Consider the following 132926-nt stretch of genomic DNA (forward strand, 5'->3'; position numbering starts at 1 on the left):
TTTTATACCATAAAAGGACAAATTCATTAAATTACATTGTTTTAATTAACACAACAACAAAAAGTAAAAACTAGAATACATTAATTGTCAATGTCAATATTAATCCAGTGTCTTAAATCCCAAATTACCTCTAAAATATATACTACAATTGTCCAAACATTTCCACCGATGAGTCAAGCCATGTGGTAATTGCCGCTGCTGCCACATTTCATCTTTTAATTCTGCTGCTTACCGGCTGCCTCTCCGGTTATCTTTTGCCAACGTCTCCAGCTGCACAGGACTGCAAGTTTCAATAGCCAAACCAGGGTGCCATCTTCCTTTCATGCGTTTATAGCTCTGGGTTGCTTATGGGTTGATTGGCCAATCTCCTCCAGCTGTGCATCGTTTCCATAGTGCTTGCATGCTGTTGATTTTCCAGTTCACGCCCTGGTTGTCTGCTCAATGCTTTTTTGTTGATGTTTGTTAGGGTTTGACTTTACAATGGTTGAAAAATAATTGTCCATGTTGCTCTTCAATATGAAGAAGTAAGAGTTTGTAAAAAAAAAAAAAAAAAATGAAGCAAAAAAAGCACCTGTCTAATTTACTCCAAATGTAAACATTGGTCACATGTGTGATGTGGGGACAAATTTTGTCGCAGCCAGTGACGGGTTCCACAGTAATTCACCGCCATACCACTAGATTGGAGTGGCTTTGTCTTTGTATGGTTTTGGGGGACTCTTGTTGAATTCCTTTAATTTTCCACTGGTCATTGACAGCAATGGCAATGGAGATGGAACGTGTGCATTTGCAGCTGCAGCTAATTAATATTAAACAACAAATGTTGTCAATATAAATGTTGAAGCGTAGGCGACACAGAAGTCGTTTGCGAATGTTTGAAAATGGTGTTGTTGTTGTGCTGAACCGGAAACAATGTTCTGAGCGGACCAAACACAGTCCTTCGACGTTCACGTCCCGCGCGTTGATGTGATTTGTAGTCAGGACTTTTTAGAGGTGCACATCAGGCTATGGCGTAGGGTCGTAATCGGGTCTGCGTTAATGGCGTAGGTCTGCCGTCACCGCTACGCAGAAGCATAAATCAGCCTTCAGGGTGGTGGAATGCTACAATTTTTGGAGAAGGGCCAGTTTAGATCAGAGTGGGGATACAACAAGAAACATAACATATGAGTAGAATAGAATGGAGGCGACGTCAAATAATATAATAATATAGCGTATAGGCCACCCAAACATCCAGTCTGGTGTTTGCGTCGATGTGATTGTGCTGTAGTCTGAGGCTCAACACCCATACATCATCCGGTACAGCTAACGCTAATGCATTTAGCTAACATTTGCAACATCAACATTTAAAACTACTAACAATCAAAACATAAACATAATAACTGTATTAAATAAATATAAATATAAATAGAGAAATAACTGAAATAAATGTTATCATATTGTAACTCCACTGTTGGATACAAATGAGAGACTTTTATTTATTTCCCCCAAAAAATTCTCTCAGCTGCATCTTTTGCAAAACAATAGAAAACTGCCCTCTACTGGCACTCCAGAGGAATTAACATCAATATTATATATCGCTATCCAGCATCCTCAGAACTTTAGTTTAATATAAAACATCTTAGGTAATATAAGTAAGACTTAATTAACTTACCGTTTATAAATTGGTACAAATAAATCCCAATATAAGTTGAACAACAAGCAATGAGAGCAGCAAATGTTATCTAAAGTCATCCTCTGAAGAGTCTCCAACATCCAAATTATGGGTAATTAGGTCCTCCAGGATTTGATGGCAAATTATTTGTGGTGTCTAGTTATTTTTTAATTTAAATTGGCAAAAAAACATAGTCTATATTGCCACAATGCTCCAAATTTCCAGTCAAAACTCAGTTTCCCAAAAAATACGGTAGTGTCATGTAATTGAAACATTAACATACCGTTTACAGCATTTGTTTTGTTGCTTTAATGTTGGTAACCCACAATGCATTGCTAACTACAGTAATAAACTGTTTAACATGAAAACGGTATTTTAGTGTTCAAAACTGGCCGTAAATTTACAGCAATTTTTTACAGTGTACCTGCACAAGGCTGGGATGGGCTACAGGAAAATAAGCAAGCAGCTTGGTGAGAAGGTAACAACTGTTGGAGCGATTATTAGAAAATGGAAGAAGTTCAAGTTGACGGTCAATCTGCCTCGTTCTGGGGCTCCATGCAAGATCTCACCTCGTGGGGCATCACTGATCATGAAGAAGGTAAGGGATCAGCCCAGAACTACACGGCAGGACCTGGTCAATGACCTGAGGAGAGCTGGAACCACAGTCTCGAAGAAAACCATCGGAAACACATTACGCTGTCATGGATTAAAGTCCTACAGCGCACGCAAGGTCCGGCTGCTGAAGCCAGTGCATGTCCAGACACGTCTGAAGTTTGCCACTGAACATCTGGATGATCCAGAGGAGCAATGGGAGAAGGTCATGTGGTCGGATGAGACCAAAATGGAACTTTTTGGTCTAAACTCAGCTCGTCGTGTTTGGAGGAAAAAGAAGGATGAGTACAACCCCAAGAACACCATCCCAACCGTGAAACATGGAGGAGGAAACATCATTTTTTGGGGCTGCTTCTCTGCCAAGGTTACAGGACGACTGCACCGTATTGAGGGGAGGATGGATGGGGCTATGTATTGCCAGATCTTGGCTGACAACCTCCTTCCTTCAGTGAGAGCCTTGAAGATGGGTCGTGGCTGGGTCTTCCAGCATGACAACGACCCAAAGCACACAGCCAAGGCAACTAAAGAGTGGCTCCGTAAGAAACATCTTAAGGTCCTGGAGTGGCCTAGCCAGTGACCAGATCTGAACCCGGTAGAAAATCTATGGAGGGAGCTGAAAGTCCGTGTTGCCCGGCAGCAGCCCCGAAACCTGAAGGCTCGGGAGAAGATCTGCATGAAGGAGTGGGCCAAACTCCCTGCTGCAGTGTGTGCAAACCTTGTCAAGGACTACAGGAAACATTTGGTATCTGTAATACCAAACAAAGGTTTCTGTACGAAATATTAAGTTTGATTTTTGTAGGTGTATCAAATACTTATTTCATGCAATTAAATGCAAATTTATTATTTAAAAATCATACAACTTGATTTTCTGTTTTTTTGTATTAGATTCCGTCCCTCACAGTTGAAGAGAACCTATGATACAAATTACAGACCTCTACATGCTTTGCAAGTGGGAAAACCAGCAAAATCGGCAGTGTATCAAATACTTGTTCTCCCTACTGTATGTGTTGAAAAACTTACTTTGCAATTGGTTTAGAATGGTGGATAAACTTGATCCAGAGCAATTGCGTAGGTTTGGTCTCAACATTGGTAGGGACGCTATAACAGCATAACCGGCCTTTACACTTTTTGCTGGGGACAGGAAATTGAATAGGCCAAACAAATTAGGTGAACGGGGGCCAGGGCTACATTTCCCACGAAAATGCTGTGTTTCCTACTTATAAAAAAAAAAAAAAGTCAAAATTTTGTATGTAATGGTAGAAAGTCATTTTTCAAAATAGGGGAACTCCCCCTTGCTTCATATAAAGGTCATTTACAGTGGCACAAGAGTAATACATTGCTTCAATTGGTTGTCTCTTCTTTTCCTGTATTTTCATCTCTAAAGTGCATCAGTGGGTTCTGCAAATAAAAATATTTTAAAATAAATAATGTAGTTATAGAATGTAGGAAATAAATGAATACATTTTAAATAATTAATGAATGCACTAATAGTTATTTGGTTTTAAAAGTGTAAAGTCACAACATGCTCTAGCCTTCTTTCCTTCTAAACCAGGCCGTTTACAAGAAGAAAAGAAGCAGCATGTGGTTTTTTTTTTGTTTTTTTGACTGTCAACACTTTCGTGTGAAACACAGACTGTCCTGGGACCTCTGTCACTAAGCAGCTTCTTGCTCACGTTTTGCTGGTTCTATAGTTTCCAGCAGAGTTCACTACATTTCTCACAGTTGAATTAAAAATAACAGTAGAAAACACTGCAACTTTATAGTTAGACCATAAATAAGTCTGTCAATCTTGCTTTCAGCTAGCTATTTTTCTTATTTCAAGAAATCTGAGTAAAATTTACTTGAAGCACTGGCAAATAATTTTACTTATTTCTTGTTGATTTACACTCAAAACAAGGGATTTTAACTTGTTTTAAGGAGGTTATTTTTGCAGAGTACTCGAGTTTTGCAGGTTAACAAGTCCACACAGTTTAATGCTATGCTAACTCTGATTCAAGTCGGACTGTCAGTAGCCAAATTAGTGGCGTGTTCACCACTGTCCACAACATTGACTTTTTACTTTACTTTTACTTACTTTTTACCACAACTGATCTTTTTACATTACTTACAGTGGCTGCTGCTGGTGGTGGCCGAGAAGCACTTCTAATGTCCCTCCTCTTTGAAGTGGGCGGAGTAGGCGGCATATTTTTTCTGTTGAGGTTGTGTTTGTGCGTTTGTGTTGGGAGGGGGAGTAATTGGGGGGGGGGGGGGGTCTATTCATTAGCCAATCAAACGAGCGTTTGATGGGGGAAAATGGACCGGCATATTCATCAGGAAAACGGGGTAAATGTAAGTCTGAACATAATGAGAATAATTCACTTAATAATGGTAGGGTCAATTCTATCCATACAACATATGGAAAGACAATCTAAATGACCGATATAACAAATCCTTATATAACGCAAATAAGATTGCTCAAAAGTTGGTGGGGACAATTTGAGCAACCTGAGAAATTGGCAGTGTTTTGTCCCTATCGTCCCTAATCTGAACAATATTTTCAGATTATGATGGCAGGGTGGTCTCAACGGATCTAGGGTAGCTCATTTCCTGCCATTGGTAACAAATTACATCTAATTAAACTGGGATGACTTCTTTAGAATGCGCATCTTTCAATGAAAGATCAAAAAGGAGCAGACATAAATTTGCTCGAGCCATTCATTTGGAAAACTGATGATGTTGACTGTCGAGCCAGGCGTAGCATGAGATTCACTGCTTTCTATAGTCAACCACCAATTGTGCAAGTTCTCCTACTTGAAAAGATTAGAGAGGCCTGTAATTGTCAACATGGGTGAACCTCAACCGTGAGAGACAGAATGTGGGGAAAAAAACCAGAAAATCACATTGTTTGAATTTTAAAGAATTTATTTCCAAATTAGAGTGGAAAATAAGTATTTGGTCACCTACAAACAAGCAAGATTTCTGGCTGTCAAAGAGGTCTAACTTCTAATGAGGTCTAACAAGGTCTGACGAGGCTCCTCTCGTTACCTGTATTAATGGCACCTGTTTTAACTCACTATCGGTATAAAAGACACCTGTCCACAATCTCAGTCAGTCACACTCCAAACTCCACTATGGCCAAGACCAAAGAGCTATCGAAGGACACCAGAGACAAAATTGTAGGCCTGCACCAGGCTGGGAAGACTGAATCTGCAATAGGTAAAACGCTTGGTGTAAAGAAATCAACTGTGGGAGCAATTATTAGAAAATGAAAGACATACAAGACCACTGATAATCTCCCTCGATCTGGGGCTCCATGCAAGATCTCACCGTGGCGTCAAAATGATAGCAAGAACGGTGAGCAAAAACCCCAGAACCACACGGGGGGACCTAGTGAATGACCTACAGAGAGCTGGGACCACAGTAACAAAGGCCACTATCAGTAACACAATGCGCCGCCAGGGACTCAAATCCTGCACTGCCAGACGTGTCCCCCTGCTGAAGCCAGTACACGTCCAGGCCCGTCTGCGGTTCGCTAGAGAGCATTTGGATGATCCAGAAGAGGGCTGGGAGAATGTGTTATGGTCAGATGAAAATAAAATAGAACTTTTTGATAGAAACAAAGGTTCTCGGGTTTGGAGGAGAAAGAATATTGAATTGCATTGGAAGAACACCATACACACTGTGAAGCATGGGGGTGCATGCTTTGGGGCTGTTTTTCTGCAAAGGGACCAGGACGACTGATCAGTGTAATGGAAAGAATGAATGGGACCATGTATCGAGAGATTTTGAGTGAAAATCTCCTTCCATCAGCAAGGGCATTGAAGATGAGACATGGCTGGGTCTTTCAGCATGACAATGATCCCAAACACACAGCCAGGGCAACAAAGGAGTGGCTTCGTAAGAAGCATTTCAAGGTCCTGGAGTGGACTAGCCAGTCTCCAGATCTCAACCCCATAGAAAATCTGTGGAGGGAGTTGAAAGTCCGTGTTGCCAAACGACAGCCCCAAAACATCACTGCTCTAGAGGAGATCTGCATGGAGGAATGGGCCAAAATACCAGCAACAGTGTGTGAAAAGCTTGTGAAGAGTTACAGAAAACGTTTGGCCTCCGTTATTGCCAACAAAGGGTACATAACAAAGTATTGAGATGAACTTTTGTTAATGACCAAATACTTATTTTCCACCATGATTTCCAAATAAATTCTTTAAAAATCAAACAATGTGATTTACTGTTTTTTTTTCACATTGTCTCTCATGGTTGAGGTTCACCAATGTTGATCATTACAGGCCTCTCTAATGTTGTGTAAGTGGGAGAACTTGCACAATTAGTGGTTGACTAAATACTTATTTGCCCCACTGTAAGTTCCACTATGTAAGTTCCACTATTGTATTTGAAATCTTAAATTTATTAAATGTTCCCACAGTTACAAATGAGCAGTGAAACACATTACCCCAACATTCAATCTCTTCATTAGTAGGAGTGTGACAAAAGAACAATGGCTTTTTGGGGAGTACTTCAGACCTATTGTGTCTCTAGAAAAGTAAATTTACTCAGAAATGGCGTGTTTTAATATTTTTCACTTGGATTGAAAAAAAATAACAATTATGCGAAGGTTGGGACATAAAATGTCCTCCATTCTCGAACAGCCTATTCTGAAAGAAACTTTTCCATTGCAGCGACTGAATCTATTGGCTGCAGTGAAGTTATCTTATGAGTGGCTACAGTAAAAGGACAAAAGTATAAATGATGCAAGTGTTTGATTAAGACTTCAAGATCTCATGTGTTGGCTCTGTCCAAAGTTCCTTTTAACACCGGTGCCCTAAAATCAGTCATTGATCTGTCCCGATAACAAATATATGAATAAATAAAACTGGTTAAGATGACATTTGCCTTTTATTTGGATGCAAGACTTTCAGACACAATATATTTTAAAGACAATATATTTTACATTGGGTAGGGTGAAGGATAGACTTGATCCAGAGAAGTGCACATAACATTTAGGTACATTGACCCAAAAAGCATATGATTAAAATGTAAATTGCTTTTACATTTGTGATAGTGAAATAAATTGACTTTTTTTCCACAAAAATATTCAAGATTATTTGGGGGATAACTTGGAAGGGTGATTTCAAGGAAACCAATCTCCATCTCAAGGCTTCATCAATCCAGTTGGCTACTATACTGATCTCCCTCTCAATTGTATGGCTACATTGAAAAGGATGAAAATGAAACTGGAAGTGCGTAATTATTAATGTTAAAAGATGTTTGGACATAAGGAAGTTTACAACACATAGCATAACATGAATTGTAAGTTACAGTAGATGTATTTACAATGAGTGTTTTAGCATGTCTGTTATTGTACCACCCCTCTGCTGTGGACTTTGATCAAAGTGCCTTGATACCAGAATGATGAAGTCTTGTGAGCATAACGCACAAATTTGTTAATCATAAATTCACATTCCATTACTTCCTTTCACTCAGGTGTAAGAGTTTAGTGTTACAAACGTATACTATATATAGGAGTCATCTTGTGGCCATACAAAACAATACAACATGGATGTGCTGTCTTAGTGTGACAAGGTAACAAGGTACATAATAAGAATATCCATCCATTTTCAACGCCACTTATCCTTGTCAGGATCGTGGGGTGCTGGAGCATATCTAATGAGATTATCCATCTATATTCTCATTTTCTGTACTTCCATCTAGCATGGTCGCCAGTAATTTACATGAAAATAAGATCATTCAAACCCAAATCTGTGTTGTTACACCTTTTATATTGATCATTCCCACCTACTTTACAACCCCCTGCCCATACTAGTTCTGGAGGATTGTCCAGAACATTCAGTCCCTCTCTGTCCAAATTCTTGATGTTCTGTAGTCTGCACTGAGGGTTGAGATGGTGGGGAAGGTGGAGGATAGGAAGGAGGGGGGATAGTAAGATGAGGGAGGGATGGCAGAGCAGGCCTAGGAGAAGTTGGAAGAGGTGGTGGGGTGGCCAAGGTTTCAGAAGAGCAGTGATGGGAGGTGCGTGCCCGGGAGGTTGCAGGTGAGGCGTGTGCGCTCCTAATACGTAGTGGTTCAGATGGGCAGTCACTGATTTGCTCCAGCAATGATGGCATGTCTCCCTCAATCTTCTCCAGTACTGCCACCATTTGCTTTTCAATCTGCTCAATCACACTGTCCATTTGCCAGTCGCTTGTCGTTCTGCTTCCCACTCCCTGATGCAACCCAGTCCCATACATCCCAACACTTCTTCCACTTCCATACAAGGTGGAATATGGACTCCCATAGACTCCTGTCATTCCCATGCCTATGGTCCCAATGTCTCTATTGTACGGTGTGGCGTGCCGGCCCAGACTAGCAGAGCTCCCAATTGCATAGCATCCCTGACCTGCTGTAGGACCTTCTTTGGCAATATTAAATTCTGCACTGTAACGGTCAGTTTTCTTGGCGTCCCTGTCCCTCCTCAACACGGGACTGGTTTCACCCCTTAACCTAACACCTAGACTTACATCAGCCCCAACAGTGGGTGCAATTGCCTGAGTGACCGATGCTCCTACTGAACTCTCTGCCACCGCCTCAGGCAGTTGTGTCTGACACCAGCTTCCATCATTTTTATCCTTCGGTGTGGCATTTGCAGTGGCTGCGGGTGGAGGGCTGTGAAGTGTTGCAGTCATCTTGTGCTTGTTGCTGGCATCTGGGGAGGTGCATGTCTGTTTTTTGTCAGGATGGGAACCTGAAACGCTGTGTGTTAGCTTTGTGCATTCAGTGGTCTTAGTAGGTTTTATTTTGGATTCTTTGCTTTCATTCAAATTGGGAACTGTTATGTTGGTTTGACCATCTGTCACTTTCTTTGTACCAGGCTTATCAGGGGGTGTGGATGCGCCAACTTTAATATTCACCTCTACAGCCTGCTGGTTTTCAATCTCCCGGTCAACGTTCGCTGGCCTATTTTCAACCATGACCTCTAATGGCACACCTCCGGTAATAACCCCGCCTTCTATAACCCTGGGGACCTCCTCATTACTTGTCACTTCAGACATTTTTCCTTTAACATCCCCTTCTTCACCACTCAGTACCTCAGTTGAACTGTCCATAACTGACTCAGAGTTCTTCAGACGTTGCATGAAGGTGGTGACACGGATTGCTTTCTGCAAGACAGGGAATGTAATAAGTATAGAATGATAACAGAAAATTATTTATTTATTACATAATAGCTCATCATTACTTGTGTCCCAACAAAACTTTAAAACTTTGTTATGATATTGTTATTAAACTACAAAAAGACATAAGTATTGTGCATCTGACATCTGAGTTTATCAAGGCACAATCATACTAAGCGCTTGGATGATTCCTGTGAAGTGAATTGTGCACATATTTACTTCCAGTTGGATTTAATACAATGTACACTGGTGTGAATCAATCTTTAGACTCAATCTCCCTATATTCCTCACTGCTTACTTGATAATTCCCTTGACTATAAACAATGAAGGAATATGGAAAAATACATGATCTTAAAGATGTTTCTACACCAGGGGAGTGATTATCTGGAAGTCAAAGCTACTCTAACACAGATATGATGTTCATATGAAAGCAGCTTTCAGTTTATTAGCGCAAATGAACATTGAGGTGCAGTGTGGATTTTGATAGAGGGAAAGACAGGGGGCCTTGAACATTAAATTATTACACTTGAATGGTCCACAGTGGTTTGTAGCCACTACATCCTTTCCATTTTATTCTCCTTATCAACACTAACTTTAAAATTACTTAAACATCCTAAATCCCTGTTCTTTATCATTTTATTCTTTAGAACAAATTCATTTCATGGGCTAGTGCAAATGAGGAGTAGGAAAGGAGCAGAGAAAGCCACGTTGAACTTTTGACTGTGAAAAGGAAAAGTGGGACAGGTGATCTCCTCTGGGACAGGCAGAGTGAAAGTGCATGGACAGAGCTCATGAGGAGACCGTCACCAGTCAAGATATGATCAACACATCTCGCGGCTGACTGCCTTTTTCCCCTTGTATAAACATACCCATAAAATAGTCAATTCAAATGCATGTTCAGCCACAGAGAGATGCTTTTTCACTGAATCATGCCAGACTGAATGTGCAGTTCCACCCACGCTCTGTCCTTCAATTCTCTATCATAATAATCTACAATACCTTCAACTCCTGGGAATTGTACAGAGAAAAAGAGAAGAAGTTTATAACTGTTACTTGTGCTTTTATGTGAGCAATATTACCTTTTTATGTTTCCTTTGCGTTCTCCTTTACGTTATTATTGTCACATTAGGATACAGTATATTAGTTTTGCTCTACTATTTTCAAGGGATGGACCAATATGACCCTGTACATCTGTGTTTATACTTGGACTTAATAATAAATTGCTTCAATTTACCGGCCTGATATACCAGTGTCTACAAGTCCTTTTGTATCTTGCAAATGTAAGTACTACTAGCCCCCCCCCCTCATTAGTGCATCAAACATTATTACTAAGAAATAACTTCCAGTACGCTACTTATGGTCTTTAAACCACCAATCTTTTATTTTCTTTTTCTTTGAAACTAAGCTATGTCTATTATCTTACTATGTAAGCTATGACTATTATCTCACTGTATCATGATATTTTGTAATATGATTGAGAATGAATAAGAATCTTGACAGCCTACCCGCCATTTGGCCTTTGCAAAGTTCTTCTCAAACTGGGCACAGACACCATCCTTTAGGTTTTTCTCTGATGCGCCATTCCCTGCGATCCTGACAGAAGAGCACTCAGAACATGAGACCAAGCCCGAGACTGCGTCCAAATACATTTGCACTTATGAGACAATGTGACGATGTAAACATCAATACCATTCATGCCAAAGTGCTTCTTGTGCTGTGATTCTCAGCATCTGGTCCACCTCCATGAGTCGACAGACAAGCTCTTTCGCTGTAAGTGTCAATGCAACAAAAGTCAATTTTTTGATGAAGGGATGAAATTATTTAGTTTATAACCGTGATAGAATTTCCAAGTTACATTTATTGTAGTTACATTACTCTCACAAAAATGTAGTAACCGTGCTGCTTTTCTTTTTAATGTAAATTATGGTCTTACACGTTTTCCTGCCCCCACCCCCATTATTTGATACGTGTCTTTTAATGCCCCCACCCCACCCCCATTCATCTTTTGGGATATCACTCATTTTGTATTTTGTACCCTGTCCAACCAAGGAAGATTTTAGCCACACATACTTTTACTTTTCTTTTTTTTGTTTTTTTAATATAATCATAATATTTCAATCAATATTTTCGCCTCTATAGGTTCCTCAGCATTTCCTAGTAAGTTTGAGTATGTTGATATCCCAGTCGGTCCATTTTGTTGATACATTGGCCATATTTCATATTTTAGAAGCACTTTAGTTTAATTACTTCCTCTTTTATATTGCTTGTACAACACTGCCACCTCTCAGATTCAATGTAAGAGAAGAGATTAATATGTTTGTACCCCAACTTTAAAAAAAAAAAAAAAAAAAAAAAAAAATTAAGCAATGTTCCATTTTCGTGGTAATCACGGTGACGGAAACTATGATAATATAATATGCCTATACGTTTAAATCTATAGAACAGTATTTGTTGCCATCTTGTGGTAAAATTGTATACCTGCAGGGGAGATGTCGTCCCAGTATGGGGAATCAAACTCAAAGTCCCCAGCAACAATACGACAGAAAATTATGCGATTATGTAGATCCGTGTTCTCCTCTTCCGTCTCATCATAAAAAGGAGGGTTACCCGATAAACTGCAAGACAACAAAACAAAAATTGCGACAATCTAATTATTACTAGTAAATTTAATAGGCTTACCAGGAGAACCGATTTTCTTTTCATAAAGTATACAACTGCTCTTAAATTTGGAATTCTGTGTTGCATAAAAAAGTTCCATATTACCTCAGAGACAAGATGCAAAACAATCAAAACAAAACAACGACAACCAGATCCAAAATGATTCATCACCTGACATAAAAAGCTATGATGTAAGATATTTATTAGAACATAAAATGAAGACTTACAGTATGAACATAATGACACCCACGGCCCAGCAATCCACAGGTCGACCATATCGATGCCGAGCCACTACTTCAGGTGCTGAGGGATAGTGCAGAAAAAGTTTGATTGGAATTGCTATGGTGTTCATCCCATCATGCTCATAATTCTATTCATCCCATCGTTTATCTGTTCGTGTTTTACTTTTTTAATTTTGCCAAGTACAGTACAGTACAGTAAATGTGCAGGCAGGATTGCTTTTTGCTCAGCTCATCCTGAAATTGGGGAAAATATGACAATTACAAAGTTTTCATGTGGTGTGACAACGTTTGAGCACCCCTGAAAATTTTCTAGATTGTCTTATAAAAATCGTCAGTTGTATGGATAAGCATTCATTCATCTTCCAAGCCGCTTGTCCTCACAAGGGCCTCGGGGGTGCTGGAGCCTATCCCAGCTAACTATGGGGGGTAGGCAGGGTACACCCTGAATTAGTTGCCAGCTAATTGCAGGGCACAAGGAGATGAACAACTATTCGCACACCACTCACACCTACACTCAAAAAATTTATTTTTTTATTATTATTTATTTAATATTTTAATTGTTAATTAGGTGTTTTTCATTGTATATACACATTAGTTTTGTGTTTTTACTCATTACTGAATCCATTGTTGTATTCATCATGTAAGAGCGTCAATTAAAAATACTTATGAATAAGCATTGCTTAATATATACGTAACGTGATTATAACTTTTAAATACGTGTTTTTCACTGTATATACACATTAGCTTTGTGTTTTTACACATTACTGAATCAATTGCTGTATTAATTATGTAAGAGAGTCCATTAAAACACTTATGAATAGGCATTGTTTAATATATGTAACGTGATTAAATTAGATAAAATTAAATTTTAAATAGGTGTTTTTCTTTGTATCTAAATCTTAGCTATGTGTTTTTACAAATTACTGAACCCATTGTTGTATTTATCATGTAAGAGAGTCAATTAAAACAATTATGAAAAAGCATTGCTTAATATATACGTAACGTGATTGCAAGAATGATATGGCTTTTGTCCCTCTGAGTTGGCCGTACACAGTAAAATCTGTGGAGTTGATTTTTTGGTATAAATTATTTTTGAATTGGTTAGTGTTGATTTAGGTGTTGTTTTAACACTAGCAGTGTTAAGATCGCTCTTGGCACGATTTCAATTAAGTGAGTATAACACAGACACCCCTGGCATAGTTAAATGTACTAGCAGAGTTAATCAGCCACACCCAGTTTAAGTGCATGTGTCAGAAAACAAAGCAGGTGCAAAGACTTGTGGGTGAAGTGACACCACCACTGTAAGTAGTGTTGTCTATAAATTGCTTGTTCGGTTGATGAAACATGAAAGTGAGTGTGTCTTCTATGCTTACTTAAGGGATGCATGGTCCCTCTGTCACCTCCTACAAGTGTAACAGTAGCCCACTTTCTGTACTAGGGTCCACCTCACATCCAGAATAGTAACAACATCACAATGAATATTTAAAATCGTCACGTCCATTTTAGGAAAACAAAAGGTGGTTATACATTTTGCATGTAAAAGGTTTGAATAGAAATTGCTTAACTTGTTCAAGTAGTTTATTAAGTATTACTTAAATAATTTAGGCATTTTCCATTTTACTACATAACTTAATAGTTACTTAAAACAGTTGAATGAAACCACTTGAAATAAGGTTCTTGCATAGATACCATGTTTCATTTTTTTTAGTGTAGAGTCAATATGGAGTGTTCAATGACCCTATGATGCATGTTTAGGGGATGGAAATTGGAGTAACCATGCAGGGAGGGGGAGAACATATGAACTCCACATAGGAAGCCAGGAGCCCGGGATTAAATCCTTAATCTCAAAACTGTGAGACTCTTCTACTGTGCTGCCAATGGATAGCAATTTCAGTTAAGTGTATAGCAGACAAACACAGTAACATTTGAGGAGTGAAAAAAGTATGTAGGATTGTGCCTTAATTTATGCACCTTGCTTTTTTAAACTTATTGTACTTTCCTTAACTCCTACAAACTTTTTTCATGTCTCAAATAATACTGTGTTTGTCTGTTGTATGATATTTTTAACTGAAATTGCTGATCGGTACAACCAATTATTTGTAATGGAACACCTTGAAAATTATCAGGTGTGCCCAAACCTTTTCATACCATTGTACGTACGTTCCAATTTTATTATTATTCATCCTAGTTAGTGATCAAATCTTACCCAGGTATTCTGGTGTTCCACAAGGCTCAGTGATTGGCCCATTCTCAAATCTAGAAAGGTAGAAATCTCGCAGAACTACTTTGTTGTGGTTGTTCTCAGTGTAGTACATTAGGTTTTCCAGCTAACCAAAGGGAAAGGACGAAAAGAATGTCACATATTTATGTCAAATTATAAAACAACCTGTAAAGAGAACATTACAACAAGAAAACAGAACATACAGCACAATCTGAATGTGGAAATGAAGACAGAGATTGGCTAATTCCCTCTCTACTTAAATATCAAATGATATCTTTTTAAAGGTCCTTGTCATCTTGTCACATTGTGGAGATTTGTATAGTTTAGCAAAGATGCAAAAAGGAAATGCCTTGGCCTTCTGAGCACTCAAAATGCCAATTGTTAAGGAAATATGCCTGCACTAAAAATTACGTAAATACAGTAGATACAACTAACTGAGAATGATGGTGAAAGGGGCATATTAAGCGAATAGACCCCATTAAAATCCTGAATGCAATAGCATGGTTATACTTTCAAACCTAGATTATTTATTTTCATTATCTATATGGTGAGCAATGATCTTACTACATACCAAGCAATTTCTGAAAGAACCAAATAATAAATGAATACAAATATGTTACAAAATTATAAGTACTATATAATTGCGCAATATGGAGCGATGCAACGTAACCTGGAATGTTGATGATGTACTAAATTTAATTGATTAATAATGAGATTTCTGATCAATCTTTCTGTGTAACATCCTTTTACATAAATATGCCATATTAAGACAGGAACACCATCTTCGAATCGGGTGCATTTTATTTGTGTATATTTTCTTAATTTTATTGGATTTGGATGGGGCTCATGGTCCGATGCACTCTAACGTGTGGAATTTTGATAATCTAACTTTTAACTACTGTAAGTAAACACACTAAATTCAACATAATCTATTTGAAACCCAAAGGAAAAGTCCATCTTTAACCACAAGAAGACATGGGTGGCCAGAAGTACACTAGACCACTTGATCATGAAGGCAAAAGAGCTGAAAGAGTGAGAAATGGCAGAATATAAGTGTACCTTCAGATTCCGGTGGACTATGTTGAGGGAGTGCAAATATGCCACAGCCTCCAGGACCTGTCTGATGACATTGGAGGCATCTCTTTCTGTGTAGTTGCCTTGATCCTGAATCCAGTCGAAGACATCCCCCCCTGTGGCTCTGTTGCAAACACATGCACAAGTGAGGAAAGCATTCTATTGGTGGGTCAAGATGTGGGTTGGGGTTTGGAACCGGCACCCCCATGCACAATGACTGCTTACCTTGAGTTATGCAGTAGCCAATGAAAATGCTTTTTATCTATATACCATTTTTTATGGGATGTTGTCAATTAATTTCCATTGCTTTTTGTTGCCTTTAAAAATGGGGATATGTGATGCATTGAATATGTTTAGTTTAAGTTAATTTACAGTCTCTTCCCAGGGTTTGAAATGCAAAGAAAGAATACTGAATAAATTTTTTTTAAAAATACAACAAATAACTATTATCTCTGTTAGCCTCGTGAGGATAAACAGTACATATAATGATGGATGGCTAGACATTATGAATAAATAAATACAAGGGAAGCAACTTAGTCAACAGGGTTGTTTGTGTTTAAACTGCCCGACTGACAGAAGCCAAGACCAAAGCCACCTGGGTAAAATAGGTCCTGAACTGCCACCGGAGGAGAGGAGAAACTTGTTTTGAGCCACATGTTGCAATGCGATAAATTGATTTTAGCATAGTAGAAAATCCTGCATTTGCTTCTTTTTATGTCTTATAGAAAGACAATCTGCCTCTACGAGCCCCAAGGTAGCACTGGGAACAATTAAAAAAAGCTGGGAGTTTTGGTCATTACGTATCTTTGGAAATAATATAAATGATAGTTAAGGCAGTTGTGCCTCATGCAAAGCACTAGCTGGCTGCAAAGCGTGCTAAAAACGACTGCAATAAGCCAGTCGGTCCATCTGCATTCACCCAGTTCAAACAAAATGCCTTTCCCACACATCTGCAGTTATTGCATGACAAGAAATTGCTAACATACCTTTTGGTGACTGCACTAAGCTTATCGATCCTCTAAAGGTAAAGCATAGCTTCAGGGGCAATGAGTAATGTACAGTGTTAGAGGGGGCAAATATCTAATCAAATCTCACACATCTCTCTTGTTGAGGTGCTACACCAGAGAACATAGTATTAACAGCATACATTCTGTTCAACCGCTTGAGGTAATGGAGTTCTATGTCTGTTACATGAATGTTCTGGTCTCATTTAATTAAGACATAGTACATAGTATACTACCTAGCTACAGTGCCGAAGAGAATATTTTGTCAGAAAGCATTAATGCCATTTTTAAATGAATGGGGATTCTATTTATTAATGAGGGAAAAAACACTATCGTGTTATAAAATAAATTGCATCCCCGACTTACAGTATGTTCATCATTACCTGGAAAATATGCTGTGATTGACGGAACCATGAATTCTGTTCTTTGCCAGAAAACTCTATAGGCGAACGTTCAACCATCAGTTCACCTTAAGCCAATGCGCACACGCATTCTGCGTCAGGACAACGAAGTACTTTGCATGCATACACATTCAAAAAAGGGCAACAATGGAGTAACTCACAGTTCCTGGATGATGTAGTATTCTTTCCGGGTCTCAAATGTATCTATAAGCTGAAGGATGTTTGGATGATTGACCCTAAAAAAATAATAAAATGAGTCAGACTAGTTTGAAGTATGTGAACCCAGATTTCCTAACCATACTGTATCAGTGTAGGGAGAAATTATTTCACATTGTCAAGACGCAGTGTTTCCCCAACCTAAATTGAGTAAAGGAACATAGAGTATTTGATTTGCTTGACCTACACGAAACATGCAGACCCCCTAGGTCATCTGGAACTAGTTTGTTTTGTGCTCCAAGAACAAGAACAAAGCAGCGTGAGGTGGTATTTAGTTAACATGCTCCTCTCTGCTAAAACAAATTACCTCAAGATCTGAGGTGTTTTTAAATGGTTAGTTAATGGTTAAGTCAGGGCTAAAAACATTATTTTTAACTGCTGGATGTTCACATTCACAATTACCCCTACTGTTTAAATACCCAATCGTATGCTTTTTGCTTTTTATCCATTTATTTAACAGTGATTTTGTCACATTCGAATACTGGTCATTGTTCTCATTACAGAGTGTGGGCGGTGTTCCCTGGACGCAGGTGCATCCAATTCTCGTCAGTGGCGTATTTAAACGTAGGCAACCCAAGAAAGGGTTGCCGTGATATTGCCTTGCTGGTCGCCATCGTATGTTTTTGTACTCTCGAGCTTGTTATTCGCATTTAGCTAGTTTCGCCTCTGCCTTGGTTTGTTTGTCTGCCGCCCTCATTTAGAATCAATCCTCTACCTTGTGCAGGTATTTGAGTGTATTTGTAACTTTTGCCACTTGGTTTACCCTTGGGCATAGACTTCATAATGATATTGACGGGTCACCTTCGTCATACACTGCGCCACGCCTTCATTTAGGGGGCCTGCCCACATCAAGAAGAGTTATTCTCAAACACACGCACACAGCGATCTAACGCCGGATTTAGGTTGAAAAAGTACAAAAGCTGTACCGCATGCAAACAGGAAGGATTGTCTCAGGAGTGATTTGTTCGAGGATACCAGGTAATTATTATATTTTTTGTACCATGCATGCATTTTGAAACCTGAAAAAAAAAGAATAAAGAATTCAGGAATTTAAGCATTTATTCACAAGAATTTTCAACGGAAAAAGCTTTTTGTGGTGATAAGGCAGCGCTATGGTGGCTTAAAGATTAGCAGCACATTCGACATATTTACGTAAAATAAATGTTAACTGCCCGGTTCTTTGCTCTTTTAACAAAGAATCGAGACTGTTTTATGTCCATATACAGTATATCTATAAAGAATATGGGATTTAAGCATTTATTCACAGGAATTTTCAACGGAAAAAGCTCTCTGTGGTTATAAGGCGGCGCTATAGTGGCTTAAAGACTAGCAGCACATTCGACATATTTATGTAAAATTAACGCTAACTGCCCAGTTTTTTGTTGTTGTTGCTTTTAACCAAGAATTGAGACTGTTTTATGTCCAGATCTATAACGAATTCAGGGATTTAAGCATTTACTCACAAGAATTTTCAACCAAACAGCTCTTTGTCTGTGTTTTCACTCGGTCAGCTTTGACGGAGATAAGCCCCCTAGTCATCGGCCCTGCGCCCCATGAATATCAATATGAAGTTCAGGCCGTGGGTTAGTTGTAGTGATCTCTTTTGACCTGTTGTCACAGACCCTTTTTGTTATCTCTTTTTTGCGATAGCGTGTTTTTTTTGTATTCAATGAACCTTTTTAAGGCCTCTTTTGTTGCCTGTTTTGAGGTCCAACCTTAGCAACAGGTTTTTTTGTTTGTTTTGTTTTTGTAATGGATCATCATTTGCGGGCCCAATGATTCTGTTGTATCGATGGCAGGGTAATTGGATTGTCTGCAATATAAAAGGAGAGCATCTAATTACTTTATTGTTATAGGTCCTATTTTTGTAGCTGCTGCTGCTATGTGCCATAATTTCAATAAATAAATGCATTTTAATTTTTGCACCACTGCAGACCTCCCTGCACCTTTTGGGGGAATTTGGCAGTTCAAATCGGGGTTCGAGTTTGTCAATTATGTGACAGAAAGGTTTACACTGTACCTCATGGATAGAAAATTATGTAATAGAAGGGTTTACAATGTAAACAAATCAGAAAATTTGTCACGTAGATGGTCCACCATTTGGTGAATCTGGTTGAGTTCTGGTTGAATGGATGTCAGATACATTTCTGTCAGGCCGAGATGACGAGGCCGACTCAGCTGTGGAGTTCAGGCAAAAAAACTATTTACAAAAAACAAAGGTTCTTCCGCTTGCATGCACGACTGAAAAAAAAATCAAATGCAAAGCGCTCCAAGAGGAGGAAAAAAAACAAACCAAAGAAAGAAGATATGCATTACATGGGTTGGAAAACACTTTGGCACACGACAATAAAAAAAGGAACTGACACGACACACCCCACCATGAAGTGACAATTTCATCCATTACCGAGTACAGTAGCACAAATTGCTCTTTCAAATTCACCTTTCTGTGTGTTTCTAGCAATTTACCAATGCTGGTGTCCTGGCATTGCATAAAAATACTTCAGTAAGACGATTTGCACTGGGCACAAAAATAGAGCCGTGTATGTCTCTGGCATAAATAGATAGTAAATCATTTTTAGAGCAAGTGAAATTTGATCATTTATTGAATGCACACTACTGTGCCATAGCACAGTGGTTGAGGAAACACTGCTGTACAGGACAATTTAGTGCTGATTATTAAAAAAATAAAGGTGTATTCTATGAAAAATGTTGCAATCTCTCTTTCTGCTTTCCTAATCCTCAATCATACTTCCTTCTGTCCAAAGACTGCGTACAATTTCAGGATCATGATCTCGTTCTTGGCAGCCTTGCGGACTTTCCTGCCATCTTTTTTGAGAAATTTCTTGCAGACAAACACTTTGTTTGTTTGTCTGTCCTTTGCCAGGCACAGCTCACAGAACTCCTTCCTATTCCACAAAAACGAGACAGGACGAACAGTATTGCATCAACGGCATTATTACAAGTAACATTTTGAATCCTATTAAATCTTTATTCATATACCATAGATTTGAGGTCTGAAATACATTGAGAAGCTGCTAAATGAAAAGAAAATGGGACGCAGGACATCTGGTAGCAGTGTTCGTCTAATTATTTTTTTTTCTAAATCTCTCTCCTGACACATTCATTAAATACTTCTTTAAAAAAAGACCACAAATATTGTCCTCATCATGTGATGAAGTGCACTTAAAATTGGGCTTCTATGTGTTATATAAAAGATCCGCACAAATCTCTGAGGCCAGATGCCGATGTTGCCATATGGCCTATGTGTGTGTATGTGAGAGCGTGTATGAGACCGCAATGTGTCAAGAAAAGGTTTGCAGAAGGGGGAAAAACAGCAGTGATTTTCACGCCACATATGTGAGCAAAAATATTCAATTGTTTAGCTAACTTTCAAAAATTACTCTTAAATTGGCTACTTGCAGGCATCACACTACCAGCTTCAATCCTTCTGAATAAATGATTTGATTCTCAAGCCAAAAAATTGGAGTGCTTGACATAATTCCTTTTTATGCATAGTGTCTATATGCCTGAGAATGTCAATGAATTATACATTGCAGAAGAGGTCAGACACAAAATGCAATTTATGGTACTTACGCTCGGAGAACCTGACCAATCTCATATTTGTCTGTCACATCAGATATACTGTCATAAGTCTGCCCATCTCGCAAAGCAAGGCACCCAAATGGCATGACGGCATTCACCTAACAAATGCAGAAAGCAAACATAAATATGGGAAACATAAATAATTTGTCCAATAATTTCAGTAAAAATAATTAAGGACATTTCAGAAATACATATTAAATGAAAAGGGGCAGAACTAATTAAGTGAAGGTCAACCTCTAAACAAAATGGCATACATAAGCTTCTGGTTGCATGCCAGCTTGTCAACAGACACGCAGCGACCCACCAAACGTTTCCTCACGCTGCTGAATCTGTTGGTTATTTGCAACATCTATCAAGTTTAAATGAATCTTTATTCATAAAGGTCAACGTCCCTCTGTGCCTAGAGCGACTGTGGAAATGAGCAACATTGACTGCAGTTGAAAGAATGTCTTAATTCATCTATAAAGTTGTGTTAGAAGGTAATTTCATTTTAGGACCATTGGGTTGGATGAATTTATATTTGACTTTTCACACACACACCTACATGCGCAGGCACGAATGCACACAGACACACATGCACGGACGCACACAGATACACTGTAAAGCTTGCTTGTCAATTCCAAAATAAGAGCGCCCAAACACCCAGGTAAGAGAAGTACTGGTAGTGAATCAGCAATCAATAGTGTGCACCTTCTCCCAGTCCTTTGCCCACCCACGTCCTAGACGCTCCCTGAAATCTAATACCATACCTTCAAATGCATGTTCCTGTTCTACCGAAAAATTCCAACATTCATCCTCTGTACTTTCTTAATTCATTAGTACTACTCATCTACCCTTGACCTTTAAATTTAGTAGATAGTTCTGGCCACATTATTACCACCTGTCTGAAAATAAATCCATAAAAGCTGACCAAATATAAGCGATGGGGATCACCGAAGAGAGAGCATTGATGAACTGAGGTCATTAAGTAAACTAATAAGGCTGCAATGACTTCAGAATTAGGTTTTTGAAGATCAGACGACTGAGGAAGACGAGAGCAGATAACAAATAGAGAATGGTTGGAACAAAACACAATGGAAATCCTCAAAGGTAAAGACATTTTGAGAGTGCTAATTTAGGATTATAGAACAAGTATCGATGTAATTATGGAAAATCCACACTCCCTTGTATATACTGTTACAGTTGCAAATGATCAGGCTAGAAATGCCTGAGGAGGCGGGATTTGCAAAAATTGTGTAATGCTTTCCTGGCCCTAATCTCTAATCTGTATCTCTATAATCCAGAGCACTGGGATACACTACGGGTGTATGTGTGTCTACATGTGCATTCATGAATGTGTCCGTTTGAGCGACGTACAAAGGTCAAAGCAGACATGTCACATGTGCTTATCCGAGTTTGACTTGGATGATGAATGTTTGCGTGCGCATGCGTGTCCATATGTGCGCTAGGATAATTCAGAGCAGGCAGAGAGGAGTTTAGCAGTGGATTGAAAAAGGCTGAGTATTTCGAGAAGATTATGTAAGTGCAGCAACATTCCCATGACAGTTTCCAGGATGGTCAAAGTGAAGATTGATGTAAAATGGAGTTTGTTCATTGTGATGGAATTAAAGTATGAATAGTTGAATCTGCGGGTCCTAAACGTCAGATTTTTGGTATCTATAAAGTGTAAACATAAGGAGTCAACAAGTGTGTGAACTGGTGTCCATCATTGACACAAATGTTTTTTTTTTTTTAAACCTGTCCTGTTCAGCTGTTTGACACGGAGAATGGAAGTCTAAGTGTCCGGTTGGTCTGAACAATTTTAATGTTTCACATTGAGAGTATGACATACTCATTGAGATCATTCAACATACCTCATTTATTATGACAAAGCAGCGAACAGGAAGGGGTTATGGGGGAACAGAAGAAAAGAAACAAAAGAAAAGAAAGAAAAAAAACACAAACAACAACAAGAAATACATTGAACGCCTACACTATTAATATGTTGGTACTATCGTCAGCTAGATGTATTTCCGGTTGACACCTTGTGGGGGGCCTGTTGACCAGGGAAAGAAGGGGAGGAGGGTGGGGAAGTCTCAAAGCTAAGTGATTGGAAGGGGTAGAGTGTACACAAATCAACTCTGTGATCTAGAACCCAGTAATCGTGTGAATCTCTTGTGAGTGTAAGCCCGTTGGCAACTGACCCTACGCCGCCCCACCGCCAATCCCGGGACTGGGACACCCCACCCGGGCGCGGTCAATCACATCCAGCCGCATGTGAGCCCCACCAAACACGCGACAGCCAAGCAGACTAGCTGAAATGCAGCGCGGGCGCCAACCCAGGGCCACGGCCCCCACCCAGCCAGCCCGGGGGGCAGGGAGGGCGGGGGAGGCAGGGCAGCCCAATTCTCCTCCCGCAGCCCAGCACAGGAGCCATCGTCACCCCCCCGGGATCCAGGGTGGTCCCCCGGGCCACCCGCGCTTCCATCCACCGGCCCTCAGGGGTGGGAAGAGGGGATGCACCACCAACCCCACGCCCACCCCTACAAACCGCCCGCCCACCCGGCCCACACACAGCCGCATCCCCCCAAATGGCACAGCATGCCACGGGACCCCCAGTGGCCCGCCAGGGCAGGGCAGCAGGGTCCCTCGCCGTAGCAGGTGAAATCCAGCCGATACACTGGCGTCCAGCCAGCAACCCGCGATGGAGCGCAGGGCGGATACCCAGGCATAGAGGAGAGGGGAAGGCAGAAGCAGGAGAACGCCGATGAGCCGCTGCGGGGCGACCGAGATCGGAGCCCCAACCGCCCCCCCAGCCCCGTTGCCAGCTGGCAGCCCGGGCAGAGGGGAGGCCACGCCCCGGGAGCCACGCCATACAGAAAAAGTGTGAGACCCACCTACCACCCTCTTACTGTGGCTGCCAGGATCCCGGCTGCCAGCCATTACCCAGCACCGTGATGGGATTGTGTGGGGATGGTAGTGCAATGTCTGCATTAAAATGGGAGCGCTCGGCTTGGGGCAGTGGGACCGCTGCATGGAATTACTACCCAGCTGCCTGTCCCGCCGTCCTTTGGCCGGAGCTCTCCCATGGAATATGATGTGTGTGGTGCGTTAAAAAAGGTGCAGGAATGGCGGGGCCTGCCGTGAGGAGGTAACCGTGAGCCCACATGGGAGGTGTCACCACAGTCCCGGGAGCAAGAGTGGCCGGCGCACCGCAACTCGTCATCCAAAGCGGGCCTTTTACCCCCTGTGGAAGAGACTGAGCCCATGCAACACGGCCGAGCACGTTTGATACCAGAGGAGCGACGGCGACGACAGCAAGGAGGCCGTTGTTTCTACCGCGGGGAATCGTGTCACCTCGTTGCTTCCTGTCCAGTCAAAAGAGCAAAGATAGGTAATCAAGACAATACATCAGAGCTTGCTCCTCGACCCTTTACACCAGTTAAGGTAACCTACCGTGCAACCACTACTGACTTAAAGGCTCTCATTGATTCAGGGGCAGAAGAGAATGTAATGGACTGGGGCTTGCTTGCAGACTTAGGGCTTGAGTCCGTATGCTTAGCCGAGCCTCTCGAAGCCAGAGCCCTGAATGGCGAGAAACTGTTCACCATTACACACTCTACAGAACCAGTAGAACTTTATACTTATGGTCACAAAGAACACATAATCTTCTTTCTCTTTCAGTCACCAGCCCTGATGGTTATTCTGGGCCACTCATGGCTGTGCAGGCACAGACCCCACATAGTCATGTCACTATCATCACATAGACCATACGACTGCGCCATAGACCTGATAACCTGGTTCCACCATTCCCAGGGGTGGCCTTTACTCAGTTTCCGGTCCAGAGAAAGCAGCCATGACTGAATACATAGAAACTTCGCTAAAGGCCAGGCTTATTAGTCCTTCTTCTTCCGCGGCTGGAGCTGGTTTCTTTTTGTGGCCAAGAAGGATGGGTCATTAAGGCCTTGTATTGACTATAGCCCTCTAAATGCTACTACTATCAAGAACCGATACCCATTGCCTCTTATGTTGTCCGTGTTCGATCAACTCCAACAGGCATCAATATTCACAAAGTTAGATCTTCGTAACGCATACCACCTTATTAGAATCAGGGAGGGGGCGAATGGAAAACAGGTTTTAACACACCTAGTGGTCATTATGAATACTTAGTTATGCCGTTTGGGCTCACCAATGCCCCAGCAGTCTTTCAGGCAATGATCAATGATGTATTAAGAGATTCTCTAGATCACTTTGTCTACGTGTACTTAGATTACATTCTCATTTACTCACCCGACTTTTGCACTCATAAGAAACATGTGGCAACAGTTTTGCAGCAACTGTTAGAAAATAATCTTTATGTCAAGGCCGAGAAAAGTGAATTTCGTGTCACAACCATCTCCTTCCTGGGCTTCATTGCAGCCCCTGGAAGGGTGCAGATGGACCCGTCTAAAGTGAGCGCTGTGGTTGAATGGCCCACTCCAGATAGCTGCAAGAAGTTACAGCAATTCCTTGGATTTGCAAACTTCTATAGGCGGTTTATCAGAGGCTTCAGCGCAATAGCGGCACCATTGCATGCTCTTACTTCCTCCAAGGTGTGGTTCGCCTGGACTTCAGAGGCGAAGGCCGCTTTCCAGGACCTCAAGACCCGCTTCACTACAGCGCCAATCCTGACCATGCCAGACTCCAAATGACAATTCGTAGTAGAGGTGGATGCTTCCAACGAGGGCATTGGCGCCAGCCTCTCTCAACGCGCCGAGCAAGATGGAAAGCTGCATCCCTGCGCTTTCCTGTCGTGGCAGCTGTCCAAGGCAGAGCGTAACTTTGATGTCGGCAATCGAGAGCTCCTGGCTTTCAAAGTGGCGCTGGAGGAGTGGAGGCACTGGCTTGAGGGGGCAGAGCACCCCTTCATTGTCTGGACAGATCATAAGAACCTCGAGTATCCACGCACAGCCAAACGCCTCAATTCCCGCCAGGCCAGGCTGGCACCATTTAAAATTTTTTTTTTCTTTTTCCCTTTCATGCAGGCCAGGGTCCCAGAACACCAAGGCCGACGCATTGTCACGGCTCTATGACCCTGCACCTGTTGTCAAGGCTCCCGAACCTATCCTTCCACTGACCTGTGTGGTTGGAGCGGTGACCTGGCAGATAGAAAATGAGGTCAAGCAAGCAAATGGTGAGGCTCCACCACCTAGGGGGTGTCCCGAGAATCACCTTTTCGTTCCTGTTGCCATGTGCCCCCAGGTGATTCACTGGGCCCATTCCTCGCTGCTTTCCTGTCATCCGGGAGTACGGCAAACGATGTACGCCATCTCCCGGAGGTTCTGGGGGCATGTTCAGTTTGTGCCAGAAACAAGACTTCTGCAAGATCACGAATGGGCCTCCTGCAACCGTTGCCCATCTCCACCAGGCCATGGGCAGACATATCAATGGACTTCGTCACAGGGCTCCCACTCTCCCAGGGGAACACCATCATCCTCACAGTGGTGGACCGTTTTTCCAAAATGGCCCGCTTCATTGCCTTACCTGCACTCCCTACAGCCAAAGAAACTGCAGAAATCTTGATCATCCATGTCTTAAGGGTCCATGGTTTCCCTAAAGACATCGTCTCTGACCGGGGACCGCAGTTCGTTTCCCGCTTCTGGAGGGAATTTTTTCGCCTAATCGGGGCCAAGGGCAGCCTGACCTCAGGCTACCATTCAGAGTCCAATGGGCAGATCGAACGCCTAAACCAGCAGCTGGAGACTGGCCTCTGGTGTCTCGTTTCCCAGAATCCTACAACATGGAGCAAACACCTGGTCTGGGTAGAATATGCCCATAACACGTTGCCCACATCAGCCACAGGATTTTCCCCATTCCAATGTGTTTTCAGTTTTGAGCCACCTGTCTTCGCAGCCCAGGAGCAGGAAGTGTCAGTGCCATCCGCTCATGCCATGATACGCCGGTATCGGTGTATTTGGACAGCCACCCGGCAGGTCCTTCTTCACCAAGGGGATAGGGTCAAGAATGCCGCAGACCGCAGGAGGCGTCCAGCACCTCCCTACCAACCAGGTCAGAGGGTTTGGCTCAGTGCTAAGAATCTGCCCCACAAGGTTCCATCCAAGAAGTTTATGCCGCGTTTTGTGGGCCCTTTCCCAATCTCAAAGCGGCTGTCCGTCCTCGTCTGCCTCGCTCCCTCCGGGTTCATCCCACGTTTCATGTCAGCCGAGTTAAGCCTGTTGTGGAGAGTACCTTGGTTCCGGCTGTCCCTCCTCCTCCGCCTCCAGTGGTCATTGACGGGGGTCCCACCTACAAAGTCAAGAAACTACTGGCAGTGTGCTCCAGAGGTCGGGACCGGCAGTATCTTGTGGACTGGGTGGGGTATGGTCCAGAGGAGAGGCAGTGGGTCCCGTCTCGGTTTGTCTTAGACTCCAGCCTTATCACTGACTTCCACTGAACCCATCCCGACCTGCCTGGACCGTCTGGTAGCCGGTCCTAGACGGGGGGGTTCTGTCACACCGTGTTGAGGTTCTGTCGTGTCATGGTTATTTCCTGTTTTATTTTGTAAGTCTTACCCTCCTCGTTTCAGAGCACTTGTCCTTCCTCATGTCCTCCCTAATTGCCTATTAACTCCACCTGTTCTTCATTACCTTCTGTGTGTGTATATATATCAGTCTCCCCTTTGTTTTGTGCCAGAGTGTCTTCGTCCGCTGACGTGTCACCCCAGCCTGCTATCGTCCACAGCCAAAGTCACCACGTGAATCTAGTCCTGAAGAATTTCGTAAGGCTTTTGAGTTTGTTTGCTACTTTGTTTTTTGATGTATTTTTGCCTTCCTTGTGAAGTGAATTTTTGTTGAAGAACCTGCTTTCTGATTGTGAATATTTTGTAAGCATTTCTGAGTTTGTTTGCTACTTTGTGTTTATGATAAGATTTTTGCCTCCCACAGTGGAGTGACTTTTTGTTGTGCCATATTGTAAAATAAATACATATTTGTTAAACAAGAAAACTCTGCATTTGAGTCCTGCCTCGAGTCCAGTCCTGACAATAAGAATACATTATGATTCCATTAATTCGTCCATTAATACAGCAGAGATCGACATCTACGGCCCTATTGTCGACCCAGTTCATGGATGCACACACCATGCTTATATTTTGCCATCATTTACTTCTTCATTTCAATGGTAAGCGTCACCTTTTCTTTTTTTCTCTACCTGCACTAAAACTTTTTGGATCCAGTGTTGATTTCTTTCACGAGAAAATCAGCCGTGCGTCTGTCTTCCGGCAAAACAAAGAAACTGCGACGCCTTCAAAAAATGTATTTCGAGCAAGTCGTCGGATGTAGAAACAAATGGCGAGTCAAATTTTACATCGGATGTCGAAAAAAATCGTGTGTCGAAGCGATCGTATGTCGAGGTACCACTGTAATTCCAAGTGGTTCCTTGAATTGGATGTAGAGTTATTGGCAGTCGACAGTCTTTTCGAGCTAGCGCAAAGTTTGCAACGCACAGAGATATTTTTTGTCATCTTTACTGGAGAGAAATGTGAAGTCATGGCTGTATGTGCAATGAGCAAATGCAGCCGGTTGTGGTTCTTCTCCTACGTCTTCCACTGTTAGCATCCTGAAAGGTAGCCAGGCTATGTTATTTGTTGGCCGCCGACAGCGCTCACAAAATGGTAATACATTTTTTTTCCCCCGATGAGAAAACGTGACATGCGATGTCACTCCCAAACTCAAGAGCAGCATGTATTCGAAATGCTCTTCGTTCATGACTGCAGTATTCTTTGTTCTACATACTGTACATTATGAGGCAACAACAAAATAGTAACGCACAGGCATTAAGGAAACTAACTTTAATCAGATTACTGGCTTCGAAAAATGAACGCGTTAGATTACTCGTTACTGAGCGAAATTAATCAGATAACAGTAACGCGTTACTGTCAACACTGCTCAGGACTGTCAACACTGCTCAGGACAAACCTAAAAGTGGATGAAAACAGAATGGTAAATATAAAAAATTATGAAAATGGTGAGAAAGGATTGTGCTCAGTGACTTGGTAAACATATAGAAAATAGTGCTGCAGTGCAAAAAAACAAAGCAGCAGAAGCAGATTTGAAACGTAACTCTCAGCTTCACAGCTTCACAACTGTGTGCGTGTGTGAGAGTGTGAATGTTTCCAAAGTAAAGGCACCTTTAAGCATGCATGTGTGTGAACATGTCTTTATTAAGGGTTTTCCCCAATGACAGGGAGGCATACAGACAAGACAGCTGCTATGTTAAAAAAAAAAGTATCACACAAATAATGCAAAGACGCTCCTAAGAACATTTTGGAATCAAATCGCTATTTTTCTGAGCATTCCTACCATCCTAAGGTCTCTGGGGCAGTTTAAAATTTGAAGCTGTTTAATATTTGAAAAAAATTAAATACAAATCTCACTCTAAATATTTGAAATAAGGAAGCCCTAGTAGATGAGTTTTTTTTTTTTTTAAAGAAATGCCAAGCTTGCATATCTCATTACAAGACGTGTTTCCTCTATTAAAGTTTCCTGGGATGTGGCATGAAGTGCAAAGAAACAGTTATCGCTGTTCAAAAAAACAATAATAAATAACAATGATTATACGATATGGGGCTGTTACTAGTCATTGAGGACAATGGTTATGGAACCCTTGATGAGAAACTATACAGACATGTTTGCTTTTGCCAAAAACCCACCCGCTTTTTGTCCATTTCCATTGTCCAAATAACCTTTGTTACTGCTGTTTCTCATTCACCTGTCACCTTTGTTGTGTTTCGCTTACTCATAGACATTATAATATACTGACGGAACACGATGCGCTGGGCCGATTATTAGGGGGCCTATCTCCGTCAAAGCTGATTGAGTGAAAACACAGACAAAGAGCTTTTTACGTTGAAAATTCTTGTGAATAAATGCTTAAATCCCTTAATTCTTTATAGATATGGATGTTTTTACGTCTCGGTTCTTGGTTAAAGGCAAAAAAACTGGCAGTTAGCATTTATTTTACGTAAATATGTCGAATGTGCTGCTAGTATTTAAGCCACTGTGGCCTTTTCACCACAAAGAGTTTTTTACGTTGTAAATTCTTATGAATAATCCTAAATTTTTTATAGATATGGATGTAAAACTCTCGATTCTTGGTTAAAAGCAAAAAAAACAAAAAACAAACAAACAAACAAACAAAAAAAAACGGTTAGTTAGCATATATTTTACCTAAATATTGCGAATTATGATGCCAATGCCGTAGCAGTTAATTTCTCCCATTGATTTTTTCTTTCACAATGTTTCAAAATGCATGCATGGTACGAAAAAGATAATAATTACCTTAAATCCTCGAACAAATCACTCCTGAGACTATCCTTCTTGTTTGTATACGGTACAGCTTTACTACTTTTTCAACTTAAATCCGTCGCTGGATTGCTGCATGTGTTTGAGAATAATTATGACCGACTTCGAGCGACTGAAGCGGAGTGTGGGACGGCACCATACTTGAAGGCGTGGGGCAGTGTCTGTGTCCCGTCAATAACATTATGAAGTCTATGGCTCACTTTTTTGGCGATGTGTCTTTACTCAGTGGTGATGCCATTATCCAACGCCTCCTGTACGCCTAATCTGTACCACCGGATTTATTTAATGCAATAAACGTGTTTGAAGCCTAATAAAAACTGAATTTGGACACCATTGCTTTGTCAGAATTGTACAGGGTTTTAAGTTTTTGTAACCCAATCGGCATAATCTGTCTTTAACAAGGCAAAATGTCTGAACCACGCCCCCGCCGCTATAAAACTCCTGCTGTCTACTCGTGATTTTTTTTTTTTTCTTTTCAAAAATATTAACTATTTCTTGTGTTCAAAAATATTACCTATTTCTTGCTGATCAGAAGTGGCAATCATGTTACTCTTTTTTTCTCGAATTAAACCTTGAACACAAGAGTTTAATCTTGAATACAGTGTAACAGCGTAGTTTTGGGAGGAGGTGATGACGGAGCCCCGAACAATTGGAAGTGGGGAACGAATGAAGGCAACTATGAGTGACCACTTTACCAACAAGTGTTAGTCCAGTTCTTTTCTTAATGATGATGAAAATCCCTGCACCTTGCATCTACAGTGGGGAAAATAAGTATTTAGTCAACCACTAATTGTGCAAGTTCTCCCACTTGAAAATATTAGAGAGGCCTGTAATTGTAAACATGGGTAAACCTCAACCATGATGAGACACAAAATTTGGAAAAAACCCAGAAAATCACATTGTTTGATTTTAAAGAATTTATTTGCAAATCATGGTGGAAAATAAGTATTTGGTCAATAACAAAAGTTCATCTCAATACTTTGTTATGTACGCTTTGTCGGCAAAAACGGAGGCCAAACGTTTTCTGTAACTCTTCAAAAGCTTTTCACACACTGTTGCTGGTATTTTGGCCCACTCCTCCATGCAGATCTCCTCTAGAGCGGTGATGTTTTGGGGCTGTCATTGGGCAACATGGACTTTCAACTCCCTCCTCACCCCGTGGCGTCAAAATGATAACAAGAACGGTGAGCAAAAATCCCAGAACCACACAGGGGGACCTAGTGAATGACCAACAGAGAGCTGGGACCACAGTAACAAAGGCTACTATCAGTAACACAATGCGCCGCCAGGGACTCAAATCCTGCACTGCCAGATGTGTCCCACTGCTGAAGAAAGTACATGTCCAGGCCCGTCTGCGGTTCGCTAGAAAGCATTTGGATGATCCAGAAGAGGACTGGGACAATGTGTTATGCTCAGATGAAACCAAAATAGAACTTTTTGGTAGAAACACAGGTTCTCATGTTTGGAGGAAAAAGAATACTGAATTGCACCATACCCACTGTGAAGCATGTGGGTGGAAACATCATGATTTGGGGCTCATTTTCTGTAAAGGGACCAGGACGACTGATCTTTGTAAAGAAAAGAATGAATGGGGGCCATGTATCGAGAGATTTTGAGTGAAAATCTCCTTCCATCAGCAAGGGCAGTGAAAATGAAACGTGGCTGGGTCTTTCAGCATAACAATGATCCCAAACACAGAGCCAGGGCAACAAAGGAGTGACTTCGTACGAAGTCCTGGAGTGGCCTAGCCAGTCTCCAGATCTCAACCCCATAGAAAATGTGTGGAGGGAGTTGAAAGTCCGTGTTGCCCAACGACAGCCCCAAAACATCACTGCTCTAGAGGAGATCTGCATGGAGGAATGGGCCAAAATACCAGCAACAGAGTGTGAAAAGCTTGTGAAGAGTTAGAGAAAACGTTTGGCCTCCGTTATTGCCAACAAAGGGTACATAACAAAGTATGAGATGAACTTTTGGTACTGACCAAATACTTATTTTCCACCATGATTTCCAAATAAATTCTTTAAAAATCAAACAATGTGATTTTCTGATTTTTTTTTTTTCCCCCACATTCTTTCATGGTTGAGGTTAACCCATGTTGACAATTACAGGCCTCTCTAATATTTTCAAGTGGGAGAACTTGCACAATTAGTGGCTGACTAAATACTTATTTGCCCCACTGTAAATAGTGAGTGTGCTGCACAAAGGCATCCTATCCAGATAAATAATATGCATTAAAAAAACTGATCGAGGGCCGCATCCGTTCTGCAAGCAGCTAGGCAGTATCCAGATCGGATTCTTTTCGACTCCGATATAGAAGCAGTCCCGCTGATTCACAGATGAGTCGTAAAATAACCCCAATTATCTTGTTGCATGAGGGTAAATCAAAGGCTGAGTTTCAACAATACTTTGAAAGGGTTGATGTGAACTGAATCACTATATCAAAATAAATTGGTGCAGTGATAATTTTACACATAGAAATTTACACCTATGAACATGCAAAAAGTCATCTGTAAAGCCTCATTTAAGATTGCTGAGACATCACACTCTTTTAAATTGCTTCTGCTGTTGTTATCGTGCTGGTTCACAAGTTTAGTGTGAAGCTAGCTAGGGGCCTCCAAATGAATGGCAGGAAATGTCTTCGTTTCATCATATGAGGTGCCAAGTCAAGGTTATTCTTAGAACTTAGAAAAATTCGATGCGCTGACACTTACTGTATGTCAGATGCCACCGAACACATCAGTCTATCAAGGCCAAAATTGCATTTTCTAAAAATTGTGCTCCTATTGTATATTGTCACCGTATATTCAGTCATTCTATTTATATACATATGTGCTCTTATATTAAAAAAAATGTTAACAACAACTGTGGTATAGACTTACATACTGCTCTAAATCAATGTTCTTATGCTGCACTGTATATAACCCACAATGGAATTCATTTTTCATTGCCGTTGGTTGGAAATATAACTTGAGTAGTAGTGAAAAAAATCAATATTTTTTACTTAAGAAATATTTTATTGAAAATAAAAAAACACAGAAAAATCAATTATTGCGTGGTGAATAGGGCTGCAGAGTGACTGCTTGGTCCTAGGTTACTTCTGCGTCTGTGAACACTTTCCTGTCATGTCACAGCACATGAGAGCATAATGCACCTATTACACACCTGCGTGTGCACACACATTAGTGTACATGCACACAAGCACACAGTGCTGTACATCTGTATATTTTTCCAGTGCAACTCTTCTTACATGACAGAAACATATTAAATCATTGCCTGCCGTTGACAACGAAGGACGTCCAATTTATCTAAACTGGGAGGATGTGCTGTGGAAGTATACAGTATGATCTTTATTCAGGAATCTCACAATCACTTCATAGCACACTCGCCACCATAAGAAAGAAAAGAATACCATACATATGGAGACATAGTAATAAAGTGACCAGAAAGGAAGAAAAAAGAAAAACAAAACACAACATCAAGAAGGCACTGGCAATCAGGACAGCACAACAAACAGGTTGACAGCACTAGACATCTAATCCATTTTGAATGGGGGAGACTGGAAGGGAATGATACCATCAGGGTGATTGAATTTAGTATGTTTTCCAGATTTTTCCAACACTTTGCATCTTAAGACAGAGTTGATTTTAACACCGTTTGATTGAGTTATAAATCTTTTAATGACAAAAGTTATAATGGGGAATACTTCGATAATTAAATTGAAGATGTGTCAAAAAAGTAGGGATACCATTCTTTGGGCTTTCCTCCCAAAAATGGTTACACTAAATTTGACAGGAGGAGGAAGAACATTTTTCAAGGAGCATAGATGTGTATTAATTTCTTCATTTGTTTGTTATCTTGTGGTAACACAATTTGAATGCCTAACATAACACTGTCAAAAGAATGTCATAATCATGATGACATCTGTCATGCATATGATTGAATGCTATCTGCGATTTGTTTTTATCTGCCAGTGCAGTGCATACACAACTTGTTTATCATTGCCATTTCTTATTTGCCACAAAAATCAGAAGCGCAAGGGTCAACGCTGATTGAAATTAGGTTTGTCCATCAAGTCACTTAAATACAAGAGCTGTAAAAAAATAAAAAAAACAAAACAAAGCAAAGCTTCAAGAGGTTAGATTATCGCAGCAGAAAAAGACATGTCATTTCAATGTATTTAATTGTTCAGTTTGTAGGAAACAGGTGTTTTTCCCTTAAACACTGCGTTTGAAATCTATTTTAAGTTTTTAATTTTCGTTACTCCTGTTTATTATTTTTACCTTATTTTGTGATCACGAACTTGAACGAGATCAAGTGAGAGATTTGTTGGAATATATTATCATATAATCACGTATAATCATACATATTTGATGATTAGACTGCTCTTTTCTTAAACAAAACTCCCCTCCTCAAAGACAACATAGGAATTTGTTGATTTTTCTTAAACCGTACCGTTCCACCATGTTCGATCCCATGGTTTGGCCTAGGAAGCTCATGTTAACTTGCTCATTTGCATAAGGACGATACTGTACTAGTATATGCTCTGACCCGATGGTCACCCAGGGCCTCCCCCTGGAGATGAAGATTTTTCCTCTTTTTTTCCCACTTCTGATGTGGGGACGAGGCTGGGCCTGGTTTACAACAGGACTTTCTAAAATGATTCTTTACTGGCTTTTTGTTCTTATTTTATTTGATAATATGGTCCATGTTTTATTTATTATTAACATTATCATTTGCTATGGGCTCACCACCTGTGGGAGGGGCCAAAAGGGTCGAGTGTGTAGAGAGTTGGGCGGCAGCCAAATGCTGGGGCCTTGGCGGTCCGACCCCCAGCTGCAGAAGCTAACGCTGGGGACATGGAATGTCACCTCTCTGCCTGGGAAGGAGCCCGAGCTAGTGTGTGAGGCAGAGAAGTTCCGACTAGATATAGTCGGACTCTCCTTTACACACAGCTTGGGTTCTGGTACCAATTCTCTCGAGAGGGGTTGGACTCTGTTCCACTCTGGAGTTGCCCGCAGTGAGAGGCGCCGAGCAGGTGTGGCCATACTTATTGCCCCCCGGCTTGGTGCCTGTACGTTGGGGTTCACCCCAGTAGACGAGAGGGTAGCCTCCTTCTGCCTTTGGGTGGGGGGACAGGTTCTGACAATTCTTTGTGCCTATGCACCGAACAGCAGTTCAGAGTACCCACCCTTTTTGGAGTCCTTGGAGGGTGTGTTGGAGAGCGCCCTCTCTGGGGACGCCCTCGTTTTTCTGGGAGACTTCAACGCTCACGTGGGCAATTACGCCCCCCACCCCAATCAGAACCCGAGTGGTGTTCTGTTATTGGACTTCTGTGCTCATCACGGTTTGTCCATAATGAACACCATGGTCAAGCACAGGGGAGTCCATATGTGCACTTGGCACCAGGACACCCTAGGCCGCAGTTCAAAGATCGACTTTGTAATCATGTCATCGGACTTGCGGCCGCATGTTTTGGACACTCGGGTGAAGGGTGGGCGGAGCTGTCAACTGATCACCACCTGGTGGTGTGTTGGCTCCAATGGCGGGGGAAGATGCTGGCCAGACCTGGCAGGCCCAAACGTATTGTGAGGGTCTGCTGGGAACGTCTGGCAGAATCCCCTGTCAGAAAGCGCTTCAACACCCACCTCCATTGTTGAGGCGGCCAATCAGTGCTGTGGCCGTAAGGTAGTTGGTGTCTGTCGTGGTGGCAATCCCCGAACCCGCTGGTGGACACAAGCGGTAAGGGATGCCGTCAAACTGAAGAAGGAGGCCTACCGGGCCTTTTTGGCCTGTGGGACTCCGGAGGCAGCTGACAGGTACCGGCTGGCCAAGCGGACTGCAGCTTCGGCGGTCGCTGAGGCAAAAACTTGGACATGGGAGGAGTTTGGCGAGGCCATGGAAAATGACTTCAGGACGGCTTTGAGGAAATTCTGGTCCATCATCCGACGTCTGAGGAGAGGAAAGCAGTGCACCATTAACACTGTGTAGAGTGAAGATGGGGCGCTGCTGACCTCGACTCGGGACGTTGTGAGTCGGTGGGGAGAATACTTCAAAGACTCAATTCCACCGACACACCTTCCTTTGAGGGAGCAAAGTCTGGGGACTCCGAGGTGGGCTCCCTGATCTCTGGGGTTGAAGTCACTGAGGTGGTTGGAAAGCTCCTCGGTGGCAAGGCCCCGGGGGTCAATGAGATCCACCCGGAGTTCCTAAGGGCTCTAGATGTTGTGGGGTTGTCGTGGCTGACACGCCTCTACAACATCGCGTGGACATCAGGGACAGTGCCTCTGAATTGGCAGACCGGGGTGGTGGTCTCCCTTTTTAAGAAGGGGGACTGGAGAGTGTGTTCCAATTATAGAGGGATCACACTCCTCAGCCTCCTTGGTAAAGTCTATTCAGGGGTACTGGAGAGGAGGGTCCGTCGGGAAGTCGAATCTCGGATTCAAGAGGAGCAGTGTGGTTTTCGTCCCGGCTGTGGAACAGTGGCCCAGCTCTACACCCTCGGCAGGATTCTCGAGGGTGCATGGGAGTTCGCCCAACCAGTCTACATGTGTTTTGTGGATCTGGAGAAGGCGTTCGACCGTGTGCCTCGGGAATTCATGTGGAGGGTGCTCTGGGAGTACGGGGTACCGAGCCCCTTGGTAAGCGCTGTTCGGTCTCTGTACGACCAGTGTCAGAGTTTGGTCCACATTGCCGGCAGTAAGTCGAATTCGTTCCAAGTGAGGGTTGGACTCCGCCAAGGCTGCCCTTTGTCACCGATTCTGTTCATAATTTTTATGGACAGAATTTATAGGCGCAGCCGAAGCGTTGAGGGGTGCTGGTTTGGTGACCTCAGCATTGCATCTCTTTTTTCAGATGATGTGGTGCTTTTGGCTTCATCAGGCCATGACCTCCAACTCTCACTGGAGCGGTTCGCAGCTGAGTGTGAAGCGGTTGGGATGAAGATCAGCACCTCCAAATCCGAGACCATGGTCCTCTGTCGGAAAAGGGTGGAGTGCCCTCACCGGTTTGGGGATGAGATCCTGCCCCAAGTGGAGGAGTTCAAGTACCTTGGGGTCTTTTTCATGACTGAGGGTAGGAGGGAGCGGGAGATCTACAGGTAGATCGGTGCAGCGTTTGCAGTAATGCGGATTCTGCACCGGTTCGTAGTGGTGAAGAAGGAGCTGAGCCGAAAGGCAAAGCTCTCGATTTACCAGTCGATCTACGTTCCTACCCTCACCTATGGTCACGAGCTGTGGGTCGTGACCGAAAGAAGAAGATCTCGGATACAAGCGGCCGAAATGAGTTTTCTCCATCGGGTGTCTGGGCTCTCCCTTCGAGATAGGGTGAGAAGCTCGGTCAACCGGGAGGGACTCAGCGTCGAGCCGCTACTGCTCCGCATTGAGAGGAGCCAGCTGAGGTGGCTGGGGCATCTGGTTAGGATGCCTACTGGACACCTCCCTGGAGAGGTATTCCGGGCATGTCCCACCAGCGGGAGGCCTCGGGGAAGACCCAGGACACGCTGGAGAGACTATGTGTCTCGGCTGGCCTGGGAACGCCTTGGGATTCCGCCGGAGGAGCTGGTTTAAGTGGCTGGGGAGAGGGAAGTCTGGGCTTCCCTGCTAAAACTGCTGCCCCCGCGACCCGACCTCGGAGCAAGCGGAAGATGATGGTATGGTATGGTATAATTTGCTAAGTTTTGTTGTGTCATCGGCTGTTGTAGAGGGTGTCGACTATGACTGTTGTTGCAGTAAATTATTTATTTTTTTCCACAACAAAATTTATAAACTGTACTTCTTTAATCCAAGCGCAAGTCAACCTTCCACTGAGCAAACCAGTTTATCTTCCCAACAGGCGGAGGGTGAGCTGGGCCCCCCAAAAATGTGCTACTATAAAAGGAAATTCAAAATGGCTTTCGTATTGGATGTGAACGAGTCGGTAGTTCTCACTTCTATAAACCGCGCAGTTTGCGCTGGTCAGTAAAATTACCAAAACCTACGCAGCCTCATGCTGGTATAGATTTAGACAGCATGCAATAATGGGGCCCTTGTTGAGAAAATCGTACTGTAGCCAGACAGAGTGCTTTGCTACTTCCTCTCTCCTTTTCTTGTTTCACACCAACTCAGTGAAGCACACATACGTTTTAGCAGTCCTGAAGGCGTTATCACGGCAATTGCACGCACACAGAACAGAGCAGAACACAGTAAAACATGAGTACTTACAACAATTGTGCCAAAGGGATTTTGTGTTGTACAACATTAATGGGAATGACAATGTTGAAATGTGGCCCTCATTGCAACAACTTGCTTCTCTGTCCTTATTATGAGCAATGTTATAAAGTTCAATTTGATAGGCACTTGGACACAGTTACAAAATGGCTGCGCCCTCCAAGTGCCATTAGGTTTCCTATGTTTAATAAGATTAGAGATAATCACCACATAGTTGTTGTCCTTTTGATGATTCTTTTTTTCTCTTGTGTGTAAATCCATGTGCAATGCAATTACTGGTGCTCAGTCTTCATTTATTAATATGATGCAATCCTGGGTTCACGCAACTTGTAAGGAAAATCATTGAAAATAACCTTGTTTCCAAGTCTTCACAGTACTTAGACTTTGGGGTGCATCAGTAGAAATTAGGTTCAAAACCCTTTGTAATTCTTACAAAGGGTGTAATTAGGAAACGAAAACATAATAAGCATCTCAGAAATATCTGAAAGCATGCAACATGTTTTAACCTTTAATACCACTTTGGCCTGCAAAACATTAAACAGGAATTGGTTCACTGATTACTCCCTAGTTCATTGCCCCAGTTGACAAGCGTGTGTTGGATATTGAGTCAAGTGCACAGCCGCCTCAGGTCGCTCGCTGGCTGGCTTTATTACAATGTTGTAATGTGAAAGTGGAGCTAGAGAAAGAGCTGCAATGGCAGTAGAGAAAACCCAAGAGAAATGAAGAGGCAGGCAAAGGGATAATCGGAAAAGAAAATATATTGGGTACGCAACAACTCACACATTATGAGGTCCACATCAACATATAATAGCTTGGATGTGTGTTGGTTTGTATGTCTTTGTGGGTGTATGTGTTGAGTAATCAATTCAATTGCTTTTATTTCTTTGTCTGTGTTTTCACTGGGGCGCTTCTCCAGCTCGCACTAAACACTAATTCCCTTACTGCTCATAGCGCCACTCTCTTCTCAGCTCTTTATTATGTGTGTATTTTGTGTAGTGCTGCTCTCTAGCTCTGTAAAGATATACAGTGTGTCTAACCCACACCCCCCCAAAAACACACAACCAGTATTACATCTAACAAAGTTATGCTGTATTCATCACATCCACATCAAGAAAACAAGGTAAAATAACGTACTCACACAGCTAGTGAATGCATTGACAAGTAATACATGCATGTTTTTTGTTTGTTTGTTTTTAAAAAACATTTTTTTTAGACACTTTTCAAATAGAATACATCCTTTCTTTTTACCAACTATTGTCTTTCCTCAGGTTTTTGTTCCCTCATTACAAGAGTCAGCCTATGCAGGACTTTCACAGTAAGTGCATCCTTGGGGAGTGTTGTGTGTTATCTCTCCCACCGTGGACATGTACCTACAATGAAAATTACAGACTCCTCCATGATTTCTAAGTGGGAGAACTTGCAAAATAGCAGGGTGTTCAAATATTTATTTTCTACACTGCATCCAATCGTGTTGTCATTAGGCATGTGCCGGTATGAGATTTTGACGGTACGATAACCGTGAGCAAAAATACCGCGGTTTCACGGTATCACGGTATTGCAATTATAGCTCCAAAATTTTGAGATGTATGGTTTAAAAAAATAAATAAATTAAAAAAAATAAATTTTTTAAAACTTTTTTTCCATTGAACAGGTTTTTTTTTCAGAACATATTTGCAAATTGGAACATGAATATAATGTGAAAATAAATTAATGTGAAAATAAATAACAAATATTTTATATAAAATTAAAATAAATAGAACCTAGACTATACCCACAGCCACAGCTCAAGTTGCTCAATATTAGAGCAAGAACAAAATAATTGCTATAAAAAAGTAAAAACACTTCTAAATAAAATTAAAAATATATACTGTATGACTTTTTTTGAGGGGGAGAAGCTAAAGTTTTGCCATTTTCAGCCACTGTGTCAACTCTCTTCTACATGATGTCATACCTTTGTGTTAAAGAGAACAAAGCATTCATAAGTTAATAAGTTAGTTAAAGATGTAGAAGTTAGTTTTATAAATTAGTTAAAATGTAAATATTGTTGAGGAAAGGTTTCATCTAAAACAAAAAGTGAGGAGTGAGACCTCCTTCCGCAATTAGCAATCTTTGACGCGATCCCTTTTTTTTTTTTTTTTTCCCTCCCTCCTTCCTTTAAGCTTGTTTCTCACTCAGCGGCTGTGAGACATAAAACGTTGACGAAGCTGCCCTCCCAGTTTAGCCTAGGCTAACATTCGTCTCTGTAAGTTTTAGTTAGTTTGTATATTGAATTTGAAAGGAAAATGTGTGTTTTGTTTTTGGCGACCTTTTTCATGGTGCTACTGCTATCCTGTTGAACCTACTCACATGTGGAAAAATACAATTGTCTAACGTTTTAAATGTATTCCTTTGTATATTTCACCACGATTTAAGAGCTCAATAAATTGAAGAAGAGTACGGCTTGTGTTTGGAGGATTTGTTTTTGGGTTTGCTGGGTGTTTAGCTGAATAGCGTCACTGACACTCACGGCAACTAACAGGGGAAGGGTGAGCGCTGCCGCACCAAGCCACTTCGGCTGCATTTTGGCACATGAAAAATAGCGAATACCGTACTAAGGTATGACGGAAAATTTTAGTGGTTTTGAAACCGCGACGTTTTCACACCACGGTAAACCGTGAAACCGGTAACCGGCACATGTCTAGTTGTCATAGGTCTTTTTCACACCACAATAGGGAATGGGACGTACTACGTCATTGTTTGGACGCGCCTCCATGCTGGCAATATGATTCACTTCCGGGTCGGCAGACTCAATGCGGATTGTAACGTGTGGTCGTGCTAAGCTAACTCTTTCGGTGTTTTAGAAAGAAATTATGGGTGTGTATTGTTGTGTTACCGGGTGCAACAGCTTCTCCTACGACTAAAAAAAGGGCGAGGAAAACTGGACTCACTTTTCACCGTTTTCCTGCATGGAGGACCAAATATCAGATCACGAAGGCACGACGGATGGCTGGGGCGCAGCGGTTCGTTGGAAAAGCATTTCTCTTGATCATATTTCTGCTGGAATGAGAGTGTATTCCCCTCATCTCTACTCTTTGTAAGTTGAACGATTTATCCGTTTTGGTTTCAATACGTTTTTTTTTTTTTTTTTTTTTTTTTTACTGTTGTGTAAATCTGCCTCGGTAGCAATGCTAACCTTCTCCTCCTCCTCACCTACCTGTTGTGTTACAAGGAAAACCTGCATATGAAATGCTGACAACACATCCCGATTGGTCACCATATCTCTTCTTGGGTTATTCTGAGGTCAAGCGCACCACATCGGAGCGTTATGAGAGGTTGGAAAGGCGAAGAGTGCACGTTGAAACTTCAGTTTGCTCTGCTCTTACAAACACGATCCCAAGTGTTGTTGTGAAAAGTCAATAAAATATGAATACCAAAACATGACTTGAACAACTTCTTGACAAACTGTAACTGCTTGTTTACTTCAGGTCTTCATAATAAACAGGTGTAATAATTACAAAGTCAGGTGACTTAATTTTGTTATTCTATTTGGAATATGCATTGACAATTTTTGGACAGTGTTGTAGACAAGAACTGGGACTGATAAGTTGCAATAGATTTTTTCAAATAATGCAATTTCTCCAATACGAGATTTGAATTGACAGTTTAAAATCTTTAAATTAGTGCAAACAAGGCCCACCCTCTGACGGTGGCAGCAAATATTATATAATTATAAGTAATACACAAATACAAGATCACAATAAACGTGTCTTTGTCAAAGCAGTTTAAAACACTATTTACTGGCCTTGGGTAAATTGCCAGACAGGATAAATATGTGCTTTAAAGTTCTTGCATTTCCATTTTAAGTATTGCAAGTACTAGTCTCCAACACAGTATTTGAACTGACAGTTTAAAATCCTTTTAGTACAAAATGGCCCACACTCTGGCAGGGGGCAGCAAATATTATAATACATAATACATTATAAAAAGCTATATACTATATAAATACAAGATCACAACAAAACCTGTATTTTTTCAAAGCAGTTAAAAAACATCCAGTGGCCTTAGGTAAATAAAGGTGTATAAATATGTACTTTACAGTTCTTGCATTTCTATTTTAGGTATTGCAACTTTTCCAACACTATTTGAATTGACAGTCTAAAGTCTCCATAAGTGCAAATAAGAATATTATAATTTAAAAATAATAATAGAATATATAAATTCAACATTACAATGAAACGTGTCTTTGTCAAAGTGGTTTAAAAAAAAATAATAATAATAATACGTCACTGGCCATAGTTAAATAGCCAGGCAGAATAAATATGTGCATTAAAGTTCTTGCATTTTCACAAGTTAAAAGCCCGCAGTTCATCGACGAGAAGGGCAGACCCAGATGGCGTCTGCTGCAGGGGCTTGTTTGAGTCCGACACAGGACAAATGGAACCACTCCATTGAACAAATTTTCTTTGTCAAATGATCCAAGAAGAGAGATGGTGACCAATCGGGATGTGTTGTCAGCAGGTTTACCTAGGAACACAACAGGTAGGTGAGTCGTAGTAGGCGAGCATTGCTACCGAGGCAGATTTACACAACGGTGTAAAAAAACAAAAACGTATTGAAACCAAAAGTGGATAAAGCGTTCAACTTACAAGAGTAGAGATGACAGGAACACCCTCTCATTCCAGCAGAAATATGATCATAAATGCTTTTCCGACAAACCGCTGCAATCCAGCCATCCGTCGTACCTTCGTGATCTGATATTTGGTCCTCCATGCAGGAAAACGGTGAAAAGTGAGTCAATTTTTCCTAACCCCTTTTTTTGTCGTAGGAGACGCTGTTGCACCCGGTAACGCAACAATAAGCGCCCATATTTTCTTTCTAAAACACCGAAAGAGTTAGCTTAGCACTACCACACGTTACAATCCGCATTGACTCTGCCGGCCCGGAAGTGAATCATATTGCCAGCATGGAGGCGCGTCCAAACAATGACGTAGTACGTCCCATTCCCTATAGTTGTCCACACTAGTAGTCACAAAACTATGCATTTTTTAACACATAATACTTGCATATAGAGATAATTATTTTTACAGTTTCTTTGAAAAATAAAAAATCACCCTGACAATATCTTACTTTTATATTTATGTATCTTTCGCTCACATGAATAATTTTTTCTTAAACTGAGATTCTTACATTTGTGTCCCTGGTCTTGGCCTTTTTTTCCCCTCCGTTTGTGAGCACTCAGGCACCATGTGATATTGCATGACTCTTGGCATGCAGGCATGTTCAGCCTTATAATCATTTTTATTTCAGGTAGAGAAAAACACTCAAGCTTCCTGCCCATTTCCGTATCCACCCTACCTTCCATGTCTCACAAGTAAAGCCCGTCGCCTTGAGTGCCTTGTCCCCCCTACTGTTCAGCCTCCGCCGCCGCCACTGTCGGTCGACGGGGGGCCGGTTTATAAAGTGGAGCGGCTTTTGGACGTCCGCCGCCGAGGCCGTAGGGTCCAATACTTGGTGGACTGGTAGGGCTATGGCCCGGAAGAGCGGTCCTGGGTCCCGGCCCGGTGGGTGTTGTCCCGAGAGCTAATCTGGGATTTCCACCGGGATTTCCACCGCACCCATCCCGGTAAGAATTTCAGACTCCTCCATGATTTCTAAGTCGGAGAACTTTCAAAATAGCAGTGTCTTCTTATTTTCCTGTTAGGGCCTCTGCCCCTCCCTCCTGAAACTTGGCCCACTTGGGGCAGGCGTGCATGAGTTTTCTGATTGCAGGTTGAATGCCAGACGGGTGGAGCAGCCACAGGTGCAGGCTATCACAATCAGCAGCCTTGAAAAAGCCAGTGGACGCCTCACCTCCTCGCCAGATCAACTCGTCTAGTTCTGCTGTCAGTTGTATCCCGCCTTACTTACATTTTTGACAACTATTCTCGGCTCACGATTTTTGCTTCTGTCCCAGGACCTGTTTGTGCACGCCCCTTGTCGGATCTCCACGCCTGTCTCCCCCACCCCCCCACCCCCCCACCGAGCTTTTCCTGCCTCACGTCGGTCTGGATCTCGCCAGCAACGCCCGAAGAATAAACAAAAACATTTTTGTTCTCACAGCCTGTCGTCCCGTTGTCTGCTTTGGGATCCTCTCCCATCCACGAACCCTAACATCCTCACTCTATATTCCAGCGGATAAATTGTACATGACAAATTGAGTCGGAAGTCCTACGCAGAGATTCTAAAAAAAAAAAAAAAAGGTTTCACAAGGTGAAAATTTATCGAAATTTTGAAATTTCCTTGTTCAATTTTCCGATTCAAAGTTATATCATTTTGAAATAAATTTCACAAAGAGTAAAAAAAAAGATTTTTTAAAGGGTACTTCACCTAGAGGTTATGAATAATCGTAAAGTATTGCATAACAATCGCTCCTTTCCTTACTTTTTTTGTAAAAATGCACAAAGACAAATTGTAATTCATGGGTATAAGTATAATGATGAAAATTCCCATTTGAAAAAAATAATATAAAAAATAACATTTCGTTTCTCTGTATTTGTGACGTGCAATGACAATTTAAAATGATGTTCAGTTCATAAATTCTATGTCTTTCTGAACCAGGCAAAGTGTGCGTAAGGATTTTCAATAATACTCTAATTAATTCAAGCAACCTTGAAAAAACTGCCTTTGATTGGTCTGTTTTAGTGCACTGCCATAAAGACTGATTGGTTTATTTTCATGTGCCAGTGTATTGTGAGATTCTGAGTGACTGTTTTCACATAGTTGGACTTTTCGGATGGACGTTTTTGACAGTCTGAATCAGCTGTCACCTTGCAATTTGGATGGAGCTCCAAATGCATTGTCCATGTACATTCTTACATTACAATTACAGTGCGGCAAATAAGTATTTAGTCAACCACCAATTATGCAAGTTCTCTACTTGAAAAGATTAGAGAGGCCTGTATATGTCAACATGGGTAAACCTCAACCATGAGAGACAGAGTGTGGGGAAAAAAAAACAGAAAATCACATTGTTTGATTTTTAAAGAATTTATTTCCAAATTAGAGTGGAAAATAAGTATTTGGTCACCTACAAACAAGCAAGATTTCTGGCTGTCAAAGAGGTCTAACTTCTTCTAACGAGGTCTAACGAGGCTCCACTCATTACCTATATTAATGGCACCTGTTTTAACCCATTATCGGTATAAAAGACACCTGTCCACAATCTCAGTCAGTCACAGTCCAAACTCCACTATGGCCAAGACCAAAGAGCTGTCGAAGGACAACTGATCTGTGTAAAGAAAAGAATGAATGGGGCCATGCATCGAGAGATTTTTAGTTAAAATCTCCTTCCATCAGCAAGGGCATTAAAGATGAGACGTGGCTGGGTCTTTCAGCATGACAATGATCCCAAACACACAGCCAAGGCAACAAAGGAGTGGCTTCGTAAGAAGCATTTCAAGGTCCTGGAGTGGCCTAGCCAGTCTCCAGATCTCAACCCCATAGAAAATCTGTGGAGGGAGTTGAAAGTCCGTGTTGCCCAATGACAGCCCCAAAACATCACTGCTCTAGAGGAGATCTGCATGGAGGAATGGGCCAAAATACCAGCAACAGTGTGTGAAAAGCTTGTGAAGAGTTACAGAAAACGTTTGGCCTCCGTTATTGCCAACAAAGGATACATAACAAAGTATTCAGATGAACTTTTGGTATTGACCAAATAGTTATTTTCCACCATGATTTGCAAATTGATGGATTGATTGATTTTTATTTCGAGCAGTGATAACAAAAACAGCAAGAATACATAAAACATAACAATACCAGTAGTGGTGATTACAACAAAAAATAATAACAAATACATACACATGTAGCTTGAAAAGGAGTGGGAAGAAGCCAAGCTTTCTTTGGGTCCCACCCTCAATTCACTCCCCAAAAATTCAATGTGAATACAGTCACTTTCCTACATTATCATCATCATTGCACTATCACCACCGCCATCACTACCACCGCCATCATCTTCGCCATCACTGCCGTCCCCATATATTGATTGTACATTCAAAAGTCATAATTTATGTAATAACAGCTTTACTGGTGCTCATGGTGACAATTGTTGAAATGTTAATTATTCGTTATACAATGTTATTTGTGGACCTGCTGCCAGAGGGGAACAACCCCCAGGCAACGGGACCACTCACTGCTACGTGTTATAGCTGTGCATTAAAAGACAAGATTTGGGAACCTGAGCCTGAGGTATTAGCCTCCAGTGTCAGAGCTCCCATTTGCCAGCCCTATACTCCAAGTTATATTGAATGTGTAGACGTATAAACACGTTTGCATACTAGTTCATCTATAGAGATATGTATAACCATTTAACTATAACCATCAGCACCGGCATTCCGCTTTACAAAGAATTGTTCATTACGATAGAATCTGGACTCAACTGGTTTAGAGCATTATTCACAACACCAACGATGAAAATGACAGTTACGGCCACAACAATAATGACAACGATGGCAACAACAGCCATGATAACAGTGATGACATCAACAACAACAAAACACTTATACTACAACTCTACTAATCATAATGATTACACAGATAATAACAATAATAGTTGCAGTGATCATAATAACACCAATATATCAGTAATAATAAGTAACTACAGGGTGACCCCAAAAAAAATTTACACTGCCATAATACAACTTAAATGCCATGTTTATTCATTTTAGAATTAGAATTGAATCACAAATTATACATTATTGTAAAGAACATGTACAGTACACTCTATTTTTCAATGTGTCCTCCCTTAAGTGTCACAACAGCCTCCAGGCGCCTGCGGAACGCTTCTTTATGTAGGATGCTGTCATCTTTTCCCAAGATCTAACAATGGACCTCTCCAAGGCTGCCACAGAAGTTTGTGGCTTCTTACAGGCACTGTCCTCCACAGTTGCCCATATGCTATAATCCAGGGGATTGAGATCTGGACTCTGGGGTGGCCACATATCACCTTGTCAATCAACTTTTTGGTCCGCACAGATCTTCACCTCCAGACCCAGGTTTTCGTGAGGCTGTTCCAGTATCTTTCAGCTTCTTTTTAACTTTGTAGACTGCACATCTGGATATTCTCAGATTTGCTGCAATCTCAGTAGGTGTCAGACCGGCACGCAGCAATTCAGGTACAGCTAAAGTTTTCTTCATTTTCAGCAGAAGCACAGGAATTGTAGAAACGAGAGATTACCAGCTGCATTGAGTGACTTTAATGTATCACTTAAGCATGACAACCTATTTAGATATGTTTCAATGGCTTTTAAACAAGCAGTCAACTGAGTGTAAACTTTTTTTTGGGTCACCCTGTATAACACATGTAATAATTATTATACATAACTAATGTAATATATACTGTATATACATATATATATATATATATATATATATATATATATATATATATATTTGGCTGTCAAACGATTAAAATTTTTAATCGAGTTAATTACAGCTTAAAAATTAATTAATCGTAATTAATCGCAATTAATCGCAATTCAAACCATCTATAAAATATGCCATATTTTTCTGTAAATTATTGTTGGAATGGAAAGATAAGGCACAAGATGGATATATACATTCAACATACGGTACATAAGGACTGTATTTGTTTATTATAACAATAAATCAACAAGATGGCATTAACATTATTAACATTCTGTTAAAGCGATCCATGGATAGAAAGACTCGTAGTTCTTAAAAAAAAAAAAAATGTTAGTACAAGTTATAGAAATTTTTAATTAAAACCCCTCTTAATGTTTTTGTTTTAATAAATTTTTTTAAATTTTCAATCAAAAAATAAACTAGTAGCCCGCCATTGAGGTCAATAATTACACAATGCTGATGGGAGCTGAAGCCTATAAAAACAGTCGCACCCAAGCGCCAGCAGAGGGCGGCAAAACTCCATAGACACAACAAGTGAGCGTTTCACTGCACTGTCATTTAAATCTGTCTGAGCGGGCCATCCGCGTTAATTGCGTCAAATATTTTAACGTGATTAATTAAAAAACTAATTAACGCCCGTTAACGCGATAATCTTGACAGCCCTAATATATATATATATATATATATATATATATATATATATATATATATATATATATATATATATATATATATATATAGATATATAGATATGTGTATATATATAATTTCTTGCCGGAACACCCCGACGTGAAGGTCACCACGGAGCCAGAAATTTTATTTACTTATTTATTCCTTTCTTTTTTTGGGGGGGTGGGGGGAGGGGGTCAAACCTCTTAAACTACTGAAATGCAAAGAAAACTGTTTTAGCACAGTTATTTCTATAACACATACAAAAAGTTAACAAAAACAGCAATAACCCCAACCTCCATTTCCTATTTTTATTTTCCCTCATTTCCTCACATACTACATGCCAAATCTCAATTTTAACTACTTAAGAACATAGGATGTATATTAAAATTGAAGTTAATATAAACACTTACTTTTTTTTTCTTTTTTAACAATAAAGATATAAGTAACATACATTCAGAAAAATAAGTACAAATGACTTATATTTTGCAGAGTGAAATGGAACATATTTTGAAGATCGTGCAAACATGGACTTTTTTAAATCATAAGGAAATGAATAATTAGCCTAACGTAAATGAGCAAATATAAGTCCAAAGTGCACATTGACAGCTAAGATGTTCTGAACCTCCCCATCAGAGCAAATAAAACTAAATATGATAAATAAGCCTCCTCAACTCTTTCGTTGCTCTTAAAGATTTGATCCATTTTATGTTGCATTGCCCTTTTTTTGTAGCATCAATTCAACAAGCTTTTTTTTTTTTTGCTGTTCCAGAAAACAAGGACATTTGAACCAATCAGAGCTAACTATCTCTGCTGATCACATGTCAGTATGTCAGCCGTTGGACTGGATAAATGAGTCCAGGCATTTTGCTTTGCTGCGTGCATTCGCACATTGACGTGACTCATCATTGTCAGACTCAGATAACTGCAGCAGCTGGGGAAACCTCCATGCCGTCCGTGGAATAAAAGAAATAATACATATTGGTGGAAACGGATTACGCTACACAAGCACTTTATTATGCTTGCTGTTAACAAATGTGTATTGTGTAATCTGATGTTGGTAGATTGTTTTCTTCTTGGAGATGAAATGCATGTGTGGCAGCTTAACATTTTTTGTTTTGTTTTACATAGCGTTTTGACAGTTGCCGTCATATTTTCCGAATCAAAGCACCATGTACTGGAACAGCATTCCGGCCCTGAATCTTATACCGGAACTGCGTTCCTGACCGTTCTGGCCCACTTTCACTCCTGTATATATACCCAAAACATTTAGAGACCACTTTCTGTGTATTGTGACCAGACCTGATGTTTGTAAAACAATTTGAATCTCTGAATACTTTGGCACTGCTTACATTTTAAATCCAGACTGTTCCAGAGTTTTACCCCACATACAGACACACAGAATCCTCTATGCGTACAACGAAATTTTGGTATTGAAAAATTGGCAAATCCTCTCAAATTATGAGATTGCTCTCGCACTGTAAACATACATTGTAAGTTCAAGGGTAATAATTTATGAAACTCTAAATAAAAATATAGATGTGTAATATTTTACAAGATCATTGAATTTTAACAGTTTGGATTGAGTAAATAAATTATGGGTGTGATCTAAAAATCCCACTTTATGTATGATCCGGATTGCTCATTTCTGTAGTATAACTAATGGATTTATTGCACTTTCGTAGGTGTTACCCCATACCTCAACACAGTATGAAAAGTTTGGGAGTACCAAAGTGCAATATAGAGTACGAAGTTGTTAGGTTTTGTGTTTGTTTTCTCCTAGTGTGACTTGTCCCTGTGATTGCCCATTGATTTCACCTGATGTGCCTTCTCCCAGTCTATCCTCCTGTGCCCACCTGTTCCTTGTTGTCTCGTTACCCCTTGTCTACGCGTGTGTATATAAGCTCCCATTTTCTTTTCACTCCTTGTTGCGTCATTGTCAAAGCCTGTCTACGTCAATGTCTCACGTCCATGGCCTGGTCAGCATTATTCAAAACCCTCGTGTTCCGTGTAAGTTTTTGAAAAAACAGTCTTTTGTTAGTGATAGTTTTGTTTGCCTCAGTGCTATCTTTTGATTACCACATCCTTTGTTTTGTACTTTGTTTTTCGTTGGCTTTAATTAAATCATTTTTGCACCATTCATCTGCCTCGCCTACATTTCCCTGCATTTGGGTCCACCTTGCCCGCCCGCGTTACCTGACAGAAGTGCAATTACATCAAGGTAATGTTTTGCTTTATTTATGATTGACAGACATTTGGAGATTTTGTTTTATGTGTACCTAATATGGGGTTTCCATGACAATTTGTTATCTATCAAAACACCCAAGAATTTTGCTTCATTTACTTTTTCAATTGTTACACCTTCAATAGTTATTTGCAACTCAGAATTTGCTGTTAAATTACCAAACAGTACTGCTTTTGTTTTCTTAATATTTAAGGATAATTTATTTATATCCATCCACTTCTTTATGGCCTTTAATTCTTTATTTATAGTAGTAACAAGCTCACTATAATTATCACTACCATAAAATATGTTAGTGTCATCAGCAAATAATATAAGTTTTAATGCATTAGATACGTTGAAGATATCTTTTATGTACAAAATGAACAGTTTTGGTCCCAACACTGACCCTTGAGGGACAGCACAACCCATTTGAAGTGTGCCAGATATATTCTCGCACATCTTAACATACTGTAGCCTTTCCGTTAAATAACTCTTCACCCAATCCGCAGCCAAACCTCTAATTCCATATTTTTCCAATTTATTTAGTAAGATTAAATGATTTATTGTGTCAAATGCTTTTTTCAAGATCAATAAAAACACCAATTGCATGTTATTTCTTGTCTAATGCATTCGTGATTTCTTCAAGAGCGTCAGTTATTGCCATTGATGTAGTTCTTTTAGTTCTAAACCCATACTGTCCCTCATTTATTATCTGATGTTTTTCAAGAAAATTTTCAAGTCTAAAATTGAAAGATTTCGCCAGAATTTTTGAAAACTGGAGCAATAGAGAAATTGGTCTGTTATTGGAAAAACAATGCTTGTTATCATCTTTGAATAGTGGAATTACTTTAGCAATTTTCATCTTTCCAGGTAAACAACCAGTTCGGAATGATACATTGAATATATATGTCAAGGGTTTTGCAATATTCAAAATACAGTGGTACCTCTACATACGATCACTTCGACACACGATCTTTTCGACATCCGACGTAAAATTTGAGCCGCCATTTGTTTCTACATCCGACGAGTTGCTCGAAATACGACGACATGACAGCACTGCAAACGAACGCACGGTGGATTTTCTTGTGTGAGAAATCAACACAGTTTTCAAAAAAAGTTGATACAGTTGGAGAAACAAGGAAAAAAGTGATGCTTACCTTTGAAATGAAGATGCAAGTTATAGAAAAATATGAGCTTGGGGTGCGCGTCCCTGAACTGGCTCAACAATACAGCTCCATGGTCCTCTTCCGACCACCGTTCGCCACTATTTATAAGTTAAGGTGACAATTATTATTGTGGTAACATTGCCAAGGAAATCGCCAGCTTCGTCACGTTTTTATCATTTATTTAAGAACTTATCCAACACAAAACGCCCATTGTCTTAAGCAGTTGACTGCTCTCAAGAAAACGAAAGTATTATCTCTACCGCACCGACCTATCTCACTGAGACGTCAGCTTCGCGGTGCGTTCAGGGACAGTAAAAAGTGTCCGCCATATTAGAATCCGATTCGTTACATTATTTACAGGAATAATTATTAATTATCCTTATTATTATTAAATTATTCTGAATTATTTATTTATAACTTATTTGTTTTTCTATGTTTAATTGCCATTTGTAACAGTGCCAGCAGTATTTATTAAGAATTTAGTGTATGTTTTTAGGCTTTGGAACGAATTAATGGAATTATAATGTAATCCTATGGGAAAATCCTGCTCGACATACGACCATTTCGACTTACAAACAAGGTCCTGGAACGAATTAAATTCGTATGTAGAGGTACCACTGTAACTCTTTTAACCAAATACATGTTAATATAATGACAGTCAGTAGATATCTTACTTTTACATTTAAGTACAGTATTTATCACTTCCTGTTCACTTGTTGGTGAAAGGGAAAATGAACAGGGATTTTGCTTGATATTTGAAAAATGTTTCAGATCCTAGATCAGGAATATTAGCGGCCAATTTGGGACCTACATTTACAAAGAAATTGTTGAATTTATCCAATATTTCATTCATTTCATAATTCTCCCCGTTTTCATCTAAAAAATAATTAGGATATATAGACTTTGGTGATCCATCTTTAATTAAACTGTTCAGTATGTTCCACTTTCCCCTTTATGTTGTTTCTATTTTCAAACAATTTATTTTTATAATACAACGGTTTGCTATTTCTTATAATATCAGTTAATTTGTTCTTATATTTTTTATAACATTGTTCAGCTTCTTTTGTCTTTACCTTGATAAACAATTTATAAAGCTTATTTTTCTTTTTACATGCGTTAATTAATCCTTTTGAGAACCGAGGGCTTTTTAGATATTTCTTTCTAAGACAGCATTTACTTGGTGGACAATACTTATTATGCAAGGAGGTGAATATGTCTAAAAAATGTTATAAGCGTTGTTCACCTCTGGTTCGCTATATACTGTACTCCAGTTTTGACGTGCTAGACTATTGTTCAAAGAATTGATAGTTTCTTCCGTTATTATACGTTTAATCACTGTTTTTAGAAGGTCTTTTGTTTTTTTAAGACTACATTCATTTATGGTAAAGACAGGCAGATGGTTAATGTCATAGTAATAAATTCTTTAAAAATCAAACAATGTGATTTTCTGTTTTTTTTTTTTTTCACATTCTGTCTCTCATGGTTGAGGTTTACCCATGTTGACAATTACAGGCCTCTCTAATATTTTCAAGTGGGAGAACTTGCACAATTAGGGGTTGACTAAATACTTATTTGCCCCACTGTATATACTGCAGACAGCCAATGGAAGGAATCAGTGTGACCTTAAAAAATTATGCTGGCGATGGTAAAACCTATGGGAATGACTTTTTGGTGCTAATGTGAGGCACTGATAATGTGAACAGTCATGAATATCGAATGTCTGGATAGTTGTTGACAAATATTGACAAATGAGCTCATTAAATATTTACAAACATTTCTACGCTCCTCCCACAACTCGGTAAGTTATTTAGTTAGTTTGAAATTTGGGAGAAAAAATATACACCAAAACCTTTCCTATTTGTAATTTTAATACATCTTTGACTCAGTGATGCATACAGTAGCAACTAACTTACTGTATTTGAATTGGACAATAATTATGTGATTTTGCAAAGGATGAACTGTTGTGCATAATTCTAAAAAGTATTTTGGACCAAACACAATGTTTTTTCAATTGAGTTGTTGGAAAAATGTTTTGATACAATCATTCTTAGCGGTTCTTTCTTTTTTGTTTACAAAAAATAGGCATATGAACAGTGGTGTTTTTAGATCCACCTTCAACATTTCATGATGGCATCAAACTCAAAATTTCAAGCAGTGGTTCCTTTTACACAAAGTCCTACCTCAAAAAATACTTTTCTGTACAACTACTATACAAAAACCAAGAGAACAGAAGACAGTAAGCCTGAGTTTGTAGTCAAAAAAGGGCAGAGGTTTTGTCCAAAATGGTATTTCATGAAATCTTCATCGTCATTCATTCATTTATACATCTACCGTACAGTGGTCTTGCAAGACATTGAAAATAAAAATAAAACATTTAAAAAAATAATGACTCCATTAAAATGTGTTGCACATATAGGTTTAAATAAAAATCATATCTCAATACATGTTTGAAACGTAAACAGTTCAACAGTTAAATACAACTGAACTGCCACTGCACATTTATGCGCAGTTGGAAAATGTCATGTACCAATGTACCAGGATATTGCATTACACTCATGCGTCACAAAGCTTCCATCATGTATCCTTTGCTGTTGATAAGGGTCAATTGCACTGTCTCAGAATTCATTTTAAAAGTTGAGTGAAATGCATTAAAGTCATTATTTTATTGCTAAAATATACAATTACTGGTTCCTCTGTATGTCCTGAGTGTCAAGGCCAAATCTAGTGGTTTTCTTTCCTCTTAACGTGATTGTTGCTATGGACTAGTGAAGGGTTGTTTTCAAACTTTAACGAGTTCGAATTCTCCTAATTTTGGAATTCCAGGATGAAAGCATGGGCCACCCAATTTAAAATGACAATTTCTGACACATTAAACTGTGTAGCAAAAAGGTGTGATGAGATTAAAATGATGAGATGAGATGAAAATTAGGTGACTGACTTATTTTGCTTTGCCAGGTCACATACTGTATATTCACAGCTCAAACGGGCAATTGTTTACTGTAGGCAGACTTTAATTTCTATGTAATTGCATTAGGTATTAGGAGTCCTTCGGGATAAAACTAACAAAAATGACTCATGCCATTCAGCCTGCCATAAAATTCTGCTTTGGTTGATTTTTTGCGACTCCTGCATTTGACGGTCTTCATATTTGTCCCTAAAGTGAAGATTAAAAGGGGATATGTGGATCATGAAAGTCCACCTCCATTCTCCAAAATTAAAATGATATCTGCCAGTTCATTCCCAGTAATGGAGGTAGGATATGAAGAAATTTACATTCATATATCACGACCATGCATTGGCTTTAATTACAATTTTTTAATTAATTATTTAATATCCTTCTCCTCCTCCTCATCATCATCGTAATGTGGTGAATCACATGTTAATTTCCCCATTGAATTGAAAACAGTATGTGTTTTTTTGCATACAAAGTACTGTACATTAAAAAAAAAATTAAAAAATTAAAATAAAAGGTAATCTGTGTATTTCTTTTTGTTTTGCAATAGATTTATCATACAGTCTTTACATGCAGTGTTTTTACTCTGCATTTTTGTGATGAATATTTAGTTTAACTTAGCAAAGATGCCATTTACATCATCGTAATAATGTGAAACTAAACCATGTGAAAAAATATGACGAACGTTAGAGCATATCTTTTATGCTGATCCTCAACTGTGCAATTAAACTTAATTACCCACCATTTATATGCAGTTTTATTCCAATATACAGTAGGTGCAATGTAAATGTAGGCCTACAAACATTTTCAGTTACATGCTCTTTTTTCTTTTCAAATTAAGATACAGTAAGTACACCTGCTTACTTCCATATCAAAAAGCTATAATGTCGCTCTGTGATATTCTTCAAATGTATTCAGTCAATGGTTTTATTTTGTTTATACCCAGCAGGTATCATATAAATTTTATTATAACTTTCAAATTTAATGAAAAACAATGCTGTTATTACTTTGAGCTTTCTGTTACATTTGTGTGATATTTACAGCTGATTAAAAAACAAATACTATATTCCTTGCTCCGCTTGTGCAGGCAGCTGGTAAAAAATTGAACTTATACCGTCTATGTAAAGGTTGTGTTGCTGGAATAAGGCAGTGACGACCATGTTACCCATGAAAAAATATAAAACCACTGAATAAAATTGCTCCTGTCTACTCTGACTCACACGCACATTTCATGAAGAATGAGGGCTTAAGATCTGAGTTAAAAATTCAGTGGATCTTGCAGTGCAGAAATGAAGAAATATGGAGAATGATGTGTTTGTGCCATTATTGCGCACAGATGCACAAAGGAACCGCAACTTAGTATACAATATCCTTCACCATCAAAAAATTAGCCCATGAGAATTCTTCTGAGTGGGTACACACATAAAAATACTGAGGAACCCAACCCTATGCGGCTAAAACAAGCTACCATTTAAAAAGTAAACATTAATGATACTGTGTTCATACTGTGAAGTATTATTTTCACAATATTGGATATAAACAGTTTTTAACACATTTATTACATTAATGATACTGTGTTCATACTGTGAAGTATTATTTTCACAATATTGGATATAAACAGTTTTTAACACATTTATTAGATCACCACCAAATTGAAGGTTTTTACACTAACTAACAATATTAGTAATCATCAAAATCTATTGTTCATTTGGGGAACTTATTAGCCCTGCCCCATTAGTTAAGTTGTCTTAAACTGTGCAGCTCGTGGTCTCACCTGTCCCATTCAACTGCCCCAAAGAGTGTCCAAAAACAAATTAACCCTCTTGCACCCACCTAAAGAAAGAGTCCATACTCACAAAAACATTGTCATATAAAGATCACTTTTACATAGCCATAATTGGGATTTTCCATTTGGATATTCAGTGTATCACAAAAGTGAGTACACCCCTCGGATTTCTGCAGATATTTAAGTATATCTTTTCATGGGACAACACTGACAAAATGACACTTTGACACAATTAAAAGTAGTCTGTGTGCAGCTTATACAATAGAGTTAATTAATTTTCCCCTCAAAATAACTCAAAATATGTCCATCAATATCTGAACCCCTGGCAACAAAAGTGAGTACACCGCATGGGAACTACGTGCATCCTTAAATGTCCAAATTGAATACTGCTTGTCATTTTCCCTCCATAATGTCATGTGACTCGTTACAGGAGTGCTGTCTGCATTGCTGCAGAGATTGAAGAGGTGGGGGGTCAGCCTGTTAGTGCACAGACCATACACCGTACTCTACATCAAATTGATGTGCATGGCTGTCACCCCAGGAGGAAGCCTCTTCTGAAGACTGCACGCAAAAAAGCCCGCAAACAGTTTGCTGAAGACATGTCAACAAAGTACATGGATTACTGTACCAAGTCCTATGGTCTGATGAGACGAAGATTTATTTGTCTGGTTCTGATCGTCTCAAACATGTGTGGCGGCGACCAGGAGAGGAGTACAAAGATAAGTGTGTCATGCCTACAGTCACGCATGGCGGTGGGAATGACCCCCCCACCCCTACACACACACCTCTTCAATCTCTGCAGCAATGCTGACAGCACTCCGGTAATGAGTCACATGACATTTTGGAGGGAAAATGACAAGCAGTACTCAACTTGGAAATTTAAGGATGTACGTAGTTCCTATGTGGTGTACTCACTTTTGTTGCCAGGGGTTCAGATATTGACAGATATATTTTGAGTTATTTTGAGGGGAAAATTAATTAACTCTATTATATAAGCTGCACACAGACTACTTTTCATTGTGTCAAAATGTCCTTTTTAAGCTGCACATAGACTACTTTTCATTGTGTCAAAGTGTCATTTTGTCAGTGTTGTCCCATGAAAAGATATACTTAAATATCTTCAGAAATGCAAGGGGTGTACTCACTTTTGTGATACACTGTAATACAGTATACAGTGGTACCTCTACATACGAAGTTAATTTGTTCCCGGACCTTGTTTGTAAGTCAAAATGGTCCTATGTCGAGCAGGATTTTCCCATAAGAATACATTATAATTCCATTCATTCGTTCCACAGCCCGAAAACCTACACTAAATAATACTGCTGGTGCTATTGAAAATGGCAATTAGACAGAAAAAATCAAATAAATTAGGAATAAAAATAGGAAAAATAATAGTAATATTAGCAATAAAACCTGTAATAATATAACGAATCGGATTCTAATGCGGCGATGGTGTTTTGTGTGGTGTACCTGAACGCACCGTGTAGCTGGCATTACAGAAAGGACTTTTTACTTTTACTTTTCATGTTCAGCTGCGGCAGACAGTTGGCATGTTGTGTTGCACAAGTTCTGAAATAAATGATTAAAAACTTGACGAAGCTGGCGATTTTTTTTGCGATGTTACAATCATAATAATTGTCACCTTAACTTATAAAGACTGGTGAACAGAGGTCGGAGGAGGACCGTTGAGATCATAGACATTCTAAGGCTGTATGGTCAGGCCAGATCACAGATGTGCACACCACGCTCATATTTTTCTATCATTTTCATCTTCATTTCAATGGTAGGCCTCACCTTTTATGCCTCACCTTTTCCTTTTTTCACCACCTACACTAACATTCTTGGAACCCCATGTGGATTTCTCTCACAAGAAAATCCGCCGTGCGTCAAATCTTTCCGGAAAACAAACTGCGGCACTGTCATACATCGTCGTATTTCGAGCATGTCGTCGGATGTAGAAACAAATTGCAAAGTCAAATGTTACGTCGGATGTCGAAAAGATTGTGTGTCGAAGTGATCGTATGGAGGTACCACTGGTATATAAAAATGTATATAACATTGATGTCAACCCTTGTTTCATTAAAGTCAAATCATTTTCACCGTTATCATTTACTTTCTTCTGGGTTACTGTTAATCATTCAGTTCAGTAGGTGTTGCAGATGTAGATATTTATATATGAGATCATTTTAACGTTATTTTATAAAAGGGTTTTCATTGACTGAAACATATTAGTTAAAACTCAATGACACCACTTAATTTTTTCCCATGTGTAACATCCATTTCGTGTGTTTCCAAAGTCTTTTTTATTGTCTCAGTGAGAGAGTTGTTTCAGTCCCATCAGGAAAAACAATATAAAGAAGGATGTAAGAGATGCTAGAAATCACCCTGGGCTCCTTAAAGGGTGAAATATGCACTTCTAGTGTATGATAGAAGCCCATTCTTTGACTCCATTGGTGTTTTTCACGATGCTGCTCAAGTCTTAAGAAGTAAATTAGGACATTTGGTCTCATGGGAGAGTTAGAGTGAGGAAAGCAGAGCATGAGAAGGTTAAATGAAGACCAAAAAAGGAAGATCATATAAAAAGTGAAAAAAGCCGCAAGGAAGACATGAACAATGGAATAATGGATCCACTCCACATGAACACACACAAACTAGGGGAAAAAAACTCTCTATTCTCTGTTTTGCCTCAAAAATTTCTCTTTCTAGTTATTATTTTGAAGTTAAGTGTTTACACAGTTAGTAAACACAAATATGGGAATGAATATCCAATTTTATGGGATCCATTAAGTATTGTGCTGTTGTCTAGTGAATAAATGAGTGATCAGGACAAGGCTACCTCTCAACTGGAAACACAATTAACTTTTAATAATATACAATGTAATCCAACGGTATTCTCGGAATGTATTGTCCTCTCAAACTCGTTTACACAATAGGAATGCAACAAATAGACAATGTCATCACCCTTACGCAGATGTAGATGTTAAAGAGGGCTACTGCGTGTCACCATCATGAAATTAGCCTGCAGGCACCAAGCTGGGCTCCTGAGTTGAAGGCTTTTGAGTAGTATAGTATGAAATATTAACTGTGAATGTCGTGCAATGGAGCCTATCTTCAAATGTTTCCAAATGCATTGTATAACAAATACCTTCTGACTTGAACATGTTATCACAATCAGAGGAAGAGAATACTATGTCCCTCAAAGAAGAATACTTATTAAATTCTCTAACACCCTATAGGTGCCTTCTGACTTGTTTAATATTTGAGAAGAGACTTTACATAAACAATAATTATGATTTGTGTACAGATTAAAACATATATTAAAACATTCTGTGATAAAATAAACTGTGTGTGACACCTATAAAATAGAGCCTGCACTTCATATAAAAGATTTACAGGAATGAGTCTGTATCGATTTGTGTGCTCACCAGGGGCTTGAGGCAGCTGGCTTGACTTGAGAAACATAGAATGGTGGAATGAACGTGGAGTGTTTTAAGGAGTTTGAGTCATATGGAGCAGGGTTTAACCATCTTCTTGGTTTTAAAGGGGCTCACAAAACAAGGGGACAGCTTCTTGGACTGTGTCTTGAAGGACAGGTATAGCCAAATCTTTTGACCGACCACGTAGATCGAGGATGTTATGCTGCAATGGTTGGCTTGCTCGTGAGTCTGCGCTGAGGACTAGAAAAGGACTGCACAGGCTCGGTTCTAGATGCCCGAGCATCTGGAGAAGTGTCTCAGCATAGAAGTGTACTCTAATGTTTCCTGATAGCCCACATAGACCTGAAAGAGGGACATAACTGAGGAGGCCTTGGGCAGGGAGGTGATTTAATCACTCAATGAGAAGTGATGAGATTGAGTGGTGCAGTGAAGTTCCCCTTCCAGCTGCAACACATGGTCTTTGCTGAAGACACTGCCTAGGTCATGGTAACTTACACTACGGACCAGAAAAGATGACGGACATTTCTGGACAGGCCTAATGGGCACAGAAGCAGACTGAAGGCAATAAGTGCGCACTACAGTAGGCAGCACAAGCAGCCAGCTTGGGGTGGGTCCTAGCCAGTCTGACTAGGTTGTTTGCTTTAGACCAGGGGAGGCCAAACACCGATCAAATACCAGTCTCATGACGGTTTCCAGACAGGAGGAGATGAACAGTACACAAAGCACAGGAGTTCTCCATTAAGTGTGGTTGTACATAACGTGCGGACAGCTTGTGGGTCTTGATCTCCAACTAGGCTATGATGGCACGGTTCAAGGTGGACATTGCACGGGCCTGGCCCCCTCTTGTGAGAGTAGCTGACACTTGGCGTCATCGTGAATTTTAAAATATGGAGTACTTCACTCAGTTTCAACTTTTCAGACATTTCGAAAAGGTTTTACAGTAAAAAATTGATAAATAGAATTACAAAAGTAATTCATCGAATAAAGAAAATTACTATAATCAAGGTCTTGTTTGAAATACAACTTAGTTTTTTTGTACGGGATTGAGAAGATCTAGAATAACTTTCAAGCTGGCGAGCTACCTTCCGAGTTTAATTTTGAGGGTCAAGATCTATGTCAACTTACTTGAAGAAGAATACATGGACCATCGTTTGGTCGGACAGATACCGGCTTTCTTCTATATGATAATGATTGTGCTCCAACGAACCCTGACTCCAATTGCAAGGATTTAGGGAATTGTATAAATTGAAAAATAAGAAGCCTTGAAATCAGGGCTTTCCCATGACTTTTGGCCGCCAATTCAGTGGTTCCAAACTTACCACCTTGGACTGCAAGTTGTTTGATTTTGCTCCCCCCAAAAATGATTGATTTTTTAAAAAATACGAGTCTCAATGTTTAAAATCTTCCCACATTGCTGGGGACTTATCGTGGTAGGATGAATTCCGGTAAACGAATTCCAGCGTTACCTATACTACCTATACCAATACTAAACTTGTAGTTGTGCCAGAAAAAGGGATATTGGAACTTTGGACACCCGAGCATGTCAATTTTGGCTTGTTCCAAAAAATCTGGGCCTCATGTGTACACTTCTGGGGAGACATGCCCCAACGGTAGAACCGATGTTTTATGGGCATATAAGGCTTGAACCCATTAATAGTGGTACATTATAAATGTGCCAATTTATACCAGCAGCATCCAACTTACACTCCATTGCACTGTGAGTTACCTTTCTTTCTTGCACATAGCGTGACCTTACCGTGACCTACTTTCCAAAAACACAACTCCATAACGGTTTATCGATTGTCAAATTGTCGCTCATTTGTGGGCGCTCCAGTGTGAACATTTTCATGTTGACTGGCAATGACCACAACAATGAATAAGCCAATTTTACTTAAAATACGGAAAACGGTTTGGGAGCAATCGGAATATATGTTTTGGGATTATGCCGATTTACTGCACTATTGAAAGTTCTGCAACCTTGGAACGTCTGAGAAACGATTATCGATACTTATTGGGTGTCATGGTCAGTGTTGTTAATAACAGCGTTACAATATAACGGCGTTACTAACGGCGTTATTTTTTTCAGTAGTGGGTAATCTAATTAATTACTTTTCTCATCTTGGCAACGCCGTTACCGTTACTGAGGACGGAAAGGCATGCGTTACTATGCGTTACTATATTGGTCGAAAAGTCTGAGGGAGACGGACTCACCTAGACGACAGAGCAGAGCAGGAGTGGGGAGGAAGCTAGAAAGTTGTGACGCCGAGCAAACGCGATGCTAGGTAGCTCCAATAATACATGTTGTAGCCGATAGCCTACAAACTACGCCCGCATGTTATGGTAGATATGGTAGACATGGTAGATAACACATGTACTGTGATATAGATATAGATATAACTAGATGCAAAATGACAGACATGGCACTAAATGCGTTAGTAGACAGCACCATCTTAAAGCAGTACTTTTTAGGACGGCTCTGTTGTAGAGAACCTTCCTAGCGAACCCAAGTACAGTGTACCTCTACATACGATCGCTTCGACACACGAACTTTTCGACATCCGACGTAAAATTTGACTCGCCATTTGTTTCTACATCCGACGACATGCTCGAAATACGACGACAATGGCAGCACCGCAGACGAATGCACGGCGGATTTTCTTGTGTGACAAATCAACACTGGTTTCAGAAAAGGTTGGTACAGGTGGTGAAACAAGGAAAAAGTTGACGCTTACCTTCTAAATGAAGATGCAAATGACAGAAAAATATGAGCGTAGGGTGGGCATCCGTGAAATGGCTCAAAAATACATCTCCACGGTCCTCCTATGACCATCGTTCGCCAGTCTTTATAAGTTAAGCTGACAAGTCCTTTTGTGGTAACATCTCCAGAGAAATCGCCAACTTCGCCACGTTTTTATCATTTATTTCACAACTTATTCAAAACAAAAACACCTACTGTCTGCCGCAATTGAGGTGTTCTCAAGAAAACATTCAAAGTGAAAGTGAAACTCAAGCTCACATTAGAACCCGATTCGTTACATTAATACAGGAATTATTATTATTATTATTATTATTATTCCGATTTTGATTTATAATTTATTTGTTTTGCTATGTGTAATTGCCATTTGTAATAGTACCAGCAGTATTTTTTAAGGATTTAGTGAAGTTTTTGGGCTGTGGAACGAATTAATGGAATTATAATGTATTCCTATGGGAAAATCCTGCTCGACATACGACCATTTCGACTTACAAACAAGGTCCTGGAACGGATTAACTTCGTATGTAGAGGTACCACTGTAACTTTTTATCTAAAATACTTCTAAATCGGCAAAATCTTGACTTGAATCTATCTTTAAATGATGAAACAGTTTTAAAACTTTCATATGTCGAAAGTAGAGAGAAGGGAACTAATGCAATAATGGGAGCAATTTTAACAACTTTGAACAGTTGATTCAGGGTAAAGGGTAAATTAGGGTAAAGAATTGGGCTCGGGCCGATTTTACCAAATACCTTCACAAAAAACTTGACATAATGTGGCCAATGTTTTTTTTTTTTTTTTTTTGGGAGGAAAAAAAAAGAAGTAATTATCACCAATTACTTTGCCAAGTAACTAATTACTCTTACATTCAGGTAATTGAGTTACTAACGCAATTACTTTTTGGGAGAAGTAATTTGTAACTATAATTAATTACTTTTTTTCAGTAAGATTAACAACACTGGTCATGGTAAACCTCATGGTAAGAAGCTTATAGTAGAAAAGTGTAAATTTTCAAGAAAATCGGTCCAGCTGTTTTAGGGATCAATAGGGGTCAATGGGGAATGAAGACCCCCCCCCCCCCCACACACACACACAGCCAAAGTTCCATTTATATATAAATTTAAAGATTTGCACCAACGGCCGTCTGCCATGTGTCCCTGTTTCATTTGTTTGGGCCGACGCCTTGTTCATCGCCTGCTAGTACCACGAAATCTGACAAATTCCTGCTTAACAATATTCTAGGAGCCAGCAGAGAAGCTTATACTGAGAGCAAATTGGCAACAGAGAACGAAAATCATAAAGAGAGATGAGGAATGAGCTGAGGCTTTAGACCATGAGGTATGATCATGGGGAGAGTAAGATTTAGATAAAGATGACAAAGAAGAAGAATGAGAGACAACCCAAGTGGCGTGGAAAAAAGATGTAAACGGCAAGAAGGAATGAAGGCCAGAACTGTTTAGTAGGAAAATGATCAACCCAGGCAAGAAGACAACTAAGATTTTGGAAAAATTCTGCAGAAGCAAACTTCTTTTTCTGCTGAAGAAGAAAATAAGCAGCACTGAATGACGTTTTGGGTAGCATTCATGAGTCTATTTCTACACAGAGGTCTCGAATGTGGTACTTAGTGAAGGGGCTGCTCTATTTTTGAAAAGCGTGTGGCTGTACACTCTTGGTGTATAGTATTCAATACTGTATATTGTGGAGCAGGAATTCACCAGTTATTGTCTCGAAGGGAAAAAAAATCTTTTCATTAAATAATAATGGCCCTTCCATCTCGAATGAAATGGAAATCTTCCTAAACCAATTCCTAGAGGAGTTCAATGTCCATATGCATTTATAGAACATCTTGTTTTACTGACACATCCAAGGACTTACACTGCTGGCCAAAAGTATTGGCACCCCTGCAATTCTGTCAGATAATGCTCAATTTCTCCCAGAAAATGATTGCAATTAAAAATGCTTAGGTAGTAATATCTTCATTTATTTTGCTAGCAATGAAAAAAACACAAAAGAGAGAGAGAATTATTTTAAAATCATTATCATTTTACATAAAACTCCAAAAAATGGGCTGGACAAAAGTATCAGCACCCTCAGCCTAATACTTGGTAGCACAACCTTTAGACAAAATAACTGTGAACAACCGCTTCTGGTATCCATCAATGAGTTTCTTACAATGCTCTGCCGGAATTTTAGACACTTCTTCTTTGGCCAAATGCTCCAGGTCATTGAGATTTGAAGGGTGCCTTGTTCTAATTGCCATTTTCAGATCTCTCCACAGGTGTTCTATGGGATTCATGTCTGGACTCATTGCTGGCCACTTTAGAAGTCTCCAGTGCTTTCTCTCAAACCATTTTCTAGTGCTTTTTGAAGTGTGTTTTGGGTCATTCTCCTGCTGGAAGACCTATGACCTCTGAGGGAGACCCAGCTTTCTCACACTGGGCCCTAAATTATGCTCTGAAATTTGTTGGTAGCCTTCTGACTTCATAATGCCATGCACTCGGTCAAGCAGTCCAGTGCCAGAGGGAGCAAAGCAACCCCAAAACATCAGGGAACCTCCGCCATGTTTGACTGTGGCGACCGTGTTCTTTTCTTTGAAAGCCTAATTTTTTACCATGTAAACTCTATGTTGATGCCCCCCCCCCAAAAAAAACAAAACAAAACAACAACTCTACTTTGGTCTCATCTGACCAGAGAACATTCTTCCAAAACGTTTTTGGCTTTCTCAGGTAAGTTTTGGCAAACTCCGGCCTGGCTTTTTTTATGTCTCTGGGTCAGAAGTGGTCGTCTTGGGTATCTTACCTTAGGGTCCCTTTTCATTCAGATGCCGACGGATAGTAAGGGTTAACACTGTTGTACTCTCGGACTGCAGGACAGCTTGAACTTGTTTGAATATTAGTCGAGGTGCTTTATCCACCATCCGCACAATCTTTCGTTGAAATCTCACATCAGTTTTTCTTTTCAGTCCACATCTAGGGAGGTCAGCCACTGTGCAATGGGCTTTACGCTTATTGATGACACTGCGCACGGTAGACACAGGAACATTCAGGTCTTTGGAGATGGACTTGTAGCCTTGAGATTGCCCACACACTTGAGATTGTCCTCACAATTTTGCTTCTCAAGTTCTCAGAGAATTCTTTGGTCTTCTTTCTTTTCTTCATGCTCAATGTGTTACACCAAAAGACACATGAAAGAGGTTGAGTCAACTTTAATCCATTTTAGCTGGCTGCAAGTGTGATTTAGTTATTGTCACGACCTGTTATGTGCCACAGGTAAGTAACAGGTGCTGTTAATTACACAAATTAGGGAAGCATCACATGATTTTTCAAAGGGTGTCAACACATTTGTCCGTCCTATTTTTGGAGTTTTGTGTAAAATGATAATGATTTAATTTTTTCCCCCCATTCTCTTTTGTTTTTTTTTCATTGCAAGCAAAATAAATGAAGATATTACTACCAAAGCATTTGTAATTGCAATCATTTTCTGGGAGAAATTGAGCATCATCTGACAGAATTGCAGGGGTACCAATACTTTTGGCCAACAGTGTAGTTGTATTATACTGTACCTACACTTTATTTTATTTTTATTTTAGTTGGAGGACACCTATAAAAAGACAAATGTATTTGTCTTCCATTCCTTAGATTTTGTAGAAACAGAAGTCAAGCAACTTAGGAAGGAACTAGAACATATTGTAAACCAGGTCATCACTGATCTCATAAATCTGGACAAATTAAAAAAATAATTTTAAGAAGGCGTGAATGAAAAAAATAATGAAAAAAAAATGGGGTTGCAAAATGTACACACCCTTTTATAAATACGGATGTAGCTATTTTCAGTAGTAGCTAACACATTCAGACACGTTAAATGGAGCCAGAACACCCCCCCATCTCAAGTGCTTCGATTAATCACCAGTAAATATTTGGTTGTTGCCTTTAGGATTTTGACAGGATTCTTTTTTAAACTTTCAAGCAGAAGCCTGAATGTTTCGCCCTAACACTGATAACCATTTAGAACTTTTAAACATTAGTTCTTCAGGTTATAGAGGTCACATTAATGGTGGAAAATAGTTTCTGTGGCCTCATTTATTCATAACAAACAAACCCCCTAAAAATCAGCAATTTTAGATAGCAATGCATGGACTTATTTTTTATTCACTGTGAATTAAAATTTGTTTAACTTCAATAGCCAAAATGTTCTAAAATCTAAAGCAGTGTAATTACTCTAGAAAGAGACATGCAGTCTGCGTTAACTGAAGTCATAAATGTTTTTGCGTTATCGTCACACTGTTCTGTGAAAAATCCACTTGCCTTTTAGCTTTTTTATTACAACAACGTGTTACTTAGTAACACATTAGTGACAACACTGCTCTTAGTTGTCACTGTCCTTGATAAAGCATTACCTGTATTTGAAAATACTGAAAAATATTTACAGGCAGGTCTTCGCAGAAATGCACAGTGAATGGCTCTATAAATACAGTGTGGAGGTAATGTTCATCGTGTGAAGTGGGCGGATTAACTGGAACCAGGTCAGAGCAAAAGCAGAGCAAGCTCCAGCTTTTCTCCCATTTAGCTACATTTCTCGACAATCTTGTTATCACTTCGGCCTTCACCTTCACTCCTCGACACTCTTGTCGACCGCCAAAAAATTGTTTTTTTAACAGGTGATATGTATTTGTTAACTGTCACTTTAATTAATGAACAAGTGCGATGTAAGCTTTCTTCCTTTTGATTGAAAAAAAAAAAAACCCTAAAATATAAGGAAAGAATAAAAGGTCGCTCAGTAGGTATTATTGTTGATTTTTTTGTCCCGTCTTGGATTCTTGTTTGAATCAATGATATACAGTGTATTTGTAGCAGTTGGATTTTGATAGTCAAAACTGATAAAAGTGGAGTCCATCATCACTCTGTACTTCCCGGCCTGGTCCATCAATCCAGATGTCCACGCGATGTTGTTAAGGTGTATCAACAAGGATAGCCTCACAACATCCAAAGTCTTTAAAATCTCCTCACAGGCCTGCAGTTTTGTCTCAATGACCAGCAAAACTGTGTTCTGCTTAGTCAGCCGGTATCCATAGAACAGAATAGAATTGTCAATACACACATAGATTATGATTAGTGCAGATTGCGCTCATCAGATGCTTCTGGAGTACCACAGACCGAAAAGGTTCAACAGGGCTTCTTCTTCAGCTTCACGGCATCCCTTACTGGTAAGTGGTGTCAACCAATTGATTCGGAGATTAGTAAAACGGGCACAGCTCTGTCGGACACCTAAGTAATGAAGGCATTGAACATGGTCCAATAAGATTTAATGTTCCCCGCCTCTCCCTAGACAAAGTTCTGCTAAAGATCAGAGTTAAAGTGCCTTCTGACAGGGCTCTCTGCTGGATGTCCACAGCAGACCCTCACAAAACGTTTGGTTTCCTCCACCAGCGTAGTCAACTCTCCGGCAACAGATTGTGATCAGTGGACCAAGGTGTCCTGGTGCCTGGTGCATATATGGACAACCATATGCTTAAACATGGTGTTCATTATGGACAATCCATGACGAGAACTGAAGTCCGATAATAGAACACCGTTTGGGTTTAGATTGGGGAGAGGATCATCATCCCAATCACACCCTCTCTCAGTATGGGGTGCTAGCACATCCACCCAGGATTCCAAAAAAGGGTGAGTACTCTGTGCTGCTAAGCACAAACAACAGTCAGGTCCCATCCCTTTCTCCTGAAGGTGAAGAGAGGCTAAATTCTTATCCACTGGGGTTCAATAAGAAAAAAATATTTTTAAATCTAGGTTGAAAACAGTTGTTTTTCCCCACAAGCTTACAATTGAGCTCCTATGCAGCATTCAATTTTTTTTAATTTTTATATGTTTGCACTGCTTCTTCGTTTAATGATTTTTATGAGCATCTTTTTAAAAATTATTTATGTTGTACTTTCTAATTATCTTTTGTTCTTTTTTAAAATGCTTTTAAATGTTTCATTTTCATAATTTAAAGCACATTAAGTTACCTTGTGTATCAAATGCAGTATACAGTGTGTCACAAAAGTGAGTACACACCTCGCATTTCTGCAGATATTTAAGTATATCTTTTCATGGGACAACACTGACAAAATGACACTTTGACACAATGAAAAGTAGTCTGTGTGTAGCTAATATAATAGAGTTAATTTATTTTCCCCTCAAAATAGCTCAAAATAGAGCCATTAATATCTAAACCCCTGACAACAAAAGTGAGTACACCCCTATGAAAAAAATGCATATCCCTAAATGTCCAAATTGAGTACTGCTTGTCATTTTCCCTCCAAAATGTCATGTGACTCATTACAGGAGTGCTGTCAGCATTTCTGCAGAGATTGAAGAGGTGGGGGGGTCAGCCTGCTAGTGCTCAGACCATACGCCACACTCTACATCAAATTGGTGTGCATGGCTGTCACCCCAGGGGTAAGCCTCTTCTGAAGATGGTACACAAGAAAGCCTGAAAACAGTTTGCTGAAGACATGTCAACAAAGCACATGGATTACAGGAACCATGTCCTATGGCCCTATGGTGGGCTTTTCCTTTACCTTTTATTATGTCAAAGTGTCATTTTGTCAGTGTTGTCCCATGAAAAGATGTACTTAAATAACTGCAGAAATGCGAGGGGTGTACTCACTTTTGTGATACACTGTATATGCAAATAAAGCTTCCTTGCATTGCCCTGACTATGATTTGTGATTCATTGGGTGAGTAAATGAGTAGGAGACTAGGAAGAGGACGAAAAGCATTGTTGTCTTAAGGAGCTTCAGCAAAACACTAGTTTTGAAAACATAAAGGTTATTGATGGACTGCAACTTTTCAACGTTTTGTTGAAGAGGACTATGTCTATCTTTTCACTGATATTACATGTGGGTATTTGATGAATTTGATGATATATATCACTATCATGTTTTGTCAAAAACAAAACATGTTTCGTCAAAAACAAAATATGATATTGGTTAGCAATTGACCTCAAGCTATAACTGTCATTGCGTGGCAACTTGTTGGTTCAAGGAGTGAATGATTAAAATAGCATCATTCATTCTTTTGAATACCATTCACTGTTTTTGTCTCTGATATTTGATTTACTGTGTTTATCCCTTAATGAAAAGTCAGTCAGCATCACAGTAAAGCGGAAGAGTTGAAAAGTAAAGGCCAAGTCTAGCAAGGTAAGGTACCAAGGCCTGAATCTTGTTTCTTGAGTATACCCGAAAGAAAAATGCTCCTTGGTGAGAAAATCGGCCTTTGCTGTGAAGCACTGATGTATTAAACTCATCCATCCTGAGAGTGAAGAACGAGAGCATCTCCAGAGCAGTCATCCATCACCTGTAGCATAGCTTGGTTTGCATAATGTGAGTATAAAAAGTCCTTTACGACCAGCACAAACAATAAAAAAAGACCAGTTCAGACTTGTGTGTATTCTTCTTCTCTCATCTCGTTTAGATATTTCAACGGCTCCATTTTCAGATTCATATCTTCCTTTACCGTACTTTCCGGTCTATAAGGCGCACCAGTTTATAAGGCAAACCATCAATAAACGAGTTTATTTTCATACAAAAGAAGCACCTCATTAGAAGGCGCATTAGTACATCAATGTACGAGATTTGTCATTTGCTCTATCTTTTAATGTTATAATTTCAGTTTTATTTATTAATTCATTATTAATTTTATTTTTAGGTTCGATGAATGATAAAGGTGTATCCTTACTGGAGATGGAGTTATGTGGCAACAAAATAGGTTCGACGTCATTTAACGCAAACAGAATTGATGCGTAAGGCACCCAGTCAATATTTGTGTAAAATTAATGATTTTAAGTGCGCCTTATTGTCTGAAAAATGCGGTATTATATTTCCTTCTTAAAAACCATCACTAAAAAGAATACTATGGTGTCCACTTATTATTCTTTTATTTTTATCTACGCTTTTTGGCTGCTTAGACATGGAGAATGGTAATCTTAATGTCTTAACAGTTTGAATATGCCACGTGGGAATTTGGTGTACTCCCATTGTAGTTGTTCATGGTTTTCATATTGTTTTGTTTATTGCTTCAGAAAGCAGCATTTTTTTAGGAAGGAGAGGGAGGAAGCACAGAAAGAAGAGAAGAAGAAACAAACAAAAATACATCATTCCGCAAACATATGAAACATATGAAAATAGATGTGATGTTGTGTTGTAATTTATGGGGGGTGGTGGGGGTCTGGTAACCGAAGGATAGAGGAGGGAAGATAGCTCGGATAGAGATGTGATAGGGCAGGGAGGGTGCATGCAATGTCAGCATTGTGAGGTCGGTAAATTCACATCCCACTCTTTGCTACCCAATTTTCAATCCTGGCAACAACAATATCATTTAACAGAATGTTCCTAGTTCCACCTAGTCATGTGTGAACCCACTCCAACGTGTGCTAGTCATGCAGAAAAATGAAACTGCTGTGTGGGGGCCGTTGGGGTCCATTCTCCATGCGGTCCATCTCAAACTCATCAACGTATTAAAGTAGCTAAAGTAGGGAAATGTACATTTTATTTCCGTAAACGTTCTATTTCTTCACCAGCTTAAGTCTGCGTCAAGACAACTGATGTTTAAGACAAGGTTTTGGCAATTTTGTTGACAGGCACAAGTAGGCGCTTTGGAAAGAAGGTGGGATATGCCGCTTAGGCTCGGTTCATACTGCAGGTCTTAATGCACGAATCAGATTTTTTTCTGTTTTTCCGACTCGAGTGAGGCATTAACTTGACGATCTGAACAGGGCAAGTCGCTGGGAAGTGGACTATTTCAAATCCGATCTGGATAACTTTCGTATGTGGTTTGAATCCGATCCGGGCCACATTTTTCCAGAATGTGGCGGCTGTCTAAACTGTTAAGTCTCCCAAATTGGAATTCATGCAGCAAATACGTCAGCAAAGAGCGAGTGCAGCACACAAGACGGCAGCGATGTAGCTGTTCATTAGTGTTAGCGCCTAGCTTTTACTACGCAGGAGGCGGGCTTGACTACAGTCATAAAGATAAATAAATAAATAAAAAGAAGAAAAGAATAAGCCTGATAATGATCGGTTTCTTACTGTGCGCCAAATGAGCAATATTTCAGTATTGCTTACATGGCCAAGTCGGGTCACACTGACACACACACATAAGCCCTAGGTGTGTGCGTCATGCACGCACAGTTATTTGTTTTGATGCTTCTGCGCATTCGGGTCAGTTTGCCCAGTGCGTGTCGGACTGCGAATTATTGTGCATGCATAATACTTGAACGGGCTCAATGGACAAAGGCAGTCTGAATGGGCACGCCCAAAAAACAGATATGACAAAAAATCGGAATTGTGCATTAAGACCTGCAGTATGACCCTATGATCACCACCAAATCCTTCGTACCAACAAGTCTGCTTTACAGCCCCTTATACGGTTGGTAAAGCCCCTCTTCTGTCTGATGGAAGGTGAAACTGGTTTATTCAGCAGGCGGTCAGTGTACTAGCCCCTTTGGTTAACAAAGTACAATAGACCTGCATCTCATATACTCATGTGCAAGATCAATGGTCAACCTTCTGGCAAAACTTAGAACCCTCTCTTTGCCGACATGTAAAAGTGAGCATTTCATCCTCAAAATTGTCTGCAAGGACACAGTCTTGCTGCGCCAGTCTGCCTATATAAGGGGTCTTCAAATCCCCAGGGCCATTGTGGGTCCTTATTTTATTCCTACCGATTGAGCACTGACAGTTTAACCAATGAGGTTTCTGCTAAAACATGCATCACCTGACTGCAATCAACCAACTGCAAATGTAAGACACCAGATTGGTGAAAAGGTGTTGTCTTTTTTGTTGGAATGAAATCCTGCACACTCTGCGGCCCTATATGGAATAGTTTGGAGAACCCTGGCCTATATTATTGCTGATTGGTCTACTAAAAAAAAAAAAAAAAAACTGTGGTGGGACTGCGCTTGCTCAAAAATATATCTCTGTCAATTTCCACTGAAACACACCTCTGTTGTCTACCAAAATTGTGACCTGATTAAACAATAAAAACAAAGAAATCATAATTGCATTTATGATTATATACCTGCATTTGAAATCCATTTATTGCTGAAAAACACATGGACATGAGGTGTCCAAGGAGAGAACAGATTGAATGGGGTTTTTGGGCATCCTTCGTCATGATCGGCTGGTGGAAAATGAGGGACTGATAAGCCAGTGCCATGTTGGAGCCACTATTACAACAGATTGCAATGTTGCATAAGCTCACATAGCTTGGACTGAATATGCAATTATGACTTTTCTCCTTGTATATAAATGATATTTTTAATGTATCCCAAGTTGTAAAACTCATTCTGTTCGCAGACGATACAAATATTTTTTACAGTAGTGATAATTACACTGAACTTGTAACTACTGTGAACAGGGAACTAAACTTAATTAAATAATGGATGGATATAAATAAATTATCATTAAATATAAGTAAAACTAAAGCAATGATTTTTGGGAATGTAAAAAATAATACTGAACCAACATTTAGTATTGAAGGTATACAAATTGAAAATGTTGTTGAGAATACATTTTTGGGAGTTATAATTGATAATAAACTGTCTTGGAAACCCCACGTCAGACATATAAAAACCAAAATTTCAAGAAGCCTTTCAATTTTGAACAAAGTTAAGATATATCTTGATCAGAATGCACTCCGTACTCTGTACTGTTCCTTGATTCTCCCATATCTTACATACTGTGTGGAAGTGTGGGGCAATACATATCGCAATACAACAAATCCGTTAATCATAGTACAGAAACGAGCAGTTCGCATCATTCATAAGGTTGGATTTCTGGATCACACCCATGAACTATTTCTTCAATCTAAATTGTTTAAATTTCAAGACCTAGTCGATTACAACACTTCCATAATTCTGTATAAAGCTTTTAATAATACATTACCGGCAAATTTGCAAACTCACTTCGCCATTCGTAAAAGAGATCACAATTTAAGAGCAAACGGGGAATTCGTACTTCCTAGATTTAGAACTACGCGAAAGAACTTTTGTGTGTCTGTACGCGGGGTTAAACTATGGAACAATTTGAGTTCACTACTTAGAGAGAGTAAAAATATTCACATATTTAAGTTGCACTACAAACAGTTCATTTGGTCAAAATATATTCAGGGAGGGTCATAAAAGCATCTAAATATATATATATATATGGTTGTGGAAGTCTTCTTACATATTGGTATGGATACACGCAATATAAATGTGTGTGTACTGTATATGTATATAATTACACACACACTGATATATATATATAAATATATAATATATATATATATATATATACATATTTTTGTTTTGATTGTTCTTTGTTTTCTCTATTGCTGACTGAGGGAATCGGCATTGAGGGTTTTGCCCTCCCGTTACACGTGTCGGGGAATAATGTATACTTTGTAAATAAAAAAAAAAAAAAAAAAAAAAAGGTTGCAGGAAAATAGTTTATTTATGTTGATGATAACTGAGAACTCGGGGTGGGATTTAATAAGTTTTCTTCGTCCCACTCCTTTTCAGGCTTTTGTTTTGGTTTTGTTTATTTTTGTTTCTTTGTTTTTTTTGTTGTTGTTGTTGTTGTTGTTTTTTTTTCTTCTCTGTGTTTCTTGAAAGCAAAGAACTGAATTCGTGAAGATGACTGTAACTGCCTGAAATGAAAATAAAAAAAAAAAAAAAAAAAAAAAGAGGTGGCAGAAGGATGCTACATAAAAGAGTAGAGTTTGAAGGTGAAAGAGCGAGAGATAAATGATGGATGTGACAGCGTTTAAAAGCACTGGAACATTCATTGATGAACTCCTTTTCTCTTTATTGCGCCTTTCTTTTTTGTCCAATCTATTTTCTATATTGTAGTTTTACAGTGTTCCCTCCTCCTGCTGCTGTAACACTACATAGCCTTGAGAATAGGATAACTCATAACTAATTCATACTTTTTCCTCACATATATATTTACTGGGCCTTGGTTAATTCAGTATCTCACAATAAGGACAGATCAACGCATCCTTTATGTGAATGATTCAATCCATTCGCTATTTTGGTGGAAGTCTGATGTTAGTACGTTCAGAAAAGACAAGCATTTTTCAGTCACCAATTTGGCTTTCCAACTACACTACTGTATGTGGTATTCATTCAATAAAACATCACAAAAAAATGTACCGTATATCATATGCCAAAAAAACAACAACATAAAATTAAATATATTCAGCAATCAAACTATCAAACAAGTTATACCCAAGTTATTTAGCTGAATTCCAATCACTCTCTCTGAAACCAAAAAGCACTGGTTTACATAAGAAAACTGTACTTTGGATAAATGTAATGTGTAAGTACAATAGTAGGAAAAGGGAGGACTGATAAATTATAACTGCATCTACAGTGTCTACAAATGCGGCACAAAAGATTTCATGAAGAATTCATGAGTTTAACGTATTCTTTCCCATGTTATTGTGGTCTGTTTATGAGCACCCAGCGTATTGATCAAATACAGAGCTAAAAAACAGTTTGGTTTTGTGTGCTTTTGTGTCAGATCAAGTGATGTTCATGTTATTCTGAATATTTGCACATCTGGTTTCTATCGTCACTGGTTTCACCTGGTGTCATCAGTATACCAATTGTCTATTTGTTTTCCACACATTAATTTTGCTCTGACTGTCAGGATTTTTATATCCTGCATCATCATGATTTAAAGTGATACTCTTTAAATGGTACTGTATGTCTGATATTAATAGTTTTATGCACTCAATGTATGTGTAAATTGTACATTGACAGTATTGGGGACATGCACAGCTAAGAGTTAAAACATTGCTGAGGCTTTGGATCGTAACAAACTAACGATTAAAAATAAGCTGGCATCATCTGCTAGATTCACTGATAAACTGTCACAATATACAAAAAAAAAAAAAAAAAAAAAAAAAAAAAAAAAAAGCTGCTAGGTGTCATGTCTGTTTGTAACATTTAGATCCTGGCAGTAGGATTCTGATTGTCATCTTTGCACTTTTAATTCAATCTTTTTATCTCCTCTACAACTCCATTCCCTGCATTAATTCATTTTCTCTCTTCTATATCATATTGACTTTCTTCTTCTCTGTATCTTAGTGTCATAGTTTATTTTTGTACTTCATGCCCCACTCGTTTTTTTTTTTTTTTTTTTTTTTTTGTCATGTTTTTTTTTTTTTTTTTTTTTTTTCCTGAGGGTACACTCAAAAAAGTAAACATGGTATTCATGCAAGAACCTTATTTTAAGTGGTTTCACACAACTGCTTTAAGTAACTATTAACTTGTGTAATTAAATGAAAAATGCCTAAACATAATTCAAGTAATAATTAACTTGAACAAGTTAAGCAATTCCTATTCAAACCTTTAACATGCAAAATGTGTAACCACCTTTCGTTTTCCTTTAGAAGGAGTGTTAATTTTAAATATTCATTGTGATGTTGTTAATATTCTGGATGAGTGAGAAACGGTAGTGCAGAACACGGACCTAACTGGCAATTGTACCCTACTGTTGTGCTCGCAAGAGGTAACAGAGGGACTTTGCATCCCTTAAGTAAGCACAGAAGTCACGCTCACTATTTTGTGTATTTTCAACTGAACACACTCCAGCTATTTACAGACAACATTACTTACTGTACAGTCGTGGTGTCACTTCAACCACAAGTCTTTGCGCCTGCTTTGTTTTATGACACATGCACTTAAACTGGGTTTGGATGATTAACTCTGCTATTACATTTAACTCTGCCAGGGGTGTCTGTGTTCTACTCACAATTGACATCGTGCCAAGAGCGATCTTAACACTGGTAAGGTTAAAACAACACCCAAATCAACACCAATCAACTCAAAAATAATTTAGACCAAAAATCAGCTCCACAGAGTTTGCTGTGTATGGCAACCCTCAGAGGGACAAAAGCCGCATCATATTTGCAATCACGTTACATATATATATTAAGCAACGCTTTTTCATAATTGTTTTAATTGACTCTCTTACATAATTAATACAACAATGGATTCAGTGATGTGTAAAAACACAATGCTAATGTGTATATACAATGAAAAACACCTACGTTAATTAAAACATTTAAATAGTGTATGTACATTTTTTTGAGTCTAGTTGGGTCACTCTTGAGTTGCTTGTCATCAGGTTTTATTTATTTCTTGTTAAATGACTGCTTTATAGAGTCATATTACTATGGTAAACCCTTAATAATGTGGATTCACACATCATAAATACAGTAATGTTGGTTAGTTTGAGATAAAATAGATGTAGAATATTGAAATAAAGAACTCAGCTGCACAAGAAGGTGCCGCAGATGCAATGCAAGGAGGCATAAAATGAACATGACATAAGGAACCTCCGGCCCCAAATTAAGTTAGGCGAAACATATGCCGTGTTTCCAGCTTATCCTGAAGCGGGCACTTATCTAACATTGGTGCGTACGTGTGCGAATAAAAGCAAGCTGTTTGTTTGCTCATATTCTACTCGCCTGTATGACCATTAGTTTCACCATGTTCTAAGTAAGCATCATCTTAAAGGAAAACATTAACATAAAAAAATCAGACGGCTTTTATTACTGCTATCATGCTGCATTACACAATAATGAGGTATTGATGTCTATACAGCACCTACACCCAGCATAGTATTGGATCTCGTATTGATGAAGTCATAAATTTGCTCAAAGGTTATTTATCTGCTTAGCCGGAACTATATATGCGGCACTCTTCTGATCCCGTGTTGAATAATCAAACCATTTTCTTTTCTTTGTCATGTAATAGCAGTTCAATAGAAGATGAACGAAGACGACAAAAAGAAGCAGTTACTTTAATGAGTTTTTATATGCACTAAATTATGAGAAAGCTGCAAAAATTATATATCTGCAGAACATTCTCACATGAATTGACGGCCATGAAAAACACGCTGCAAGGTTAACAGTTCAACACTGCAGAAGAGAAAGCAAATAAAAAGCAAGCCTCACACCTGCGTTGAGATCTGCGCCAAAACGGAGTCCTTGGCCTGTGCTTTAACTTTTCTGCCAAAAATAATTGAAATACATTTCTTTCCTGATAACATTTATGAAAACACCCAACCAAAATCTATGTTACCAAATCATTAAAAAATAAATCATAAACATGCACATCCATACTGAAAGATTTTTTTTGTACCCTTTGCTACAAGAGCTGTCTATAAACATTTTAAATAGAGACGATGCTGAGTTAATAACTATCAGAAAGGTATTAAATTATTATTTCTAATGTTTTTTATTTATTTTTGGACCTTGCAGTGGTTTAGCACAGCAATATCTAATTTGATATTACTTATGAATCTAACATGGATAAACATACTTGATGACCGTTTGGTACACTCCACATAACTATCCCAGTGACTCTCATGGGGATGAGCGGTACAGTTAATGGATGGATATATGAATTGATAGCTCAAAACGCTTTTGCGTGCATTCTGCTCAACCTTGTTATTTTTTCAAACATTTAAATGTACACTAAAGCAAAGGAAAAAACAGCTGGTTTGAAAGCTTTTTTTCCTTTAGGCTGAAGCCTTTCTACAAACTCTTAAATGAGGTCTCTGGAGATGATTTCAGACATAAAATAGTGCCCCAACAAACCAGGAAGCAGTGACAAGATTGGAAAATGACAAACAGTTAAAATCCACACGTTTACTGTTTTTTTCTTTGAGAAATCCTTTTAGTTTCCTTAGTTTGGATTCAGGATCATAAATGACTTAACTCTTTTTCATTGTACGTTTTTAAAAAACAATGATGAAATACTTAGTTTTTAATGACTCAACATATAGAAACACGTGATGATTATTTCCAAATCATTGCAATTAGAATTTCATGGCACTTATGCACACATCATACTTGAGAGCTCATAGATTTATCCCACTCGGCAGCTGCCCTTTGTTTCCCATTCAGCTATCTGCTTGCAATTCTTTTTTCAAATGTGCACTTAAAACCTTTGAGCATCTGCCTTGATTCAACATAAGCCTTCAGTCAACAGATCCCAGGATGGAGCAGGCAAAGCACTCAAAAGTGAAGAGAGCTGTAAAGGACTGTTTTACTTTTAATACGAGTGCGTGCAATTCAATACAAGCATTCTAAAATCTGCTTATAATGGCATCCTTTGCATTATGTAAATTGCATGCAAATCAACAAGTTTCTTTTCATCACACATAACACCAACTATATTGCATGCACACCACCATCACCATCATCAACATCAGGATAAACATTTTTTTTTCTTTTTCCAGTCGCTGCCAGCTGGGGTGCGACCGCTTCCTTTAGGCGTGTATCATGCACCAGTGAGTTATTACCTTGAGTTGTGGCGGCTCTGGAGAAGTGTGGGCGCGCGCGTTTGCAGCCAAATTATCCAAAATGGAAACACTGGACCTGTCTGGACTCGAGGGGGCAATAGAGAATGAAGAGAAAATACCAGCAGTCAAGAGTGCAAGCATGCACACGCACGAGGAGTGAAAAGAGGGGACGTACAGTAACTGCAGCTCCCGCTCAAGCACAAGCGTCTGTGCTTTGCTGGGAAGAATTACTTTGCTTCTTTCTGACTGCCAGCCCTCCCTGCTCTCCTCACCCACTCCACACTCACTCACTCACTGAGAAAGACCTTTTACTGTCATCACCATTAGAAGCTGATTGAAGCCTAACATGCGCAAATGTGTGCTACATCCCCATTCCATCCCTGCCCAAAACTTGCATGTTGTACAACCAGACAAATAGTACTCCAGTGTGGGCACATAATGGGAGTTGGGATTAAATGGTAGGATTATGCTTCAAACGTTTATCATTTCATCTCATGCGTCGTTGGACAATGACATCAGTGCTTGGCAGATAGGCAACACTGTTACGTGGGCAGATATGTAGGGAAAAAGAAGAGAAATGACATCCACCTTTGCCACTGATCCATGCGGAAACCTATTGATCCGCAGGGTGTTAGGAGGGGTAAGTGCGGTCAGTGGTGACCTGTTTGGCTCATGGATGTACAGTGTTTGTACATGTAAAAACAGCCAAGTCGGTGTGCCTGCTGACAGATGGCACTGTAATGTCGCAGGAAGTAACTCATGGGTTCAAGCGTATGTTTACTTGGATTCTGTGGGAACTAGAGAGGCACTATTTTGTCTTATTATATTAAAGACTAGGGATGGGAATTGATAGGATTTTTACGATTCCGATTCCATTATCGATATTGCTTAACGATTCGATTCTTTATCGATTCACTTATCGATTCTAATTTGGGGGGGGGAGAACAAACATTTAGATTGGCATTGAGTTTGTTTAATCAGAAATCACAACCTTAAAAACTCACAACAAGGTCAAAAGAGGCCCAAAGCCTCAATATTAACTGTGGCAAAAAGTGGCAAATGCACAAGAATGTTTAACATTTTACTGAAACATTTTTCTAATAGAAATAAAAAATATTGGTATATATTAGCATATAGGTAGTTGGTCTGCCGTTAGCAATATGTGTTAAACTTGCAGGGGTCCCCAAACTTTTTCCAGTGAGGGCTGCATAACTTTTCCCTTCTCTGAGGGGCCGGGGTCAGTTTGTAACAGAAAAAGTGTGACGATTGCAGGAGTGCCTGAATGTAAAACAATTATTGTTTTTCAGAAAGCCACAATCAAATAACCCTTTCTGGATATTTCACGGAAATAAAGTAAATAAAATAAAAATAATAATTTAATATAATAATGAATAATAATAGCACTATTAATCAAATAGATAATAACCAAATAACCCTCTCTGAGTTCTTCACAGAAAAAGGCCAGAAAATAAATAACACTATTGAGAGAAAAAAAAAAAAAAAATGCTCTCTGGTATTGTTCAGGGGGCCGGACTGAATGTTGGGGCGGGCCGTATTCGGCCCGCGGGCCGTAGTTTGGGGACCCCTGTTAAAGTATTATTTACCAGTATATTGAAGTGCATGCCTTTTAGTTTTTATGGTGCTTTCACGCTCAAGTGGGGGCGCCCTTGCGCTTCCTCACGTGAAGAAGAATGCGAGAGAAAGCGTGAGAGAGTTAGTGAGAGAGGGAAGCACTGCTACGACCCTATGTTCTTTGTTAATGCTTGTAAAATATCTACAGAGGCAACGCCTGTATGTATCATCTTTTGTGTTGTTGTTGTTGTGTGTTTCTACTCGCGATCGGACACTTAAATCCAGTTGTGTAGTGGTTTGAACGATGTGCTAATGCTAGCGAACGCATGCTAGCTGTTTTGTTATTACAGCTAATCATCGCTGATTTACGTTGACGCAAACCTGTTTGTTACTGGGGACGAAATTATTTGTTTCATTTCTATTTTGAGTTTCACTCTTCAAGTGATGGTTGAATAAAGTCAGCAAATTATACCAACGTCTTCTGTATCGTCATTTCGGAGTTTAGCTAGCTGTATAGGTGTCTCGGTGAGGACAGTGCTGTCTATTCCCTCCCGATGCAGTTATCTCTACCTTCCCTCCCGATGTAGTTATCTCCACCTTGCAATGATTGCAAGTCGTTTTGTTGTAATTTTTCCTCGTGAAGTGAAGACACACTTTCGATCGTTTGTATCTACGTGCTGTCATTGTTATGTTTACGGCTGCAATGCTCGTGCTAAACCATCGTAACCTTTCATTTTCACCCTCTTTCCTGGTGAAGTGTAGCCAAACTTTGGAGCGGGTGATTCTTGGTGCCATGCTAGTTTGATGTGTTTGGACAACAAGACAGTCACGACGCAATATGCGTCTTCAGGACTCGTTAAAGGGATCGTTAAGGCTATTTCATTATGATGTCGAGGCCTCGAAACACTCGGAACCGGTTCCGAATTGGAATCGGATTTCGATTCCCATCCCTATTAAAGACATGTACATAACCCAACAATTCACAAAAAAGAGGTGGCCTTGGCACCTCATCTTTTGTGAATATTCTTCTGATTGCACATTTATAACTATACTCTATACAATTTGTACTTTATATAACACATTGTTTCAGTAATGCTCTGTATAATTTGTACTTTGTATAACACATTGTTACATGACTGCCATATATGTTGAAACAGTTGGCACAAGAACAACACTTCAAAGTGAAAATGTCAAAATTGTGCATTTTTATTTTTCTTAGGAGTGAATGAGGAGCAGGTGTGTTAAATTTGGTGTGTCACTCTCACACGCGCTCATATTAGTCACGAAAAGTTCATTCTTGTATCAAGGAACTCTTGGATGATCTAAAAAAACAAAACAAAACAAAAAATCATATTCCCCCCCGATGTAAAAGTGGCTTAGCTGAGGTTTTTTTTTAATTTATTTTTTTACCCTCCCTTAAAAATGCAACACATGACCTCACAAGGGACATGAATCAAATCAAAATAAACTAACCTATATTCTCTATAGTGCATAGTATCTTGTATATGGTAATACCTTGCATACTTGTGTTTTGTCCACATGCTTAAAGATTTTACATTCCCACAGCCATTCACCTTGAGCTTCCAGCACACTGCATTTCATTTACTGAAAAAGATGCCTATGTACGACCGTGAGGCAGAGTGAGAAGGGTCATAGAGAAAAGAGAGAGTCAAAGAAAGAAAGTCACAGAGAGCGAACGGTTTCTACTTAGTGAATGAAGATATCTGATGGTTATGCACAGAATCCAACAAGTGAATTTTAAAATCACAGTCTGAATGAGGAGGATTGTTAGGTCGTGACTCCTGAGTATCCTTATTACATGCAAAACACCTGATATGACATCACTTAGGTGCCCCCTACAATTTTTTTGCTTCACTTTGAAAGTTTGGGAACATTCATCCAGCCATGTTCAATTTTTCAATTTTTCAAAATTTTTTTTTTTGAATATTTATACCTCCCTCAGAGCGGAAGGGAAGAAAGGGAGCATGGTGTGATGCTGCGCGTAAGGTAACATAAGCGCACCCTGCTTCGCTTGCATTCACAAGCGAAGCAGGGTGCGCTTAAAGGGGACCGAGACCCATGAATTTTGAGCGGACTGGAGTTTTTGTTTAGTCCGCACTACATTCACATTTATAAAACGAAGCGGACTATCGCAGTAAAAGAATTCTGGCCTGTTTAAAAAGGTCCAAACAGTGCTAGTGTGAAAGCGCCCTTATGGTTTAGTGCCTTTCATTTACCCAACACACATTTTGACTAGATGAAGACTGGAATTGTTTTGAAAATGCTGCATTGTTAGGTTAACTGAATATGGTATTTTTGTTGTTAGCTTTCAGCACGAAACACTATCAATTAAATAATTTTCAACACAGGCAAAATCGGTTAAAGTATTTAGGTACATTCTACTGACTTCAAAGCAGTCAGTGTGGGATTGATTGTCACTCAGTGTCGAAGTGATTTTGAATGCGAATGGTTGTCTATCAATGTATGTGCCCTTATGACTAGTCTAATTAATGATGTTGTACTTGAATGATCGAGATTGACTCCAAGTGTACCCCTTCTTGATAACAGCCTAATAAAAGTGGACAGTGTTGACAAAATTGTGTGTAAAACTTGTCCACAGACAATGTGTCGCCAAGAGAGCACCAGCAGGACTCGTAAAAGGTAGGCAGAGGTGTGGAATACCCATTATGTTTTGTTGTGAATCGCTGTATTCTTAATGAGAAGCACCTCCGTGGGTGCTGTGAAACTAGACGGAAAAACACACTTATCATTAAAACCCCTGCAATGCCCTGGGAGAGAAGAAAAAGGACGGAAAGAATATGGTCAACTAAATTGGGCCATTAAAGAGAAAGCAAAAGCACAGCTGTGTGGATAAAAGGAAACTGCATCATTGGTTTTGAGGACTCAGCGCAAACATGTCGATATGCCAAATGTGTCATTGGAGCTGGCAGGCAGGCCTCAAGCCAACAGCCATTAAAAGCGTGTGTCACTCACTCACTCACTCACTCACTCACTCACTCACTCACTCACTCACTCACTCACTCACTCACTCACTCACTCACTCACTCACTCACTCACTCACTCACTCACTCACTCACTCACTCACTCACTCACTCACTCACTCACTCACTCCAAAAATAATCAACTCATATCTCAAATATTAACACTTTCATGCAATAATTATGACCTGCCCAACCCTTTGGGCAGTCATTTATTCATTGGCTGCCATTGACAGGGCTAGACGTACAATTGACTTTGAATGGGAGAGGCAAATGAACACTTTCATTTCCTCCTCCTAGTCAAAATCAATTCTGTCAATGTACCACCATAATTGCATAGCCAGATATTAAGGGGGGGGGGGGGGGGGGGGCATAGCCGAATATTTTATTGCATATAATTGACTGTCCAATATATGAATTCAAAACTAAGACTTTGTCTGCAAAATTTAGTCTATAAAAGTTGTCAAGCAATAAAACAAACAACAAAAATGAATGAAATGAACAAAAAAATATTTTGACAATGGGTCAAAATTATTTTTCAAACAGATCATGTGACTAGCACCTTATAGACAGTCATTGGCTTTGCTTACCCCCCCCCCCAAAAAAAAACAAACAAAAAACTCCTGACGACAGCAGAGGCAAGATGGATATATGTAATTTTTTAAAAAGTGAGCGACAACCAAGGATAGCAGATGTGGACCATGAAACGCCGGAGAGCACCGCCAAAATGGTGGGGCAGAGTTTCAGCTTGTTCCACTAAAGGGGTTAACCCTAAAAAATGATGGGAAACAACAACAGCAACAACAACAACAAAATGCTCATTTTCAACGTATTATTATTAATGTTCCTGGCTGGAATATTCAGTCAAAAAGGATGCAACGTCTACTTCTCCACTGGCTAAGACAGAAAAACGTACACACACCCACACACACAGCTGGGATGCCTGTATGTACGAGCATGGGCTAAGCTACTATCCCAGCATATATCTTGAAACTAATTTAATTTTATTGCTGACACTGCGTTTCGATATAACCAACATTTTTGTCCCCTCCTGCCACAAAAGTCAAACTCCACATATGCATAATTGTACACCAGTATGAGTAGCCAATTAAACATGGTTAAATGTTTCCTTTTGCTGTTGTATTAATATGCAGTAACGGATAGGCACATGGATTTTCACGCAATTTCTGTCCATGTTTAGAATAAAATCCCACCCAACCTGGAGTTGTACCATAGAATGTATTTTATTTTGGCATAAAGTAACATAATCGGAGCGTGCGGGTGTTCACACAGACACACTATGGCGTTCGTACTGGACAGGCTCCCGCTTCCGTCTGACGGAAGCTCTCCTTCGTATTTCATGCAGTCAACTTGCCAGCTCTTCGTGTCTCCTTCTGTCACCCAACAGCATCCTTCATCGGTTCACTGCTCATCCTCTCTGCTTTTCCTTCTATGTTATCATTTATTTCTGTCTTTTAAAGTTGGTTTTGTTTTAAGTTAGACTTACACCGGCCTATACTCAGACCCACGCCAATTTGGCAGTTTTCAATAAAGTAGAGGAGGAAAAAAGCTGGATAAATAATGTTCTGCTATGTGCAAATAAACACATCTCACCAATTACTTAACCCTTTCAGGTAGAGAGGGAACTGCAGTGCATATCTATTCAAAAGGTATCATGTGATTAACGCATTCATTGCCAGTCCAGGTCACAGAGTATGTGTTGTGGTAGTTTATAAAAGATCAAATGATCGCTTCCAGCCCTTCCCAGTTAAAATGGATTGAACGCCGATTACTGTCAATGGCAGCCAAAGAGTTAAGCAATGTGAGGTCACAAGAGATTTATAAAACAATTAGAGACTGCCAAATAAATAAATAGATAAATAAATAAATAAATAAATAAATGAAAATATCCAGAGCTAATAAACACGGGCCCACACTCAATTTATGTTCTTATTCTTTTTATTTCTTATATACAAAGTATATACATATACTATATATATATATATATTATATATATATATATACAGTGCCTTGCAAAAGTATTCGGCCCCCTTGAATCTTGCAACCTTTCGCCACATTTCAGGCTTCAAACATAAAGATATGAAATTTAATTTTTTTGTCAAGAATCAACAACAAGTGGGACACAATTGTGAAGTGGAACAACATTTATTGGATAATTTAAACTTTTTTAACAAATAAAAAAACTGAAAAGTGGGGCGTGCAATATTATTCGGCCCCTTCACTTTAAGTGCAGCAAACTCACTCCAGAAGTTCAGTGAGGATCTCTGAATGATCCAATGTTGTCCTAAATGACCGATGATGATAAATAGAATCCACCTGTGTGTAATCAAGTCTCCGTATAAATGCACCTGCTCTGTGATAGTCTCAGGGTTCTGTTTAAAGTGCAGAGAGCATTATGAAAACCAAGGAGCACACCAGGCAGGTCCGAGATACTGTTGTGGAGAAGTTTAAAGCCGGATTTGGATACAAAAAGATTTCCCAAGCTTTAAACATCTCAAGAAGCACTGTGCAAGCCATCATATTGAAATGGAAGGAGCATCAGACCACTGCAAATCTACCAAGACCCGGCCGTCCTTCCAAACTTTCTTCTCAAACAAGGAGAAAACTGATCAGAGATGCAGCCAAGAGGCCCATGATCACTCTGGATGAACTGCAGAGATCTACAGCTGAGGTGGGAGAGTCTGTCCATAGGACAACAATCAGTCGTACACTGCACAAATCTGGCCTTTATGGAAGAGTGGCAAGAAGAAAGCCATTTCTCAAAGATATCCATAAAAAGTCTCGTTTAAAGTTTGCCACAAGCCACCTGGGAGACACACCAAACATGTGGAAGAAGGTGCTCTGGTCAGATGAAACCAAAATTGAACTTTTTGGCCACAATGCAAAACGATACGTTTGGCGTAAAAGCAACACAGCTCATCACCCTGAACACACCATCCCCACTGTCAAACATAGTAGTGGCAGCGTCATGGTTTGGGCCTGCTTTTCTTCAGCAGGGACAGGGAAGATGGTTAAAATTGACGGGAAGATGGATGCAGCCAAATACAGGAACATTCTGGAAGAAAACCTGTTGGTATCTCAGACCTGAGACTGGGACGGAGATTTATCTTCCAACAGGACAATCATCCAAAACATAAAGCCAAATCTACAATGGAATGGTTCCAAAATAAACGTATCCAGGTGTTAGAATGGCCAAGTCAAAGTCCAGACCTGAATCCAATCGAGAATCTGTGGAAAGAGCTGAAGACTGCTGTTCACAAACACTCTCCATCCAACCTCACTGAGCTCGAGCTGTTTTGCAAGGAAGAATGGGCAAGAATGTCAGTCTCTCGATGTGCAAAACTGATAGAAACATACCCCAAGCGACTTGCAGCTGTAATTGGAGCAAAAGGTGGCGCTGCAAAGTATTAACGCAAGGGGGCCGAATAATATTGCACGCCCCACTTTTCAGTTTTTTATTTGTTAAAAAAGTTTAAATTATCCAATAAATTTTGTTCCACTTCACAATTGTGTCCCACTTGTTGTTGATTCTTGACAAAAAATTATAATTTTATATCTTTATGTTTGAAGCCTGAAATGTGGCGAAAGGTTGCAAGGTTCAAGGGGGCCGAATACTTTTGCAAGGCACTGTATATATATATATATATATATATATATATATATATATGTGTGTGTGTATATATATATTTGGGCTGTCAAACGATTAAAATTTTTAATCAAGTTAATCACAGCTTAAAAATTAATCGTAATTAATCGCAATTCAAACCATCTCTAAAATACGCCATATTTTTCTGTAAATTATTGTTGGAATGGAAAGATAAAACAAGACGGATATTAACGTTAAACATACTGTACGTAAGTACTGTATTTGTTTATTATAACAATAAATCCACAAGATGGCATTAACAATATTAACATTCTTTCTGTGAAAGGGATCCACGCAGAGAATAGGGATGGGAATTGATAGGATTTTTACGATTCCGATTCCATTATCGATATTGCTTAACGATTCAATTCTTTATCGATTCTCTTATCGATTCTAATTTGGGGGAAAAGAACAACAAACGTTTTGATTGGCATCGAGTTTGTTTAATCAGAACTCACAACCTTACAAACTCACAACGAGATCAAAAGAGGCCCAAAGCCTCAATGTTAACTGTGGCAATAAGTGGCAAATACACAAGAATGTGTAACATTTTACTGAAACATTTATCTAATAGAAATAAAAAATATTGGTATATATTGGCAGATAGGTTGTTGTTCTGCGTTTGGCAATATGTGTTAAGGCAAACTTTTTCCTGTGAGGGTAACATAACTTTTCCCTTCTCTGATGAGGGGCCGGGGTCAGTTTGTAACAAAAAAAGAGTGACGATTGCAGAAGTGCATAAATGTAAAAAATTATTGTTTTTCAGAAAGCCACAATCAAATAACCCTTTCTGGATTCTTCACGGATTGAAAGTAAATAAAATAAAAATAATAATATAATAATAATAATTAATAATAAAAACACTATTAATTAAATAGATAATAACCAAATAACCCTCTCTGAATTCTTCAAGGAAAAAGGCCAGGAAATAAATAACACGATTGAGAAAAAAAAAAATTCAAAATGGCCGGACCAAATGTGGCGGGCCGTATTTGGGCCGCGGGCCGAAGTTTGGGCACCCGAAGAAATGCCGCATCCAAGCGAGTGAACGAGCGAAGTGAGAGAGGGAAACACTTTTACGAGCCTACGTTCTTTGTTAATGTTAATATCTACAGAGGCAACGCCTGTATGTATCATCTTTTGTGTTGTTGTTGTTGTGTTTCCACTCGCGATCGGACACTTAAATCCAGTTGTGTAGTGGTTTGAACGATGTGCTAATGCTAGCGAACGAATGCTAACCATACTGTTATTAGCAGCTAATCATCGCTGATTTACGTTGATGCAAACCTGTTTGTTATTGGGGACGAAATTGATTTGTTTCATTTCTATTTTTAGTTTCACTCTTCAAGTGATGGTTGAATAAAGTCAGCAAATTATACCAACGTCTTCTGTATCGTCATTTCTGAGTTTAGCTAGCTGTATAGCTGTCTCGGTGAGGACAGTGCAGTCTATTCCCTCCCGATGCAGTTATCTCCACCTTGCAATGACTGCAAGTCGCTTTGTTGTAATTTTTCCTCGTGAAGTGAAGACACACTTTCCAGCGTTTGAACCTACGTGCTGTCATTGTTATGTTTATGGCTGCAATGCTCGTGCTTACCCGTCGTAACCTTTCATTTTCACACTCTTTCTTGGTGAAGTGTAGTCCAACTTTGGAGCGAGTGGTTCTTGGCGCCATGCTAGTTTGATGCGTCTGGACAACAAGACACGTCACGACGCAATACGCGTCTTTAGGAATCGTTAAAGGGATCGTTAAGGCTTTTTCATTGTGATGTCGAGGCCTTGAAACACTCGGAACCGGTTCCGAATTGGAATTGGATTTCGATTCCCATCCCTAGCAGAGAAAGACTTGTAATTCTTAAAGGATAAATGTGAATTTGTATACTGTGACTAAATATTGCCATCTAGTGTATTTGTTGAGCTTTCAGTAAATGATACTGTAGCGACTTGACTGTTCTGCCCAAATGCATGACGGGAATTAGTGCAACCATGACTGTGTGTGGTGGCTGCAAATGCTATATCTTCTCTGCGTTGGGAATAATACAGGGTGTTAACTCATTTGCTCCCGGAACCGTATAAATACGTTTGATTTTTAAATGCTCAACTGTCCCACAACCGTATTTATACGTCTTTTGCGTTTTTTTTTTTTATAAGAAGCATATATAGCTTCCGCTGTATCTGAGAAAAAAAGAAAAACGCTCCAAACCAATTTTAAAGCAATAAAACTGGCCACTGGAGGGCAGTAGCGCATTTTGGAAGACTAGACAAGCCGATTCAACAGCAGTGAACGGCCGGCCAGCATTGTCAAAGCGCTGGCGGATTGAGCCCAGGCTGCGCTCCGACCGGACAAAACAACGAGAGGACGCCTGGGACACCAGGCGCTGGACGATCGTGCAAACCGAGTGAAACCCCCCGTGGAGCGGCTCGCCTAGCAGACCCCGCAGAAATGCAAAAATAATCCATCTTTGTGAGACAGACAACGATGAGGGAAAAGTTTACACAGCTGACGTGGCGACAACGGCGTCATCTCGGCGACAAACCGTCATCTCTCAGTCGTTGTGTGTGAATAAATTGTTACTATTCTATCTAAAGCTCTATTTGTCTGGTTGTTCATAGTATTTTGTAAAAGGAAAACATTATTCAGATGTTTGGGATGTAACTAATGCAAAAAATAGCTTTGTTAAAGTCAAAGTTATGTTTGAAATGTATGCGTTTACAAAAAGCTCATTTTCTCCGTTTTTTCATCAGAAATTGGAAAATTGCTCAAACTAAGCTATTTTCTAATGCTGATTTCTAAAGAATGGAAAAAGATACGAACTTACTTTTTTTTTTCTGCTGAAAGAAGAGAGTCCAATCTTTCTTTTGGTGGGTTCAAAGTTTATATAACAATAGAACAGAATTTTCTGTGGGCCTTGCAAAATCAGTCAAAATCCAGAAAAAACAGCCGGGAGCGAAGGGCCTTGCTCTGGTGAAAATGGCTGGGAGTGAAAGAGTTAAGAAAAAGATCAACTCCTGTCATTCGTCCCCACGTCGCTTCCCACAATAGTTGTTATAGTTGTTATGGGAGAGATGTTAAAGCTTTTGACAATTAAAAGCATGCCCCTAATGAATGCTTGTAGCTGCTCCACTCACTTGGTGTTTGGTGCTGCCTCCTAGCTCCGTATGTAAGAATAACGGCGCCATTATAGGCTATTTGCGACAATGCGTGAGTGGGTCATGCCGCGCATGCGTTAATTGCGTTACATATTTTAACGTGATCAATTAAAAAAAAAAAAATTACCGCCCGTTAACGCGATAAATTTGACATATATGGTGGAAAACACAGACAAGACTGAAAAAGCAGTTTCTGCTCTTGCACTCCTCTTTAAAAGAAACTGCGGTTTTGAGCCAAAACCACTGTTGTGTTTGACAGAACAATATGTCTATATGCTGCCATAGCACATTCATGGCGCACTAAGCCTCCGAACTATTTTCAATTTGTCTGTTTTAACCTGGAAACCCTTGTTTACAGACGTCGCGCAACCGCTTTTGTTTCAACCCAGCCATAAAACGAAGGTAATTAATTATATTTATTATTCAAAAAGTCTGTTGTTTTTAGCTTAGAATCATTAATTGTTGTCTAATATTTCGTTAAAAAAAAAAAAAAAAAATTATTAAGTACAGTACAGATACAGTATTTTAAACTTTTAAACAAATTATGTCAAAACGAAAAAAAAATGGTGTCTGTAAAAAAAAGTCACGGATATCTACCTCATAACTATCGCATAATAGTATTTTTTTTTTTTTTTGTTACTGTCGCATTTTCTCCGATATGTCAGATGATAAATAATCGATCCAGACAAAGAAACATTGAAAAATAAAGGTTTAAAAGGGTAAATATATGAAAAAGAAAATCTCGATCACTCCTTGATGTCTGCGATTTCTGCATCGTGACCCTTGTTATATTACAATGTTTCACCCATAAAATCCCTCCAAAATCCGGGTGTGGCCATTCACAGCTGTTTTTGGATTGAAACAAGGTAAGTACGCTATAATAACTCGTTAAAGTCGTGATGTCTTTAATTCTGCTCTTGCATGCTCTCACCACCAGAGAGGGTTTTGCTGTTTAATTAAAAAAATTTTTTGGGGAAAATGCCCTCCAGTTCAAAAATTTTCTTCCCCCAGAAAACCGAGATTTTAAGCTTTCCAATGATGTATCACACATGCATATCGGACTATTTTGAAATGTGGCCAAATTGGGGGTCTTAGAGCGGAACTTCAAGTCACCTGAGTGTCTTCCGCCATATACAGTGGTACCTTGACATACAATCGATTTCATACACGATCTTTTCGACATCCGACGTAAAATTTGACTTGCCATTTGTTTCTATATCCGACGATATGCTTGAAATACAACGATTTATGACGGCGTCGTAGTTTCTTTGTTTTCCCGCAGGACCGACAGATTTTCTTGGGGGAGAAATCAACATGGGTTGCAAGAATGTTAGTGCAGGTGGTGAAAAAAGGAAGAAGGTGAGGCTTACCATTGAAATGAAAATGGAAATGATAGAAAAATATGAGCGTGGTGCGCGCATCCAGGAACTGGCTCGGCAATACAGCGGTCCTCCTCCAACCTCCGTTCGCCAGTCTTTATAAGTTAAGGTGACAATTATTATTGTGGTTAAATCACCCAAAAATCGCCAGCTCCGTCAGGTTTTTAATCATTTATTTCAGAACTTGTGCAACACAAGATGTCTACTGTTCGGTGCAGCTGAACAAAGTGAAAGTAAAAAGTCCCTCACTCCCTCTGTCAATCAGCCACGTGGTACGTTCACGTACACCATTCATTTTATTTAAATTATTTATATGTAGGCTATATATTTTTTACCTATTGCAGAACGCTAGCAGGCAACACTACTACTACTACTATTACTACTACAACTACGGTACTACTTATACTAAGACTACGATTTGATGTCAAATATTGTCCCAAGTACGCAATTCGCCTCTGGGCCGCAAGTTTGAGATCGCCGACCTTTAGAAATGTAATAAAAACATTGAATTATTGACGACAACAACAAAAAACATGATTTGTGTATAAAATTGTTCATCCAGTCACAAGGGTTGTTTGCATCCACTCCTACATTGAGGTATAAATGATACAATAATATAGAATGGTTTGTCTCACATGCTCGGTGTAGCATAGGAGAGCTGGCCTTAATTGGCAAAGCTATATTAGAGTTTCAATGTAGGGCAAGCAATGCCTCCATGACTTCAGCAATGGTTTGAAACACATTAGAATACCTTAGGAAAAAAAGGCAAAAAATAGCCATCTATATTGTATATTTAACCAGACTAAGGTTGTGTTTCTGTTTCTTTCAGATTGTGATTCTCATTAGTTGTATTTTATAACTAGCTGTACTGACAATGCTCAGCTAGTCATAACACTTAAAGCACTGTATTAATTACCTGTATAACTGAGGAGAAGATGACTTGCAGAGCTGACAGATTCTATTCTTAACCTGGCTGATCAATGATACACTGTATTTCTCTTCAGCTGTCTCCAGTCACCACTTTTTAAAGACAAGATTCCCAATTACGGAGCACCCATAACCTTTATTTCTAGCCTTTTGCAGTACTTTCCCCACACGTTTGAAAGACACAGGCACAGATGAATCGAACAAGTGAATTAGGTGTGAATTATTCATGATTGTGTTGGGACAAAAGGAAGGATAACAATCGCAATTAGGCTTTGTATATGCAAGCAACTCAAATTTGGGCTCTGTTGGCTTATGTTATATCACGTTCTGATTCATGTTGTGATGCAAAACATACAGTGCCTTGCAAAAGTATTCGGCCCCCTTGAATCTTGCAACCTTTCACCACATTTCAGGCTTCAAACATAAAGATATGAAATTTAATTTTTTTGTCAAGAATAAACAACAAGTGGGACACAATCGTGAAGTGGAACAACATTTATTGGATAATTTAAACTTTTTTAACAAATAAAAAACTGAAAAGTGGGGCGTGCAATATTATTCGGCCCCTTTACTTTCAGTGCAGCAAACTCACTCCAGAAGTTCAGTGAGGATCTCTGAATGATCCAATGTTGTCCTAAATGACCGATGATGATAAATAGAATCCACCTGTGTGTAATCAAGTCACCGTATAAATGCACCTGCTCTGTGATAGTCTCAGGGTTCTGTTTAAAGTGCAGAGAGCATTATGAAAACCAAGGAACACACCAGGCAGGTCCGAGATACTGTTGTGGAGAAGTTTAATGCCGGATTTGGATACAAAAAGATTTCCCAAGCTTTAAACATCTCAAGGAGCACTGTGCAAGCCATCATATTGAAATGGAAGGAGCATCAGTCCACTGCAAATCTACCAAGACCCGGCCGTCCTTCCAAACTTTCTTCTCAAACAAGGAGAAAACTGATCAGAGATGCAGCCAAGAGGCCCATGATCACTCTGGATGAACTGCAGAGATCTACAGCTGAGGTGGGAGAGTCTGTCCATAAGACAACAATCAGTCGTACACTGCACAAATCTGGCCTTTATGGAAGAGTGGCAAGAAGAAAGCCATTTCTCAAAGATATCCATAAAAAGTCTCGTTTAAAGTTTGCCACAAGCCACCTGGGAGACACACCAAACATGTGGAAGAAGGTGCTCTGGTCAGATGAAACCAAAATTGAACTTTTTGGCCACAATGCAAAACGATATGTTTGGCGTAAAAGCAACACAGCTCATCACCATGAACACACCATCCCCACTGTCAAACATGGTGGTGGCAGCATCATGGTTTGGGCCTGCTTTTCTTCAGCAGGGACAGGGAAGATGGTTAAAATTGACGGGAAGATGGATTCAGCCAAATACAGGAACATTCTGGAAGAAAACCTGTTGGTATCTGCACAAGACCTGAGACTGGGACGGAGATTTATCTTCCAACAGGACAATGATCCAAAACATAAAGCCAAATCTACAATGGAATGGTTCAAAAATAAACGTATCCAGGTGTTAGAATGGCCAAGTCAAAGTCCAGACCTGAATCCAATCAAGAATCTGTGGAAAGAGCTGAAGACTGCTGTTCACAAACATTCTCCATCCAACCTCACTGAGCTCGAGCTGTTTTGCAAGGAAGAATGGGCAAGAATGTCAGTCTCTCGATGTGCAAAACTGATAGAAACATACCCCAAGCGACTTGCAGCTGTAATTGGAGCAAAAGGTGGCGCTACAAAGTATTAACGCAAGGGGGCCGAATAATATTGCACGCCCCACTTTTCAGTTTTTTATTTGTTAAAAAAGTTTAAATTATCCAATAATTTTTGTTCCACTTCACGATTGTGTCCCACTTGTTGTTGATTCTTGACAAAAAATTAAAATTTTATATCTTTATGTTTGAAGCCTGAAATGTGGCGAAAGGATGCAAGGTTCAAGGGGGCCGAATACTTTTGCAAGGCACTGTATTTGTCCTAAATACTCTATGCTTTACATCTTGCACCCTGGTCAAGATTTTGGGCTGAAAAACTCAAATAACTTCAACAAATGCCTGGATACTAATTCATTTTTTAAGATGAAGTCACAATTGTAATGGGTGGCTGTAGCTCGGATTGTATCTATTGCGCTTAACAGACTGGAGATGCATAGAAAATGAAGCCGTGGTAAGAGAGGTCAATAGAGAAAGGAAGACTGAAACAATGACTTGTGATGATAAAACCTCACACCCAACTAGGCTGATTATTTTAAGTAGCGTGAGATTAATTTGGAGACCCTGTAGGGACCTTGAGGGTCTGTGTGAAGGTGCGCACAGCCAAAAATGAGGAGTAATAATAAAAGGTAAAACTTTGTCACATTGAAACTTCGAATCAAGAAGTGTGCAGGAAAGTGGAAGGAATGGTGCGATGGTATCCAGATTCCTGAGGTTATTAATAAGTTTCCCTTCAAGGACTGCAGCAATGATTTGGGTCAAACTATTTGGTTGTACTCATGAGAAGTCCCCCAAAACCGACCCCAAAGATCTTGGTGTGCACAGCTCTACAACACTGACTCACGAATATATATTTCATTTTTATCAAGATAGATATTTCTTTACGTTTTCACATTTCTTATGGTACTTACCAAAGGCATAGGTTTGGTCTCAACTTTGGTATAGAGACAATATAATAGCATAACCTGCATGTACACTTTTTGCTGGGAACGGGACATTAATAACACCAAACAGATTGGGTGAACGGGGGTCAGAATAGGCAGCTAAATGATCAATGCAAAATAAATCTGTATTGACATATAGTAACTATAAAGTGTATTGGTTCAGGTGATACACTATTCAATTCAAACCTTTGTTTTCAAAAACTACTAAAGAAACATTTTGAAAACTTCCAGAATAAATGTCTGGATTTTATTTGCAAATTTAAATTGCAATATTAGAAGACAACTTATATAACTTATAACTTATACCGCCCGTCTCATCAGACCATAGGACATGGTTCCAGTAATCCATGTGCTTTGTTGACATGTCTTCAGCAAAGCGTTTGCGGGCTTTCTTGTGTACCGTCTTCAGATGAGGCTTCCTCCTGGGGTGACAGCCATGCACACCAATTTGATGTAGAGTTCGGCGTATGGTCTGAGCACTAACAGGCTGACCCCCCACCTCTTCAATCTCTGCAGCATTGCTGACAGCACTCCTGTAACGTGTCACATGACATTATGGAGGGAAAATGACTAGCAGTACTCAATTTGGACATTTAGGGATGTACGTAGTTTCTAAGGGGTATATTCACTTTTGTTGCCAGGGTTTTCAATATTAATGGCTATATTTTGAGTTATTTTGAGGGGAAAATAAATTAACTCTATTATATAAGCTGCACAAGACTACTTTTCATTGTGTCAAAGTGTCATTTTGTCAGTGTTGTCCCATTAAAAGACATACTTAAATATCTGCCGAAATGCGAGAGGTGTACTCATTTTTGTGATACACTGTAAGGTTGCTTAAAAGTTGGTGAGGACAATTTGAGCGTCCGTCCTGAAAAGTTGTCGGTGTTATGTCTCTACCGTTTGTATGCAAACGTACGCCCTTGGTACTTACGTTATTACTGACTGACTTTTGGCACTACTGCTACTACTACTACTACTACTACTACTACTGACCACTACTACCTTCCAGTCTGGTGAAATCTGGTGATGCGATTCAGCGTAGATGCCTCATTAAAATGACAATAAAACAAAACCCATGAGGCATAATGTTTAATTCCATGCCATCTGTAGCAGAACACCTTTTAAACCTGTTCTTCTTAGTCATGATATCACTTTTATGACATACTGAGAGTATAAGGGACTGTTGTCATAAAAACAACAACAGCAATCCACCCCCACCCACACAGACATAAGCAAACCAACACTGTTTGTGTTATATTGTTCAGTGTTCACTTTTCCAGCCAGAAGATGAATTGAACCGAATGGTGGCCACAGCTCTCATGGAAGTGCTTTCAAGATTGTCCTTTTCTGGCATCTGGTGGTTTGAATTAGAATCGCCATACAGGTATTCTCGTTTGCAGCAGGTCTTATCTTGAGCCTGTGCCTCCCCTGCTAATTCTCTACTGTTTAGTTCTAATGTTGAAATGTTTGCACTGACCTACCCTAAAGTGCTCACAGTCAGACATGCCTGGACCAACTGACTGATCAAGTTATCAATCAATTGATCATGCAAAACAGTTTCTACTACTGGAAAGGTATTTGATATTTATATGTACTAAGATGTAGCACAATTCACACCGCTAATTGTAATTTTGCTGCTGCCCAAAACATTCATGATTAGATGGAGCTCACTTTGACTAGAAATTGCTGTTAGTATCCTATTCAGGACACGAAACGCCTTTCTCAATATTGCATCATGGACATGTTGGTCTTTCTTTCGTTCATTCAGTGACAGTGATTCATCTGAATGACACATACGGGTCATCTTACACTCTTCGTACTGCCCTGATATTCACTGATAATAGCTTCCACTTATAATACAAATGTCAACAATTTATTTTTATTATTGCTTTAGAATGAGAGATACTGATTAGACGTGAAAAACAACAACAACAACAACAACAACAACAGCAGCAACAACAACAACAACAACAACATCGAAATCTTAAGTATTTCTGCAGCTAAAAGACACTTTAATTCAAACTTGCTTTTGGCAGGCTGATGACTATCCCGGCTCCATTTCCTGGCTAGCATGGCAGGGGGCGGAGAGTGATGAGAGTGGAATTCATCCCTGGAGCCTCTGGGGTGGACCTGTCTATATATACAACTCAGAGCCTCTCTTGGCTCTTGCCTTGCTCAGCGCCTTTCCAGGACCCTCAGCTGCTCGTCTTGTTCAACCCAAAACCATGGCCCATCAGCAACACATGAGGTAGGAAGAACTTGATCTCAACACTGCAAGTAATTTTGTGGTGTTTTAACGAACAGGCAACACAAAAAAGGCAGTTTTTGAGCTTTCAAGTTGATTTTAATTACCTCTGAAGATTGAAAACATCTTTTTGAGAGAGAAAGTAAAAACAAATAACATGATGTGGTTGCACAAATATAGCTGTGTTTGGATAACTAATCATAAACTCGTCTGAAATGAGAGTCAGCATAAATCTAAAACCATTTGAAGTGCTGTCATTTGACACAAAACCTTTTTTTCATGGCTTTTCCTGACCTTAATATGATTTTCTACATGCCTTTGGGTGATTTTGCTTTAACCAAATAAAACCAAGTGTCAACCTCTTGGACATAAGCTAAAGGGTATTTTTGGTGCAAATCTGATCACCTAAGGGATACCATTCGTGACTGTGGCAACATCATGCAGTCAGGCCTTTTTACAATAGCTGGAAGTGGGGCCTCAGAGAAGGAGGTAGGGAATCAAGAACTGTTTGGAATAGCAGTCAGTGTTGGGACAAAACCTTCAGGCATATGCGACAAAGCAAAAAACAGAAAAAGTCAGGAAAAGTCTTTTAGAACATTTGGAATTTTTTTTTGGTCAGTCGTCGGAAGATTTTATATTTATTATTGATTTTGAATGCACCTTAAGAGGGGGTGCACTCCAGTGCAACCATATTATCAATGTTATTTATTTTTACTTCCTCTATTGACAAGTTTCCTGAGCGAAATATGGGCGGTGCCATCTTGGAAAATGTCTGCTTCGAACTTCCGGTTTAGAAAAAACCTCATCAGTTGCGGATGAAGTTAGCAGTACGTTGACGAAGCTAAAACTGCAAAATCAAGCCAGAGGAACCCAGGGAATCTCCAAAAATGGATTCTGCACAACGTAGATGAGATTGGATGATTGTTCTTATCACTTCGTTGAACATTTGTGGACAACATTATAACAATCTGTCAGCCTGTGTTGACGTGAGGTATAGATTGATATGCCGGCCACTTGAGTGACCAAAATGAGGAGAAATTACAAATTATATTCCATTTGCCGAATGCAGAAGGGGAGACACCAATTTTGTTGTTACAAGGAAAAACTACAAAGTATGTACATATAAATAAAAATAGAATGTCATTCTTTTTTATTGCAGGTATTGATAGCAGTAAAACATTTGGACAACGTGATTCCATTTCTTGGTTTTATTTAAAATGATTGGTGCATGTGCAAAACAGGTCAACTAATCACAATTTATAAAATTATTGGAAAAATAGCATACGAGAATATGATATCAGACAGCAGAGCTCCGGAGCCCCGCCAAACTTTCACCTGACATCACAGCCTCCAGACGGGCTTTCTCCCGCTGTCCTCGGTAATTCCAGCTCCAATAGCATATCTTAAAGTTGCTGCAGTTAAAAACCTCGTAGTTGGATCTCGGGATCGAGCTGACGGTCCGCCGCGAAGCGAGCCACCGCCTCCAGCCCCAGCCTCTCGGCCGCCCCCGGGTAGAACGACATAGTCTTGACATATGTCCATCAACGTATAGTAATTGTTGCTGTGAGGCACATCAACTTATCTTTCCTTGCCTAACAGCGTTTGCCACCTGTAAATAAACAAACAAAAAACTTGTAACACTTGTATTTATGCGTTGACATGACTGCCATCTACGTGTACTGATTAATAGGCTGGCAGCAGATACAGTAGTTGTAGTAAATAAATATTAAAGATCATCATAATTACAATCATCATGGTAATGACAATATCAAAGGCGTAAGATTTTAGCTTTCGTATTTTTTTACCACCAGACACATGAGAAAGCAGGATGGAAGGAACATATCTTCCATAACATCGCGGCAACATGGCTACAAAAACACCAGGTCTTTGTGGTGGCACAAGCTTGGTTTCACATCTGCCTTCATGAACATGTTGTCCTCCCCTGTCGTGATGAAGGCAACTGGATGTTATATTTCCAAATTGTCTTTTTCAAGGGATTTTGATGAGTAATGTTACTCCAGCTCCAGTGTTGTTTTGGATGGAGAAATTCCAAAACGGAAGTTGCTTGCAGACATGCGGAAGTAAAGCGGAAGTACCTTGGAAACTTGCCTATAAAGAATTTAAGAAAAATAAGTTGAAATGTACAGCTCATAAGTGATGATGAAGTAATTGTGAAAAAAGCAATTAAATGATTTTTCACATTGTCAACTTTTATATACAAAAAGCTGGCACTTCATCAATTTATATAATCAATTTATATACCCACTACACATACACAGTAATAAGAGCAGAAATAATTGGTATGTGCATATTTGTTTGACTTCTCCTGAGTCCAGCCTTCCAGCCAAACTGATTAATGGAGGGGTTGCAGGCATGGTTGGAGTCACCTGTGTATTCCCAATTGACCTGGCCAAGACACGTTTGCAAAACCAACGAAGCGGACAGCAACTATACAAAAATATGTAAGGACTACCTCATGACATACCTATGCATGTATATATACACACACGCACTTCTGCTACCAATAAGAGGAGCTCACTAAATTTGAATATTTAGTTATTTATTTAGGATCTGTGACTCCAGGCAAATTTGTTGAACACAAGGGAAATATTTCTCAGGAGGCCGATTCCTCAAAAAAAGGAGGTCGATTCCTCAAAAAAAAAGTTTTCCATGAAAAATATTTTCTTACAGTTCTTACATAATAATATGATTTCTTTAACTTATGACTTATGCGGTTTTGTTAGTGTTAAGAAATAAATGAATCAATACAATAAAAGTGTGTAGTACTGTATAAACTCTTTTTAATCAATCCAGAAAGTGGGTTACACAAGATCAATTGAAATTGAACAAATTTATGTATTCCACTTAACTGGATGACCTGGGAAAAAAGCAGGCCTAAATTTTTTTTTTTCTTTTTTTTTTTTTTTCTTTTTTTTTTTTAGTCAAAATGAAAAGAAACTGCACCTCAGATTGTTAATTTTAACAGATTGTTAATTTTATTCAGAACTTTATATTAAAATGATAGGCATTGGCCTTCTTTTTTTCAAGAGCATTTACTCGAGATGACCACCATTTAGCTCCGTGCATTTCTTTAGGCCAAGCACAAAATTATTAAAGTCATCCTTAAAAATAGACCGAGTGATGGCTCTTATCCCTCCCTGATGCTTTCCTTCAGTCAGTCATTGATGTTTTTGGTTTCAGCAAGATGGAGTAAGTTTGCTTTGGCAACCATGTGATCAAGCTCCAGGCTGATTTTGAGTAGCCATCGCACAGCCCAGCACTGGCTCTTTTGACAGCTGCATCCGGCTCACAGACAAATATTTAATTATTAAATAAAAGAAAAAAAAGGTTTCTTTATACTCCTTTGCGCATTGTGCAAAATGGCGATGGTCACCAGTGACTAGAAAGCCGGTTGGCAGTAATTTTAGTGGGAAAGTGGCAAACATACATGTTGATGTGTCTATCTATCTATTCATCTATCTATCAATCGTATGGCAACGCAGATCAGGCAGATGCACTGTTCAAGTGGGGTTGCCGTATTTTGCTGATGAAAATAGTGGCCGATGTGCGCATGTGCGTGAGATCAGTACGTAAACTTCCCTTGTTTTCAGTTTCCTTTTCCGCGTTGTTAGAAACTTTTGAGAAGATGGTAAAAACAAAAAAAGACGAAGAGTATTGTACTTTTCAGCAGGACATAAGGACATATATGCGGAACCATTTTTTCCTCTCACTTTGGATGAGCCGACAGACGTAAGCTATTTATCCCAGTTCAGCATGATTGCAAGGTTTTGACTATGAAAGGGACAACAAGAGTGGAGGATTTATTCAAGTCCTCACTGAGTTCACGAAAGAAAAAAATCTACCGATGGATAAACTTCGGTGTGCACTGATGGTGCTCCGTGCATAGGTTTCCCAACGCCTGCATGAAGCTTAACCCCACCAAGTATCAAACAGACTACAAAGCAATCAGCAAAACCATGCTGCACCAGAAGACACATTAAATGGTGTTATACTTATATAGCGCTTTTCCAACTTTCAAGGCGCTCAAAGTGCTTTACACTATCTCGCCATTCACCTACTGGTGACACAGCACCAGGAGCAACGTGGGGTTCAGTATCTTGCTCAAGGATACTTAGACGAGTTAATCAGGGCGAAGAATTGAACCCACAACCTCTGGGTTGGGGGACAACTACTCTACCACTGAGCCACGCCACCCCACGCTTTAGTAATGCTAATAAATACTCATCATTGATTAGCAACAGCATAACAATGTTATTAAAAGGAATTCACAGAGTTATTGTACTTTAAAAGTGTTGAAATGACATAAAATGCACACATTACTTGTATTTTTAGTTTTATTCATATTGTATGACTCTCACGGAATTATATTTAAAAATATGTGGTGTTAATGGCTCTCTCAGCCAAAAAGGTTGCAGACCCCTGCCTTAGCCCCTCAGATTTCAGTCTTTGAAGCTACTAGAAGGACTGAGTGTAGGCAGATCCAGAATCATCAGGAAGTAGGACTGTAACAACGTTGATACGCCTTGAGAACACGTGGAGCTGATGGCGGTCATTTTGTGCACATGCGCTAAAATGAAGACGGAAAGAAAATGTCATCATCCACCAGAATTTGGAGCCTGCCTTTTTCCCGGTTACCCCGTGTTATTGAGATGAATTTGTACAATTAGAATTTTCAGTGGTTTCAACACATTTTTCATCAATGCTTTAAATCTTCCAGTCAAGTCAACTTGAGGAAGCTCTGATGAGCACTACCTAAATCAAACTCTTTTTCTTTTTGTACTAGGATGGACTGTCTTATAAAGACAGTAAAATCTGAGGGTTACTTTGGCATGTATAGAGGTAAGCTTCATCTAACTATTCACGTCTTCAATTGGTGAAATTAATAATTGCACTAAAAAAATCCAACTTTATAGGTGTTGATTAAATATTCATTCAACTCTTATGTATGGACATGACAAAAACGCCACATAAGGGTTAATTTAATGGTTCAATTTCCATAAGACACATGAATACTTCAATTTCCACAAAACACATGAATACTTTGCAGTGATCACTAAATATTTTTGTCATAAGACATTCACAATCAAAGATGAGAACTTGAAGAAAGGATGTGTGCAGTGGAATGAAAAATTCTATCTTAAAGTGGCAGAACAAGATGAATAATTTAAACACCTTTTGGCCTTCAATATGAATGGTGAATTGAATCTTCCAAATTAAAAAAGGAAGAACAAGCTGGTTCCATAAATTTGTGCAATTTAAACTAATCATTTGTCTTTTTGGGAGGGGTCTTTTAGCATGGTTCATCTCTATAATATCTGTCCACGTATCTCACCTGGCCATTCTAAACATTTTACTGTAGAAGGGATTTATTCATCCGTCCTTATTTTTGAAAGAGGCCATAAACCTAAGTGATTCTAATAAAACCAGGCCGAAGAAATACAACAACTGTTCCGGTAACTGTTGGCACATACAGTAGTTGGTTGGTGCGTATACAGTGGGGCAAATAAGTATTTGGTCAGCCACTAATTGTGCAAGTTCTCCCACTTGAAAATATTAGAGAGGCCTGTAATTGTCAACATGGGTAAACCTCAACCATGAGAGCCAGAATGTGGAAAAAAAAACAAAATCACATTGTTTGATTTTTAAAGAATTTACTTGCAAATCATGGTGGAAAATAAGTATTTGGTCAATACCAAAAGTTAATCTCAATATATTTTTTATGTACCCTTTGTTGGCAATAACGGAGGCAAAACGCTTTCTGTAACTCTTCACAAGTTTTTCACACACTGTTGCTTGTATTTTGGCTCATTGCTCCATGCAGATCTCCTCTAGAGCATTGATGTTTTGGGGCTGTCGTTGGGCAACACGGACTTTCAACTCCCTCCACAGATTTTCTATGGGGTTCAGTTCTGGAGACTGGCTAGGCCACTCCAGGACCTTGAAATGCTTCTTACGAAGCCACTTCTTTGTTGCCCTGGCTGTGTGTCTGGGATCATTGTCATGCTGAAAGACCCAGTCACGTCTCATCTTCAATGCCCTTGCTGATGGAAGGAGATTTTCGCTCAAAATCTCTCGATACATGGCCCCATTCATTCTTTCCTTTACACAGATCAGTCATCCTGTTCCTTTTGCAGAAAAACAGCCCCAAAGCATGATGTTTCCACCCCCATGCTTCACAGTGGGTATGGTGTTCTTTGGATGCAATTCAGTATTCTTTCTCCTCCAAACACGAGGACCTATGTTTCTACCAAAAAGTTCTATTTTGGTTTCATATGACCATAACACATTCTACCAGTCCTCTTCTGGATCATCCAAATGCTCTCTAGTGAACCGCAGACGGGCCTGGACTTGTACTGGCGTCAGCAGGGGGACACGTCTGGCAGTGCAGGATTTGAGTCCCTGGCGGCGCATTGTGTTACTGATAGCAGCCTATGTTGCTGTGGTCCCAGCTCTCTGTAGGTCATTCACTCGGTCCCCCTGTGTGGTTCTGGGATTTTTGCTCACCGTTCTTGTTATCGTTTTGACGCCATGGGGTGAGATCTTGCATGGAGCCCCAGATCGAAGGAGATTATCAGTGGTCTTGTCTGTCTTTCATTTTCTAAAAATTGCTCCCACAGTTGATTTCTTTACACCAAGCGTTTTACCTATTGCAGATTCAGTCTTCCCAGCCTGGTGCAGGTCTACAATTTTGTCTCTGGTGTCCTTCGACAGGTCTTTGGTCTTGGCCATAGTGGAGTTTGGAGTGTGACTGACTGAGATTGTGGACAGGTGTCTTTTATACCGATAATGAGTTAAAACATTAATTACATTAATACAGGTAACGAGTGGAGCCTTGTTAGACCTCATTAGGAGAAGTTAGACCTATTTGACAGCCAGAAATCTTGCTTGTTTGTAGGTGACCAAATACTTATTTTCCACTCTAATTTGGAAATAATTTCTTTAATAATCAAACAATGTAATTTTCAGTTTTTTTTCCCACATTCTGTCTCTCATGGTTGAGGTTTACCCATGTTGACAATTACAGGCCTCTCTAATCTTTTCAAGTGGGAGAACTTGCACAATTGGTGGTTGATTAAATACTTATTTGCCCCTCTGTACCTTATGGGGTAAACTTTGGTCTTGTATCTTAAATTTACCACATCGACTATAGAGGGATGTCCACTTCTGTTGTTGTCACATAAACCTACAGGGGCGTTTCATAGTTTTATGTCCACTATACAATATATAATATATTTGTTGACCTTTCTTTAATAATTTATTCTAACAATAAAATCCCCGTTTTAGGCGCTGCTGTCAATCTCACCCTAGTGACTCCAGAGAAGGCCATTAAACTAGCTGCAAATGACTTCTTTCGCCACCAGCTAAGCAAAGAGGGGTGAGTAACTGTGTAAATCAACAGAGAACTATGAGGCACATTTAAATTCTAGGGCTGTCAAACGGTTAAAAATTTTAATCAAGTTAATCACAGCTTAAAAATTAATCAGTCATAATTAATCGCAATTCAAACCATCTCTAAAATATGCCATATTTTTCTGTAAATTATTTTTGGAATGGAAAGACAAGACACAAGACGGACATAAACATTCAACATACTGTGCATAGGTACTGTATTTGCTTATTATAACAATAGATCCACAAGATGGCATTAACATTATTAACATTCTTTGTGTTAAAAGGGATCCACGGATAGAAAAAGACTTGTAGTTCTTAAAAGATAAATGTTAGTACAAGTTATAGTAATTTTATATTAAAACCCCTCTTACTGTTTTCGTCATAATACAATTTGTAAAATTTTCAATCAAAAAAATAAACTACAGCAGTAGCTCGCAATTGTTGAAGTCGCTAAGCGGTGACGTTACATGGGATCCCTGCCGTTCTTCCACAGTGTCTTTAACTACGTAAGTTAGTGACTGAAATACACCACAAGGTGTCAATGGCGAATTTTAAATTAATTTGAGATCTAGCCAAGACAAAGTCTGAGAAAGCTTTATGTGTATTTTGCATAGCTATTTTGATTGGGAATGCCAGTTCTCTTTGCATTGAGCACTTTTCTTTTTGTGAACATTATTTTTTTGAGCGATAGGAATATTGTTTTTGTTGTGCATTCACTAAATGATACTGTAGTGACTTAACTGTTCCGCCCAAATGCATGATGGAAAATTGGGCAGCCATGACTGTCAGTGGTGGCTGCAAATGGTATACGGTATGTTCTGCGTTGTGTTCAATTAAGCGTGTTAAGAAAAAGATCGACTCTTGTCATTCTTCCTACTGTCGTTCGCCACAATACTTATATTTGTTGTGAAAGAGTTGCCAAAGCTTAAGCCGATAAAAGGCGCGTTCCAATGAACGCCTGTGTCCACTCGCATTTCTCTCCCTTTTCGCTGTTAATGTGCTAAAACGGCGTCATTGTAACCTGTTTGAGGCAACGTATGAACGGGTCAATCCTTGCATGCGTTAATTGCGTCAAATATTTCAACGTAATTCATAAAAAAAAAAAAAAAAATGCCCGTTCACGCGATAAATTTGACAGCACTATTAAATTCCTTTATTTTTACCCAAAATTAACCGTGCACCTTATGCAGGAATTCTGATTATGCTTATTGACTTCGGACATTTTGTCATACTACTCCAGTAAATTGCTCAAGGCACACATTCAGCATTATTTAAACCCATAAAGAAAATATTAAAACAATAAATAGAACTATAATTACAAAGGTTAAAAGATAAAACAACAAATGGCAAACCCAGTTCATTGATGCACCTTATAATCGGGTGTGTCTTATGTATGAAAATAAACATGGTCATTAATAGGGACGCCTTATAATCCGGTGCGCCTCATAGTCCATAAAATACGGTAATTTCCGCTTTACTAGGAATGTGTTGGCTTAACTTTACTTAACCATGTTACTACACGACAGTTGTAAGCTGACGGTTTTCAAGGAGATGTTGGCTGGGTGCTGTGCGGGAATGTGCCAGGTTGTTGTCACCACACCTATGGAGATGCTCAAGATCCAGCTTCAGGATGCCGGCAGGCTTGGTGAGGTTGTAAATATTTGAACATGTTGCACAGCACTTTTGCGCTATTGACAGAATACAGTGGTACCTTGACTTTTAAGTTTTTCAAGATGACGGACTTTGGCTTTGACCCCAAAATTTAAATATGAGTGCTTGACCGTGACAGGAAAATTAACTCACTTCAGAATAAGCAGTGATTTAGTGGATGGTCAGTAATTTTCCTGAAAAAGAGGTTTCTAACCTTTTATTGCCAGACCTAGGTGAAATTTACTTTCAACCAAATCCTAATAAAAACATAGAGTGAGGAAAATAAGTATTTGAACACCCTGCAATTTTGCAAGTTCTCCCATTTAGGAATGATGGGCGGGTTTGGAATTTTCATGGTAGGTGTTTGTCCACTGTGAGAGACAATATGAAGAAAAAAATTACAGAAATCACAGGGTATGATTTTGTTAACATTTTATTTGTATTATACTGCTGCAAATATATATTTGAACACCTGTCTATTTGCTAGAATTGTGAGCCTCAAAGACCTGTTAGTCACCTCTAAAAAGTCCAATGAATAAGTGGAGTGGAGGTGGACTTTTTGAGTGTGACTTTTTGACCTGTTTGAGGCAGTTAGCTGCACATACTGTATACACCTGTCCATCCCATACAATCAGGAATACTCATATTCCCAACATGATCAAGACCAAAGAGCTGTCCAAAGACACCAAAGACAGTATTGTAGACCTCTACAAGCAACTTGGTGATATAAGATCCACCGTGGGACCAATTATTAGAAAATGGATGCTAAACATGACTGTCAATCTCCCTTGGACTGGGGTTCTATGCAAGCTCTACCTTGTAGGGTCTCAATGATCCAAAGAATGGTGAGGAATCAACCAAGAACGACACAGGAGAAGTTGGTCATTGACCTGAAAAGAGCTGGGACCACCATTTCCAAGGTTACTGTTGGTAATACACTAAGACATCATGGTTTAAAATCATGCATGGCATGGAAGTTTCCCCTGCTTAAACCAGCACATGTCCAGGCCCGTGTTAAATGTGCCAACGACCATTTGGATGATTCAGAGGAGTCATGGGAGAAAGTCATGTGGTCATATGAGATCAAAATGGAACATTTTAATCTTAATTCAACTCATAGTGTTTGGAGGAAGACGAATGATGAGTACCATCCAAAGAACATCATCCCTACTGTGAAGCATGGGTGTGGTAGCATCATGCTTTGTTTTTTTTTTTTTTCTGCATATGGGACTAGACGACTGCACGGTATTAAGGAGAGGATGACCAGGGCCATGTGTTGTGAGATTTTGGGGAATAACCTCCTTCCATAAATTAGAGCATTGAAAATGGGTCGTGACTGGGTCTCCAAAATGACAATGGCCTGAAGCAGACAGCCAGAATAACCATAGAGTGGCTTCATAAAAAAAAAAAAAAAAAAATTAAGATTCTGTAGGGGCTTAGCCAGTCTCCAGACTTAAACCCAATAGAAGATCTTTGGAGGAAGCTCAAACTCAGTGTTGCTCAGTGACACACCAGAAATCTAATTGATCTAGAGAAGATCTGTGTGGAGCAATGGTGCAAAATCCCTGCTGCAGTCTGTGCAAAACCCGGTGAAAAGTTACAGGAAATTTTTGACCGCTGTATTTGTAATCATAAGCTACTGTGCCAAATATTAACATTGATTTTCTCAGGCGTTCAAATACTTATTTGAAGCTGTATGATACAAAATTAAAAAAAAAAACAATCATACACTGAGAATTCTGGATTTTTTTTAGATTGTCTCTCGCAGTTGACAAGCACCTACCATGAAAATTTCAAACCATCATTTCTAAGTGGCAGAACTTGCAAAATCATATAGTGTTCAAATACTTATTTTCCTCACCTTATGTGTATTTTAAATAAGCAAACTTTGTCTTAAAGTGAACAGCTCGATAGGGGTTTCAACGGAAATGGTGTAGCAACTTACGTAAACAGCAAATACTGTACAACAATACTCACAGAAAATATTTTCTTTTTCCGCTGCAACAAATAATTAATTTCACCTGAGCTTACTGAGTCATTTTTTGGTAAAACTCATATCTGTATTGTAACCCTTTCCTTGGTGGCTGAGGTGAGCACACGAGAAGGAGCACAAAGTGAGGCCGGAATAGATTAAAGGCATTTGCAGTGATTTCAAGGGGAATGATAATTGGAGATATGGCGTACTGTATTTTGAATCTGAAATGTGGTCACAGAACAAATTTAATTCAAGGCAACACTGTACAGTATATTGAGCATGTATTGCAAGAGCAAAACTAACTTTGCTCCATCATCCACCAGCCGCGCAGCAGAGGGTGATGCCTAGTGTGGTAACAAGTTTAAAGATGGGTGGAACCAGTGCTGTCCTCAGTCGTTCTTATAACGCCAGTGCTGCGCCTCAGGCTAGGACAGTTTCAGCCACACAGATAACGAAAGACCTGCTGAAGACCAAAGGTGTAACAGGGTTGTACAGAGGACTTGGGGCCACATTAATGAGGTGAGTGAGTTGAACATAGGTGCCTTCTCTGATAACCAAATACACTTTTTTTCTCTCCTTCCTTAGGGACATTCCCTTCTCAGTTATCTACTTCCCTCTTTTTGCTCACTTGCACCAGCTTGGACAGCATTCAACAGAAAACCCAACAGTGCCCTTTTATTGGTCCTTTGTCTCTGGATGCACGGCTGGATCTGTTGCAGCAGTTGCTGTCAGCCCTTGTGACGGTCAGTGTTCGAATTTTTTTTTTTAAAAAAGTGCCCATATTGTGGGGCGAACAGAACACAATATTTTTTGCATTTCTCTCCATTCGTCTAGTGGTCAAAACAAGACTACAATCCCTGAAAAACGGAACTAACGAGGAAACATACAATGGGGTGGTAGATTGCATCAGGTGACCTGACTTAAATTTTCAAAATGTGCAGTACTGTATACTAATTGATCCCATCTATTGTTTGCTTAATGTCGTTTCAAATATTTCCATTTCTTTTTATTGCAGGAAGATCATGAGAAAAGAGGGTCCCTCTGCTTTTCTAAAGGGGGCCAGTTGTCGAGCCCTTGTCATCGCGCCCCTTTTTGGCATTGCGCAGGTCGTGTATTTTGTAGGTGTTGGAGAGATTTTGCTCGGTTACACACCTCATAGCATCTATTCAGCATAGACAAGCTATATACTGGACCCTCTGACATCCCATAAATGAAGGGGAACAAAAGTCATGTGTCCTCCATTTTATTATTCCATTGCCCAACTCTAAAATTAGGTCCAGTATTTGAACAAAGATTCAGAGGCTGTGCCGAATCCAAGCCACTTGCTCACTGACCCACTTTCGATATGACAACTGTAATTTTGACATTGTGCACAACAATGATCGAATGCTCTTTAATTGTCACCGCCCCACTACGATGCACTCACACAGTGATGAAATTAAGAATGATACCACTGTAAATATGTTTCATATTTTAGTAAAATTGTAATGTCGATGTAATAATAAATTCTGGTTCGCTGTTTAACATATGCACCATGTGTGTTTTGTTTTGGCCAAGTCAAACTTCTGATGTAAAGTGTCACCCTAACTCAAAGTGCATGCAGCAGCAGCGTGGATATACTTGTGGCCGTAGAAGTGCCCATGGTGCAGTGTTGGAGTAATTCTACCCTAGGTGATCTTGGGGCCTCTTACCATCACTCACATAACTGAAGAGTTCAGCTGTCTTTACTACTCAAGTACAGTACTAAGCTTCTGAACTGATGGGACATAAAATACTGTTAGCTCTATACTCATAAAGGAAGCTATTACTACTGTGGGAATCACAGATTCCCTTTCACATTTTGACGCTCTTAATCTTGAGGGCTATTTCAGCATGGGTCAAATGAAACCATGGGTTTTCCGGAAACTAACATGTTGAACTGTAACTAAACTTCACTTAGTGGCATCATGCAATCATGTTGTATGCTTTTTTTTTCCCAGACAAGAATTACATCATAAGTTTGTAACAAGATGAAGGAAACAGTTCAGAACTTTTAAAGTGTTTATTTTACATCAAACACGTATTGTGTGAACCTGAGTAGTCCAGAATGGTAACAAAATAAATTAACACATAATTGACTACAAAAAGGCTTAACGGTGTGTGACATTACACAACATAGAGTATAAGCATGTGACTGTCAAATTGTTGTCCATCCTATTTTTACACTAGGTATATAAAAAAAGTATCCAGACAAACCCTCTAACCAATGGATGAATCATTCCAAACCAAAGCAGTGCACACCTTTTACTTTCCCTTGAATCGCAGTATTACAAGACTAGGCGTGTGCCCCAGAACACATAGGTAAATTTGTCAGTGACCTCTAACATCCTGTAACCTAAGCCTTGAATCATCTCATTGCAGGTATTGCTACTAAAATATGTAATATACAAATATGTCCCACCATAGCTTGATCACTTGTATAATCAATAAGAATTTTAGGACACATTTTCCTCTTACCAAGAGCCTAAGAAGACACAATTAAGTGACACAACTAAAAAAACACCATAAATAAAAAGAAGTTGATTGATTCATGTGTACAAATAATTTATACAGGCGAATGCAATGCAGTTTAACGCCACAAACGCATTGTACTGTACCATACTGGACAGAACTGTACTGCACTGTACTGCACTGCACTGTACTGTACACCACTTCTACTTTCTACACCCAAGCAGCACACTGACTCTAAAATCGCTCCTCCATAAAAGGCACATCGAAAGTCTGTTTTTGGCCATTTGGATATTTTTTTCTTCTTCTTTTTTTCTTTCTTTTTTTTTTCTTTTTACTGTTTTTATGGGAAGGCTGACTGTACAACTATTTAAAAACAGAATCTACAAATAGTATGATCCACAGAAATGCACAACTACAAAAACCTGACTGATAATATTTACATAATGGAGCGTAAAGTGATAGAATTAGAAACAACAACAACAACAAAAAGATTTTCCTCCCAAAAATGTTTTTTTTTAAATAACTGATGGGAAGGAAATACAACATTCATTCATTCATTAATTCATTCATTCAGAATACGGTTTAATCTGTTGATAGTCTTTGAAGAGTGTATTTCTGAACCCTGGCGCTATTTATCAAGTACCAGGCCACTGATTTTTGCTTAGCCTGTAATAAGACAAAATTCCTGATCTATATATTCAAAAAATGGAAAATGGAATTGGGTACAGAATAGCCTAAATATGTCTTTTGAGCCAAGTTAAGTAATTTCTTTCGAGTATTCCTGTTTGACAAGCCTTGCCAATTGTTGGCTTTGAGTTTGAACTCCAATAAAGAGGTTTAATTAGCATGTCGCACCGAAATGTTACCCTACTCCCTCCTTTACTAATACTAAGATCAGAGGTACAGGTAAGAAAACGACCTTGACAGTATGTGCGTTTAAATTTGTGGTTGCCAAATTTTCACAATATGAAAGATGACATGCGGCAACATAATATGAACTTAAATGTTATTGACTAAGTCCCATTGGCATGGTACTAATTTGTGAAGTAAAAGACTGAGAAAAGGGGGATCTATATGCAGAACAGCTGGGATCTCGTGCTGCTTCCCAGATGACTTGGGAGATGACCGATGTGGGTTGAGGGTGTGTTCAGTCTTTCTCGGCTGGCGGGCTCGTTCAGATTACCTCTCTACTGTTGCGTACAGCACAGCATAGCACCATACTGAAGATCATCCCGATGATCTATTACAGAGCAACACAGCTTTTTAAAATAATGAATTTAAAAGTGACAAGCAGTGAATGAATTCTGCCCACGGTCTCAAACTCACCATAATCCCAGCAATGCCGATTCCAACGTACCCAATGATGTAAAGTTTACTGTTGAAAAAATCTTTGATACCTGTTTCACAGTCCTGCATGGTGGACAGAAAAGAAAATTGTTCCATACAGGTATATTCAGTGCATTCAGTGTTACCATAAGGTACATGCTTAATTCCTTCTAGGATCTTGGTTTTAACTCAATACACTTGCATTTCAAATCATCTTTCTCTGTTCAAATCAAATGCCATTCAATTAAACTGTTATAGCCTCTCCCAAACAAAAGATTTCCTGCAGTATATTTTTGGTGAGGAAAATAGCATTATAGTATTTGTTCATTCATCTTCCGTAACACTTTATCCTCATGAGGGTTGCTAGGGTGCTAACTACAGGTAGTATATGTATTTACAGACATTCAGATACACAGGATGACAGAGAAAAACAGAGTAGTGTTAAATTGTATTTGTTTTTTTAAAAACTGAAGCTTACCTTTGTATCTAATTCTTGATCAGGGCAGTTGTTTGCCAGCGTCCCACAACAGTTCAGCTAAAAGTACAAATACAAATATTTTCCAATTTACAATAAGTGGTGAAAAAGCAAAACGAAAAACAACAAGAAACACGATTTAAAAGTAAATGGTTGAAACTTTTATTATTTCCCTCACATTTTAGGGCATCTCCTAAAATGAAATGAAATTAACACTAATTTGATTAGCTGTTTTATAAAGTCAAAGATGACTGTTGTTGCATTAAAAAAAAACTATGCAAAATTAGATCTTTGAATAAAAGCAACTTACTACTTTCTGGTACGAGATAATCAATGTGCTGTTGTTATTTTCATTGTATGTTGTTGCATAAAAGTTTTGAACATCTTCGATTATCTATAAGAGAAATTGAAGAGAAGTGTTAAACTGGCACACACAAAGTCTGAGCTACCTATTCTATGAAGTCATCACCGTACCTTGTCTTTGTTTAAGAATCCAAACACACCTGCTGCCACCTCAGCTCCAAAGATTATCAACAGACAGGTGAAGAACTGCATGAGATTTGAGGAAAACAATAAATCTTGGTGTTTGTAGAGTCAAGCTAAGATGTTACAATTGTACTCACTGAACCAAGCAGACACTGAGATTCTCGAACAGCTCCACAGCAGCCAAAGAAACCCACCAACATCACCAGACTCCCAGCTCCAATCAGGATATAAACACCTACAAGAACAGAAATAGCTCTTGAACAGCAATTTCCCTTTTCCGCCAGGAGATGGTAGCAAAAACATAAAACTGTCATGACGACATTCCCAGTGCCTTTGCCTTTCAAGGATAACTGTGAAACAAGTTAAACAGAAACACATGAAACAGCAAACAAGCAAAACACAAGGCAAGAGTTAACGTGCTTAACCCCTTCTTGCCAAATGCATCACATTTGATACACTTAGAATTTCATGATTTTGAGACTTTTGGAATGTATTTCCTCAAAAAAAAAAAAAAAAAAAAAAAAAAAAAAAAATGGATGCAAGTCAACTCATGCATCTGCAGGTTCATGAGAAAAAAAACTGGATTTAGCAACGGTTAGAGATATTAGAGTGCTTATTACACATATTATTTTGTTTCTTTTTTACAAATTTGAAAAAAAAAAAAGTTTCATTAAGACCTTATTTTTCAAATTTTGTGATTCTTTGACGATTGCTTCATATTTCAGGCATTAAAGGGTTAAATTATTGTTAAATATAAACACATTGCAGTTTAATCACATGAAATACCTCACAAAGATCATTCATTGAGCTTCTCATTAGGGAAAAACAAAGTATATCATGTCTACGTAGAGAGAAAAGTGACCCCAGTTTGGTGCACATATTCTTCTTTTGTGCTGCTGGTGTGTTGCTAAGGTACTTCCCAAAAGCCCCCAGGTAATGTGATGTGAGCACTGGTAGCCATCAAAACAACTATGCAGGGACACAATAATCAAGTTGGATGTGATGCGGTTCTTCTTCTCACTCACAACAACAAGCGCACACATGGTGCTTACCTGTAGAAGACAGAACATTCACTTCTACAGCCTTGTCTAGATCTACTATAGCCTATGTACCAGACTTCATCGAGTCAGCAACATACAAAAATTACCGAGGGAAGGGGTAACAAAATACTCCCTCACTCCAAGCTCTTTGGTTGCACCTGCTCCCTTTGTTCCAAGCAATGGGGACACTATAGCCAGCAGTATTTCACGAAGAGTTTAAAAAAAAATAAAAATTAAAGACTGATTACAATAAAACACATTGCATAATGTGCTGCAAAAAACAAACAAACAAACAAACAAACAAACAAACAAACAAACAAACAAACAAACAAACAAACAAACAAACAAACAAACAAACAAACAAACAAAACAAAAACAAAAAACATTCAATTTGTGTTGTGACTTCAGGTTCAGGTTACTTAAATATAACATCGGATCATTTGGAAGTATATAACACTGTCTGGTACAATGGATACAAGATGTAATTTAATGAGTTGTGCGCAGAGTTTTCCCCTGGTTTCCATGCGAAACAAACGAACCAGTTGGTATGACTTTGCCAGCGGTTCATATTTAAAGTGCCTACGATAGCAAAAAGCATGTTTATTTCATATTTCACGCGGTATTTTATGCTCCTGAATGAAATGGACCGCTTAGATGTGTGTGGAAGCGATCTATTTATATATTCAACTTTTTTAAAACCCGCACCATGGAAATGAGTGACTTCCTGGGTTGAGGATGAATGTGACCCGTGTCAGCATCTCACAATACAGTATTGGTTTATAGCATGCAGATAGACTGCAGATTCAGCTGATTTTGCGGATTCATTCATTTATTTTTCACATCACGCCAGCCAAATGTGCTGCAGGTTTTTGTTGCTGCACCAGGGGGAGGCGTGTGAGCCTTTTTGGGTTTCAAAAAGTTCCCGTTCACCGCGGAGATTGGCTAAAACAAGTCAACTGTGGGACCATTGGACTTACGAGGAAGTGCGTAAACTACGTGTTTTGTACAATGTCAAATACTGGGATCATGGCACACGTTTTAATAAGGAAGTGGCTTGCATTTTGTGGCTGACAATGCTCTTTGTCCACCTAGAAGGCCACTGGGCCGATGACCGGCGGCTTGTCGCACACCCCCCTCGGTCCTCTTCGCGTGCCCGGTGAGATAGCACTATAATCGGCTTATGCCCGTGCAGCTCCCCACTCTTGTCTGCGGTTCTCAATATCGTGCAGACTTCCAGCCTCCTCTGCCCTCTTCGTGTGCCCGGTAATCGACAACTATCCTCAGGTTGGGCTCAGGCAGCCACGCACTCCTCCGATGTCGACCGGTTTGTCCGGCAGTCATTCTCCAGCTTCTTCCCCGGCAACGGGCACACCTGCCCGCGGCAGGGAAACGGCGAGCTGAAACTTGCTCGTTGCCGGAGGCTGGCTGATCGGTGAAGCTGTCACCCTCGCCGGCCTGTGTGACATGTGTTGGTGTAGTTTTGTGCTATTTTTCGTTTTCGAATGGTGAAAAACATTGGAACAGCCACTTGGCGGTCATTCTCCAGTTGCTTCCCCGCAACGAGCACTCCTGCCCGCGGCAGGGGAACGACGAGCTGTAAGTTGCCGATCGATGAAGACAATCAACCCCGCCGCCGTGTGACATGATCTCGGGTAGTTTTGTGGGATTTTTCGTTTTCGAAAGGTTAGAATAAGACTAAAAATGCCGCTTGGTTTGGATTAGCATGTCGGCTAGCTGTCACGCCTGTTTTGTTTACACTCTTTCCTCTGTTTCTGAAGCCAGGGGCCGGGAAATGACAAAAGCAGGACTTACTCACGGTCGCATAAAATACCTTTCAGGAGGTGCAAGAAGTCAACAGTTTTGACCGTTATGCAGTAATTTTGCCCTGTCCTACTGAAAAAAATGGATTTTTAATATTTCATATTCCATTTAGCACAAGACTGTTATTTGTCATGACCATACCATTTATTTAGCAATTGGGGAAAATACTTAGATAAAAAGATATCCTGTAAAAATATTGGAGCAGAGAGATTGAAACAATTACATTTTGCTGCTCTCTTCGTCACATTTTCTTAATTCTGAATCTTTCCCCTCAGTGGGCTGGATTCTAAATCAGATGAGATTGTGACCCTGCCGACGTCATCCTCCAGCTGGGAATGCAAGAGCGCTATAATGACAGGCGGGGCTAAAAGGTAGATTAAAAGACTCATTTCTTGTCATCTGCGCTTTGCCAAATTGTTGTACATAGTCGAATCGATTCAAAATATGATTCTAATTCACATACCAATGCTATTTAAGATTTTTTTCCTGCTGTCACAGGCACTTTAAGCCTTAGCAGCAATTTGGACTCTGTGAGTGCTGTTGTTTTGCACAAGTTTTGGCAATCTGTGATCTGTTAAAATAAATAATAGTGTCACTTCTGTGGGTGTAGCAGGCTTGTCTCCTTTTGGTAGCTGAGCATGTCTCTCTCTCTTTCTTTTTTTAAGCTCTGCCCATGGCCACACTTGTTACAAGTGCCTCAAAAGCTTACTTTGTGGTTTGCTGTTTTGAAACATTTAGTTCTCAAGGTCAGACAACTCATTTGTCAGATGTTAAAACAGCCAAAGCCTGAAATGATTTAGACTACAAGTGCTGAGACTATAGTTCACCACTAGATACAACAATTATGAATGCATAAGCCAACAGCTGATGATTCATGTCTGAGAGATCCAGCACAACACATGATTCATGCAGTATGGCTACAAGTTTATTTTAAAATCCTCCAATTTGCAGCATGTTATGTCATCTGACATCATCCCTTGACTCACTGCCATAATTATTCTCTTTGCTCCATTACTAAAACCAAATTCATCTGTGGACACATTGCTCCATCCATCCATTACCTGTAATTTCTGAAGCATGCAGATGTACATCATTATGGAACAAATATACATAGCCTTTCTCCATCTATGGAAATGAATATAGGAAACTAGGGGAAAATTAACAACGTACTATGTGAATATTTTTCCGTTGTATCCTAAAGGTTAGTGTGCATGTGGCTTTTGTGTGTGGTCACTGAATGCTTCACCACAAGACGCTGGTAGGAATATCCCTAGTGATCATGACTTAGCGGGGAGTAGCATGGAAACAAGTCAGTTGCAACATTTTAAGTCCTTTCCAGACAGAGAATGCAATGTGAGCTAAGTGGCTTGCTTTGTCACCAGTAGTAAGTGAAAAAACTAGATGCATGACAGCAAAGTGGCTGCTTGTGCTGCAATGTCAGGATCAACACATCGAACTGAACAGTTCCAGACTAAATATTGTTGTTTTGATATGATATGTGAATTGGAAAAAATACACTTGTGCCTTGAGATACAAATGACTTGACTTCTGAGTTTTGTTTTTTAAGATGTGAGCTGTTGTCCAGCTGATTTTTCGTTTTGAATCGTGTGCGAAAAATGAAGATATGATAGCAATAAAGACAACACAATTAAAAAACAAGCAGCAATTTATCACAGGTACTGTACATAAACAATCCAAGAAGAAAGAATCCAACAAGAAACCTCATAGGTTAAACCAGGGATGTCCAAACCTGTCCTCAAGGGTTAGGGTTTTTGTTCCTACCAATCGCGCACAGACAGTTTATCCAATGAAGTTTCTGCTAAAACAAGAAGCACTTGACTGCAATCAACTGATTACACTTGTAAGACACCAGATTGGTGAAAAGGTGTCGTCTGGTATTGTTGGAATGAAATCCAGAACCCACTGCGGCTCTATGTGGAACAGTTTGGACACCACTGGGTTAAACAGTCCGTGCCCGATCGGTAGGAACAAAAACCGGGACCCACAGCGACCCTTGAGGAACGTTTTGGGAACCCCTGAATTAAAGCATCGGCATAGTGTAGCCTCAATAAAATATGTTTGGCTTCAGTCTCAGAAACAATGCAAACACTATAGACGGCAAACTAATTGCTCTGTTGTGTTATGTTGTTACTGTTTAGGAATATCTTTATTAGGATATCTTTTAACACATAATGTAGAGCAGCACATATAGAAGAACAATATTGCAATACCTAAAACAATAAATCATTTATCTTTTGCAAAAAAAAAAAAAAAAAAAAACAACAAAATCAAAAAAAGACTACAGTAAGTATTTAAGTCTTTATACCATGCCTGTATAATGCAAGGCTAGCCTGGCAAGTGAGCCCGACTTTGGCCATGTACAGGACACATGAAAAATCAGTCGGGGATTGGAAAGGATTGATGACATGTCTGTTCATTTCAATGAGAAAAAACATGGTACCTACCAATGAAGTATGTGTCCGGTGCTTTATCGCCATTGAGTAAGGACACAGTTTCCGGGTCAAAACGTAACCACAGTCCCACTGCCAGAACAAAGGATCCCATCAACTGTGGATGTATGTAGCAGAAAGATAAGGATCACATGCAATGCAATTTCAACAAAAAAAAAAAAACACTGAAAACACAATCATAAGAGCCAGACAAATAGTTTTTTTGTGTTTCTTTTTAAATAATTGTTCAGTCACGGAAATTTACTGAAAACGTAAGGAGAATAAAAAATGTAAATACAATATTTAGGATAAAATAAATAAAAAACAAACTGAAGCGATGAATACCCTATTTCCGTAATAGCAATAAAATCAAAGCAAGGCACATTATCAGTCTTTAGGTAATTTAGAAATGACTTCTTGTGTAAGTAGTAATTTGAAGCGACGAAATAAAACAAAAATTTAATAATGGAAAATGCTTTGCAGAATATTTGTTCTTTTGCTCAACTTAATTGTGATTTTCCACCCACAGTGTATCAGAAAGTGAGAACACCCCTCGCATTTCTGCAGCTATTTAAGTATATCTTTTCATGGGACAACACTGACAAAATGACACTTTGACACAATGAAAAGTAGTCTGTGTGCAGCCTATATACTAATAGAGTTAATTTATTTTCCCCTCAAAATAACTCAAAATATAGCCGTTAATATCTAAACCCCTGGCAACAAAAGTGAGTACACCGCATGGGAACTACGTACATCCCTAAATGTCCAAATTGAGTACTGCTTGTCATTTTCCCTCCAAAATGTCATGTGACTCGTTACAGGAGTGCTGTCAGCATTGCTGCAGGGATTGAAGAGGTGGGGGGACCAGCCTGTTAGTGCTCAGACCATACGCCGTACTCTGCATCAAATTGGTGATCATGGCTGTCACCCCAGGAGGAAGCCTCTTCTGAAGATGGTACACAAGAAAGCCCGCAAGCCGTTTGCTTAAGACATGTTAACAAAGCACATGGATTACTGGAACCATGTCCTATGGTCTGATGAGACGAAGATTAATTTGTTTGGTTAAGATGGTCTCAAGCATGTGTGGCGGCGACCAGGTGAGGAGTACAAAGATAAGTGTGTCATGCCTACAATCAAGCATGGTGGTGGGAATGACCCCCCCCCCCCCCCCCACCACCTCTTCAATCTCTGCAGCAATGCTGACAGCACTCCTGTAACGGGTCACATGACATTTTGGAGGGAAAATGACAAGAAGTACTCAATTTGGACATTTAGGGATGTACGTAGTTCCTATACGGTGTACTCACTTTTGTTGCCAGGGGTTTAGATATTAATGGCTATATTTTGAGTTATTTTGAGGGGAAAATATATTAACTCTATTATATAGGCTGCAGATAGACTACTTTTCATCGTGTCAAAGTGTAATTTTGTCAGTGATGTCCCACGAAAAGATATACAGTACTTAAATAGCTGCAGAAATGCGAGGGGTGTACTCATTTTTGTGATACACTCTAAATAAAGCAAATGATGGCAGTTTCCAGACGGGCCCTCCATCCTTAGAACCTAATAAGCAGTAGTAAATGCAACTGGAATCTTTAATGTGGCTAAAATTCATGTATACCCTAGCAGCAGTATTTGACATTTAATGTATGACCTGCTGTTTTGAGCAACAGATACCATGACAAAGAGAATTTAAAACTCTCTTGACCTATCGGGCTATAGAATTGGCTTTGTGCAGCAGCATATGGCACCTTGAGCTTAACCAGGCCCTCTTGTTTGTTTGGAAAAGTGGTTTCATGCTGCTCACATTTTCCTTTATTTGGTTTAAATTCAACAAAAGTGTTCTCCACAAAGTGCAAAAGGTCGATGCCTGAAGTCAAAGTCCCTGTGTGAGACTGAAGGAGCTACGGGGGGAAAAACCCATGATGGCTCCTACCCTGAAACGTAAATGCAAAGAGCTTTTACTGGCTTGTGTCCCCTGAGGATAATCCGGTCCGTGCACGAGCTCAAAACGTGTTTATGTGCTCAGACTAGAGGAACAAAATGAGGAGGTTTAACTGCAACAGTTTTATGCTGTCTGTGTTCTTAATCTTGACATTTTCTCCAAAGTTGTTGATCATTTCTGTGTGCACAACCAGTGTTGTTCAGACTTTAGAATGGAACATCAAACCCTCCATTTCCAAAACTGGAAGATAGATCCCATACTACCTAATTTGGGGAAACCGGCAGATTACACCCTGGACAGATCACCAATCAATTACAGGGTACATGCACAACAAACTTCCATGGTCACATGGATAACACCACTGCGTGGGAATGTAACCCATGCTTCTTGCACATAAGGCAGATGAATGATACTTGAAAGGTAGAATTATGACACAAAGGGTACGTGTCCCTTTAAATCAGGGGTGTCAAACCAATTCCACAAAGAGCCGCATCACGTCCTGTTCTTTTCCCAACAGATCCAGCACAGACAGTTCAACCAAGGGTAGCTTTGGTCTCAACATTGGTAGGGACGATATGACATAACCTGCATGTACACTTTTTGCTGGGGACGTTACATTCTTAATGATCACTGCAAAATAAATCTGAATTGACTCATACCAACCTTAATGTGTATTGGTTCAGCCTAAGAAATTAAATATAACTAAAAAAAAAACGTCTTTGTCAGGGAATAACAAAAAATAAAAATAAAAATGGAGCCGTCCTTCAGGCAAAACACTACTGCTTTTGTCCACAAGCACAACCAAACTCAGCAAAAAAAAAGGAAATCTCCTGTGGGTTGCTTTAAGACCACATAAGTAAAATTGGGGAGAGGTGGGAAAAACTCAGTTCGCTACATTTCTCACAGTTTAATTAACGTCAACAGTAGAAAACACATAAACTTCTCTCTAAGTTGCTACCTACTCAAGTTACGCAGGTTAGCAAGTTCACGCAGTTTAATGTTATGCTAACGCTGATGCAGGTCAGACTTTCAGTGGCAAAATTAGTGGTGTTTTTCCCATTTCTACAACATTGACATCTTTTTACATTTCTTTTAGTGGGCGTTTAGGAGGGAAAAAATGGATCGGCATATTCAGCAACTGAAAAGAGGTACATGTAAGTCTGAACATAATGAAAATAATTCACCTAATCATGGTGGCGTTTCTTACAACAATTAAAACATATGGGATGACAATTGGTAAATGACCTATATAACTGAAGTCAGTATATAACGCAAATAAGGTTGCTTAAAAGTTAGTGAGGACAATTTGAGCATCCTAAAAAGTTGGCAGTGTTTTGTCCCTATTGTCCCTATGCAAACCTACGCCCTTGAGTTCCACCAATGAGGTTTCTGCTAAAACAGGCAGCACCTGACTGCAACTAACTGATGACACTTTTAAGACACCAGATTGGTGAAAAGGTCTATTCATCTCGTTCGGTTGGAATGAAATCCAGCACCCACTGCGGCCCTTTGAGGACCGGTTTGACACCCCTGATTTAAATGAATATCTGAGATATGTCAACATCTCTTGACACTTCTCCACCATATCTGAGTTTTCACCCATGCAAAATCAAAGATTGCATTCACTAGAGCCAAAATGATCATTAGTTGGGGTCAATGGAGCCCTCTAATGCAATTCAGTTGACAATTCTAAATATGACTGCCATTTAGTAGTACATAAATGCAACCCCCTACTACCAAAATTTCTCCTTCTTTACCTCCCAAGCACTTTGTCTTGAATCTCTTCCCTGACACTAGACACGCCTTTCCCCTCCCACGTCTCTCATCCCTAATCTCTCCGCCCGCCCCCTTACTTTACTTCATGAACCCCACACCCCCGTTCCACCCCACCTTGTCCCACGCCCTCCCACTAAATCTACCCCAGAGGACAAAGACCCACTGTTATCCCGTGAGTATAGGGTTTGGCACACAAAAGCAGAGAAACCCAATGAAGAAGAGAATGAAAGTGAGGGTGTACGCCATCAGAGGATCATCATCTCTATTGCCTGTAGATACAAACTGCAGATGCGGCCTGAAACTCCTGTTCCGATACTACATACAGTACGTGCTAATGCCAACTGTGCATCTGCCCCGTTCAAGAAAGTGATGGAAATCTTCATGTTGAACTTAAATAGTTATCTGATGTTGTAAAGGCAACTTTTAAAATAGTGCAGTTAAATGCTGCTTTTGTGAGGGGAATTTCCATGAGAGCATGCAGAATGGACACATGGTTGTGGTCTCATTCAGGGACAGTCAGTGGAATTCTTTTTTTTCTTCATAAAACAAGGTTGACTGTAAATTAAAGCTAAAGCTTTGGTAAGGAGTGGAATAGCTGAATGAACATTGGCTTGTCATGTGAATGCTTTAGCTGAGGGAAAGTGTAAATAATAGGGTAATAATTATGGGTGGGGTAAAAACCAATTCTACAATACAACATGCATGTAGCAGGGAGTGTGGGGGATCAAATGCTCACTGTCTGTGTATTTTACTAAAAACGTATAGCAACAAAACTTGCAGAACATAACAGAAGTAAAACAAGTATTTACCATTGAGTGACAATTGTTATATGAAGAGTGGTTTCATTATGAAACCAAATGAGATGGTTTCAGATGTGTTTTTGATACAGTGTAAAAGAGTTCTACATTATCATTCCATTGAGGCAGTGCTTCTCAATTATTTTCTGTTACGCCCTCTCCCAGGAAGATGTAAACCTTTCGCGCTCCCCCACAACTCTCTGCCGCCACTGTAAATTGTATCATTTGCCTATAAATTATTAATATAAATATACCTCTGCATAATATTGTGTCCTTTTTTAATATTAAAGAAAAAAATATATAGCTCAATTTACAATAAAGTATAGAAAAGACTTAAAGTGCGTCACTTTGCCTGAATTAAAAAAAAAAAAAAAAAGTCACATCCAATCTGTAAAAATACATTCACGGTACATTTTTTGACTATTTAATAGTGACCAATAAATCTTAATAAAATCAATCAATAAATAATAATACATTTAAATAACCATTTAACCGTAAAAATAAAAATTAATCGAACAAAAACAACAGTGTAATTGGAAAGTGGGACAGTTTTTATTTTTGCTTTTTTGCACTGAGCATCTTGGTATGCCACCTTTTATGATGCTAACAGTGCTCACTGGTTTACTGATGTAACACTACGAAACACAGCGGGACGATTGTTGGCAATATTCGGCACGTCTTGGCTGAAAAAAAAATCAAGTGGCTTATCAATGTGAATGGGGTCTAATGTTTATAAGTGACATCTTATTTGATGTGGCTTCCTGCTGTCCGTTCCAAACATTTTTAGACACAGACTGGTCTTTTCCCGTCTCCCATTTGAAGCATTTGAAGCAACAGAAATACGCGTGGACCCCATTGCTTCGAGTGGGCGCGTATGTTGTCTTCCGGGCTGAGGAGGTTATTGTCAAGGAAGTGCATCATTGGCTGTACCCTTGTAAAACTGCACTGCCCCCTAGGGTCTAGTATGAATACCACATCGTTTTCAGGCGGAATTGCGACATTGTTCGAATGGAGACCGAACCATGTAAACACAAACATGAAATTTTTCGTATTCTTGGAGCGTCACCATGAAACGGCTCCATGGGCGTAAGAAAGATGCTGGATGAAATAGCATGTACATTGCACATAGTAGCGCTTTTCGATTGACACTTGACACTTAAGAAGTGCGTGGTTTCAGCTTGCATGCAATTTTTGGGAGAAGAGAAATGGCAATTTTTTTAACAGTAAAATTTGGCAGAGCTGTCGTGTGTCAAACTTAAGGCAAGGCAAATTTATTTGTACATCACAATTCAACACAAGGCAATTCAAAGTGTTTTACATCACATGAAGATTCACAAACAGATAAAATGATTGGTAAACATCACATTAAATCAAAAAGAAAATTAAAAACAAATACATTTGAAACAGGGAATAAATTATACATACAAATCACACTAAATTATCAAGGGAATTAAATAATGATTAAAATTGAGAATGGAACGAAAGCAAGAAAAAAAACAAAAAAAAACAAAAAATGAATAGCAAATAACTTGAAATGTGAACTATATAGACAGTTATGAATGTTTTTTTTTTTTAAGACATAGTCTCACTCGAAGCATATTAAAAGCCAAATTTATATGTCAAATAAAATAGCTCGCTAATTTAAAGCAGAAGTTTCAAAATAATATTTTTAAATTTGGTGATGATAACAGGAAAGATCAAAAGTGCATGTAAAGTGTAATGTTTATCTTGCACTGTTTATTCTGTATCTCTGGCTAAAGTCAGCGACTGATTAAACAGGACACTTGTTGAACTATGCAGACCGGACATACCAACATGTTCCTCTGAGAGCCTTTTGCTGGTACACACAAAATATACAACATAACGAAAGGAGAAACCCTGCTTGAATTGAATTGCTGTCATTAGACGGAATCAAATGCGTGTGGCACCAACAAAAATATTAACTGGAGAGCTTTGACATCAACACATACACCCACATGACATTCTATTATCCCCTCAATGATTCCTGCCTTTATCTGGGTCAAGTTCATGCCAGCTGACCCTCTTTCACCATGTAAGCGTGTACACACAAATTACTGACATTTTCCTCACAGTATCACATCACTCTCATCTTGTCTCATTTAACAATTTTTTTCTGGCCTCCATCATGTGTGCACTCTGCATCAGTCACACCCACTCTGGATGCAAAATAAATGATTCTATGTTGAGAGAGATCAACTCAGCGAGAGGGGGTTGTTGATGCAGTTAAGAGCCAAGCGGGCTTTGCTGCTTATCCAGGCCGGAGCAGCAGGCTGAAATGATGCTATTGTCCCGCTGTCACAATGCACCCATTCACATTGAGCCTCAACACAGACGCTAGTTGGAGAAACACTCTCACATACACAAAGAAAAGTTGCACACTGAGATTTCTTGGCTATGAAAAGTGTGTGTTTAACTCAACCCTCTTACACACCCACACACACACCTTTCATGTCCACCTGACTCTTTTGAATCTCATTCTAAACCCTCAAGTGTTTATACTAAAACTGTCTCAGCAGCTTGGGGATGATGCATGTATGGTGACTTTATCAATCAACTTCACAATGAGTGTCAGTGAGGTCATACGGCGCCAACTGCTGAATTACATTTCCTTGCTTATTCAACATTCTCTCCCACTCTTTCCTTTAGAAAAAAACATGCTTGAATGAATGTCATTTTTTCCCTCTGTGGAAAATCGGATTTGAAATGTTAAATAACAGAAATCTGGTTGTTTCCACAGAGGCACACAGAATTCAACTTTACCACAAGAGATCAAATTTAAGCTTTTTGGCCCACCGCACACCAAGCGGCAGCTGGAGCGAGCATGCATGTAAACAAATGAAACCACCATTCACAACTACACTTGCTGCACCTGCATCCACACACAACTCGCACTAGTGCAACCTTCACGGGGGGGGGCACTTACCCAAAATAAGAAGTTGAACACGAACAGAAGATACTTCACACATTTCATCCCACCTTCCACTTTCCCCATGTTAGCCGGTTTTACTTTTTTCCACACAGTATGACCTGAGAGAGGGCTGATTGAGCTGGATGACAAGGATAGTCACGACAGTCCAGTCAAAACACTTGTGCATCAAGAAGCGATGTCATGGTAGCCACCCTCTTTCTCTTCCTCCCCCTCACACCCACTTCTTTCCAGACCGCCCCCTTCTATAGTGCAGAGGGAGGGAGTGCTCCAGGGGCGGAGGGGGGACTGCAATGTGGATTTGGCAAACGTTCACAAAGGAGTGGAACAAAATGCTCTCCCTTTCATTTTTTTCAATACACTTTAATAGATTGTAGCTAAAGCTGCAATTATTATTAGACTTTTCAAACAAATGTGACTGGAACAAGTTAAAAAACAACATAACAACAACAAAACTTTCTTTTTTTCTGATAAGAAAATCATTTTGTGAATGTCCTTGTGTCCTGTATGCTCATGCATAATATAAGTATGCTAAATAGCCTTCTTAATGGTTGAAGCGCTTCAGCTCTTTTCAAAAGAGTAAATCATCCAACCATTAATAAAACATGAAAGTACAAAGGAACACTGTCAAAAGAATGGATCTTATACGGCAGTCATTTGCATTAAAATATAACCATAGTGATGGTCATTTTCGTTGACAGTACAACAATGACAAAACTGTGAGTTATTACAGAAATTCTTTTTTTTCTTTGTTTAAAAAATTAATCAACGTTTTTCTTCTCCCTCGCACATAAAGCTAAATTTTAAAAGTAGGATCTGTATTACTCCAAATAATCTGCACTAGCAGGTCTAACATAAATATCACCCTGAGGAAACAAACAGCAGTTCATCTTATCGCTCCGAGAAATGTGGCCATGCTCTGAAAATGTCCTTGTAGAGGAACAAAGCCAAGCTGAACCATGTAGGAGAGGGGGAGTCAGACAAAAATAGGTGATGCTTGTTGTGTGTGTACAATCATGGACAGGCAGCTTTCTAAATGGTGAGTCAACTCACATCTCAACCTCCTGAAATTCTCAGATTAGCTTTCATACAAGACAGTGGGAAGACAACAAAACAATAAGCTCTACCCCGGACCTTGACCAGATTACTTCCAAAAATGGAAACACTGACAAGCGTGAGGACAAGCTTGTGATTTGTTTATGCGCACTTCCAAAAAGCATACTCTATGCAGATTATAAACTCTGTATGAAGTCATTAGCCATGTCCCTTTCCAGCTCAGCCATGCTGTGGTGGTGATTTGAGTAAAACCTGCCACCTCCAAACAGTGCTGCACAGGATGAGGGGCCAAAGGTCGCCATCAATTCTGGTCTCCAGTCACATTTCACAGTTTGTTGATCCTGTTGCCCTTGACTCTATGTAAATGTAAGGCCACATTTTTTGCTATACTTCAAAATGGGATGGGAGCAGCAATAGTGTTTTTCCTCATCTGTTACCAACAACCTTTTCCTCTGAGGTCACTGCTGATGACAAACAATGCTTGACAGTGTTGATGGGGCGGTGGCCTGGCTAAAGTAACATCAATATATTAACGCCCATATTTCACTGTTGTAGTGTTATATTTGTGGTTAGGTCACATGAACATGCCCTTTTAAATATACAGTAGAGCTGTCATTTGTTTGGGTTTAAAATGAGGTGAGACCCACATTTGCAGATATACAGCCCCATCTGCTGGTGTTAATGCAGAGATGCAGATTTTAAAATTTAACAGAAATATTAACATCATGCACGCAGAAAAATACAGAAATGAATGGGAAAAAGGCTTCAAAAACCTTCAGCACTATCAGTGTAGTTGATCCCTAAGTCAGTAAAAAGCTAGAGATACCCCATTTCGTCTTTCTCTTTCAGCTTTCACCCCCCCCCCAAAAAAAAAAAAAAAAAAAATGGTGATAATGTGAGTAGATGTGAATATCTGAAGGTTCGCATGGCGTTTTTATAAATTTTGACACTGTTTCAAACAATATCAACATACCTAGCTAGCTGTTGTGTCTTCCTGTGTACGAATTGGACTGAAAAGGGGTTGGAATTTTTTTCCATCACAAAAGAAACAAGCTTTTCAACATAAAAAAAAAAAAAAAATAAATAAATAAATAAATAAATAAATAAATTAAAAATATATATATATATTATTTTAATTATTATTATATATAATAATTATAGATGATTCAATATGTAATTGATCTTTAATTATTTTAGTAGTATTGGTTTATCCATTGCGACGGCTGTGCACCAAATGAATATTGTACAATGTATATTGAGCGTGAATGTCAAAGTGTCAATGTTATTGAGACCTATTGCTATTGATGTAAAAGTCTGTGCTTATATAGATCCCTTAACAGCATGAAAATGAGACGGGCACAGCCTTTATACTTCGAGCGGCTTGGTCATTAAAATACCAATAATGACTAAAACGTATTAATTTTTTTAAATGGTTCAGAAGGTTTGACGGACGCTGTTCAGGTAGTTATGAACTGCACCACACCTGTCCATGGAGCTTGCATATGTGTCTGCCTCCACCGCAATCAGTAACACCTTAATTGTGTTAGGCCTGTGAGCTACCATGTGACGAAACTTTGACTAGCTAGCTTTGATGAGGTGTGAATGCAAAGCCACTTTCAACCGCTGATTTTGTCATACTAGTATGTGCCATTCTTTTCTTCTAAGAGGCAGTCTCTTGTTCGCTGGAACAACCAGATTGGCTTATAGTGGTCTACCTTTTATCTAAGTGCCTCTTTCACATCTTTATAATTCCTTGTGGTGCATTTCTCATCAGTCTGAAACACTCAAGCACTAAATCTATTTACACCTTAATGCACTGTATTTTTTGGACGATAAGGCGCATTATCAATAAACGAGTTATTCACATAGATAGAGTGGTATGAAAAAGTATCTTAACCTTTTGGAATTTCTCACATTTCTGCATAAAATCACCATCAAATGTGATCTGATCTTTGTCAAAATCATACAGATGAAAAAACAATGTCTGCTTTAACAAAAACCACCCACACTTTTATAGCTTTTCATATTTTAAGAAGGATAGTATGCAAACAATGACAGAAGGGGGACAACAAGTAAGTTAACCCTCTGCCTAAGGAGACTTTACCAATCTTTTACCTGTCAGACCGGGATGACGAGGCGGACTCAGCTGCGGAGGTTCAGGCAAAAACTTTTATTTTGAAAACAGGTTCTTCCGCTGACATGCGGGAATGAGAAAAATGTACAAACAAAAAACTCTCCAATGGAGGAATAAGTCAAAGCAACCACGATCAGGGTTCAAACAAAAAAGCACTCCATAAGGGAGGAAAGGCAAAAACACAAAACGCTCCTAATGGAGGAAAAAGCCAAGATAGCGAAGATAAAAAAAAATTCAAACACAAAGCGCTCCAATGGAGGATAACATTCAGTAGAACTATAATAGACTATGACGGTAGGCTATGACGAGAGGCTGACGTGACTGACCTTGGACGAAAGACACTTCTGCACAAGACAAGGGAAACTAAGGCAATATATACATACAGGGGTTAATTGGGAGCAGGTGGAGACAATAGGTGATTAGGTGACCAGAGGAAGGGCAAGTACGCAGACACAAGGAGGGTGAAGCCTTCAAAATAAAACAGGATATGACATGGCATGACATTACCAAACAATTTAAGTCAGGTGTGTGCCCAATCACTGAAATTTGTTTAAAGCTTCCCTGCCCACTATAAAACACACATGAGTAGCATTGTCTGATGTGCATCATGGCTCGGTCAAAAGAGCCGTCTGAAGAACTGCGATTAAGGATTGTTGATTCGTATAAAGCTTGGAGAGGATACAAAACTATCTCTAAAAGTCTGGATGTTCATCAATCGACAGTCAGAGAAGTTGTCTACAAATGGAGAGAGTTTGGCACTGTTGCTTCTCTCCCATCGAGTGGCCGTCCACCAAAGAGGACGCCAACAGCTCAGCGCAGAATACTCAGAGAGGTAAATAAGAGCCCAAGAGTGTCTGCTAAAGACTTACAGAAAGCACTGGCACAGTCCAATATCTCTGTGCACACATCAACTATTTGTAAAACTATGGTCAAGAATGGTCTTCATGGGAGGACTCCACGGAGGAAGCCACTGCTGTCTAAAAAACATTGTTGCTTGTTTATTTTTCACAAAAAGACACTTGGACACTCCACAGAAGTTTTGGCTGAACATTTTGTGGACTGATGAAACCAAAGTTGAATTGTTTGCAAGCAGCACACACAACGTCATGCGTGGAGGAAAAATGGAACAGCTCACCAACATCAACACCTCATCCCCACCGTGAAGCATGGTGGAGGGAGCATCATAATCTGGGACTATTTTGATGCCTCAGGGCCTGGACAACTTGCAACCATTAATGGAAGAATGAATTCAAATGTTTATCAGGATGTTTGGCAGGAAACCTGATGCCGTCTGTCAGACAGTTGAAGCTAAAAAGATGATGGATGCTGCAGCAAAACAATGATCCAAAACACAGAAGTAAATGAACTTCAGAATGGGTTCAGAAGAACAAAATACACGTTCTGGAGTGGCCAAGTCAAAGTCCAGACTTGAACCCCATTGAGATACTGTGGCATTACCGAAAGACAGCGACTGATGTCAGACATCCCAGGAATCTGACTGGACTACAGCAGTTTTGTAGAGAAGAATGGGCCAAGAATAGTCCTGATTGATGTGCCAGACTGATCTGCAGCTACAGGAAGCATCTGGTTAAAGTTCTTACTGCTAAAGGGGGACGGAGGGCACACAATATTAAATGTGATGATTCACTTATTTATTTCTCCCTGCTGTCATTGTTTACATACTATCCTCATTAAAATATGAAAAACTATAAATGTTTGGGTGGTTCTAATTAAAGCAGATACTGTTTTTTTCATCTGTGTGATTTTGACAAAGACCAGATCATGTTTGATAGTGGTTTTATGCAGAAATGTCAGATATTGCAAAAGGTTCAGATACATTTTCATACCACTGTATGTATGAAAATAACTCGTTCATTGATAGTGTACTTTATAGTCCATAAAATACAGTGCATTAATGTGTAAATAGATTTCGTGCTTTAGTGTTTTGGACTGGTCGCATTAGGGCATCAATGTATTACATTTCTCAATTTTCTTTTCATTATTTTATTATTTATTCCTTCATTTATTGTTATTTTTCTTATTTTATTCATTATTTTGATGGTGCCTCTTGAACACTTTACTGGAGCACTATAATATATACAGCAGAAAATATTCACCTGTGAAATATTATCTGTGTGTATTATCTCAGGAGATCTTTGTGTAATTTTAGACTCAGTCAATAATGCCAGTTAACACTTCTTTTTTTGTATAAATCAAGGCTATTGGATGTTCCCTTCCTGATATTTTTCAATGACTATATCCATCATAGAATTGTTCTCTGCATGGCCTGCATGTAGCATAAAACAGTGCTTCATCATTACAATTGCACGCAAGGAATGCTTCAACTGTGAGTAATGATTATTTCTAAGGTCTTTTCTGCACTTCAGCATGCCATAACTAGTGACAGTGCTTCTGTGCCAAATGAGTCCTCTGGATGCTTGAAAAGTTATATCAGATTCAACGTTATTTCACATCATTGTTGCACAGTTTTTATTGCCTGAAACTACAGTAGTTTGGACATACGTACATTAGGTGTTATAGTCTAATCTTGAGTCATCTTGTCTGGTAACATCTCTCTCTGTCATGTACGAGACGGAGGACCCAGTTGCATATCGCAGACACAGGATTTTATTGATTTTGACAGGCAAAGGAAACAATCAGGTCAAGCAGTAATGGCTAGTTGGCATGCATACATATGCTGATTCGCTGACGACCTGACACTGAATGTTGTCTGTTTCAGGCTTATATAGTGTTCTCAGTTGTTCTTTGTGACGTAATAAAGGGTACACAGGACATGTGACGAAAGCCTTGTGATGCATGAGTGTGATGCAATATGCTGAAACATTAATAGCTGCAATGCTGCAACATTAATACATGCAATATGATGAAACATTAATAGCTGAAACATTAATACATGACACTCTCACGTCATTCTTTGGAGGTTTCGTGCTCCTTCAACGTTGTGGGCACTGGTTATTTACTACTGGTTATAAGTTATTTATAGACAAATAATAATTTAATTAATTAAAAATAATTAAAATAATTATGCAATTTTATATCTTCCTCAGTAAAAATGAGCCATCTTTGAAGCAGCTTGTCAACACCAGACCTATTTTTGTTAAATTCATCTAGAAATGAGCATTGTGTAGTACCCAATATATGATTCAAAGCTCAATATTTACAACTCTTTTTAGGGTTGAAATCTCAACATTTGGGGAAAACTTAAACTGCAGACGTACACAGTACTGTAATTTCCGCATTGTAATAGCATGGACCCTCATGATAAGAGCACAATATGTTCCACAACCAAGCTCGCAACGTTAATGTGCTTGTATCATGAAGTGATTTTCTCCATGGGAAATAACTGAATTCAAGTTAATGTGTGCAACACTTCCTATGCATACGCGGAGTTTAAGGGGGGCCAGGGAGGCATGGACCGCCCTGGTGACCAAAAAGTGTCATTGCATGTAATTG

The 132926-nt window shown here is 39.4% G+C and overlaps 3 protein-coding genes and 1 long non-coding RNA gene across 5 annotated transcripts; 2 read left to right on the forward strand and 2 right to left on the reverse strand.

The window, feature by feature from the left end:
• Positions 1–7049: 7049 nt before the first annotated feature.
• Positions 7050–79390, reverse strand: camkvl (CaM kinase-like vesicle-associated, like). Its single transcript, XM_057829818.1, has 11 exons — positions 79056–79390; positions 20816–20922; positions 19996–20127; positions 17167–17241; positions 15586–15724; positions 14512–14632; positions 12291–12366; positions 11884–12020; positions 11095–11173; positions 10911–10998; positions 7050–9393 (listed from the first exon to the last, which is right to left on the reverse strand). The coding sequence occupies exons 1-11, from the start codon at positions 79194–79196 to the stop codon at positions 8038–8040; spliced, it is 2451 nt and encodes an 816-aa protein (XP_057685801.1). The 5' UTR covers positions 79197–79390; the 3' UTR covers positions 7050–8037.
• Positions 38961–44730, forward strand: LOC130912052 (uncharacterized). Its single transcript, XR_009062528.1, has 5 exons — positions 38961–39112; positions 39617–39663; positions 43635–43950; positions 44029–44209; positions 44281–44730. It is a non-coding gene; the product is annotated as an uncharacterized LOC130912052 (long non-coding RNA).
• Positions 79391–96667: 17277 nt separating the features above from the next.
• Positions 96668–110230, forward strand: LOC130911790 (mitochondrial glutamate carrier 1-like). Of its 2 annotated transcripts, none has more exons than XM_057829325.1 (10): positions 96668–96997; positions 97460–97671; positions 100005–100130; positions 102473–102528; positions 104974–105064; positions 106608–106726; positions 109030–109225; positions 109292–109449; positions 109541–109616; positions 109722–110230. In XM_057829325.1, exons 2-10 carry the CDS (start codon positions 97649–97651, stop codon positions 109879–109881), a joined length of 1005 nt encoding a protein of 334 aa, XP_057685308.1. In that variant the 5' UTR covers positions 96668–96997; positions 97460–97648; the 3' UTR covers positions 109882–110230. The 2 variants fall into 2 exon arrangements, with proteins under 2 accessions (XP_057685308.1, XP_057685309.1); XM_057829326.1 differs by having other exon boundaries at positions 96678–96807.
• Positions 110231–110727: 497 nt separating this feature from the next.
• tspan2b (tetraspanin 2b) lies at positions 110728–126452 on the reverse strand. Its single transcript, XM_057830674.1, has 8 exons — positions 126260–126452; positions 118810–118912; positions 113621–113718; positions 113472–113546; positions 113308–113391; positions 113001–113057; positions 112523–112606; positions 110728–112436 (listed from the first exon to the last, which is right to left on the reverse strand). The coding sequence occupies exons 1-8, from the start codon at positions 126326–126328 to the stop codon at positions 112371–112373; spliced, it is 636 nt and encodes a 211-aa protein (XP_057686657.1). The 5' UTR covers positions 126329–126452; the 3' UTR covers positions 110728–112370.
• Between the last annotated feature and the right edge of the window lie 6474 nt (positions 126453–132926).

The sequence above is a fragment of the Corythoichthys intestinalis genome, chromosome 2 (genome assembly GCF_030265065.1).
Source record: "Corythoichthys intestinalis isolate RoL2023-P3 chromosome 2, ASM3026506v1, whole genome shotgun sequence".
Classification (NCBI taxonomy): Eukaryota; Metazoa; Chordata; class Actinopteri; order Syngnathiformes; family Syngnathidae; genus Corythoichthys; species Corythoichthys intestinalis.

Excerpts from the sequence above, each read along its gene's own strand:
- camkvl (XM_057829818.1), bottom strand. The coding sequence starts at position 79,196 with ATGCTTGCACTCTTGACTGCTGGTATTTTCTCTTCATTCTCTATTGCC. Across the intron at positions 11,174-11,883 it reads GGACGACATCTCCCCTGCAG|CGAAAGAGCTTGTCTGTCGA; the intron begins GTATACAATTTT and ends TGACACTTACAG. Across the intron at positions 9,394-10,910 it reads TTGCAAAGGCCAAATGGCGG|AAAGCAATCCGTGTCACCAC; the intron begins GTAGGCTGTCAA and ends CCTGTCTTGCAG.
- LOC130911790 (XM_057829325.1), top strand. The coding sequence starts at position 97,649 with ATGGCCCATCAGCAACACATGAG. Across the intron at positions 106,727-109,029 it reads TCAGGATGCCGGCAGGCTTG|CCGCGCAGCAGAGGGTGATG; the intron begins GTGAGGTTGTAA and ends ATCATCCACCAG. Across the intron at positions 109,617-109,721 it reads GGGGTGGTAGATTGCATCAG|GAAGATCATGAGAAAAGAGG; the intron begins GTGACCTGACTT and ends TTTTTATTGCAG.
- tspan2b (XM_057830674.1), bottom strand. The coding sequence starts at position 126,328 with ATGGGGAAAGTGGAAGGTGGGATGAAATGTGTGAAGTATCTTCTGTTC. Across the intron at positions 113,392-113,471 it reads GATTCTTAAACAAAGACAAG|ATAATCGAAGATGTTCAAAA; the intron begins GTACGGTGATGA and ends TTTCTCTTATAG. Across the intron at positions 112,607-113,000 it reads ATCAAGAATTAGATACAAAG|GACTGTGAAACAGGTATCAA; the intron begins GTAAGCTTCAGT and ends TCCACCATGCAG.